The sequence below is a fragment of the Lampetra planeri genome, chromosome 2, assembly GCF_965212315.1.
Source record: "Lampetra planeri chromosome 2, kcLamPlan1.2.h2, whole genome shotgun sequence".
NCBI lineage: Eukaryota > Metazoa > Chordata > Hyperoartia > Petromyzontiformes > Petromyzontidae > Lampetra > Lampetra planeri.
The window spans coordinates 12,859,468-12,991,602 of record NC_136108.1 but is presented as its reverse complement, the minus strand read 5'-3'; the positions used below and the strand labels follow the sequence as shown (position 1 = coordinate 12,991,602).

The following is a 132,135-nucleotide window of genomic DNA, read 5'->3' as shown; positions in this document are numbered from 1 at the left end:
ACTGAGCGTGGCAGCCCAAGGAGAGGATGTAGCTGGAGCAATGAGGTTCGATCCGGGGCTGCCAGATTGCTGGGTGATGTGTTGCATCGCGCCAGGGGAAGAGACGGGTACTTGTTACCATTATGGAACAGCATGGCTTTGAGGTTCCTGGATGAGCTGTCAATGAAGAAGCGCCACTCATTTTGGTTATAGGCGATTCCGATTGCCTCGAACAGACTGGTCACATTGTGGCAGAAGCAGAGCCCATCTTGACGGGTGAATACGCTGCAAAAAGGTTGATGACGCTTCCTCTGATCTGCGACTTGCATACTTTTATCCAACAAGTTCCACTGCTTGAGCCTAGACGTCAAAAGCTCGGCATTGGACTTGGTGAGATCAAGATCTCTGATAAAGTCGTTGAGGTTCTTTTGGTTGGGGTCGTATGGGTTTCTCTCCTCAGCTCCACCTCTGAAATTGTCATCTGGATCTACAATGTCTCCCTCGCTCTCTGACTTGCTGCTTCTAAAGACGGCTGCTCTCTCTCCGGAGGAGTGGGTACGAGGAGCTCATGGCAGTGTGGCACCGGGGCGGTGGATGAAAGAAGGTCCGGATACGTGATAGCAGGTGCATTCTTGCCAGTCCGACGTTTCGAAGGGTCCACCATGCAGAAGTAGCAGTTAATTGAGTGGTCAGTGGCTTCCCGCCAAATTCTTGGGATAACCAACTTCATGGCTCTCGATTTAAAGCTTTCGTGACTGCAGGGATTCATCTTCTTGGTTCTTTCGGTAAAGTCACGTAGAAGGGAAGTAATAAAATAATAAAAATAAAAACCAAACGACATGTCTCGGACCGCATCCGTGAACATAAAGCTGACCTGAAACACTGTAGGACAAACACCTCAGCCGTGGCAGATCACTGTTACAACTCAGTGGGCTCACATGACATTGACTTCTCCAAGACAGAGGTTCTCTGCAAGCCATCTGGCTATCATGAGAGATTCGTACATGAGGCGATCCACATTTACAAACACAGAGACAATTTTAACCGAGAAGATGGATTCTGGCTTAGCAATCACTGGAAGGACGTAATAAACCATTTTGATACACATTAGGGTGGGTAGAATAATACATAGTGTTATATTAAAAATGTATAAGGTATAGGGTGGTTTATAGCAATACAGTATGTAATTTAATGTTGGTTTTGCCTATGGAAGTATATAGTACGGTATAGACGCGTGTGATGTAAGAGAATAAAGTTTAGATGGAAGCATATTATATAATTTTTTACAACGTAGAATTTTTCATGTATTACTTACTGTTAGTAACTCAGCTTATTGTAGAGTATAGTAAGTTTACTGATGATGCTATGTAGTTTATACTTTAGTTTGTCATGCAGTTTATACTGTAGTTTTTTACGTGGTTGTTTAGTAACTACAGCTACATACTATTAACATTCCTTTCCTTTGTTAATGCTCCCCCCCTTCCCCCCCCCCCCCTTTGATGCTGCTAATCCTGCATAATGCACGGGCATAGTATTGATTTGGAACCCCCCCCGCCCACCTCCTACGCATTTTCCATATGCTGAATTCCTCTTGATATGCAAATTATTTTGTTTAGGCGCTCTTCTTCCCACCTCCCCCCCCTCTAACCCAGCTTAAATATACGCTCCAAGCTTGGGGTGTTTCATTCTTCGCCTGAGGATGGCTGCTTGCGTTGTGGCCGAAACGTCGTGAGAATTGTTTTATTATGTTTTATTTTTATTATTTTATTACTTCCCTTCTACGTGACTTTACCGAAAGAACCAAGAAGATTCATGGCTCTCTTTTCCCCTCTGTACCATCCTACAAAATTACATTTATTTCCCCCATGACTTATGTGTAAGAGATTCTTGCAACATTTTTAATCTATGATATAGCTTTTCAATAACATTGACAATTGTAAAACATTTAAAATAAAATAAAAACTTTTACAATTTTTTTAAAACAAAGTTTATAACATAAAATTCCGAGCAACAATTGTCCATCTTACCTTCCAGAGAGTTTTTGCATTGCTCGCAGGTGAAATGAGGTGCCCAGGGTTCGTCTTGATTCCCAACAGGCATGCCGAAAAATGCCTTGTAGGCCTCACACATCTTAGCAGATGCTTCCACAGAGCACTTTTTCGCTCTTGTCTTGATAAATTGACCGCAGACATAGCAAAATGTGTCTGCCGGATGCTTGCAGCCTCTTGGTGCCATCTCAGAAAAATGCAGATATGTATCCACTTAGGCAGCTGAAACTAAACTGAACTGGTGGGCTGAAGACCCCGGTATTTATACTACTATTTATATTACTGGAAAGTTCTAGAATGTTCTACAAGTTACTCCAAGTTTACTCAGCACTGAATCTATCTGGAATGTTCTGGGAAATAGGTAAATTTCAAAATATCACTGTCCTGATCACAGAAGCAAAGTTTGTGGGGAATAATAGCCATTTTCTGTACTTTTGAGGCACAAGCAATTAGGAAATAGCACTTAATACCCAGGAATTAAAAAAAACGTGTTACACAGTGCTATCAAAATGTCTGGACTTGCACCTTGTTCTTACGCTCACTGCTCATTAGCGGATCACCACCACCGCGGAGTGAAAGACTGTAATGAGCAATGCAATTACACGGACCGCATGATACGCGGCGTTTGTGGGGGAGGTGATGGTTACGGGATAATGAAGGATCAGCATGACGTAGATTGACTCTACTGTAACAAAACTAATTGGTGCTTCACCGTGTCCGTTAATAAGTTACCAAGACTGCAGTTTAGGGCACTGGCTATGCATGCCTAGAGCGCACGCACGAGTGGCAGGTACTGTACGTGGTCAGTGTGTGTGTGCAATACCACACGCGACGTGGCGGGGAGCGGTGGCGCACTGGTTAGCACACTGCGCTGTGAACTCGGGTTCGATTCCTAACCGAGGATAACATCAGTGACGAGTGATAACTGAACCGGTCTAGGCCCCCCCTCCCACCCAATCCCTACATCGACTCAGCCTTAAACGAGTGTCTTGGTGAGTGTGTAAACATGCGCACTGGGGGACTACGGCTGGCCGGGTGTGGTGAAGGCCCCAACAATCTGTTATGCTGTGCATCATATCACACTCTGTCATCGTCATCGTCGTTAGCCATGTTCAATGCACTGCTGGATGAAGGCATCTACAATCAGCCGGTATTTCACATGGTCCCGGGATGTAATAATCAACCGAGCACCTGTACACGAGCTGATTTCATCGATCCATCTCCCCCGTGGACGGGCCCCCTATCACCCGTTCCTCGGTTGCCACTCAGTTCATCGTGATTGACCATCTGCCATCATCCCTCCTCCCTTCTCGCGGCGGCCGCGTCCATGGCTTCGTGATATTTTCACACAAACATCGCGCGCTCATTTTGCTCGCTGCTACCACTCTACCCGACCGACCGCGTGTGCGATCTGCGTGCTGCTCACGCGGAATGTTCACGTTGTGGGACAACTTCCACGCGAATTCAGGGCTAACGCGCTTAGACTGTGCGCAACAATTATAATTACTATTCTTAGTGCTGCGCGCGATTGACCCCGAACTGCAAACACCGTGTAATTAAGCTTGAATTGGCCGTAATTTAAGAAGCGTGGCTTTCACAAAGCGTTCACTTCTTCGCTTCGTCCACTCAGCACCTGCAACAAGATCCGATCTCATCGCTTAAGATAAGTAGTGGGCTTGTGCAGGAGACGTCAATATAACGGATGATGGCCAGTGGGCAGGAATAGCTCATGCGTGGCAGCCACGGCAGGGTAATCGTACAAGAGTTGCATTCACGTATATAATGCACGTTAAAGCCGAAAAATCATTAGTGCGTATTCCTGTTGGTGGTCGCGTGTCATTTCGTGCAAATTCCACATTACCGTGACAAGGTCAAGTTCGTTAAAAAATACACAACCTCCGTTCACTTCCCACAAACTATTACCGTGGCACCGTGCTCATCTACGCGGGTGGGCCACCCTGGAGGAGGGGGCAGTCATCTTGTTGTGGAAATTCCACATTCCTATGGCGGGCCGAGGTGTGTGGGAGCGGCGAGCACCGCACGCCACGCGCGCGTGCACACGAGCGCGTGGAGGAGGAGGAAGACCGCGTCTCCTTCCTCCTGCTCGCTCGCTCTCTCACTGCGCTAATCTTCCCCGGGACAATAGCGGCAGTGTGGTCGCCTCCACCACCGGGTATTTGTGATACGCTCCACGGTCTGGCGGCGGAGGGGAGGGGGGCGCACGGGACAGGCGAGGAATCCCAGGTATTCGCGAGGGGATCTATCGGTCGGACTGTGTCAGGTCGGTGCGCGTCTCGGTAGCACGAGAGCGAAGCGTTCTCGTAGGGGGCGAGGGGGGGGGATGACAAGGAGCCACCCCTCCACCCCTCCCCTCCTCCACCCCTCCCCTCCACCCCTCCCCTCCACCCCTCCCCTACACCCCTCCTCTCCACTCCTCCCCATCCCTCCACCCACCCCCCCCTTTCCCCCTCCCCTCCACCCCTCCACCCTCTCCTCCCCGCGCGGCGGTTCAACGAGTTGTCGCGATTCAAGTGCGTAATCGATTTCTTCTTCTTTACATCGCAGTGTAGCGGTCTCTCGTGGCTAGATACTAAACGATTTATTTTGGTGTTGTCGCTTACGTTGGCAGTGGCGCATAAGCACAATTAACACACAAAAACGCAACATATTCCTTAATAACACTGTGGAATTAAAATGAGATATAAAATAAATAATAGGTGACGTTTCGGGGCGAGCACCTATGTGGGCCAGCACCACGTCCGGTCGCCTTTGTCTTCCCAGTGGCGATGTTTACACACCACACCAGGTACTCGCTTGACGGCTGAGTCGACCTAGGGGAGGCCCAGAACTGGGTCAGATAATCGTCTCTGGTGCTTACCGTGAGCGGCAATCGAACTCGGGTCGCCGGGTTTGTAGCGAAGCGCGCTAACCGCTCTTCCTGCACTTTTAAATCTCGATTGAAAACGAATATCTTGAGAACTGCATGTTTGTGTTGAGGTTGTTGTCCATCCCCCGCACCTGCGATTAACGCGGCTGGCTACGAACCGTGCGAACGAAGTTCAACAGACACGCACCATACATCCTCAAACCAACGCTTCTCAACTCCGATGCACGTGCTGCTGGGTCATTGCTCCTATTCGGCAAAACACGTGCAGATCCATGTCCTCATCGCCCACGCGGGAACACACCAGCAAGGGTGCCCATTGTAGCGCGTGTCAGCCGTTTTGCCAAGCTGTGAACCTGCCCCCCCCACTCCTCCCACCCCCCTCCCCCTATACGTTTGATGAGGCTGTAAAGAACACAACTTTTGAGGCCAGCTGTCGACTGTGCAAACACCTGTGGGATCTGGCAAAAGGAAGGAAGCGATGGCGAAGTTGTGCTAGAATTAACGGCTAGACACAGGTGAACTTGTAAAAAAATATAACAGTGTTTTGAGACCCACTGAGGCTTTCCTGAATCGAAAAATACAGCACACGCGCATGACACGCGCCGAGTCAAAGTTGTTTCACTCCGCAGCCGTTCACTTCTGCGCAGTGCGAGTACATCGGAACGAACACGCGACCGAGATGGTCACCACTGCTCAGATCTGGAGGGGATGAGATCAGTTCACGTGCAGCAGCGAGGTGGATTTTTGGCATTGTAGGACCCTTGTGGGTTATCGACGGCGTGGAGAGGCCTCCATCTAGCAGTGGAGAGAGCACGACTCGCGACCATGATGCCTTTACGGGGGAAGCATTCGTCTAGCAGCGGATCGACCACATCTCATCATTATGACCGCGGGTCACTCACCTTATTGACTATCGTCATTATGACCCCATAATGCCAATAGTCAATAAGGCGAGTGGATGAGAGAGCGAGAGGCACGACGCTCACAGGCGTGCGGCAACACGCCCCAGAGACCATGGGGGGAGGGGGGGGAGCCGGGGGAAAGGCAGGGGGAGCACCGGGGAGCCGGTGGAGAGAGCGAGAGCCAATGGGAGTCGCGGGGAGCCAGGGGGAGAGAGAGAGGGGCGAGCGAGCGGAAGAGAGTGGAGGAGGAGGAGGCGGGGGGGGTATCGTGAGCGAGAGTGCAGGGGGGGGGGAGCCGACTCCCTGCCTCCTGCGTTGGGGGAGTGAGCGAGGCGACGGGACCTGCGTGGGCTTTAGCATTGTGACGGACTGCGCGGTGGGAGGGAAGGAGAGGGTGGAGGGTTAGAGTCGGGGGGGGGCTGTTAAGGAAGGTAGGCGGTAGCAGTGGGTGGAGGGGGGGGTGCATTTAGAAGTTTCTTTGAGACACCGCGGTTGGAGGGAAAGGAGAAGACTGGGGGGCGGGGGGAGGGGCTGCTCGCGGTGTCCGTGGGGGAGTGGACCAGTGGATGAAGCGGGGTGGTGGACGGAGTCGCGAGAGAGGAGCGGGGATGCATGTCCGCAGGGAGGGAGGGAGGTGTGCGGGGAGGATTGGGGGGGAGGTGGTAGTGGACGGATGAGGTGGGGTGGGTGGGTGGTGTATTGCTTTCTCTTGGCCCTGACGTCACCGCAGAAAAGGCAGAGAGATCCTCCGATCGCGGGGCCGAGCCGCGCAAATGGGCGACGAGGAGGAGGAGGAGGCGCGCGCCGTCTCTCGGGGGTCGCTCGCTGCGCTCGTGCGCCACCTCGGCACGCCGCGTCCGCGTGACCGTCCCGCGTGCGCGCCGCGCAGAGCATCGTCCGCCCGAGTTCACATCGAGCTCCAGGAGCGCTGAGTCGTCTCTAGGATAACAGAAGGCGGCGGCTGGCGGCGGCGGGGGGGGGGGTGTCCAGGGGGAGGTGGGGGCAAGGGGGACCGCGGCTCGTTTGAGCCCCTCTCGCGAGGTGGGAGGAGGAGGGGGGGGGCGCTCAGCGGGAAGAGGGAGCGCTTCCTCCCGCTTCGCCCTGCGGGAGGAGGGATGGCGGTGACCCGGGTGCCGTGTCTGGTGCTCGCGATGGCCATGGCGCTCGCCGCGCGAGGGTAAGAGATGCCGGAGAGGTGCGCGATGGGGGAGGGGGGGTGAGGAAGGTGTACAGGTGAGCGATGGGTGGTGAGGAAGGTTTACAGGTGAGTGATGGGGGTGAGGAAGGTTAACAGGTGAGCGATGGGGGTGAGGAAGGTTTACAGGTGAGCGATGGGTGGTGAGGAAGGTTTACAGGTGCGCGATGGGGGTGAGGAAGGTGTACAGGTGAGCGATGGGGGGGGGTGAGGAAGGTGTACAGGTGCGCGATGGGGGTGAGGAAGGTGTACAGGTGAGCGATGGGGGTGAGGAAAGTGTACAGGTGCGCGATGGGGGTGAGGAAGGTTTACAGGTGAGCGATGGGGGTGAGGAAAGTGTACAGGTGCGCGATGGGGGTGAGGAAGGTGTACAGGTGCGCGATGGGGGGGGGTGAGGAAGGTGTACAGGTGAGCGATGGGGGTGAGGAAGGTTTACAGGTGCGTGATGGGGGTGAGGAAGGTGTACAAGTGCGCGATGGGGTTGAGGAAGGTGTACAGGTGAGCGATGGGTAGTGAGGAAGGTTTACAGGTGAGCGATGGGGGTGAGGAAGGTTTACAGGTGAGCGATGGGTGGTGATGAAGGTTTACAGGTGAGCGATGGGTGGTGAGAAAGGTGTACAGGTGCGCGGACACGTGGGGCTGTCTCTGCTAGGTGAAGACCTCGGGCTCGGCTAACATGCTGCTGCTGCTGCGTGGTGGTCATATTCAGGAGAATGGATTTGCGGATCTATCTGTGCGGAGCTTTGCGTTTATTAGCTCCTAGTTCTGGTGTGGTGGTGGTGGTGTTTTTTTCCTTTCGGGCACGAACTCCCCATACGAGGCCGTGGAAGTGACCGAACGAATCAATGCCAGGACCGTCCCGAGTGTTGAGACTCAGCGAGGCTTTTCTGCACGAATAGAAGGCATTGTTCGGATTGTTCTGTGCATGTGCCTGCTCGCTCCACGTCCCCCCCCCCCGCATTGTTCTGCAAAAAGCGCCCGTTTTGTTGTATGTTGACGCCGCTGTAAGAGACGGGAAAAAAAGGAAAAGCGCGCATCGGAGCCAGCGAGTCTACTACATTCACGTGGCGGACGTCGGGCTTAGCGATGGCACAGACAACTGTTGGCATAACTGCAAAGTGGTACTCCGTTGTGTAGCCCCGGCGAGTGTGATGGGCCGGGTCGAATTCTCTGGCTAACGAAGCACCCGTTTGGCCACACTCGCGCTCTCACACAGATGCGTGCTGCTCGCCGCGGGTAATGCCGAATGACGTCGCGTCGGCTCGTATACCGCAGCCGCAAATGTTGAAGTGCGTTTGGGAAAGGGGCAACACGAAAAGGTGCAGGTGACAAGGAAGACGACGCCTGTTCGTGTTTCCTTCTTGAGCGACTTCTGGTCTCGATGGGCCTCTCACTTGACTTTAACGAAAGGTCACCCCGTCTGTCTGTCCCCAATTATCTAAGGCGACTTCTCGAGTTTAATCGCATTGCCGTTGCGCGCATTGTGGAATCGTTCTGACAGTAGTTGAGCCTTGGCGATGCGATTCATTTGCTGCGGTTGTTGTTTTTTTGGGGGGGGTCGAAGACATATCTAAGGGGGCCGTGTTTTGCTCGGGGAGCGCGCCTTTCCCTCCGACGTTGGTCGAACGCGCTGCGTCGCTCTGTGCGCGGGATAGCGTGTCGAGGAGACTGTGTCGTTTCGCTCGTTTCGCCAAGATGCGCCAAGATGCGCATCGGCTTTCGGCAAAAGGCGTGCGACGTGCCTCATTACGCAGGGTCCGATTGACACCTCAACGAGAGAGCTCGCCTCGCTGCCAGTTCTGTCTGAAGTGTCCGGATGCGTCCATCGCCGAAGGGAGCGATGCGTTTCGGCCGTTCCGTCGGCGCGCGCGCAGACGCTTGGTTCAAAAGCTACAGCCGCTGTTGAATTATGTCAGCAGTCTAGAACGCGTGTCAGTATCGCCTCGTTAATAGCCTACGCTAATGATAATGTGTTTGACAGATTGTCAGAATCACAGCCTATAATTGTCAATTACGAACTTATAAAGACCACGCATTTCGGTCACAGTGCGGGTTAGTGAAAGTGGGTAGGGTAGATGGGGGGGGGGGGGTCTTAATATCGGTTACCCCCTCGCCGACGCGAGCCATAGCCGTGAAGCGAACTCGGGTGACCGCGTGCGTAGCGCAAGAGTGTGCTAACCACAGCGCCACCGCTCCACCGCCAAGACTTAACGATGAAGTGAGAACTGCTCGAATGCGCGTTACTCGGCAATGAAGGCGGCCTTTAATGAATGTTGAATGCCCGCCCGCTGCGGGGATTGGAGATCGCGTGGATCCTGTGGGGTAGTAAGGGTGGCGCAGTGGTTAGCGCATCGCGTTATGAGCTCGCATTGCTGGCCACCGCTAGCGGACACGCGAGTGGTGTTTGAATCTCTCCCCAGCATCCCCTCCACCAACCCTCAAGTATTGCGAAACAATCCCGGCGTGTGGTGTGGAGGGGCTTCACTCAGCAGTGGATTGACAAAGGGCTGCACATTTGTATAAGCAGAGCTGCCAGCTGAGCCGGCTACCGCAGACAGGCACGGTTCGATTCCCGCTGCCAGGACCACCCGATGCCTCTTTAGACTTGCTAAAGGGCGCTTGCCTGCTCTAAAGTAGGCGTTAGAGACTCGGTGACGACATTTTCAAGAGCATATTTGTGTTTGTCGGTGTCGTGGCCTCAACTTTTAAGACTTGCATTTTCTTTGTTGGACCACATCACGTTGAATGCGCCCGATCTCGGAAGTTACGCTGAATCGAGTCCGGTTAGTAGTCGGATGGAAGACTGCCTGGGAATAAAAGCTGTTGCAGACTTCGACCGCGAAGTCGCCAGGAGATGGCAGTAACCGCAATGGATTCTTGAATCTATCCGTGCAAAGCTCCGACCGGTACCCCCCCCCCTCGTAAGCGTGGGCTTTCTCCGGTCAGTCCGGTTTCCTGCCACGTGAAGGCCACTCGTCAACACGACTGGCGAAACATCGCAGTGCAGGGCCCTCTTCGAAAATAGTCCTGAGACTCAGTAGCAAGGCATTCCCGTGATAACTAAAGGCATTATTACGTCCCGCACGTGACGTGCTATGCATTACAGATGAATCATCGTGGATAGGGGGGGGGGCAGCCTCCACTCGGATACAATAACACCCAAGGAGCTCTCGCCTGGTTCAATAAAGGACACGCAGAGACAAAGGGGAAGCCCTGAAAGACTCACCGACGCCACTGGTGACGGAAGGGGCCTCTTAGGTAGCTCCCCTCTAAACGGTCCTTGGCCTACTCTTTCATGCTGGCCAGAAGGTCTTGGCAGAGGCGGGAGTCTCCACACTTTAGCCCAACTAACTGCGGTGCACATATACAATTGATACTACCGGGTGTGCAGAGGTGGCACGTGTTGGGGGTAGGATTTAAACAACATGGACATCGTTTTAACTGCCGCGCAGGAAGATGGAACTGAACTGGTGATCTCTGGATTGCAAGTCACGTGTGCTCACAATCAAGGCTGTCTGTGGATAATTAGGAACAGCACCAACCGGACTGGAGTTATTGGCATGAATGAAGTCATTATCTTTTTTGTAAGCGAGCTACTTATTTGCGTATTTAAAATTGTGCAGTGTGCTAAGTGGGACTCTTTCATCTGTGATGTGTCACTCCATCAATCATTAACCCGTTCGTCGACCGCGAAACGTAACGGCAATGAGCTCGGTCTCTCGATCTTTCAGGATCGGAGATTGTGGCACGCAGACTCCTTTACGTCACCCTTTTCTGTTGTTCAAAAACAGAAAATGAAAAATAGTTTTTAATCTCTGCGAAATCTGTTCGGCTTTATGAGACGTACATTGGACGTGACCCAAGTAGAGGATGCTGGAGGAAGTGCGATTCGTGTTCGTGGAAGGCAAGGCTGTATGTTTTTTTGTTTAACGTTGATGCATGACTAAGTCTAATCCTGTGCAAACCAAACTTGCTCAACATGACCACAATATTCTACAGGTGCTGTCTTGCGGATTGGCTCGCCCCCATCCCAGGAATGTGGAATTTCCACCAATGACTCGCGGCTATAAGCGAGCGTTAAGCGCGGTCCCACGCTCTTTCGAGCTGGACACCCACCACGTGTTTGCCTTTTTTCAGTGGAAATTATAAAGTTGTTTTTCGTTTTTTTTTTACTGGATAAAATGTTGTTCTCGCAGCTTCATTAGTACGTCTACCGTAGAAGCGACGGTCTCCAGCACAACTATCGAGCGCTTGATGCCCATGGGGGGTGGAGCGGTGGCACAGTGATGATCACATTTCGATAGAATTCATCCAGCAGCGGATAGATCATGGCCGAAGGAAAAGTTTTTATGATGAAATTGATGATAAGATACCGAACTCTCCTCCGCGGTTGCGCTTTTTTATTTATCGTCACGCACACACAGAGGTGTAGCGTTTTGTTTTATTAATTTCCCAAGGCCGCTCCCTTCTTAAGTCTGAACGAGGAATTTCCACCGGATCCCGAGAAAGGCGGTGAAGAATCGGCGGGGCAAGAGAGTCACCCAAGGCGGTGGGCATTCCACCAGCGCGGCATTGGCTTGAGCGCGGTAAATTCCCCTGTGAGCGCCGAATAATAACAAGCGGTTTTTATCTCGGGACAAATCTACAGCGGTGCGTGAAGGTGACGCAGAAAAAAATATGTGCATTCCTGTATGGGAGATATACAGACAGGCAGAGAGAGAGAGGAGAGAGCGAGATGATGGACCGACGTGCTCTAAGATGTCTCTGGGAGGAATGTACGCGAGGTGAAATTTACGCGCGCGAGTCCCTGAAAGGTGCCGAGCGGTAACAGCGAGAGGAATGGACGCCTCGACCACGTCCGTGACACGTTCGTGCTTCTGCGGGTGTCCGTGATTGCGCGTCATGAAAATGATGCGAGGGACATTGATAGACTGCATATCCACGCCACTAACGATCTACTGATGGATGAAGGCCTTCCCACTCTGTACCGGTCGTGGAAATAGTATAACCATGCTTCGCCACCCTGGTCAATGTGAGTCGATGATGGGCTTGGGGCTTTCAGAAATCGCCGCTGATGTTAGCCGTGGCCTGGAATAGAACTCAGGCCGCTAGTACTGCTCAATATCTCTTCGTCGCGGGAAATCATCACCGCCACCATCATCATCATCACCGCCACCAAGAAATGCGTCTTCTTAAATGCCGCGCGTAATCACGGGGAGTGATGCCTCGATCGCCAGACGAAGTCTTTCAAAGAAATGAATTCGCCGATAAGACGTGGGACAGTTTCCCAATTGCTCGGACTCACCGGCGAGCAATTCCCGGCCGCGTGTTCCTCACCGAGGAGAGAGCCCGGTGCGGTGTGCGTCCCCGACTCCGTAGCGTGACCTCGTCGGAAGGGGGGCGGGGGAGTGGTTGGGAGGGCAATACAAACACTCAGAGGGACCACTGCACAATCAACGTTAAAAATACATATTTAAACGAATGTTAAACATTCTAGATGTGAAGCTTTCGTGACTGCAAGTATTCATATTCTTAGGTTTTTTCGGTAAAGTCACGTAGGTAAAAAATTAAAATTAATAAAAGTAAAATAAAAAATAAAAATCACGACGTTTCGGAGGCAACGTCGTGATTTTTTTTATTTATTTATTTTACATTTATTAATTTAAATTTTTTACCTACGTGACTTTACCGAAAAAACCTAAGACTATGAATGTTTAACACTGACCTGATACTAGGAGGGGGTGAGTGAACTGGGTGAGGGGGCGAGGCTCGGAAACCCGCGCAGAGAAACACGACTCGCGTCAGCCTGGTTCTCATTAGAGCGGCCATTAGTTCGCTTCTCATAGGCAACAGATTTACTTACAGACCTCGTGCGCGTGTGGGTGTGCGTGTTTGTCTTTGTGCGCGCGTGTGTGTGTGTGTCAATGGGGAGCGGTAGTGTAAAGTTTAGTGCGCTGCTCTGCGAACCTGGCGACCCCAATTCGATTCCCGCTCACGGCCGATATCGGTGACGAATGCATGAACCACTCACTGGCTTGCCTGAGGTCGACTCAGCCTCAAATGAGTACATGGTGCTGGGTGTGAACATCAGCTCTGGGGAGACAAAGGCGACCGGACACACCACCCCCGAATAGGTGATCGCTAACAGCACCTGCCCCAACAGCCTCGTGTAGGTTACACGGGGGAATTTAAAGTTATTTGTCAGTGTTGCGTGTGCTGCTGCTTGGGAGTTGGAGGCAGTCGCCCTCCAGCAACAACAAGAAAGGGCAGAGGAGCGACGCTCACAACAACGAGCAGAGCGCCGGATGGCTAAACCACAGAAAGTTGACACAGTTGGGGGCACAGCTGGTGAATCTGCCAGTGATCTCAGTCAGTCAACCCACGGCACCTGGGTCTGTTCCGTGACCTCCTGCCAGCGGTCCTTCAACACTTCACGTGGCCTCAAAGTGCACCTAGCATGGCACAAGCACCGTGGGGATGTCACCGCCACTTAGTCGGTGAACGGCGGTTGTTGTTGTTGCTGCTGCGTGTTTACTCCTGCCTCTATGTTCACGTGTGTGCGTATGTGTGCGTGCTTGCGTCCCGTGTCTGTCTGCGTGCGCGTGCACATGACTCATCTCGCCGCACTGCCACCTCTCCGGCTGGACCGAACCAACAACTTCCAACCACCACCACCACCACTCACCCACCCACCAACAACAAACAAACGACAACAAATTCCAGGGCGCTCACAAACGACATCCTCGGACTCAAGCTGCCCCCGGAGCCCGTGCTGAACGCCAACACCGTGTGCCTGACCCTCGCGGGACTGAGCCGGCGGCAGCTGGAGCTCTGCATGCGCAGTCCAGACGTGGCCGCGTCCGCCGTGCAGGGAGTGCAGATCGCCATCCACGAGTGCCAGCACCAGATGCGCAACCACCGCTGGAACTGCTCCTCGCTCGAGACCAAGAACAAGCTGCCCTACGGCAACACCATGCTCACGCGAGGCAAGTCCACCACCCCAGGGCGTGCGTGGTGTGTGGGTGCGGGCGCGTGGAGTGATGTGTTTGTGTGCGTGAGTAGTGTGTGCGTGCGCGTGCAGTGGTGTGTGTGTGTGCGTGAGTGGTGTGTGTGTGCGTGCAGTGGTGTGTGTGTGCGCGTGAGTGGTGTGTGTGTGCGCGTGAGTGGTGTGTGTGTGCGCGTGCAGTGGTGTGTGTGCGTGAGTGGTGTGTGTGTGGGTGCAGTGGTGTGTGTGTGTGCGTGAGTGGTGTGTGTGTGCGTGAGTGGTGTGTGTGTGTGGGTGAGTGGTGTGTGCGTGGTGTGCGTGGTGTGTGTGAGTGCGTGAGTGGTATGTGTGCGCGTGAGTGGTGTGTGTGTGCGCGTGCGCGTGTTGTTGATTTGTCACGGCTCGCACTGCCTGCACTTTCTTGCGCGGGGACACGCGGCCCCCGGGTCGGGAGGATGGCGTTGGGGCGAGGCGTCATTTTGGCACGCAGGGGACGCGGCTCAACGCTGGTCGGTATGCGGGTGACGTCATTGCGCAGATGCGCTCATCCCACGCGGCAGCCAGTGAGGATTCCAGCCAGCCAGCAAAACTTTTAAACAAAAACTATATTTCGCTTATTCTGTGTGTCTTTCGGTAAAGTCACGTAGATAGGTTCAAGGAAAATAACAAATATAACAAAAAAAACTACGACGTTGTGATTTATTTATTTGTTTTCTTCCTGATGACGATCGCTTGTGTTGTGATCGAAACGTCGTAGTTTTTGGTTATTTTTGTTATTTTCTCTGAACCTATCTACGTGACTTTACCGAAAGATCCAAAGAATATGAATTCCTGCAGTCACGAAAGCTTTAAGTCAAGATATATTACGCTTGTTTACCCAGGAAAGCCTCATGTCTATATTTTCAGGAGGGTCCTGCCAAGTTTTTATAATAGGAGGGCGATGATTGCTGAGTAATTTCAGCTGTAATTAATATACTTATTATTCGAAAATCTTTCAAATTGCGCAAATTTGGACCGTGAGACGGCAATGACCTACTCTTGCACTTCCACGGTGAAGCAATCGAGCGTATTTTTGCGTGTGGTTAATACACCCTCAGTATTAACCTGGGCAGCCGCTGCATTCGAACCGCAAACGCGCTACCGCTAGTCCTTTGTAAACGCCCGGCAATTGGGCGACTGTGCGTTTGTGTGTTGGTTCGTGCCGGCCTTCACCGATGCTCGTGACCAAGCACTTACCCGTACCGTGTGGGTTAGTATTTATGGGCTCGCGAGGGTTGTGTGCGTGTCTACGTGTAGTTGTGTAGTGTCCAACTCCTCGTGCGCCGTGCCGGCCTTCACAGGTGCTACTCGCTAACAGCACTTGCCCCCGACAGTCTGTTAAGGCTACACGGGGGGATCTTTGTCTTTGTGTTGTGTAGTCGTGTAGCGGTGAGCGCGCTGCGCTAGGAGGCCCGAGTTCGACTCCCGCAAACGCCCAACACCAATGACGAATTCATGATCTGGTCCTGGGCCGATTCAGCCACAAATGAGGACCTGGTGTGCAAACATCGCCACTGGGGGAGACAAAGGCGGTCGGGCGTGCGACTGGCCACCCACCCCCTCGTGTACCGTGCCGGCGTTCATAGGGTGCTCGTTTACAGCACTTGCCCCAACAGCCTGTAAAGACTATACGGGGGTTCTTTGTCTTTTGTTGCGTGTGTGTGTATGGGCGTGTTTGTGTGGATATGGAGGCTTAAATGTGGATGTTTGTGTGCGTGTGTGTTTGGTTTGCGAACTACGTGACTAACGCGGCGACGTTAGATATTGGAGCGGCTCGGACACAGCTAACATCAGCTGCAGATGAACGGGTGCGTGATGCAGCATGCACTGGAGATATAAAGACGGCCGGGTGTCGTGCTGTCCGCCAACAGCACTCACCCCCAACAGTCTATGTCGGCTGTACGTGTATCGGTGTAAGCTGGTATGTGTTGCTGTATACGAGTGTATGTTGTCTAAGCTGGTATGTGTTGCTGTCTGGTGGTGTGTGGGGAGCGGTGGCACAGTGGTTAGCGCGCTGCGCTGCGAACTCGGCCACCCGAGTTCGATTCCTGCTCACGGCTATCACCAGTGACGATTTAATATGAACCGGGCCTGGGGCTCCCCTCGGTCGACTCAGCCTCAAATGAGAACCTAGTGGCGATGTGTAAAAACATCGCCACTAACGAGACAAAGGCGGTCGGGCGTTGCGCTGGCCACCCACCTCCTCGTGTGTCGTAACCGGCCTTCATAGGTGCTCGCTAACAGCACTTGCCCCAGCAGTCTGGTGAAGGCTACACGGGGTACTATGTTTGTGTATGTCGGTGTGTGGATGTACAGTGCGTACACGCTGACTTTTGCATGCAAATTCTCTCGTACGGTCACTCACTCGTGATCGCATTCTCTCGATCTCTCTCCTTCCCCCTCGGGCATCGTTGTTTCACTTGCTCGCTCTCTTCAACTCTTTTATTCGGTTGTTTGAATTTAATCAAACACACGCAGACGCACGCAAAGCCAAACATCCTCCGTGTAACCTTAAACGACTTCGGGAAAGTGATGATAGCGAGCGCTTATGAAGGCCGGCATGTGAGCACCACGCCCGACCGCCTTTGTCTCCATCGTGATGTTTTACACACAGCACCGGGTACTCATTTGAGGCTGATTCGACCGAGGTGCTCGTGAGCGGGAATCGAACTCGGGTTGCCGGGTTCGTAGCGCAGCGCGCTAACCACTGCGCCACCGCTCCCCACACACACTTACACACATGGGTCACTGGGTTCGTAGCGCAGCGCGCTAACCACTGCGCCACCGCTCCCCACACACTTACACACATGGGTCACTGGGTTCGTAGCGCAGCGCGCTAACCATTGCGCCACCACTCCCCACACACTTATACACTTGGGTCGCCGGGTTCGTAGCGCAGCGCGCTAACCACTGTGCCACCGCTCCCCACACACTTATACACTTGGGTCGCCGGGTTCGTAGCGCAGCGCGCTAACCATTGCGCCACCACTCCCCACATACACACTTATACACTTGGGTCGCCGGGTTCGTAGCGCAGCGCGCTAACCATTGCGCCACCGCTCCCCACACACACACACTGACACACATCTAGACACACACTTGAGACCCACGCGGGTGAGCGGTGAGACGCCGCCTCGCGAGGTGAGTTCGGGAGCTTGCGCTCACGCGCCTAACGAGTCGCATTGCTCATCCGTCAAAGTCTCGCTCATGGGAGCCGGGGGCCGTCGCCCCCGTCGAATTGTTTAACGCGCATTTCACACGCACGGCCCTCGGCTCCACCCCCAGCGAGGCTCACTCGCGAGTCCTGAAAGCGATCTACCCCCCCCTCCCCCGCGCCGCGCATCCCGCGGACAGGCGCGCGCTTCGCCGTTCAAGCCTCCGCCAGTGTCGCGAGTCGTGTGGTCTGTCGTGGTCATCCAGAACAGACCGCACAACGTCTAACGAATTTTTCGATTTAAAGCTTTCGTGACTGCAGGGATTCATCTTCTTGGTTCTTTCGGTAAAGTCGCGTAGAAGGGAAGTAATAAAATAATAAAAATAAAACATGATAAAATAATTCTCACGACGTTTCGGCCACAACACAAGCAGCCGTCCTCAGGCGAAGACCAGGTTTGTCGGGGAGACAGCGTCTGAATGAAGAACGTCTAACGACGCGATGCTCGATCCTGACGCGGTTGTCTGGCTTTGGCCACCTGAATGTGAAATCCTAGTTGTTGCTCAGCAGCTGCACAGAGCCGTACGACAGAAGAATAATAATAAGAAGAAGGAGTGTCGTGAGCGCTGTTTTGCGAGCACGAATTAAGTGACGTTCGCGTGGCACGCGAGGTCGTGGCGTTGCCGTCTGCCAACACAACGTCGACGTCGGCCCGCCTTTGTCTTCCCTTTGCCGATGTCCACACCGGTCGTCGTGGGGGTATTCGTGTTCATGCTGAGTCGACCTAGGATAGGCACGGATGGTGTTGTAAGATTAGACGGTGAAGAGATGAAGTCAGGACATCCAGTGGCCTTAGCGCAGTGTTACGCTGATCTATTTATTGGCCCAAACACTCACAAGACAAACACAAAAAACCTCCGTACAGCCTCAACATACTTTTGGGGTAAGTGCTGTGAGCGAGCACTTATGAAGACCGGCACGGCACCCGAGGGGGTGGGTGGCCAGCACCACGCCCGGCCACATTTGTCTCGCAAGTAGCGATGTTTACACATCGCTCCAGGTACTCATTTGAGGCCACGTCGACCCAGGAGAGGCCCAGAGTCGGTTCGGATAATCGTCACTCGCGTTGGCCACAGTATAAACTACAGGCGGCAAGTGCATCTAACACGGGCTGCAGGGCACACGAACACAGGGGGGTGGTGGTGTGGTCAGGACAACGCACCGGCTGCTTTTGCCACCGCGCTAAGCGCTCATTTAAGGCTGAATCGACCTAGGAGAGACCCATGACCCGTTTCGGATATCACTCGCCACCGATGATCGCGATGGTATCGAATCGACCTCGTCGTGTCAGCGGGTTTCCGAGAGCAGACGCGCTAACCACTGCGCCACCGCTTTCCAAGGCGTATGGGCAACCGTCTGTGGACGGAGCCACAACGATAGCGCATTTCTGTTGCTAGCCCCGTAGGGAACAGCGGAGCAAGTAGCTCGCTGGCCCGTCTGTGCGTCGGAACGTTCGGCGTTGTTACCTCCTCGCGCGAGTGGGGGTTTCGGGTTGCTTCCCTTTTCGTCCAAATCATCAACTAACAAAAAAAATCCGACCCTAAAGCGGGGCCATCTCGAAGAGGGAATCTGTCCCGAAGAGACTCTTTCGGGCAATTATTTCAAATGACACCTGTAAACTGCAGGAGGTATGGCTCCCAAACTTTACAGCGTCAGCGTCCCCTCGGGGGCTACGCGCGCACACACGGGCGCGTTTACAGGAATCATTACCACAGCTCGATAGTTTACGAGCGGACAAAGTTTAGGAGCACGCGAGCAACGGGGTAGTTTTTTTTATATTAGTTAGGAATGCGTTTGAGAACAAGTGCGTGCGTGTGTGTCAGTGCAGTGTGTGTGTGTGTGTCCGTGTGTGTGTGTGTCAGTGTGTCTTGTGTGTGTGTGGAGAGCGGTGGCGCAGCGGTTAGCGCACTGCGCTACGAACCCGGCGTGTCCCGAGTTCGATTCCCGCTCACGGCCGTCACCAGTGAGGATTAAACTGAATCGGTCCTGGGCCTCGCCTAGGGTCGACGCAGCCTCAAACGAGTACCTGGTGAGAGTGTGTAAACATCAACATTGGGGAGACAAAGGTGGCCCGGATGTGGCGCTGGCCACCCACCCTCTAGTGCGTCGTGTTGACCTTAATGTGTGCTCGCTAAAAGCACTTCTCTCAACAGTTTGTCAATGGCGTTGTGGGCGATCGTTGTCTTTGTATGTTCGGGGAAATGAGTGTTGGCAACGGTTCGCGCGCCGCGTGAGAAAACACCGGCAAATCGAGTTCGATTTCTGGCCACGGCTAACGCGAGTGACGAGTGAAAGCTGAACCGGTTCCGGGCCTCCCCCCTAGGTCGACTCAACCTCAAATTAGTACTCGGTGTGGTTTTATGACTCATCGGCACGCGGGAGACGGAGACATCCGATCGTGCTTGTGCGTGCGACGTGCCGGCCGTGGCAGCGTGCTCGCGAACAGCACCTGCCATCGACAGTCGATGCGGCTTTGCGTAGGGAAGGGCGGGGGGGGGTGTCGTTGTTTTTTTTGTGAACGTATCTGCCCGTGTGCCTTCCTCACAATCTCACTCGAGGCTGTGTAAAAACAAAATAAGTATCAGTTGACGCACGACGGTAAAACAGACCCACGCCATAGGAATGTGGAATTTACACCACGAGCGCTTCGACTCGTTTCCACGAAGGCTCTTGTCGAGAACGGCCTTCGATGGAATGCGATCGAATCATCTCTTGAGAATCGATCTCAAGAGATGATTTGATGCATCGTTACATTTCACAAGCCTGAAGCGTGACCTTGCTTAACGGAGGCCGGGGGGGGGGGTGCATGGCACCGTCTGCATGTCGCGTCCTCTGCTGCAGCTCTCACTTCCGTGCGCCACAATAGAGGAACAACAGATGGCCCCGTGGCTGTGCACGTATTAATTGGACTGAATATTTCACCGACGTTTTGTGACTTGACCATTGGACTCTAGCGGTGTGTGGGCTTAACCGTCGGCACTGGAGAAATGGCAGTGGCGGGGGGCGAACGCCCCCCCCCCCCCTTATACAGCTCCCCCAAAAGCTAAGAGACTGCCTAACTTATACCCCCCCCCCTCCAGCACACAGCACCTGCTCGTGACATCACATAGGAGCTACGTTGACAATCACGCGTGGGAATTGAACGAGCGAAGCGGGTAGCGGGTGGGGGGAGAAACGACGGTGGGTAGGTAGAGAGGTGGGTGAGATGGGGAGATGCCTCAGGCTGCGAGATGTTCCTGCGCAGCTCGTCCCCGTGTTCGTGACCGCTGATGGAAAATGGATCTCAAGACTGGGGCCGTAAAATAAATACCCCGACGGAGAGCGTGACCAGTCCGGACTTGCGGAGACGCCAGCTAAGCCGAGGCTGTGTGTGATTCGCGAGGCTCACTGCCCCGTGTAAATATCTCGGTAAATTTATCTCTGAGTCGCTCGGATTTTTGTGGCATCGCGGTGTCGTGGGAGACCGCAGATGACTTGAGAAGCTGGGAAAACAGGACAGGCATGCTGAGTCTGAATAATAGCCCTATTACTATGTATGTGTATATGTCTTGTGTGTGTATGTATGTGTGTGTTTGTTGTTGGGGGAGCGGTAGCGTAGTGGTTAAGCGCACTGCTGTACAAAACCCGTTGACCTGAGTTCGATTCCTGCTCACGACCAATAACCGGTGGCGAAACGTTGATTCGGGCCTGAGCCTCCCCCAGGTCGACTCCATCTTAAATGGTTACCTGGTGCGGTGTGTAAATATCAACACTCAGCAAACAAAGGCAAATGGATGTGGTGTTGGCCATCCACCCCCTATTCTGGTTTGCCAGTTTTCATAATCGATGGGTATCCGCACTTGCCCCAACAATCTAATAAAGGTTATCCGGGTGATATTTGTCGATGTATGCATATGTCTGGAGCCAATCATAATTTCACTACGACAAATGCATAGCATTTTTGTTTACAGTCCTTGTAAATAATACGAGTTGATATATATATTACATAGATGTGTGATATGATTGTGAACGTGCGCAACTAAAATTACTATGTACTGTATGTAACTTTGTACCCATGGTCATGGGCCTCTCCTAGATCGACTCGGCCTCAATTCGTACTTGGCGCAGTGTGTAAATATCAGCCAGAACTGGGAAGACAAAGGCGGGCGAGCGTGATGCTGGTCACTCACCCCCTCGTGTGCTAGTACGACCTTCATAGGTGCTCGCTAACAGCACTTACCCCAAAAGTCTGTGAAGGCTATAGGGATGTATGTTTTTTTATGCATCGAATATAATTATTTATGTAGGGTAACTAATTCCTACGGCCCAAATAACCCTGATTTGCGTCCGGTGTTGTGGGATCTCGGAAGATAAGGAGGTTTGAGTCTGGTCGATTGCTGGAGTCCCCCATCTGTGTGAGCGAAAGGCTCCGAGTGTTTCCCCGTCGTATTCGTCATGGGTTTGATGTCTCTCGCATGCCCCGGTTCGCTCCTGGACATGCGCGCGGAGCCAAACAAACGCCGAGGAGTGGAGTTGGCGAAACACAAAACCTGTCGAGAGAGGGGGACCCTTGCTGAACAATTCGTGAGTCAGGCTGGGCTTCCCTGTCTGAACAAAGGGAAACATTATCGCATTTTCTTTGGGTCTTTCCGTAAAAGTCACGTAGATAGGTTAAAAGAAAATGACAAAAAAACTACGACGTTTCGATCACAACACAAGCCATCGTCATTTGTTCCCCCCTTCTGATGACGATCGCTTGTGTTGTGATCGAAACGTCGTAGTTTTTTTGTTATTTTCTTTCAACCTAACTACGTGACTTTACCGAAACACCCCCAAACAATATGAATTCCTGCAGTCAGTGAAAGCTTTAACACGTTGTCACATTATCGTGTGCGATTATATTGGCGGTAAGGGAGCAGCCACAGTGGTTACCGCCACTGCTCGATAAACACGACGCCATGAGTGTCCGTGTTGCAGTGGAAATCTAACCTGTTTGTACTTATTTTAATTACACCATGGTAATTCTCGCGCCCCTGGCCACGTGAAACGGAATGCGTCCGATCTCGTCAGATCTGGGAAGCCAAGCGGGGTTGAGCCCACGTGGCTTTTAGTGCTCGCATGGTGGATGCCCGCCGTGCATAACAAGTGCTATAGGCCCGCGGGGCTAAGTGGTGGGGGGGGGGGCTGTAGAGGGCAATGCAGCCAAACCCACTGTTATACTGTACTTCTATACCCCCGCCTTCACCCATACACGGACGAACCAGCGTGGCGGGGTTACCGGCAAATGATCCACACGACCCACACACGGCGTGGGAACGGACGCCCCTGACAATGTCGCCTCAACGGTGGTGGGGGGGGGGGGGCATTGCCCCCCTTGGATCCACCACTGCTCGCATGTACAGCGCCTATCATGGGCGGTGGAGAGAATGGGTGGTTGTTGGACACAGGGAGCAAGATCATCCTCACAGTGCGCGTCCCCGTATAGCCTTAGAGTTGTTGTTGTTGTTGTTTATTGCTCGGAGCTAATGCTGTGAGCAGATGGAATTGCGCAAGGCGAGAATATGCGGACCGCCTTCGTCTCCCCATCGCGGAATCGTACTCAGGTCGCCGGGACCACAGCGATGTGAACGCCGGAAAAGAGGAGAGTGAACAGTCTGGGGGGCAGAGGTTATTACCCTAGCCCCTAAACTACTTGCCAACAACCAGCCTCCAGTACTCGTCATAACCAACAAGGATCTCTTACTAACCATGAACCCGAACCAACCAACCCCTCCTAACCGCATGTCACACGCATCATCATTATCCACATGAACAAATAAACAGACATACGCTCAGGGTACGGAATTTATTTTCTGTTACCGGGTAAAGCTCCACGGCGCTCTATTTCAGAAGCGACCTGGCCACAAATGATCGCTCAATGAAGCGGCTGACATCAGCCAAACACTCTCAACGCGCTTTGCTGGGGAAAACCCCGATGAACAATCCACTCACACACACACAGAAAATCCACACGACCACGGGGGGAACATGCAAATTCCAAATTTAGAGGCGACAGGGTCGGGATCGAACCCACGATCGCCTGCACACAACCAGCAGCCACGCGCACTGTGGGGCTGTTGGCGAGCACCTATTAAGGCCGGCACAGCGCGCGAGGTGGTGTTACCATACCGACGCCCGGCAGCCTTTGTCTCCCCAGTGTATGATATTCGTCGCCGCTATAGGATGCGAGCGGGAATGGAACTCGGGTAGCCGTGTTTTTTGAAGCGCGGCGCGCGAACCACGGCGCCATCGCGCTCCACAACAGACAGAGCACACGCGACGAACACAAGGCAAAGACCCCCGAATAGCCTTAACAGACGGCGGGGGCAAGTGCTATTGGCGAACACTTCTGAAGGCCCGCACGGGTGGCCAGCACCACGCTTGGCCGCCGTTGTCTCCCCAGTGGCGATGCTTACTGCACACCGCACCAGATACTCATTTGAGGCTGAGTCGACCTGGGGGAGGCCCGGTTCAGATAATCGTTACCGGTGTTGGCCGTGAGTGTAAATGGACCTCGGGGCCCCGGGTTCGTAGCGCAGTGCGCTAACCACTACACTACCACATCCCACACAACAAAGACAAAGACCCCCCGTATAGCCTCTGTTAGCGATTACCAATGAAGGCTGGTATGGCACACGATGGGGTGGGTAGGGTGGTCAGCAAAAAGACATGCATCCATGAGTTTGTGTGGATGTGCCAATGCCGGAACAGCATGTTGGTAATTACAAGACCATGGGCTGCACAAAAATCTAGCAGCCTCCTACCGTTGTTATTGAGCTGATCTGGCCCATGCCTTCCAATCAATCCAGACCAGGTGCCAGCATCATTACCAATTCGGACATTGAAGTCGCCCAACAGGATGACTCTATCCCGAGGGGCCACTTTAGCTAGCACCTGTGACAGGAGGGCATAGCAGCCATCTGACTCAACGGCCTTGGCTGCATCCCTCCACGGATGTTCGTCTTCGATGGGGGCATAAATAACCACGACCACCACTCCTCACCTCCGGTTGATGGGAAGGCGAGCCCACACCTCACCGCCACGCTCCCACGCCCCCTTCATTCTTTTGTTCAGAATAAGAGCCACTTTAACACGTAGGCTTTCGCGACCAATGTTATTCATAATCAACGTTTTTGGGTTTAGATCGCGTTATTTATAAATGTGTCGTAACCCTCCACCACCCGACACGGCCAATCGGTAAAAATGTGTCACGTTGACAAAAGACAAATAGTTCACTGCTTTAGCCCACCGGTGTGTTGAAGCCACAACATTTACAATTTGAGTACGACGTTTCGCTGGTAATTGCATCCAGCATCATCGGGCAATTCTGGCGAATTCTGGCGAATTGCCCGATGATGCTGGATGCAATTACCAGCGAAACGTCGTACTCAAATTGTAAATGTTGTGGCTTCAACACACCGGTGGGCTAAAGCAGTGAACTATTTGTCTTTTGTCAACGTGACACATTTTTACTGATTGGCCGTGTCGGGTGGTGGAGGGTTACGACACATTTATAAATAACGCGATCTAAACCCAAAAACGTTGATTATGAATAAGAGCCACTCCCTGTTGTTTGGTAGTCTCCTGCCCCGAGTAGAGGACTGTCCACCCCTCATGGTGGCAGGAGCCAGAGCCGGTCCACCGGACTTCTTAAATACCACAGAGATCCAGGCGGTACCGGTCCAGCTCCCGACAGAGGAGTGGAAGCTTCTCCTCCGCAGTGAGCATTCGAACATTCCACGTGGCCATCCGTAGTGGCTTTTTGTTGTTTCTGGAGGAGCCTTGAGGGTAAAGATTCAATTTCCTGGCTCCGCCAAATGGGGTTTGGCCAGGAGACGTCATAGACGCCTGTCCCCCCGGGGGCTCCGGCACAAGCTTATTAACTAGATATGTTTTACGTGGTTTTGTGGTAATGAATTGAAGGTGGAAGGGTTACCAACCCCTCGCACCCATCCAGAGCCCCCATTTAGGCGCTGTGATGGTTACAAACGCCATGAGGGGAATGGTCAATCTAAATTGGCCCTCCCCCCCACGGCACTGCCCAGCACAGCGTTGCTGTCCGGCACCACGAGGAGGTAAGGGGTGGTTTTTGCCGACACACACACACATAGACACACACACACGTAGACAAACACACACGCAGACACACGCACGCAGACACACACACGTAAACAAACGCACACGTAGACACACACACACACGTAGACACACACACACGTAGACACACACACACGTAGACAAACGCACACGTAGACAAACGCACACGTAGACACACACACACGTAGACAAACACACACGTAGACACACACACACGTAGACACACACACACGTAGACAAACACACACGCAGACACACGCACGCAGACACACACACGTAAACAAACGCACACGTAGACACACACACACACGTAGACACACACACACGTAGACACACACACACGTAGACAAACGCACACGTAGACAAACGCACACGTAGACACACACACGCAGACACACACACACGTAAACACACACACACGTAGACACACACGTAGACAAACGCACACGTAGACAGACACACACGCACACCTCCGCCAGCCGTTGCAGCAGCGGCCACACAGCTCGCCAAGGCAACAACACACGTAGGGGCTGCAGGTCACGGTCGCTCAGGGTCATTATCGCTATTTAATAATAATATAATTATCATTATTATTATTCTTGTCGGGGAGGTCTCGAGGTGGCCACGGAGAAGGGGGACTGGGAGGGGGGGGGCAACGGAAGCCCTCACTCCGCCGGCCCTCCTCCTGCGCCGCCCGTGGCTTTTGTGCCGCGTCGCGTTCTCAAGCTAATGAATCGTTCTCAAGCTAATTAATCGCAATCTCGGCGCGCAGATCGCATCTCTTGCTCGCAGTTGCCATGGCTGCCCGTGGCGGGCAGTGTGGGAACGAGCGAGCGGTCCGCGCGCGAGAGAGTTTTACTGCCGCCGCAAAGCGTGAGATAGAATCTGCCTCATCCTAAGTGGTTGTACAGGAGGAGGAATGGGCCGGTGGGGTGGGGTGGGGTGGTGGTGGTGGTAGGGGAGAGGGGGTATGATGAGGGGGGTGATGAGAGGAGGAGGGAGTTGAGGGGGGGGATGGAGGAGCGAGAGTTGTGGAGTTGTTGTTGTTGTTTTTTAAGAGGCGCACGTTTGGACGCGCACGCACACTGCACGAGGCTTGCATGAAATGAGGAGTTGGAGGTGGGGGGTCTCTCCTTTCTCTCTCACCCCCCCCCCTCTCTCACTCACTACGATGGCACAACGGAGAGATGGGAGGGCAAGATGAGAGAAAGGGGGGGGGGGAGAATGGAAGGAGGGTAGTGGAGAGGGGGAGAACAGTAGAGTCGGATACGTGAGGATACATCGAGATGAGAAATGGCAGGAAGAGAGAAACCGGACAGCTGGGAGAAGTCGGGAGCGATGAGAAAGTCGGGGAGGGTGTCACGTTTGGAAGAAGAAGAAGAAGAAGCAGCAGCAGTAGAAAAGGCGAGAGGCAAATAAATGTGAAGAAAGGAGAATGAAATGAGATACATAGAAAAAAAATACAAGCAAAGGAGAGAGGAGAGTGAGCGAGAGAGTGAGCTAGAGGTGGGGGTTTACATAAAGCAAAGTAAAACAAAATTAATTACGAAATGATGAACGAAGCAAAGTGCCGACTACACCGAGCATATTCTTGTTTCTACTGATCGTAAAAAAAGGAGAGAAGGGGAGGAGAGAGAGAGAGTTAGAGGCGGTGAAAGAGCGAACGAGAGGAGAACGAGACGAGAGAAGAGACGAGACGGAGAGGGGAGAGCGAGTGGGGAGAGAGCGAGAGAGCGGCCACACGCGTCCTCCGCATACAAAGTTACAAACGCGACAATTCACGCCGACGTCGCATTCGCCGCGCTCATGAAAAGCTCTTTGTACACAAGCGCCTCTTTGCTGCTCCGCGTCTGTATTCCGGATCCCATCTAATGAGTCATCCCTTCTTGGGGAAAATGACAGCACTGATAAGTAGAGGGATGCGTTTGCGCTGTGGGGGGGTAGGGGGTGCAATGATGGTTGTTGTTGGTGGTGGTGGGGGGTGGAATCATACAGAGTTGAGAACGGTGGGTAGACGAGATGACTGGTGGGTGGGTGGGTGGGGGGGTCTTGGGGCAAAAGGTAGCTAGCAAGTGTCGGGGTTAGAGGTGGTGGGGAGGGGGGGGGATGGAGCCGAGGGCGCGAGGGGGGACAAGGCGGAGGAGGATGTCAGGCGAGAGCCAGCAAGTGACGTTAAAGATCATCTCCGATGAGAGGCGCCTTTTGTTCTTTGTGCCACGGACGCTGTCCTGCCGGGGTGATCGAGCTGCCGCCGTCACACGCGGGGCCTTGTTTGTGGCGGCACGAGGGGGCCCTCGAACGCAGGCGGGCCCCACCGAGTCTCCGCACGCCGTCTTCAGGAGGGTGCCGCATTCCCGACGTTTGACCACAATTCTTGTGTCGATCGTTTTTTTTATTTGCACGGCCGAGGGCCCAGGCAGAGATACCCGGAGAGGCCAACGCGACACGCGGCGTGAGCGCTCACACACCTGCACGCGGCGGCTTTTGAACGTGGGCTTCCTTTTCTCCGTTAATATCACTTCATTCGACAAATCCAGGCTGGGGAAAGTGCATGGAGGATTTCCTTCAAATCTGATCCCACGTAAGCAACACCAGGTATTGACGTACACACGACAGACAGGCCTGTCAGGAAGCCGCTTGCCAGACTTCTGCACGGGCAGCCACTGCCCTAAAGGGGGGGGGGGGGGTGGTGGCTTTGCCTCAACGCGCTCTCACGTATTGGCATCCCTTTGTGGTCCACCAACCCCGGCCCCAAAGGTCCTTCGATCATAGGCGTGCCCCTCCCACGTGACGGCGCGGTGCGGGTAACCGCGAATGAATGTTTGTAGAGAAGTGCTTCGATCAAATAAATAAATATATTAGGCAATGATTAAAAACACACACGCATGCGGAGTTTATGTTCATAATACACTGCGCTGCACAGATAAACATCGCCCGTATTGAAGTGGCCGGAGCTGTTTCAGGGCCAATGCAGCAAAATTGAGGCTGCGTGAAGGCATCGCCTTATGTTTCCTTTCTTTGAATTCCACCATGTACAATTATCCGGGTTACAGTGTCGTGCCAGTGCTGTTAGCACTGATGCCTGTCCAGGGGGCTTCGTTTATTTATTCGCCCTCGGAGATTAGATTGCGCGCAAAATGCTATATCGCAGGGCGACTCCCAGCGCGCTACTTTTGCTCGTTAGAGAAGATAATTTAGTACATGGTGATACTGCAATCGCCATCTCATCATCATCGGCATCATCATCATCATCATCCTCTACATCCAGCGCTTTGAAGTCGGAGATGACGGCTCACGAGCAGATCACGATGCCTGTGAGAAACGGACCGGCAAGGGCAGTGAGGTGCACCCAGCAGATAGCGACGCAGGGTGCTGACTTTTTTGTATGCATTTTTGAGCGTCATCTCCTTGGTTTTTTTGTGGAGGTTTTGTTTGGGCCCTTCGGGTACCTTTATAGGCAAAATACTCAAAGGTACAATGCAGGATCCTACAGAAAGGAGACTGCAGACTGGAGACTCATTGAGGCTCTGTGGATATAATAATCATAATAATAAATAATCTATGCCTCGAGTTTCCTGGCTGGCTGCTGGCTGGGCTCCTCACTACCCCCACAATAACTCTGTTGTTAGTGGCTGCGGGCCATAGCCACTGAAGCTAGCTGGGTAACTGGCTAAACGGGATTTTTTTAGTGTAACAAATAAACATTGAATTGGATTGAAAATGGCGGAAGACGTTTGGAAAATATAATAATAGATTGCGAGACTAACAGGTGAGAGTAACAAACACAGACGACCAACACGGGCCATTTGAAATTGAAAATAGCATCCTCTGGTCTAAATAGGGGTAATGTGTCATCGCGAGTGAATTCTGGTGAAGTAAGTGGAGTTGAACGGAGGGGAGCAGGTGGGGAGGGAAAGAGCAAAGGCAGTGATATAATGTCGAGCTGAGCCATGGGTGTCGGCCTGAACTTGTGTTCTCTTTCGGTCTCTGCTGATGCCGCTTCTCCTTGCTGCTCGTCATATCTTCTCATACGCGAGGCACTTTGACTCGTGGTACTATTTGTGTTCACCGTCACGTGCGGTGTTACGGCTACGGCCGTCAAGTTTATCAACAACCACGTTTGAAAGAGTGACGATGACTGTCTATGCCGGACTGGACAAGGAAGCACATTTCGAATAATGGTTCTACTTCTTCCTCTTCCAAACAGTGTGCATCTGTGTGTGTGTCTTAAAATCGCAAAGGTTAAGTCGGTCCTATGTGAATCGGAATGTCACGCGTGACTTGCAGCGCAGGGCCTATGACATCGTTATTTGACTCAGAGCTGCGAGTTGCGAAAATTTTAACTCTAGTCAAGTTGGGGCCAGTCCTGGCTCATGGGTAAAATGCCGAGTTGACCCATATCCCAGTGCACCCCGCACATCATCGGCACGCGCTGATTCCTCTGATGAGCAGCTGGCGTCTGGGAACAGATCGATCCTCCTCTGCCCCCGTGTTCCGTTACGACTCAGCTTCTATTTAAAATGTAATCGTGGTTGTTAGTTACCACCATGTCTCATTTTTTTACGCCTGTTTGAAAACAAGTTTCAGTAAACGCTTTGTATAAATAATCTATTCTTATGCCCTTAGATTTGACGTTACTGCTCCATGAGCGGCGTGAGCATTTATTTCAATTGGTGTTGCTCTTAGGTCTCGTTTGCCCGCTTGAGTATCGCTCCGTTGCATGACCCGGCGTAAAGGATAACGGCGCACGACGATTCGGAGCGTATATTCTGCGGCCGCGCCAACCGATCTGACCGGCGTGTCGCGACGCGCCCCGCTCAATCGCCCGCTCGTCCGGCAACGTCTGCGCGCCCAGGCTACAGGGAGACGGCGTTCGCGTACGCGCTGGCGGCGGCGGGCGTGATGCACGCCGTGGCGAGCGCCTGCAGCCTGGGCAAGCTCAAGACGTGTGGCTGCGACGAGAAGCTCAAGGGCGACGAGGAGGCGTTCCGCGTCAAACTGATCAAGCTGAAGATGCAGATGCTGAGCCAGGGGAAGGCGGCCGCCAACGGCGTCTTGCCGCACGTGCCGGCCGACGCGCCTGGCTCGCCCGACACCTGGGAGTGGGGCGGCTGCAGCCACGACCTCGAGTTCGGGGAGAAGTTCTCGCGCGACTTTCTGGACTCGCGCGAGACGTCCCGCGACATCCACGCGCGCACTCGCCTGCACAACAACCGCGTCGGACGGCGGGTAACTATGCCGCCGCTGCTGCTGCTGCTGCTGTCGCCGCTGCTGCTGCAGACACCGAGGGATGAATGTTTGGATGCACGTTGAGCTTCTTTTGCACCGTACGTAGGAAACGGCGCTAATCGGACGTCCTGGGGGGGAGGGTTGGGAGAGGACAACAAACTAAACCCAAAAAGCAGTTCTACAGAAATTAGTTTTCAATCTAGATGATTTAAAAGTGCATAATTCCAGTGTGGCTTCCTAACATCGGAAGGAAGAGCGTTCCGGACGGCCGCAGAAGCGCATCAGAAAGCGTGCGATGCCGTAACCGTCCAATTGTTCGATGGCTTGCCAAAAGCCGCTGCGAGGATGATTGGAGTTTGCGTGAATAAGAGCGGACTTTTGTCCGCGATGAGGCGATGCGAAAAGCAGCTGTCTGACCGATGCCATTCGTTGGCCGCTCGGCCGCTGTGCGCCCACTGATCAGTCGCTTCCCCGTCACTCTGTCACAGTTGCTAACCACGATCATCGTTCTCGTGAACTCGCACCCCTTGATACCTCCACTAATGTCAAGGACTTGGTGTCTACCAGATTGACTGAAACGGAGTTTCCCTTCGTTCCTTGTGCTGCTCTGCTTCAAAACTCCCTCCCATCATCTCGTTCACCCCCCCCCCCCCTCACGTTCCTATAACACTTGCTATTCGGAGTGATCTCTGTAGCCGGCTGCTTTAGCGTGACGGTGGTGTTAGCTGCGATGGAATAGAGAAGGCATTTGCCTCAGCCGGAGCAGATGGCACCGCAGTTTGGCGGATGACACGCCGCCGATGCCGCACACCTCCCTCCTCGGTGAAGGCTGCGACGCGGTCAAGCGCCGCGGCGGGCACTCCCACAGATTCGCCCAGATCCCGGCCAATACTCGGCCCCCGACTGTGAATTTCAAGCCGCGGATGCTAATGATCATAATAATACATATCAACAACGGCGATTTGCATCGCGCCGCGACGTGGCAAGTCTTAGACAGCTGCATAGGGAGCTCGTTAGATCGGAGCGTACGAGTGTCGTGGGTGTCATCAGGTCGCAACGAGTGGGTCCCGTGCCCAGGGTGGAGGAGGAGGGCAGGTGGCCGAGACAGGCACTGGAGTGGTACCCAGAGGGGAAGGCCTAGAGCAGCGGGACTGTAAAGGTGATGAGACTCTTAAGAGTGGTCCTTGGAGGTCTGGAGGCAACCGTGCAACAGTGGAGGGAATCTAGCAGAAGGAAGGCTGCCATGGCGAGATGGAGCGGCAAAGATTTCGGTGGCTGTGATTACATGTTGACCATCACTGTGGTGAAAACGCTCGGCTCGCAATTGCAAGCCTCGCGATTGGAGTTAAAATGCCGGTTGGGGTGGGCTTAGTCTTCCATCCCTGTAACTGAGGTCTGTGGCCGTGTGTGTGCCTCAAGCGAGTAGCTGGTGCGGTGTGTAGCCCCACATGCGCGGTGCCAGCCTCCAATAGGCGCTCACAAACAGCACTTGCCCCAACAGAATGTTATCAGGCTCGACAAAGGGGGATCTTTGTCTTTGTTTGTCTCGCCATCTCTGAATGACACTGGTGGAGTGGGGTTTTCCCAGGTGCAGGCTGGGGGATGCGGGGTTGGCCGTCCCAATTCCCCAAGTTTCATCTGCGCCCTCAGAGCTCCTGGGCCTGGCGGATGAACCTGACATCCGCCCCGGCTGCTGGCTTCCTCTCCCGGTCTCCGTCTGCATCTCTCTCTCTCTCTCGTCTCCTGTCTCTCTGGCAGTCTCTCTGCCTCTCTCTCTCTCTCGATGTCTCTGTATCTCGCGGTCTGTTTCTCCCTGCCGCTGTGTTTCTCTCAATCAATATCACTCTATCGTCGTTAATGGCATGTGTTTGTCACGATGTTTGTCCTTGTCTCCATGAATGTATCTCTTTATCCACGTTCATCGATCTGTGTCTTCCTGTGTCTGTCTTTGTCTATGTATCCCTACGTTTGTCGATGCTTCGCTATGTGTGTCTGTCTATGCCTATCTCATTCTCCACATGTTTTCCTGCCTCTCTGTGTTTTCCTGTGTCTGCCTCCCAATGTTTCCCTTATTGCTCTCTGCCTCTGTTGGTCAGCATATATCCCTGCATCTCCCCCTGTCTCTGTCTCTCTCTCTCTCTATTTGCGTCTACACGGCTCCCTGTGTCTCCCTTTATCTCAGTGTCTCTCATTTAGCCAAGTGAACTGGGCTGGCATCAATAAAGAGATGAAATTTCCCGAAACAAAACAAGTGACTGCTTACAAACAAACTGCAGCGCACAGCACGTAATGGGGCCCTTCGGATAGCAGCAATAACAATTGCGCTATTCTGTAAACCGTGTGGAAATGTATTTCGCATCTAACATAGGGACAACGCAAAAAAGTGAACCAGCGCTTCGTGACAAACATTTTCCAACACAAACAAAAATCAGTGAGACGGTAAAGGCGCAGCCCTGCAACTGCTCGCTCGCGGCCACTGTTGGCGGAACGGCCTCTGCTAGATGGAGCCTTAGAGAGCCCCTCCAACCGCATGCGACCTGCCGATCGACAAACTGTAGTGAGCCCACTTACTCTACTGCTGCTGGGCGGACGGAGGCTTGGGGGATTTAACAAAATACGCCCATCGTTTCGACTGCCGCGCCGGTGACCTCTGTCGAGTGTGCTAACCGTTCACCCCGCGGTGCTGCACTGAAACGTACGACTCATAAGCAGAGAACAAGTTATTTAAACAGCGAGTTATTGAAGTAACTCGCTCCGTAGGCTGAAGACGTGCACATTACGGCCGTCGGTCCACCCAAGTCACAAGTCACTGCGTTTCCTGGCTCACACCGACGGCCCAGTGGCCGGTCTCTTTCGGCAGTCACGGCTGATCTTGGTGGTGAAAACAATCCACGTTGCCACGGCGAGGGCAAAGCAGATGCAGTTGCAGCGAAATGAAAGCGGCCGCGCAAATTCGCCATCGATCGTGGTAAACGCTCGTCAAGTGCATCTGCCAGAACGCGCGCTCATTTTAACGAGCTCTCGTTCTCGGCCCGAACGTGAAAGGAAACGCGGCGCTTCTCAGAATGTGTGGCTCTGCCATGCAATTACGCGCCGCGAAAGGGGCGCCGGACTTTGTCTTAAACGCTCAGGGTATTTTTGTTACAATTACGTTCACAATTTACGTTTGCGCGCGCGCATGCGTGCGTTCGTGTGATGTTGTTTTTGTTGTTCTTTGCCGCCGATAACACTGGTCAACACACTTTTTTCTGGTATAAGGTATTCCAACGGGTTTAAGGTAATTTTGGGGTGCTGATTCCAAATCTGGCATCAGTTTTTGTCTATCACGTCAGGTTTTGGAGATATCAAAGATTGCATTTCCAATAAAAACTGCAGAAGAAAAATATTAAATAAATATGGATATCTACATAAAATTATATTATAAACACACTATCCTAAAAATACAGCACCATATTTAAACACTAAAGCAGTCACTGACTCGCAACAACTTGCTATCATAAGTGACAGAGTTCATTTCGGGTAAAATCAATGAAAATGGGGTATGCCGATAGCATAATAATGAGATGTGATAGAGCAAATCTGAGATCAGATTTGGAATCAGCACCCTGGAATTAGTCTAAAACAGCTGCAAAAGTCCAGGCCAGAAAAAAATGTTTTTTTGTTTTTGTTGACCAGTGTAATTATCGGAGTCAATGAACACGTGATTGTGTTGAGTATCGGCTCTGCAGTGTCACCGGGAGCAGTTTCGGTGCGGCGGTTTGCCCACTGCCCTACGAACCAAGCTCTCCGAGTTAGATTATTTCCGGCCACGGTTGACGTGAGTGGCGAGTGATATCAGAATCGTAGATCTTTCTTTGGAACGGAGGGAATCCGATGGGCTACGAAGCTCTTCTTCAGAAACGTTGAGTATGGGCGGGTCAGCAAGTGACAACGACAAATAAAAAAAACCACAGGAGTGTAAAATAGAGAAAAAGAGTAAGCATGTCACTAAAGATAAATTAATTAATTAAGCAATTTATCAAGCTTGGGCAAGGCAGTAAAAACAACAAAACAGTCCTCGACTATACTGAGATAAACATGTGAACCGGTCCTGTCCCCACCTCCACCACCACCTCCTCCACGAACCTGCACTCGCCAGCGTGGTGAAGTATCATAAACCAAACCAACACGGTCATGGGGGGGGGGGGGGGGTGGGTTATCATCCAGCAGTGGATAAGCAAAGGGCTGAAGATAATTATAATTGTTAGATATTAGGAAATTCAAGCAGAATGGTATAAACCTGGTGTTGCAATAAGGAGCTGCAGGTCATGTATATATATCCGTTATGCATACACGTGAACTGTAATACTTGCTGGCTTATTTATCCAGGAAATCCTCACTGAGCCTCAATACCAATATCAAGGAGGGTCCAGCATTGGGATGTTTGGCAAATCTCATTAAAATTTCGTTAAAATTCCAAATTCCATGAAAATGCCATGAACGTGTGTGTCCTCACCGTGGAAGGGAACTCGAGTACGAGGGGAGAAACCTCGCACTCATATGAGGTGGCAATACCGGAAACTCCAATACAGATGGATTCAAGCATTCGTTGGTGTTCTGCCATCTCCTGACCACCTCGCATACAACATTGAACAAGGCACCTGTGATAGCGCTTGCCTGGCTTTGGAAGCAGAGTTGGCGGATCATGTCATCATGAGCTCTGAGACTCTTAACATGTTGGGCTGCGATGCGGCCAGGAAAAGCCAGCCAGGCAAATTGGTTCGCGATATTTTTTTTTTCATGCATCGCCTTCAAGTGCTGCGCTGTTGTAAACACGTATTGCCCTCATCTCAAGTGGCCGCGATGACCACTTCAGACGCCACTTGAAAGACCACTTGAAACATCCTGAAAGTGGGCCTTGAGACTAAATGCAACATTCCTTGATTCCAAAAAATTACCTCAAAGGTTAAACTGCCATACATTCTAAAATTAGAACCCTATCGAAGATGACGCTTTAGACTCAGCTTTTGGCTACTTGACGCAATAAATAAATATATACAACGCCTTGAAAAAAATGTAAATAGCCAAACATCTCAGAGCAGGACCCTCCTGACAGCGAGGATTGAGACTCGGCGAGGCCCCTCCTGGATGGTGGACGTACTTCTGATTATTGTTGTTGTTTGGTTGTGGCGGTGGTGGCGGTGGTGGTGGTGGTGGTGGTTGGGTCTCGCCGCGTGTCGCTGCTCCGCGCAGTGAGTACCATCCCGGCGCCCCGAGGGAGCTGTGCTCAGCGCGGCGCGCCCTTCCCTTTCCCCCTTCCCTTTCCGTCAGCCGTTTACGCAACTGGGCGCCTGAGCCCCCGCCTCTCGCCCCCCACCCCACGGCCCACCAAACCGGGCTCCTGATCCCCCGCCTCTCCCCCCCCACGACCCACCAAACGGGGCTCTTGATCCGCCGCCTCTCGCCCCCCCCCACGACCCACCAAACGGGGCTTCTGATCCCCCGCCTCTCGCCTCCCTCCCCCAACCGGACGTCTGCTCCCCCGTCTCCCCCCGCTCCCGCTCCATGCAACATCAGCAGCATTGCGGTTTCTGCATGGGGAGGAGAGAGAGGCGGGGGAGGGCTCAGCTGGGCGAGAAGGCAGCAGGGACTGGGGGAGGTTTGGGGGTTATGGAGGGGGTTGGCACGGCTCTCGGGTTAAGGCGTTCGGGTTATTGCGTTATGGTGACCCTCCAGTCATACCCCGATTTGCGGCTCCTCCTTTCACGTCGTTTCGCACGTACTTTATTAACACCACTAGCTGATTGGCAAAGCCTCAGCCCACACGTCGTTTGACAGCATCATCCGTATAGACGAGAGGGAAATAGGCAGAAGATTCTAGATTTGAAGCTTTCGTGACTGCAAGGATTCATATTCTTAGGTTTTTTTTCGGTAAAGTCACGTAGGTAAAAAACATTAAAAAGTTAAATAAAATAAAAATCACGACGTTTCGGAAACGTCGCTGTACTTGATACAGCTGTTGTGGCTGTGACAGTACCACCTGAAGACGGAAGCTTGTGTTGCCTCCGAAACGTCGTGATTTTTATTTTATTTTACTTTTTAATGTTTTTTACCTACGTGACTTTACCGAAAAAACATAAGAATAGGCAGAAGATATAAATATTGTATGGGGTAAAAGTTTGGGTTAGGCATAGGCAAGGAGTGGATGGGGGAGTAGATGCGCTCAGACTCGTGAACCCGATTAGATTATTGGGAGGCTTAGGGCTAAAGCTAGGTGGGGTTCGTATTTGGGTTATATGGGATATAGGGGCATTGTGCATGGGATAGTAGTACATTTCGGGCTGGGCGCTATAGGGGAAACGTGTATGGGTCTGTGGTAATGTTAAAGCTGGGTACTGTAGGGGTGGTGTGTGTGGGTCTGTGGTAACGCTAGAGCTGGGTGCTGTAGGGGTAACTTGTGTGGGTCTGTGGTAATGCTAGAGCTGGGTGCTGTAGGGGTGGTGTGTGTGTGTCTGTGCTAATACTAGAGCTGGGTGCTGTAGGAGTGGTGTGTATGGGTCTGTGGTAATGTTAGAGCTGGGTGCTGTAGGGGTAACGTGTGTGGGTCTGTGGTAATGTTAGAGCTGGGTGCTGTAGGGGTAACGTGTATGGGTCTGTGGTAATGCTAGAGTTGGGTGCTATAGGGGTGGTGTGTATGGGTCTGTGGTAATGCTAGAGCTGGGTGCTGTAGGGGTAACGTGTATGGGTCTGTGGTAATGCTAGAGCTGGGTGCTATAGGGGTGGTGTGTATGGGTCTGTGGTAATGCTAAAGCTGGGTGCTGTAGGGGTAACGTGTATGGGTCTGTGGTAATGCTAGAGTTGGGTGCTATAGGGGTGGTGTGTATGGGTCTGTGGTAATGCTAGAGCTGGGTGCTGTAGGGGTAACGTGTATGGGTCTGTGGTAATGCTAGAGCTGGGTGCTATAGGGGTGGTGTGTATGGGTCTGTGGTAATGCTAAAGCTGGGTGCTGTAGGGGTAACGTGTATGGGTCTGTTGTAATGCTAGAGTTGGGTGCTATAGGGGTGGTGTGTATGGGTCTGTGGTAATTCTAGAGCTGGGTGCTGTAGAGGTAACGTGTATGGGTCTGTGGTAATGCTAGAGCTGGGTGCTATAGGGGTGGTGTGTATGGGTCTGTGGTAATACTAGAGCTGGGTGCTGTAGGGGTAACGTGTATGGGTCTGTGGTAATGCTAGAGCTGGGTGCTATAGGGGTGGTGTGTATGGGTCTGTGGTAATGCTAAAGCTGGGTGCTGTAGGGGTAACGTGTATGGGTCTGTGGTAATGCTAGAGTTGGGTGCTATAGGGGTGGTGTGTATGGGTCTGTGGTAATGCTAGAGCTGGGTGCTGTAGGGGTAACGTGTATGGGTCTGTGGTAATGCTAGAGCTGGGTGCTATAGGGGTGGTGTGTATGGGTCTGTGGTAATACTAGAGCTGGGTGCTGTAGGAGTACCGGGGAGAGGTTGTGGGAGACACGCGCCGCGCTTTGCCCACCGCGGGTCCCCCTCGCCATGGGTGTGGAGCCGCGCACAAAGGGGACTGACTTTCACCCCGAGCGATGAGCAGCGATGCGCCGTGAGCTGCGGTTTGGCTGCAGGTGCCGCGTCGCCCAGGCGTGCCGTGACACAAGCTGCGCCCAGTTCGTCTCGCTTGACACGGCCACTTGGAGAGTTGCAGCCAGCAAGACGCTGAGCCAGTTTACTTTTTTTTTGGGGGGGGGGATTCAGGATCCGAGGGTTCGATTCGCACTGAGGCCAGGGGGGTAACGATGCAGCACATTGATTAGATCTGGGAGAGCAATTCATTCAAGCAATTGCTTACCGATTATCCTTTCGATTAAGAGACTCGTCGGGTAACATGAACGGACTTTCGCGTGCCGCTGGCCGGGAATTGATGGGTGGACCTTGGTGACGTTATTGGTATGATCAGCAGCGTCACGATGCACGTGGCTTGTAGGGGGTTTCCAGCCTTCGGGAGGTAGGATGTGGGGAGACCCCCGAATATTTAAAGGGGCCCGAGTAATCGATAGTCAGTTAGAATGATTGCTCGATGAATCAACTCAATCGACTGTACCGCTCTGAAGTCGTCCCTATGTAAGAAGAAAATCATCAATTTTGTACGAGCCAATATTCCTTTGCAATATGAATGCACAGCTATGGTTTTGTATGGGTAAATGAGGAAGACCTTAACAAGTAATCAGACAGAGGGGTCAGTGCCACGTGGTAACACAAAATAAAACCAACTGTCTTACTCCATCAGCCTGCTGGTGGAGCGTTTCGACCTCTCTGGGCTTAGTCAGCAGGGTGTGCTCCGTCAAAATAAGCGCCGCTCTGCTTGGTTTTCAGGTGTTCTGTGAATATTCTTGGTTTTTTCGGTAAAGTCACGTAGAAGGGAAATAATAAAATAAAAAAAATAAAACATCATAAAATACAATTCTCACGACGTTTCGGCCACAACGCAAGCAGCCGTCCGTGTTCTGTGAATGTTGCTAGTACTGTACTGTAATTAACAATACAGTACAGCATGTATATAGACAGTCTACCCTGTGAGTGAAAGTATTTGTGCTAATGGTGTCATGATATGGAGCATCGCGCGCCATTGATGTGGTGTACGTCACCTCGTGACTGCTATTGTATATTGGGTTACAAGTGTCAATCAAAGAGCCAGCCAAGTGAAAGTTGAGTGGGTAGCAGTGGCCTGCAGCTTAATACTACTTCATAACACACCTGTCTTGCGACATCAACGGTCACATATTCCAGCTCTCACCCGATGCGTTTGCGGATTGCACTTCGTTTCGTTCTGCGTGACGTTTCGTCCCACGTGCTGCATTGAGCATCTTCAGAATCTATGTTTAAAGTGCCTGTAGACTGCACGGTGTATACTTACCGTGTGCATGGCGCATCTCAGTTTCTGAATGGGAATGCATACGCGTGGATTATTCCACACGCTTTGCGCCACGTATTGGAATCAGCGCGTGCTATGAAGGAGGAACATTGCCCGAAACGTCTGTTATATACTTTATTTATTTTAAAGCCACGATGTTATTGATAAATGTTTTCTGCGTTTTTTTTTATTATTTGCGAATTGGAGTGCTAGGCAAATGACACGTAGCTATCAAGGCAGCATATATTTGCAAACAGGATTTGCAAATTGGTCCTTACTTACTCTGGTTTTTGTGTCTCTAAGTTTTGGGGAAACCGTTTGGTCCGTCTGGCCGGGTTACAATCGGGCGAGTCCCCAGTAGCAACAGAATTTCATACGACAGGCAAGTTCGTATTGGACCGTCTTGACGAGATCTCGAGTGACCGTCCCCCTGCGACAAGACGGCCTGAGCTGATGCATGAACGAGTTCATTGTTCATCTTAGACACCGTTAAATAAATCCAAATACAAATTAATGAGCTGAATACTCACATTTTTGTACACGATATAATTACGTTCGTGTGTTTTGTCAGTAACGTGTGATAATGCACATACAGCTGAGCGCTCGCTTTACAAATGTCCCACGTCTGTCTATGTAGAGTCGTACAGCCTATTAGGATATGCATGTTGATTTGCACAATCCCAGTTCACAAAGTGATGCATTTGAACGTGAGATAGTAATATGCTAAATTAACCGTCTCATCTAATTTGAATCTACTCACTATCTATCGAAAGCTCCAGTCAACAGGCTTCACTCATTTGGGGTCATACAATTCTCTACTGCTGCGCTCATGCTCTGGAGTTCCCATCCAAGCCCAGGCTTCTGTGCTGTGGACTGCTTGCCTCCTGTTCAAGCCTAGGCGCAATGCTTTCCCCTTGTTTCCTTTGACACTGACTGCCTCTCGGTGTAAAATACACATGCTCGCTGTTTAAGCACTGCATCTTGAGACATGGTCGTATTCAGGCGCCGTGTAAATCCGCAGTGTATTGTACACATATGTCCGAGTGAGTTTTTGGCATGGGCAGGGAGTGGCTCATATCTGTTGAGCAAGGCTAGAACCAGATTAAGCTATCGGGCGATAAGGACTGAGATTATATACAAAGAATAAATAAACACGGGTCTCTCTCACCACGTAAAAAAATAAATAAAATTACCCAACATTTCAGTTCATTGGCGAATGAGCTTTTTCAACCACCGGTTTTTTTTTCCTCAGCGGAATTTGTTCAAGCAGACCGCACTGTTGATGATACTCATAAAGTCGAAACCGAGCGACCGAATGAATATATATATTAATGATTATACTCATCGCCAAATCCTCAACATGTTCGTCAATTACACTGTGTGGCCTTAAAAGTCAAAAGTATAAAATAGGTGGCATTTCGGGCATTGGCGCTTCTTCATAGCAGATAAAAACATTGGGGCCATAACCAGGTGAGATGTTATTAAGACAGACCTACTCCTTCTCAGGTCTGTAGTATGATGATTAGAGACGATGATTCATCCACATGCGATGGTTACCGTTGAACACACACAAAAAACGATTTAGCCTGGAGTTCCCGATTGGAGCGATACACAAATGTGGTGCAATCGGATCGGGTTGCATTATTGTGTGACCTGTAGCGATATTTGCCTGCTCTCTCTCTCTCTGCTTTGGAATCGCACTCCACGAGAGAGAAGTTAATCGGTCTATTGAGGACTGGCTCGGATACACTGTTTAGTGTTTAGCACGGGACCGAAAGTAACGTAGAACGTCAGGGCTGACCCGACCCAATGAGCCCGTTCTATTCTTGCTTATTACGGCAAATGTGTTCGGGAGCTTAAATGCCGATATCAAGGTCTGCTAGCCACGACGAGAGAGCCGTTCTAAGACCTCGTCTGATCGGTCCCATGAGTGAAAGCATTCAAAACTCTGGATTTTCTTTTTTGGGTGGGGGAGGTGGTGGCGAGGATGGGGGGCAAAGCGAAATGGTTGTGGTTTCGGATTGTTCTAGTTATTCGCATGGACTCGACTGCATTTGTGCCAAATGTCAGCCATCTAAGCCCATCTGGACCATCATTAGAAATGCATATATATATCAGTCACCCAGACACTCACGATTGTCTGTATTAGATAATACGCGACAGGCTTGGCTTTGGGCTACAATACGGCGTGCATTGTCTGGACAGCGAAGGGAGAGAGGGAGGAGGCCGTGTGCTCGGTGGCAGATGACGGGGAGCTCTGCATGGTGATATGAGGAGGCCGTCGGACTGCGAGGGGGGCTGCGTGCAGAACGAGAGAGAGAGCGAGCGAGAGAGTGAGCGAGAGAGTGAGCGAGAGGTGGGGGTTTTACATAAAGCTAAGTTTAAAAATGTTAAAAAATTACGAAATGATGAACGAAGCAAAGTGCTGAATACACCGATCATCTTCTTGTTTCCACTGATCGTAAGAAGAGAGAGAGAGAGAGGAGTCGTTCGCTCTTCTCGCATGCGCCCCTGGATCGTCGTCGTCGTCTTCGAGCCGAGCGCGTGCGGTGTTTTTGCAGCCTCCCCCATTCTCGCCGCACGCCGTTTGCCGTGAAACCTATCGGGGGTCTCTTATCTTTGTTCTCACGTCACTTATCTCCACGCCGTACAGGATACGGGCACGCATGCTTTGCATTCGGAATAAGAGACTGTGGGGTGTTTTCCTAACGATTTTTTTGAAAACTCCCTTCTGTAAACACATAATCTATAACCCAAACACATTCGCACGAAGCTGCGGACGAGAAAAAAAAATGTACCTGCGTTAAGAATGTGCGTGTGTGTACGTGTCGTGCGGGGAGCGGTAGCGTGGCGGTTACTGCGCTGCAAACCCCAGCCACTTGAGTTCGATTCCAGCTCAGGGCCAACACCTACTACGTACGGTGCAAATGAAGTTCTACACATACACACGTGCAACACCTGTGATGATTATCTGATCCGGCCCTGGGCCTCCCCTAGGCCGACTCAACCTCAAATGATTAGCTGGTGCGGTGGGTAAACATCGCCATTGGGGAGACAAAGGCGGCCGGACGTGGTGCTGGCCACCCACCCCCCCACTCGTGTTCCGTGCCGGCGCTAATAGGTGCTCGCTAACAGCATTTGCTCCGAGAGTCTGTTAAAGGCTCGATATGGGGATCTTTGTCTTTTGTAAATCTGTGCGTGTGTACGTGCAGTCTGCAAACACTTTGCTAGGGGCATCATTAACGCGCGCAGCTTTTTTTCTTTACTGAAAACATGAAGATTGCATGGGAACGCCTCTGGCAATGTCCCTCCTTCACATCAGGGACGTGTATTTGCGGCACGTGGATGGCGTGGTGACTCACACCTCTCTTAGGAGGTCGCTCTCCCCAGCACACAGCCCACGTAGCCCACACAGCCCATACAGCTCATGTAGCCCACACAGCCCACGTAGCCCATGCAGCCCACACAGCCCATGTAGCCCATGTAGCCCATACAGCTCATGTAGCCCACACAGCCCACGTAGCCCACACAGCCCATGTAGCCCACACAGCCCATGTAGCCCATACAGCTCATGTATGCCCACACAGCCCACGTAGTCCACACAGCCCATGTAGCCCACACAGCCCATGTAGCCCATGTAGCCCACACAGCCCATGTAGCCCATACAGCCCATGTAGCCCATACAGCTCATGTAGCCCACACAGCCCACGTAGCCCACACAGCCCATGTAGCCCACACAGCCCATGTAGCCCATGTAGCCCATACAGCCCATGTAGCCCATACAGCCCATGTAGCCCACACAGCCCATGTAGCCCATACAGCCCATGTAGCCCATACAGCTCATGTAGCCCACACAGCCCATGTAGCCCATACAGCCCATGTAGCCCATGTAGCCCACACAGCCCATGTAGCCCATGTAGCCCATACAGCCCATGTAGCCCATACAGCCCATGTAGCCCACACAGCCCATGTAGCCCATACAGCCCATGTAGCCCACACAGCCCATGTAGCCCATACAGCCCATGTAGCCCATGTAGCCCACACAGCCCATTTAGCCCATGTAGCCCATACAGCCCATGTAGCCCATACAGCCCATGTAGCCCATACAGCCCATGTAGCCCATACAGCCCATGTAGCCCACACAGCCCATGTAGCCCATACAGCCCATGTAGCCCACACAGCCCATGTAGCCCACACAGCCCATGTAGCCCATACAGCCCATGTTGCCCATACAGCCCATGTAGCCCACACAGCCCATGTAGCCCATACAGCCCATGTAGCCCACACAGCCCATGTAGCCCATACAGCCCATGTAGCCCATGTAGCCCACACAGCCCATGTAGCCCATACAGCCCATGTAGCCCATACAGCCCATATAGCCCACACAGCCCATGTAGCCCATACAGCCCATGTAGCCCACACAGCCCATGTAGCCCACACAGCCCATGTAGCCCATGTAGCCCATGTAGCCCACACAGCCCATGTAGCCCACACAGCCCATGTAGCCCACACAGCTCATGTAGCCCATGTAGCCCATGTAGCCCACACAGCCCATGTAGCCCACACAGCCCATACAGCTCATGTAGCCCATACAGCCCATGTAGCCCATGTAGCCCACACAGCTCATGTAGCCCATGTAGCCCACACAGCCCATACAGCTCATGTAGCCCACACAGCCCATGTAGCCCATACAGCCCATGTAGCCCATACAGCCCATGTAGCCCACACAGCTCATGTAGCCCATGTAGCCCACACAGCCCATGTAGCCCATACAGCCCATGTAGCCCACACAGCTCATGTAGCCCATGTAGCCCATACAGCCCATGTAGCCCACACAGCCCATGTAGCCCATACAGCCCATGTAGCCCACACAGCCCATGTAGCCCATACAGCCCATGTAGCCCACACAGCCCATGTAGCCCATACAGCCCATGTAGCCCATGTAGCCCACACAGCCCATGTAGCCCATGTAGCCCATACAGCCCATGTAGCTCATACAGCCCATGTAGCCCACACAGCCCATGTAGCCCATACAGCCCATGTAGCCCATACAGCCCATGTAGCCCACACAGCCCATGTAGCCCATGTAGCCCACACAGCCCATGTAGCCCATGTAGCCCATACAGCCCATGTAGCCCATACAGCCCATGTAGCCCACACAGCCCATGTAGCCCATACAGCCCATGTAGCCCACACAGCCCATGTAGCCCATACAGCCCATGTAGCCCATGTAGCCCACACAGCCCATGTAGCCCATGTAGCCCATACAGCCCATGTAGCCCATACAGCCCATGTAGCCCACACAGCCCATGTAGCCCATACAGCCCATGTAGCCCACACAGCCCATTTAGCCCACACAGCCCATGTAGCCCATGTAGCCCATGTAGCCCACACAGCCCATGTAGCCCACACAGCCCATGTAGCCCACACAGCTCATGTAGCCCATGTAGCCCACACAGCCCATGTAGCCCACACAGCCCATACAGCTCATGTAGCCCATACAGCCCATGTAGCCCATGTAGCCCACACAGCTCATGTAGCCCATGTAGCCCACACAGCCCATGTAGCCCATACAGCCCATGTAGCCCATGTAGCCCACACAGCTCATGTAGCCCATGTAGCCCACACAGCCCATGTAGCTCATACAGCTCATGTAGCCCACACAGCCCATGTAGCCCATACAGCCCATGTAGCCCATACAGCCCATGTAGCCCACACAGCTCATGTAGCCCATGTAGCCCACACAGCCCATGTAGCCCATACAGCCCATGTAGCCCACACAGCTCATGTAGCCCATGTAGCCCATACAGCCCATGTAGCCCACACAGCCCATGTAGCCCATACAGCCCATGTAGCCCATACAGCCCATGTAGCCCACACAGCCCATGTAGCCCATACAGCCCATGTAGCCCACACAGCCCATGTAGCCCATACAGCCCATGTAGCCCATACAGCCCATGTAGCCCACACAGCCCATGTAGCCCATACAGCCCATGTAGCCCACACAGCCCATGTAGCCCATACAGCTCATGTAGCCCACACAGCCCATGTAGCCCATACAGCCCATGTAGCCCATACAGCCCATGTAGCCCACACAGCCCATACAGCTCATGTAGCCCACACAGCCCATGTAGCCCATACAGCCCATGTAGCCCACACAGCCCATGTAGCCCATACAGCCCATGTAGCCCATACAGCTCATGTAGCCCACACAGCCCATGTAGCCCATACAGCCCATGTAGCCCATACAGCTCATGTAGCCCATACAGCCCATGTAGCCCATGTAGCCCATGTAGCCCACACAGCCCATGTTGCCCATGTAGCCCATACAGCCCATGTAGCCCATGTAGCCCACACAGCCCATGTTGCCCATGTAGCCCACACAGCCCATGTAGCCCATGTAGCCCATACAGCCCATGTAGCCCATGTAGCCCATACAGCCCCGGCCCTACTAATCTTACAACGGCCCTTAACTGGGCGCGGTTGAGCCCCGGGGGCGAGGAGTTGCGAGTTGCAGATGCAGCAGCGAGGCCTCTCGCCACAAAAATGCACAACAGCGTCCCCATTTGCTTTGCAAGGGTTCCCAGAGGAGCGCGCCCGTGTGCGTGTGCCCGTGTGTGTGTGTGCGTGTGTGTGTGTGCGTGTGTGTGTGCCCGTGTGTGTGTGTGTGTGCCCGTGTGTGTGCGTGTGTGTGTGCGTGTGTGTGCGTGCGTGCCCGTGTGCGTGCGTGCGTGTGTGTACTCGCGTGTGTGTGCCCGTGTGTGTGCGCGTGTGTGTTTGTGCCCGTGTGTGCGTGCCCGTGTGTGTGTGTGTGCCCGTGTGTGTGTGTGTGTGCCCGTGTGTGTGTGTGCGTGTGCGTGCCCGTGTGTGTGCGTGCCCGTGTGTGTGCGTGCGTGTGTGTGTGTGCGTGCGTGTGTGTGTGTGCGTGCGTGTGTGTGTGCCCGTGTGTGCGTGCCCGTGTGTGTGTGTACGTGCGTGTGTGTGTGCCCGCGTGTGTGTGCCCGTGTGTGTGTGTGTGCCCGTGCGTGCGTGTGTGCCCACTTGAAACGGCAGAAGAAGAAGAAGAAGTTCGGGAAATAAAATGATAATATAACACCGAATATGTGGAGTGAATACGGAATCCTGACATGGTTAATTTAATTCAGCGATTTTTTTTTACGTGTGTGCTATTGTTAATGTGATTCTTTTGCCAGAATTTTCTTTAAATCTTACAGAATAAATGGAAAAACCCTCACAATAAATATCATCTCGACATTACATTCCAGTAAGACTCCAATTTACGTCTCCCCATTTGACGTCGTTTCGCAAAAACGTCGTCGCTTTATTAACACCACGACTTGATTTGCGTCGTCCCAACCCGCACTCAACGTCGCTCACAGCATCGTCCATCCTTTCTCGTATCCGTCGCCTCGGCCTTCGCCTCCACCTACCCTGCAAATACATTTGATCCACGTCGTTTCGACATTCGTATCAGTGAATGACGTCCGTCAAGGCGGATGACTTGTGGTGCTCAGAGTACAGGAGGAGGAGGATCGTGAGAAGAACATGAACACGGCATCCGGCTCCTCTTGCCAGTGCAGAGTGACAACAGAGGGATTACTAATAGAGGTTTTCCCCTTTTTTCTGGCAACAAAACTGACACCTTTTGCAAGGAATCATGCTTACATTAACCACAATACTTGCAGTCAAATGCAAACACAAAATAATACTCTGATAATTTATGCATTGTCTTTGAAACTGATTGGTCCACACCAGAGACAGCTTTCTTTAGAGCCTAGTCTCATATGGTGTTCGACCAGATGACGCCAAAAGGCGAGTATTGTGGTTAATGTAAGCATGATTCCTTGCAAAAGGTGTCAGTTTTGTTGCCAGAAAAAAGGGGAAAAACCCTATTAGTATATTTTGCTACTGGCAAAGGAGGTCCCATGATGAAACAGAGGGATTCTCGACTCGTGTTGATCGTGCTAGGGGGTGTTTGACCGTACTTCACCACGCTGGCCACTGTGGATTGGTGAAAACAGCAGAGGCCAGGACTGTTTCGGCCATTGCCCGCCGCCGATGTTCGCCGTAGCTGGGAATCGAACTCGGGATGTTGTTTTCCTGCACCGCCGGTGAGCACGGTTGGCTACATGTCACCGACAAAAGTTCAACATACAAACGTTTCACACACAAACAATACGCACGTTAATGATAGCATGCGTACGCATCTATTCATGCACGTAAGTTGTGTCTAATCGGCTTAACGTAGAATAGATACAGTCTATAAAACGGTGATCCGATAATGTTTAAATATGGATGCTACATGCTTATGTTTAAATTACGTTATGAGCTTGGGGACACACTGGAGCCAAAATGGGTTTCAGATGCCGGGGTAGGGCGCTGGTCCAGCTGTGTGGACACCTCGTAGGGGAAATGCTTCAATGTAATCCACGTTGAATAAACGTTATAATCGTACTACTTTAGCCAGGGCAGCCTCAACGAGTCTCAAGAATCGTCTTCAACGAGAATCCTGCTTTGGGATATTTGGCAAGTAACTTTGAGGGGCATTTATTTTTGTTTCGTGGGAGGAACCCCTGGGGCGCCCGGAGAAAGCCCAGCACGCATATGGGGGGGATAAGAACGAATGTGTGGCTCAGACGCGTTCACGGGCCCACTCGTTTTACTGCCTTCCCCGAGTCACTTCGTAACCCCAGTGGGTTTGGGAGTTTCACAGATCTCTGCGCCATCCTCCGACCGTTACCTTCAAAGTGCCGGAATGCTGGCAGGCGCCGTGGCCACCAGGGTTAATTTATCGAGGGCCTCGCTTGTTCGTATTAAAAAAAAACGTATCGGGCCCTGGGGCGACGGTGAGAATGAAAGGCTTCAGAGCTTTAATCATAACGACGCGTGGCGCACACCACCGCTCTCACTACACCGGCCTATAAATCTGGGGTCTTTGTAATCCGCGAACATAATCATTCACAGCCCTTTGTCATTACAACTGCTGGATAAAGGCCTCCTTGCATCTCGTGTAGATCGTGGAGCTTGTTTAGAACACTGCTTGACGAACACGCTGTCGCAGTGCGGATTCATGACTGGGGGAGGGGGGGTCCCAGGATTGGTTCAGACATCACTCGTCACTGATATTAGCCGTGGTAGGGAATCAAATTCTGGTTGCTGTGTATTTGCACTCAATCCAAAGTCGTGTCATTTTTTTCTGCCGCGATGCTCCTGCTATGAGCAACCACGTTGAATCTCCTCTACTGTTTAAACAAATAATTATCTTCACATCTGTTGTTTAACGGCAGTTGGATCCATTGATTGGAGAATGTGCAGATGCGTTGAACCGTGCCTCATTGTGCCCTCATTTTAAAAAGTCTCACTGAAACGCTCCACTCCATGTTTAATCGATTAATACTTCACGTTTGTTTCGCAATTCCTCTTTTATATCGTATGCTGCGGTTTTTTCACATTTTATGGTCTGTGCTGCTTTCATGACCCAGCTCTCCCTTGTAAACGAGACTGTTTAAGTGTGACTTGAATTTTTTGAGACGCCCCTTTTCCGACCGCGACGTAAAGTCCATCATCGCTCAGAAGCGAGCCACACCACACAACCGCCACCTCCTCTTCCTCTCCTCCCGTCGCTCCTGCAGGTCGTCCTGGAGCACAAGAGGCGCAAGTGCAAGTGCCACGGCACCTCCGGGAGCTGCCAGCTCAAGACATGCTGGCAAGTGAGCCCCGACTTCCGCACGGTGGGCGACACGCTGCGCGACCGCTTTCACCTCGCCGCGTTCCTGGCGCCGCACAACCGGCACGGCGGCCCGGCGCTGGCTCTGGTGTCCGGCGGAGGCCACCACCACCATCACCAGGGCTCCTCCTCGGCCCAGGTCACCGGCCGCCGCTACCGACCTCCCGACGACGGGGAGCTGCTGTACTTTGAGCGCTCGCCTACGTTCTGCGAACGCGGCGCGGGCAGCGAGTGGCCCGGCACCCAGGGCAGGGTGTGCAACCGGACGAGCGCGGGCGCGGACGGCTGCGAGAGCATGTGCTGCGGGCGCGGCCACAACCAGATCAGCGAGAGCCGCATGGAGCGCTGCAACTGCAAGTTCCACTGGTGCTGCTACGTGGTGTGCGAGGAGTGCCACAGCAGCGCGTGGGTCAACGTGTGCAAGTGACGCGGCGGCGGTGACGGCGGCGGCGGCGGTGGCCGCGATGCCCCTGACCGGCCGTGAGGACGGACTCCGCTTGTCAGTCGCTGTTGTCGTTGTTGTTGTCGTTGTCCCCGTCGTGAGCGGCGATGGTGGGGAAGCGCCGATGAAGCCAGAGAGGGCTTCGTGAAGGACTGGCACCTAAAGACTCGTGATGTGTGTGTGTGTAGTGGTGTGCGCGTGCGTGTTCGTATGTACGTATGTGCATGCGTGTATAGCATTTAACCTGTGGTCAGACGATCACACGTTGAAACCCCAGCCATCGTCTCCCCAGAATCAATAATCCGAATAGCAGTTAAATATCAGTCAACAATGGTTCTCATATATAGAGACTAAGCCTCGCCATAGCAATGCGTCATTTCTACCGCATACTCAAGGCTGCCGATGGTGATGGCAAGAGAGAGGACACACAAAGATAAAGATTCCCTGTATAGCCTTTAACAGACTGTTGGGCAAGAGCTGGTAGCGAGCACCTTTCGTGGCCGGCACGGCACGCGAGGGGGTGAGTGGCCAGCGCCACACCTGGCCACCTTTGTCTCCCCAGTGCCGATGTTTACACTCCGCAGCATGTACTCACGCGAGGCTGCGTCGACCTAGAGAAGACCCAGGACCGTTTCAAATAATCTTCACTGTTATTGGCCACGGGCTGTGTTTGTGGTGCAGGGCCCTGACCGCTGCACTCCCACTCCCCACAAGAGAGAGAGGACGACACACACACACGCTGCTACGCGATGATCAGCTGAATGTGCCGTGTTGACGATGAGCAACTTTCACAGCCCGCGCGGTCCCCGTTGCGCCGCCGCACGCCCGCGCAAGAATATACGCGCACCGCGAATGTGCCGGCGATGAATCTCGCCATCCGTTGTATTTTTTTCTGCTGTTCTCAATTTTACAATTGCGTCTCCCCAACCCCTCCACACGTCCTCGCGGTTGAGCTTCAGAGAAGAGAACGCGGCCGGCACTCGTTTCAGACGAGTCCCCGTGGAGCAATCTATCGTGGCTTTTGTTGTTGTTTTTTTAAAAAAGACTCATCATTAACGAAAGCAAAAACAAAGTGAAATAGGTGGGGGAACGGGGCGCATTTCCCACGACAACAAAGGCCCCCACGATCCATATCTCGCATGTGAACGCGCTGGCCCTGCGTGAGATAAGGCCCTGTGCGAACGACCACCCAACCCGCTTGGAGGAGAGGGATGCTCGAAGAAGGAGGATGACGCATCGGGGCATGCGGGACTCGGATGCGCCTGTCTGCGCTCGATCACCCAGTCACGCACGGAACCCTGTGCGCAGTTTTTACATGGGAACCACCACCACTCTGTCAAAGTGAGCGAGCGCGTGCCGCACGCGTGTGCTTTTCTTTTTTTTCGTCTTCTTCTTTCTTTCTATAACGGTGATATGAACACGATGTACATAGAGAATAAAGTTACTGTATCGTGTTGATAGGGGCGGCGCGCTGAATTATTTCACGGCACGTGGCTCCGCGCGCCCGGGCTGCGACGGCCGCGCTGTTGGCGCCGTGGTGAGCGACGGGAGCCTCGTGAGCTGCGGCGAGGCGAACGTTCGCGAAACCCGCCGCTGCTGAGAACTCCCCGTGACTCCACCGCCCATCCGCTTGTCGCTGGACGTTGATCTCACACTGACCACCCCCCCACCCTCCTCCACACTTGCATCGACACAAATGGTCATATTCAGCAATGAAAAATCCACTGCTGGATTAATTCCTCCCCAAGTCACCCCCCCCACCCCCACTTATCAACACATTCCTCCGGTAGGAACGTTGGGTTGCTCGGTCAATGGCCTGCAGGGTCAACGGCGGCGTGGTGTATTCCGCAAATATGCCCGACTGTGAGGGCGGGCACAAGCGGCGTGAGTAGGTTAAACGTTGAGTTTTATAAGGGCACCACGGGGTGACCAGCCCCTCCCCTCCCAGCCCCACCTCTCCCAGCCCCTCCCCACCCTCCCCACCCAGCCCCTCCCCACCCAGCCCCTCCCCACCCTCCCCACCCAGTCCCACCCTCCCCACCCAGCCCCTCCCCACTCTCCCCTCCCCCACCCAGCCCCTCCCTCCCCACCCAGCCCCTCCCTGCACGACGGACGGACACAATAATCCCCTGTGGGCTGGTGTAACCAGAGGTTCCTACCAGTATGATCGAGTGATGTAACAATCCACATGGCACCTGCACGCGAGCTGATTTCAGCACTCCGTCTCCATGCTGGAGGTGCTGCTGGGGTGCCTTCTCCTCCTGTGGCTGCCACGATGTCATTCGTGTCAGCCAGAGGAGCCCTTCGAACGATGTGTTCGGCACAAGTCGACTTTGCTTTTCTCAACAGTCGATGTGTGATCCGTAGCCCGAGTACGTTCTCAAAGCCACGTTCTCCTCTTTCTGCCTATACATTTAATTGCACACGTTTCAGCTGGTCTTCCGCTATTCTGATCCACACGTCATAGAGGGTAATGTGCGCTGATTGGTTCGCACGGACACAACATTTTAGTGGTAGTGCATTTTCCTTTGGAGTACTTGATCTCAATTAACTTGATCGTTAAGGACATTTATAAATAGATGTTGATTGAATGCAATTGATTGGAGCTCATTTTTTTTCTATCGATGCCTCGGGCTTTGTGGGTCACTCCGATGTTTGTGTGTGTGTGAAACCTCTTGCTTGTGGCAGGAGCCAGAGCCAGTCCACCGGACCTCCTGGATACCACAGAGATCCAGGCGGTACCGGTCCAGCTCCCGACAGAGGAGTGACAGCCTCTCCTCCGCAGTGAGCGTTCGAATATTTCACTTGGCCACATGTAGTGGTTTTTGTTGTTTCTAGAGGAGCCCCGAGGGTAAGGATTCAGTCTCCTGGCTCCGCCACATGGGGTTTGGCCAGAAGACGTCATAGAAGCCTGTCCCCCCGGGACCTCCGGCACAAGCTTCTTTATTACATTTTATGGTCGTGGTTTATTGGTAATTAATTGAAGGTGGAGGATTTACCAGCCCCTCGCACCCGTCCAAAGCCCCAATTTGGTCGCTCTGGTGGTTACAAACGCCATGAGGGGAAAGGCCAATCGGAATTGGGAATCCCCCCACAGCACTGCCCACGACAGCGCCGCCCGTCCGGCACCACGAGGAGGTAGGGGGTTGTGTTGCTCTCTTGCTCTGCCTCAATGGCCCGCGATCACAAATCGCTATTTAATTCCATAAAAAAATGGTAACCTGCAGCACCACACCTATTACCATCATTAGGGGAAAGAACGGTGATCCAATCTCCGACCCCCAGGAACAGGTTTGCAGATTTGCTGAGCATTTCTGTGAGGTCCTGGGGGAGGGGAAATCCCTCACCCAGGAAAACAACGTGGGACAAAGTGGAGATGACCCTGCCGAGGCTGCGGTGCCTCAAATATTGGAGGAAGATGTCACCCCCTGTGAGTGGCTCGCTGAGGTGCCATCTATTGAGGAAGTACTAAAGGCGATCCAGAGTCTGAAACCAGGAAAGGCACCGGGTAGAGATGATCTCCCAAGCGAAATGCTGAGGGAGGATGGCGTTTGTGCACAGACTGCCCTACATGACATCATAACAACAGTCTGGACCACTGGACAGGTTCCGCAGGATTGTAAGGATGCCCTGGTGGCCCCCTTCTTTAAGAAGGGGGGACCACGCAGACTGTTACAACTACAGGGGCATGTCACTCATCAGTGTGTCGGGGAAGGTCCCGGCAAGGATTATTCAACATCGCCTTGCTAGGCACACTGAGAAGAGGCTTGCAGAGCCCCAATGCGGTTTCAGGAAAGAGCGGTCCTGCACAGATGCCATATTTTCTGTCCGTCTACTACAGCACAGGTGTAGGGAATTCCAACAAGACCTACATCTCTACTTCATTGACCTGGTCAAGGCCTATGATACCATCAGTAGGCCTCAGTTGTTCTTCGTGCTTTCGGAGTCCCTGAGCCTCAGCTCATGATCATTAAGGACTTTCATGATGGTGAGCGGTCCCGGGTAAAACTATGTGGCCGGGAGTCAGAGCCATTCCCTGTACACCTTGTGGTGCAACAGGGATGTTCTCTGGCTCCCACATTATATAACATATATTTTGACAACGTAGTTCGTGAAGCCTTCAATAGCTGTACCGGAGGAATTTCCATCTGGTACAGATACAATGGGAGGCAGATCGATGCCCAGGTGCGGTCAAGGGATGACTCCCTATTGCTCAACCATGTTATGTATGTCGATGATCTGGTAATTGCTGCTCACTCAGAGGAGGAGTTGGAGGCGCTGCTGCTGAACCTGGAGCTTGCCACCAAGAGGTGATCCATCCTGAGTTTAACCAGGCTGGATTGTGTGAGGAGCTCACAAATCCTTGAAAGATCTGGACAAAGTCCCATCGGTGAACTCCTCCGGCAGGCAAGGCTGCGTTGGCTGGGCCATGTAGCCCGCATGCCCAGCCGCCGCATGCCTAAACAGCTTTTGTTCGGCCGGATGGAGGAGGATAAACGGGCGCGGCACGGGCTAGAGAAGAGATGGAGTGATGTGGTACAGGAGGACGTGGAGCTGAGTGGACCTGCCGATGACTGGTACCAGTGGTGTCAAGATCGGCCTCTGTGGAGGAGGCTCGTTAAGGACGCTACTGGGCAGTTGTAGGCAGTCGCCCTCCAACAACAACGGGGAGCAGAGGAGCGACGCTCACAATAACGAGTGGAGCGCCGGGTAGCAAAATCACAGCAAGTTGGTACAGTAGGGGGCACAGGTGGTGCATCAGCCAGTCGTCTGAGTCGACCTGTGGCATCTGGGTCTGCCCCGTGACCTCCTGCCAGAGGGCGTTCACTACTTCACGTGGCCTCAACCTGCACATAGCCTGGCACAAGCGTTGTGGTGACGTCACCGCCACTTAGTGGCGAATGGCAGTTGTTGTTGTTGAACCCTCTTGTAGAGAAACGAGGTGTTGCCTCGAGGTAGACGGCAGTACATCAAGTAGGATCCTTAATTTGCTGTCAGTGTTATCACCTCGCACTTTTTTGCGGGTTCTATCTAGACATCCCCATGCTTGCGATATCTTGCCAGTAATTGGACACATTTTCCAAACAAGGCTCTATTGTCGCGTTGAAAAGACTCACTGGCTCATTCCTGGATATGTCAATATGACGACTAAAAATACACACACACCTTGAAAAAGTGGTGGCCGAGTTTAGACATTTTAGTTTGTTGGTCATCATTGCCATCACCCTGCCCTTCAACCTCTCTCAGCCTGCTTTGTCACATGTCAGTAAAATAACACACGCACGTTAACAGTAAAATAGCACAAACACAAGTTAACAGGGGATGTGGTGGCACGCGTGGTTACCGTCAGCGGCCCTGGGGCCACCATTCACCAACCCGCACCGTCTGGCATGGAGAAGTTCGATCACGCAACTCTCCGTGACCCAAACGCGTGTGGATGCCTCGATCCAAGGAGAGGATTGACAACGGTCGTTGTTGCGCCGCAAAGACGTCGCGTTACACACATCTGCACGTGAGATTGCACCGCGCGACGCTTTGATGAGAGCGTGACCCAGGCAGGCTTCCCGAATCGCATTCAAGAGTTTGCAAAAGTTCAAGTCTCAGCCAGGCGTCGACTCGGCCGAACAACGAGTGGCAAGTGACCGATGATATTTCAGATGAATAGACCGAACCTCGCCATGGGCGTGTGGAATTTCCACCGCCCTGCTGCTGCTGCTGCTGAAGCGAAGAGCCAGGCCGAGTGGCCTCTCCTTGACTCTCCACAGCTGTCTTCTTGGTTCTTTCGGTAAAGTCACGTAGAACAGAAGTAATAAAATTATAAAAAATAAAACATAATAAAATAATTCTCACGACGTTTCGGCCACAACGCAAGCAGCCATCCTCGGGTGAAGAATGAAACACCACCAAGCTTGTAGCCTATATTTAAGCTGGGCTACAAGCTTGGCGGTGTTTCATTCTTCACCTGAGGACGGCTGCTTGCGTTGTGGCCGAAACGTCGTGAGAATTATTTTATTATGTTTTATTTTTTATTAATTTATTACTTCCCTTCTACTTGACTTTACCGAAAGAACCAAGAAGATGAATCCCTGCAGTCACGAAAGCTTTAAATCGAAACATCTTCACAGCTGCTGCACGCGGTTCGCGTCACCCCTTCCCCCCACCCAGCGCAGCTGGAGGCGCAAAGGTTGCTCGCGATGTGCCACGGGCCCTCTCGAGTTGACGTCGCTCGGTTTATCGAGGTTCCCAGGTTTCCTGCTGCACTCGATTGTCTTCGCGTGACCCCGAGAGAGAGAGAGAGAGGTGGTGGTGGTGGTGGGGGGGAGTTTACAAAGAGAAATGGATCTGCCGCCGTGTGGGAGTTACACGCTATAGAAATCGCCGAATGGTTATGTACACACGCACACACGCACGCTTCCCCTTATGTAGGCGAGTATTTAAAACAATGACGAAAATAGATGTTTCCCTTGAAGCGCACAATGCTGTGTGGGCCTTAGAGTAAATGCTCACACTGCTTTTGGCACAGTTGGCATGCGCTGCCATGTGTACAGCATCAACAACATCATCATCATCATCGCCGTCGTCGTAAGCTGTGATCTACCCACTGCTGCTGGATGAACAATCATCCCCGTGTCGTCGTCATCCCTGATTGTCCTGCCGCAAGCCATCTCGCGCCGGCGTATGAGCCGACGCTTTCAATTGAATACTGTCAGGCGGTAGGCAATGGCCAGTGATAACCAGCGGCCAGGTGTAGGCAAGAGCTCTAGGGATAGTCACCAGGCCACAGCCAGTGGTCGTCGTGAAGGCCTCCCCAAGCTGACATCGTCTCTTGAGGGTGTCGCGAAGCACCAATCCGCTTGGCTCCTGCGCACGAGCGAGATTCATTTGACACGCGCACGGAGAGTCCGCGCACCATGAAACTGAACCAAAAACAACGGGCGAACTTGGGGGGCTCCCCCCGGCGCCAGCAAAGTTTCGACTCGAGCCGACATCGGCGAGGACTCTTCTCTCCCTTGCCACTCTTGCTCGTCGTGAGGGCCGCGTGTGGCAGCGGCGGCCTGCGCTTGTGGAACGTAACAGCGACGTTGAGAAGCTTTGGGGGGGGGGGGGTGGGAGGCGTCCATCGGAACGTGAAGTCGCGCACAGCACGGTCCGTGCCACGTGAGACCGGCCGCTACTCACGGTTGGCAACACCCGGCTATTATCTACACATTCTTAAAATTAATAAAAGTAAAATAAAAAATATTTATTTTATTTTTATTTTACTTTTATTAATTATCTACACGTTTTTAAAATTAATAAAAGTAAAAGAAAAATATTTATTTTATTTTACTTTTATTAATTAAAACATTTTACGTACGTGACTTTACCGAAAAAACCTAAGAATATAAATCCTTGCAGTCACGAAAGCTTCAAATCTATTATCTACACCTTGCCGTTGCCTACACCTGGCTATTATCTACAGCTGGCCGTTGCCTTCCTCTGGCCGTTGCCTACCCCACAACCTCTTGCATGCACCTGGTGGTCGCCTATCGCACCTGGCTATTTCCCGTCGCCTCGCTCTGTGGCTGTTGCCTAACCCCCCTTCAGCTGTGCGCATGGCCGTGCTGGCCGGCGCGCGTCTGCATGTGATTATTATTATCATTGCCGTGCCGTGCGCCCCGAGTGTAATTAACGAAGAGGCGAGCGGCTTACATCGCATCTGGAAGCGCGCACGTTAATGTGCTCAGACCCCCCCTCCCCGCGCTGGAATAGCAGCGGCTTTGATTTAAACTCAAGGTGGTGGGGGGAGGGGACTTGCGGTTTTGGTATTGAACCACGTTGAGAAAGTTTAAGATCTGGCTTTTCAGATCTTGTTCTATATATATATTTTAAAAAAAGTGTTCGTTCACCGCAGTCGACCTTTGCAGGAGTGGTATTGAAATGATTAAACATTCGCCCAGAAGTTGTGTGTCACCAGCGGCAACATGTGGCGGTGTTCTCGCCGTGCGAGGCGCTCTGCACGCGCGCGATAAAGGAATGAGGCCCTTGGAGCTCGACGCTCGAAGGCCGCGTGGAGGAGATGGAGTTACGCAGCGGGGCGGGCTTCGTGCGCGGTGTAAGAGGTGCCAAGGGACACGTGTCCCCCACCCCCCCCATGCCTGCCCTGAAACGTCCCACTCGGCCATCTCGACGCTGGTCCAGCTGCGCTGCAGACGGCGTTGTGCTGCTTCTGTAGAGCAGGCATACATGTCACGCATGTCACGATGGCAGTCATGAATCGTGGTCATGACAAAGCAAGGTGTCAAGGTGGCGTTCGATCGGTGGCCGTGATTGCCCGCTTTCACAATTGGCTCAGAAACGCGAACAAATCAACATGGAACACAACTGAAAAGTGCACAAAAGAGCGTGGAAAGAGAGAGAAAGGGAATTACACTGACCGACTGAACAGAGGATTAGAGGGGATTAGATAACATACTCAGGTTATTGACACCATTAGTGTGTTTTTTTGTACACAAGTGGGTTTTGGGCAGGACACGCAGCCAGGATGGGATCATGAACGATGGCCGAGGATGAAACGGAGGGGCCATCCAAGGAATCGAGGCACGTCCACAGAGGCGATGGAGCTACGATATCAGCTCGTGCGCACGTTCTATGTGGATTATTACATCGCAAAATCGTGAGAGAGAGTCGAAGGATTTGGAAAGCGCAACACACGCAAAAAGGAGATGACCAACATCCGCACAGACACGATCGCGAACACGCGAAATGTAGCGCCCTCTGCTGGACGATTTACATGCCGGATGATTTCGTGAGTTTCACGCATCTGCGTGATCCACAAACCCCTGCCTCCCAAGCGACGGTTAACAGGCGTGCATCACCCACACCCGGCTCATTCATGAAAATCTAGATCCGTCGTGAGTGGCTTGACGTGTGAATTGCGTAGTGATGTTGTGGAAGCGTTAGACAGCTGACATTGTTGTATATGTATACTACGCACAGTCGAGTCTAACGCAACTATTGTAAATAGGAAAAAAAAACTCCGAATGAAGAGTTTCAAAAATGATTGCTAAGATCGTTTGCTCGGTCGTCGATAGGTTCCCCCTGCCTCCGGGGGGGGGGGGGGGCACGGTGACCCCAAAGTGACGCGTCGGCTCACACGGCTGTTGCTCAAAACGAACGGTCGCCATCGGTGAACCGAGTAATTTGCCTCGAGCAGAGTCCGACGCTGAAGTCGATATAAAGCGGACAGTGAATATTAAAATGCTCTCGTGTTCATGGGGCGTGGGGGGGGCACCAGTGGCGCAGTGGTTAGCACACTGCCCTTTGAACTCGACCACATGAGTTCGACGCGCGACCAAGGATGGCACCAGCGGTGAGTGGTATCGGATTCTGCCCTGCAGTCGAACACAAAGATCCCCCCCTGTAGGTAGCCTCAGCAGACCTTTGGGGCAAGTGCCGTGAGTATGTATGTTGAACTTCTTTCGCGCCGTACGTAGCCAACTTTGTTTCCTTCTTTCCTTCCCCCCCACCCCCCCGTGGCGGCGGGGGGCGGAGGAAACAAACTAAAGCGAGCACCTACAAAGGCCGGCAAGGCACACCAGGGTGGGTGGGTGGCCAGCACCACGCCCGGCCGCCTTTGTCTCCCGAGTGACGATGTTTGCACACCGCACCGCCTCTTCACCAAACCGCACTGACGTTCGTGTTGGAGAATGGTAAAACAAAAAACCCCGCCATGATCCATACGGAGCGGAGAGGCCTTCACCCAGCAGAGGATTCACAAGGGGCTACTCATTGTTCGTATTCCGGTAATTTAAATAATATTATATTCTTGGTTCTTTCGGTAACGTCACGTAGATAGAAAAATAAAATAAAAATAATAAATTAAAAATATTTTTTTTATTTTCTATCTCCGTGACTTTACCGAAAGAACCAAGAATATGAATTCCTGCAGTCACGAAAGTTTTAAGTCAAAATTTAAATAATATTACAACCACCCTATTCTCCCTGTGTTATAAGACACTGCAGAAAGTAAGAGGCACTCAAAATGTCCTTCCCGGTGTCAATAAAGAGACACAAATATGGTCTCACGCACACAGCTACCGGATTTTAAGACGCACCCCGCAACGATTGCTTGACAACATAAGGCAGGAGAGAGGGGGGGGCAGTAGGGGGGGGGGGGGGGTGTGCGTCTTACAATCCGGAGGATGCGGTGTAACTGGTGAAAGCGCTTTGCGTGTTGGTCGCCGCGTTCCAGACGTCTCGTGAGACGTTTCGATTGTCATGCCTGACAGCCAAAATGTGACTTGAGCGATGGGTCACCCACTCCGCTCCTTCGCATGAAGCCCCTCAATCTCTCAATCTCAGCGCGCTAATGAGTGAGCAGCACCCAGCGGTGTGACATTCTTACTTCATTACGGGGGGGGGGGGCGAACCCGCAGCGCCGCGAGCTGGGAGATGATTGCGAAGCGGTGGGTTGTGGCACTGCGACTCTGCCGAACATCACCCGGCTCCCGTGTTCCTCCCTCGCAGGGAGGGTGGGAGGGGGGAGGAGGGAGGGGAGGAGGGGAGGGGAAAGGAGGGGAGGGGGGAGGAGGGTAGGGAGGGGAGGGAGGGTGAGGAGGGAGGGAGGGAGGGGAGGAAGGATAGGAGGAGGGAGGGTGGGACGGGAGGAAGGAGGGGAGGAGAGGAGGGAGGGAGGGGAGGAAGGACGGGAGGGGAGTTCCAGGTCGCCGCTGACAGTGGCGGCGAGTGGTGGCAGCTGAAGCCGCGTGCTTCGCCCCCCCCGCTTCCCTTCCCCTCAACCGCGCTGACCAGCGTGGTGAAGTATGGTCAAATTCCCTCCATGACCGACATTTGGGTCGATCAACGTCTGTCACCCCCGCCGCAACCCAGCGTCGCCGATTGCATTGATTATAGCGGCCTCTAGTGGCGCCAGGGCGAACGTGATCCTCCACTGCAAGAATAGATTGTGAACTCCGATGGAATAAATAATACATCGCAACTTGCGATGTGATGCATCGTCTGTTGTCAACTTGATTCGATTAATCGTCTCACCCCGATCAGAATGTTTCAAAACGTGCAACGGTCTCTGTCCTCAAACGAGTACTATCATTATTATTATAATACGGGCCGGTACTCACATTCGCGGTCATTGGAGGGAATTCCATGTTCCTATGGCGGGGGTGCGTCCAACCAGAGGACAAGCACTGTTGACCTCCAACAAAGTGGTGTTACTCATTTTACACAACCCCGAAGGATGATGTGCCGAGTTGACCATTGTCCCCGAGATTTCAAATACATCTCTCTGCAATACCCGACCGCTCAACATAAGATGCATTCAACTTGCTCCGAATTGTGTCCAGCAAGTTACCATTGAGTCCTGTGACGACCAATAACACTGGTTAATCTGGCATCAGTATTTGTCTATCACATCAGGTTTTTGAGATATCAAATATTGCATTTTCAATAAAAACTGCAGAAGAAAAATATTAAATAAATGTGGATATCTACATGAAATGATATTATAAACACACTATCCTAAAAATACAGCACCATATTTGAACACTAAAGCAGCCACTGACTCGCAACAACTTGCAATCATAAGTGACAGAGTTAATTTCGGGTAAAATCAATGAAAATGGGGTATGCCGATAGCATAAAATGAGATGTGATAGAGCAAATCTGAGATCAGATTTGGAATCAGCACCCTGAAATTAGTCTAAAACAGCTGCAAAAGTCCAGGCCAGAAAAAAATGTGTTTTTGTTGTTGACCATGGTACGCGTGATACCATGGGTACGTGAAGCGTTACAGACCGGAGTGATTCTTCGATTAAAATCACTGAACGCGCACCAAGGGGCCGTCCATAAATGACGTCACGCGATTTTGGACGATGTTTGACTTCCCCCCCCCCTTCGTCACACGGCGTCACAAAAAGTCAGACTCCTCCTCAAATATAACATCACAAAGCTCTGCCCCCCCCCCCCCCAAAAAGTAAAACATTCTTCAAATCACTTTAAACTGTTGTCATTGTAGTGCGTATTTAATGTGGCGCTGCATTCTGATGTAGGAGAAAACATTTATTAAAAAGTCTATTTAATTAAGTAGAACGTGTTGTCTATATTTATTTAAAGTTGCGCATTTTGATGTGACGTCACATTTCTCACCCCCCCCCCCCCAAATGTCTGACCCCCCCCCCTAGGTGCGTGACGTCATTTATGGACGGCCCCCACGTGCGTCTCGGGGGGACCTGGCTACTCGTGCCGCGACTGTCCACAAGGTGGCAGTGCAGCCACGCCACCGACACCACCACCAAAGACAAAGATCCCCCGTGTAGCCTGCACAGACTGTTGGGGCAAGTGCTGTCAGCGAGTACCTATGAAGGGCTGGACGGCACACGAGGGAGTGGGTGGCAAGCCCGACGCCCGACCGCCTTTGTCTCCCCAGTGGCGATGTTTACCAGGTTACTAATTTGAGGCTGAGTCGACCTAGGGGATGCCCAGAACCGATTTAGATAATCGTCACCGGTGTTGGCCGTGAGCAAGAATAGAAGTCGAGGCGCCGAGATCGTAGCACAACGCGCTAATCGTTGCACCACCGCTCCCATACCATCACCGCCATCATCACCATCACTATCGCACGACCCACCATAACTATCATCATCACTTATGATCATTTTCACCATCATAACTTCCACATGCGCCACTGTAATTATCATCAGCACCTAAATCTTAATCATCATTATTAAATGCTCCATCGTAATTATCATCATCACCCTTATCATCATTACCACAGCCATTATCATCATCGTCATCTCATACACCATCATATAATTATCATCACCCGTGTCACAATCCGCATTATTGTCATAACTATAGCCATCACCAATGTCATAACCAACATCGTTATGATCACCAACACTACGAACGCCATTATCATCATCACCATCTATATCACCATCGTCAAGGCCTATGATTGATCCACTGCAACACCGACGACATCGTTCAGGAACTGTTAACGCCACAACCCATCTTCGTGATGCGCATGAGTTGATGTCATCGCTCCATCTCCGCGGTGATCGTCCTCTTGGCCGAGCTGCACTGAGATTAAATTTTCGTGACTGCAGGAATTCATGTCATTGGTTCTTTCGGTAATGTCACGTAGATAGAAAATAAAAAAAATAAAAATAAATGAAACAAAAATAGAATAAAATATTTTTTTTTCTGCGTGACTACACTGAGATTACAGGAAGTTTCAAAACTTCCGAAGACAAGTCAGGCGCGGAGCCACCAAGGCTTAACACGCGCATCGAGCGAAAGTTACGTGGTTCTAAACATTGCATTGGAGAAATAAGAGACATCAACATCAATGTGCAGAGTATTAACCACCCCAAATGTGCTGACGACATTGTTATTGTAACAATCGATGGATATTAACTCCAGGATATGTTTTGGGGAACATTTATTACGAAGCAGGCTGCAAAGTTGGGCGCAATACAAACTATGAGTCAACATACAAATCACGTGCAACAAGTTCGCTCAACGACAGAGACCAATTATGGAAGGCGGATCGGGATAAGCACTGCCACCTTATTCATAATTACGACCACCACCCTAACCACTAATACCATCACCATCGTATTCACCGATATGACCACGCATCTGTACCACAAAGCACGTGCGTTTTGCGGCATGTTGAAATGTCGTTGCACGTATACGCTTTTGAAATCAACATGTGATTGCAATAACTCTCCCTCTCAATGCATGATGTGAGCAAGGCACAGATTCCAGCTACCGATAAGCCGTCATGACAGCCCCAACGCCAAATCATCATCTTAATGCAACTACCGACCAGTAACCATCGAACTCACTCTGAGCAGTGAAGCTCATTCAATCGCTTTCAATATCGCGACACGCTTTGCTGTGAATGTTGCAAAATTAAGAATGTCCGGTCCTTGCTCAATCTACTACTCGATTTAGATGTTGCCCATGCCGTGTCGGTCATCGGGGGTTGGTTGACCACACATCACCACGTCCGTCAGTGCGGATTGGTGAAGTGGTGGGGGGAAGGTGGAGTGATGGGGTCCTGGACCAGTTGAGATATCACTCACTATTGATGTTCGCCGTGGTGAGGAAATCGAACTGACGTTGCTGGGTTCATATCGCAACGCGACAAAAACAACCCTCCACTGCAACCACCGCTCCACTCCCGTGACAACTGTCATAGTTACCCATACGTCGTAAGCAAGCGTCCGCTGATGGCGCGGGAACAGTGGCGGTTCGCAGCTGTTCGTGTTTGTTGAGGTGTTGTTTGCACGGATTGTATAGGGGGTGCCTCAATATCGCGGCCCCTCGTTCAAGTCATTAAGGGTGATCACGCTGAGTCGGGGTAGGGCATCTCAATGAGTCAGAGCGCTGAGCTGGCACCTTCGATTCCGGGGTCGCAGCCGCCCATCAATAAAACAGGGTTCTCAAGTAGGCATGAGTTCACAGTTATTACGCAACAATAAGGGCCTCGAAATAAATGTGGTTGTCTCCATAGATTTGGCGAAAATTCCAACTCTGATCATTATAATTAAGCAACTATCGTGTGGATTGCTGCCGTACGATGTACATGTGAAATAAATGTGCGCCCCACAGTGTAAATAATGGGCCAATTGAAGGTGCTCCTCAGAAGCAGTTCTGTGACAGCATCTTCCGTGGACCGTTCTCAAACACACGGGGGGAGGGGAGGGCAAGTGGAGTAACACATTTTTTACTTAAAGCTTTCGTGACTGCAGAAATCTATATGCTTGGTTCTTTCGGTAAAGTCACGTGGATAGAAAATAAAAAAATACCAATAATAAAATGAAATAAAGTTAAAATCATGGATTTTTTGCTATTATTTTCAAATTTTTATAATTTTTTCAATGTACGTGACTTTACCGAAAGAACCAAGAATATGCAGTAACAAACACACGCAACAGGTGATTGTTTGTTTATTTTCTCACAAGAAGTATATTGCCATGTAATTATGATGATCATAATAAAAACAATGATTCGTTTCATATAGCCTCGTCATTGTTCATACCAAATCGCATCTCACATCCACCGAGCAACCACAGAGGCGAGCTGGCGAACGGCCAGGCTGTGAGTCAGCGTTCCCAATGAGGGAACCGGAGCGCCCGGAGAAACCCGACGCATGCGAGGGAGCAACACTCTATCCCATATACAGAACGGGGTCAAGCGATATCAGTCCACAGCTCTGCGGTACCGACTTGCCGTGGCAAGCCAGAGTCGTGAGCAACAGGAAGGGAGTTCAGCAACATTTGTGCGGTGATCCACCAACACCTCGCTGCTGCCTCCACAGTGCCGGGCTACAGGCCACGTGCATCATAGCCACCACCGCCCGGCTCTGTAAAACGGAGAGCCTCGTCGAGTCTCAATGTATATTGAACTTCTTTCGCACCGCACCTAGCCAATCGTGCTAATCGGATGGCGCGGGGTCGGACAACAAACTAAACACAAAAATCAGTTCAATGGCCCTTGTGCAAGGGTGTGGTGCAACGAAGACGAACAAAAACACCTGCCGCATGGACTTCACAGACTATCGTGGCAAGCGCTGTCAGCGAGCAACGACGAAGGTGCTGAATTGCGCACAATGGATTGCTGCGGCAAGAACCACGCCCCGGCCATTTTTGTTCGCTCGTTGTGCGATACTCATTTAACGAGCTACTCACTTGAGGCCGAATCGACCCAGGGGAGGACCGCGTTCAGATACGCGCCACCGGCATTGCCCGCGAGCGACGAGTCGAACTCGGTTCGCCGGGTTCGCTCTCCGCACGCTCAGCGCGCGAGTCGCGCACTCGCGCACAGCTCTATTTATAGCACTGTGGTGATCACCTGCTCGCACTCGAGGATAACAAACAGACGGGCGAGACGTTGACCTCATCGCATTATTTTTGGGGGCTCCTTTCGCAACGCCGTAAAAAAAAAAATGAGCCAGGGCTCTTCCAGCCTCACGGGCACAAGCGTCACCGGCGCGGGTATCGGCGGCGGCGCCGCCTTAGTTGAGGGGAGCAGTCCGGTGTTGGGAGCGTTTGACACGAGGTGGGCAGCCCTACAAACACCCTTCCCCCACCCGGCTATCCTCCCCAATCCCTCCTCCCCTCGCCTCCTCTATTCTGCCCCGGCGCTTTAATGCATGCAGCCTTCGCAGCTGGAGTGCTCGACTTGAGACGCCGCTGAGAAGGAGGCGAGAAGGGAAGGCAGCGAAAGACGGATTGAGGAGGGAGTCGAGAGAGAGTGGGGTGGGGGGAGGCACACGGGGAGGGTGGCGGGGTGCTCACAGTGCAGAGAGGGGTGGGAGGACGAGTGGGGGGGGGGAGGTGGGAGGGATGGGGGGGGGGGTGTGAGGTCCACGGCGCCGGGGAGGTGAGAAAGGCTCGCGAGCGAGTGAGGAGTGCTAAGACTCGGCGCTGCGCTTTGTTGTGCGTAAACACGGCGCGGCGATTTATATGGGAGATCCTCTCTGGCCGGGCCCCGTTCACACCGCCTCGCCTCGCCCCGATCTCTCCCCACCCCCCCCCCCTTTGTTATGGCGGAAACTCCGAAAAGGAGATGACTAATTATGACTTTGTTGGAGTCGTCATGGGAACCAGCACTGCGGGATATTTCTAGCTGTTGCGCTTTTTTCTGGCCCGATCACTGCTGCTGGCTGGCTGGCTGCTACAGACGTGACTCCAAGGAGGCATTGGCGTGTGGCGGAGGCGAGAGACGTGAGAGGAGCGAGAGAGTCCAGGGAGGAGACCGAGGAGCGCCTTCCCCATCATCATTAAGCCCAGCCCTGACGCAATTATCGCCGCTAGCGTAGGCTCAGTGACAGCGCGCCGCGAGTGTAACCGCACGCACGATCGCTCCCCCCCACCCACCACCTCGTCTCGTCCTATCCTTCCCTTTTCGGTTCAACTTTGAACAATCTGTTTGTTGAGTTCTCGATTTCTTGCCTCGACCTCGAGTCTCTCCAAACCGCGAGCCGAACTCGTGAGTCAAACGAAGCGTAAAGACAAGACGCAGAAGAAAACAACAACAACAACAACAACAAGGCGCGCTGGTCGAGGAGCGGCGCGAGAGGAACGAGCGAGGAGGGATCCGTGGGGACGGAGCAAGGTGGGCGGGAGAGACGCGCGCGGCAGGGAGAGAGTCGAGTTTGCTGGAGACACGGAAGTCGAGGTGACCTGGCCTCCCGTGCCGGGAGAGCGGAGAGAGATGGATGCTCGCTGCCGCCGCAGTCAAGTGTGCGCGCTCCTGCCGCCACTGCTACTGCTGCTGCTGCTGATGCCACTGCCCATGGTTCGTCCAGGCCACGCTGCCTACCCGCTCTGGTGGTGAGTCCTGCACTCTACTCATCGATACTCATTGTAGACCCTGTGTCAATCTGCTGCTGGATTAAGGTCTCCGTCCACACGCCGTGTCAGTATTGGGGTAACCACCCCACCACCACCCCACCAGCATACTTCATCACGCTGGTAAGCGCGTGTTGGTGAAGGATACGGGGGGGGGGGGACTGAGAACCGATTCAGACATCACTCGCTACTGATGTTAGCCGTGGCCGGGAATCTTAGCTCAGGTTGCCGGGTTGATTGCGCGGCAGTGCGCGAGTCGCTCACGCGCCGCCACGACTTCTACGCCCGCGCGTGCAGCACGAAGGGGTTCGTTTGGACGCGAGAACGACAGAGGCTTGGCACGATGATGTTATTGGGATACCCGTGCTACGCGCTGTTGCACGGCTTCATGCAAGACCTGTGACATTATATAGGGTGGTCCAAAAGTCAGGGCACGTGTGGTTACTTCATTTATTTTAACACTGGCTTTTAAACAATTCAATTAGTTCATTATTTCAGCTAACATTCGATTCATCATTATTGTTACTATGATTATCTACCAGATAACATTCGATTCATCAGTATTATTACTATGATTATCTACCAGATAACATTCGATTCACCATTAGTATTACTTTGATTATCTATCATCTAACATTCGATTCACCATTAGTGTTACGATGATAATCTATCAGCTAACATTCGATTCACCATTTTTATTACTTTAATTATCTATCATCTAACAATCGATTCATCATTATTATTACAATGATTATCTACAACCTAACAATCGATTCATCATTATTATTACTCTGATTATCTAGCAGATAACATTCGATTCACCATTATTATTACTTTGATTATCTACAAGCTAACAATCGATTCATCATTATTATTACGATGATTATCTACAAGCTAACAAACGATTCATCATTATTATTACAATGATTATCTACAAGCTAACAATCGATTCATCATTATTATTACAATGATTATCTACAAGCTAACAATCGATTAATCATTATTATTTCGATGATTATCAACAAGCTAACAATCGATTCATCATTATTATTACTATGATTATCTACCAGCTAACAATAGATTCATTATTATTATAACGATGATTATCAACAAGCTAACAATCGATTCATCATTATTATTACTATGATTATCTACAAGCTAACAATCGATTCGTAATTATTATTACTATGATTATCTACAAGCTAACAATCGATGCATCATTATTATTACGATGATTATCTACTTTCTTCTCCCTGCGGGGTCACGTCAAATCCGTTGTTTATAAAACTCGACCGTGGACCCTGAATTAATTGAGACCACACAACATAATGAATGTTCAAAGATTACACCTGGAAACTTAAAAAGTGCTACATTCATTTCAGAAGATAATTCACGCACGTATTATGTTAATTGGAGCCAGTTTCAATATGTGTTACAATAAATGAAATAACCCTTTGTGATTTCCTAAAATAAATATAATAACCCTAATGTGTCCTGACTTTTGGGCCACCCTGTATGTTTGCATTACGGGGTCATTGAGTCAGATTCCGTGAGAAAATAGGCATTAGTGGTGGTATGGGGCTTCCTAAACAGAGCACTGGGAAGTGTAGGCATCCGAGGGTGAACAACCAAAACAAGAGGCTGTCATTTAGCCCTAATGTGCCTCAAAACACCTCTCAGCAGGGCCATGCATTGAGACGTTTGACCAATTCTCGTTTAATGAGTCATCTGATCCAGAGTTTGCAATTTCATTAAATGTAGTTGGATAATATTGCCTTTGCACACCAACATTGTCCATTTGCTTTTTGAGTCATCTGATCCAGAGTTTGCAATTTCATCAAATGTAGTTGGATAATATTGCCTTTGCACACCAACATTATCCAGGTGCTTTTTTGGTTTTCTTTTTAAATAGCAGAGACGAACAGAGAGAGATCTGTTTATACGATTCACCATTTTAATGAGCGCTTTGCTGCCGTGCGAGTGAAGCAATCGAAGAGCCCGGAGAGTAACCCCCACGATGCATCCACCTGCCGTGGCCACCACCTCCCGACCCCCTCGCAGTCTCACACACGTTTCGCAGAGATCCACGAACGCTTGCATCCAACGACACTGGGTTACAGACTGGGGGTTGCCTTTTTATCGACAGGGTAGATACGAGGTGGGGGGGGGGGGGGGGCGGTTTAATATTCGTTTTGAAAAAAAATAAGGGAAGATGCCACAGAAGTGTTCGTCCATCGAGCACACGGAGCGATGGAACGGTCAGCTCGTGTGCAGGAGTTTCGTGCCTCTGGAAGTTCATACTGATACTGAAAAAAACAACAACAGATAATTGAAGTCCATAGATTATGTGAGGCTTCTGGACTACATTTATTTGTTTTAAAAGGCAAATCCTGGATTGGTTTCACTTTTTCTGAGTCTCATCAGCGGTGTTGTTGCCCGTTAGGCATATACCGCTGTTTCCCCGTGTTGTAGGCAAAGAGTCAGACGCGATCGTGGGCCTAGAGGACACAGTTCACGAGAAGTTGGCAACAGGGTGCCAGCCAAATCGTTCACGATTAAAAAAAAACCCCAGAAATATTCATCCGTTGAGATGCGGTCAAATGATGATACGAATTAGCCCGGCCGCACGAGGGCAGCTTTGTGGGAATATTTCAAGTTGGTTAACTCACGTGCAATTATGAAAATAATATCGCTCGTAAAGTTTATGGCACAGTCGAACGATTTAACTTTGCTGTGACAAATGCGGCCGTGCTGTTTCCGGTGAGATCACGTTGGCAAACAATTTGTTCATTCCTGTAATGCATTGAAAGTTTGTACACAACAAATTAATAAATGCAGTAATCGCCCGTACAGACGTAAGTACATTGGGGCAAAGTGTTGTGAGCGAGCGCCTATTAAGGCCGAAGTAGCGACAACGAGGGGGGGGGGGGGCGAAGCGATGTTGCCACCCCAAAAACCTGGCCGCTTTTGTCTCCCTCACGGTGCTGATGTTTGCGCATCACGGCAGGTATACTCATTTAAGGCGGAGTCGACCTAGGGAAGTCCCAGACATGACAGATCTGGTTACAATGTGTGCACGGATGCTACTAGCCATAGCGAGGGGAATCGAACCCAGGTGGACCCGGGGGGGGGGGGGGGTGTTGGTTCGCACGCAGCACTCCGACTGAGACCCGCGCGCCTTTCATGTGGTCTGCCTTAAGCTGCTGTGGCGCTGGGGTGAGGGTGAGGAGGAGGAGGAGGGTTTAGAGACGCACGCTTCGATTACATCAGAAGCGACGCACTTTCTATGCCCGCGCCGCGTCGATGCGCCGCATTGAACGTACCGCCGATGACGGCCACGCAAAACCGACACGCAGCAGCAGCAGCAGCGTTCGGTTAGCTCTGACGAGAGGACGCAGCCCTGCTGATGGAACTCAGGGAAGTGGAACCCGGCCTTGAGAGTTTCCGTGCGTAAATTAATGCTGGGAAATATTGGCTCATAAAAGGCCGATAGGCCGATGTGTATTTCGTTTTTTTTGCGTGGTGAAACGTATCCTTGTCTATTTATAATGCATTACCTATCCCTCTACGAGTGTGTGTGTGTGTGTCCCTATGTAATTAAACGTATTAATGATACTGTTTCACTTACCCAGGTAAGCGTCAGAGACCGCTGAACATTTATAATCGAGTATTTTTTTGTTTTCGCGTGGGACAAAAACGAGTGCGACAGGGGACACACGAAGGGGAAGAGAAAAATTGCGACGAAATCCGCGCACATTATTTGGTCAGTGGCCCACGTAATGCGTGCGTCATGTGAGTCTGGAAGTCAACAGACCGATAGACGAGAGATGCATTTTTATTGTGGAAGGGCGCGCTGATCTTTGCGTGATCCGCAAACCCCACGGGATCGCCATCGCGCGCGCCACCCCGCCCGAGACGCTGATGAAACAGTCGCGTCGTTGACTTTCTCGGCCTTACGAGCCTTCCTCGTCGGGATTCCCAGTGCAGTCAAGATGCTCCGGGTTTCGACTAAGCAGCTTAAACCCCGGTTTCAACGTTAGCCGGCCTCTTCAGCAAGTTGTAGCCTGTTTGGATAAACGCCGCCGAGAATGTGTAAATCACTCGTCGACAAATATGCGAGACCAAGCGGTGGTTTATTGCCGAGTTGCTGAATCGACGGACGTCGTCCGACCGCATGTTTCAGTTTCATTTATTCGGGATGACCCTGTGAGCCATGCGGCTCCTGACTCGGGTGCAACCGCAACAAACAAAAACACGAACAAGAAACATCTGAAAGTGACTACGCGCAACAGAAAAATCCATGAAAAAAACAGTCTTCCAGAAAAAAACGCCGTATTTCAACGCGGTGTGCAAAAATCCCAGTGGGATGCAAGTCAAACAATAACAACCAAAAGACACTCTCATTGGTTCTTTCGGTAAAGTCACGCACGTAGAAACAAAACTAAATCAAAATAAATCACAAATAAAACAAAACTAAAACAATGTGCTCCGTGCATACGTTTGTGTCGTCGGACAAACGCAGATCAGAGCCGTCAGTCAGTCAAGTCAGCGGAGAAAAGTAAAGCGGGCAAGAGCATGCGCCGCGTTCCGAAGGCGACGATCGCCCCGGTAATCGATGCAGCTGGTGAATGACATGGTAGCCATGGTAGACTTGGTGGACATGGTAGACTTGGTGGACATGGTAGCCATAGTAGACATGGTAGCCATGGTAGCCATGGTAGACATGGTAAACTTGGTAGCCATGATAGACATAGTAGACTTGGTAGCCATGGTAGACATGGTAGCCATGGTAGACTTGGTAGCCATGGTAGACATAGTAGACTTGGTAGACATGGTGGACATGGTAGACTTGGTAGCCATGGTGGACATGGTAGACATGGTAGACTTGGTAGACTTGGTAGCCATGGTAGACATAGTAGACTTGGTAGCCATGGTAGACTTGGTAGCCATGGTAGACATAGTAGACTTGGTAGCCATGGTAGACATGGTAGACATGGTAGACTTGGTAGCCATGGTAGCCATAGTAGACTTGGTAGACATGGTAGACATGGTAAACTTGGTAGCCATGGTAGACATGGTAGACATGGTAGACTTGGTAGCCATGGTAGACATGGTAGACATGGTAGACTTGGTAGCCATGGTAGACATAGTAGACTTGGTAGCCATGGTAGACATGGTAGTCATGGTAGACTTGGTAGCCATGGTAGACATGGTAGACATGGTAGACTTGGTAGCCATGGTAGACATAGTAGACTTGGTAGCCATGGTAGACATGGTAGACATGGTAGCCAAAGAGACAGCGGAGCGCTGGCCCGAGAGGACGATCATCGCGGAGATGGAGCGACCGGTGGATCGGTGAACGTGCACGAGTGGGATGGATTGTGGCGTCTCGGGCGCGTGAGGGACGGCGGCGCGGTTGAGTCCTTCATCCAGCAGTGGATAGGCCATGGCTGGCGGTGACGATTACGCGTATCTTGATGTAAACGTGCGCGACATCAATGCTGGTTCTGTCGCCGGCAGGGACCTCGTCACCTGCGCGCTGCCTTTGAGTGCGCGTGGAGAGTGTCCACGCGGGGAATTGACGAGCTGCACTGAACCCTCGCGTAACCACGCACAACTGTTGGGGGCAGTGGTGTTAGCGAGCACCTATTAAGGCCGGGATTGGAGCGCGCGAGTTGGGGTGGCCAGAACCACGCTCGAACGCCTTTGTCTCCGCAGTGCTGATATTTACCCACGGGACCAAATTAAGGCTCAATCGGCTTAGATGATGCCCGTGATGACTTCTTCCGCTGATACAAGTGAGGGCTGTAAAAAATAACTTAAGTCGACATTAGTACGAACACACACACACACACATGACCGCGCAGACGTGACCCCCCCCCCACCAGCTCACGAGGTGAAATCAGCTCGCGTGCAGGTGTTCTCGTGGGTTGGCACATCGTGGAGGTCCCTGGCGGCGGCTTGGGGAGTCCTTCGTCCAGCAGTGGATTGAACATGACCGCTTATGATGAGGACGCCGATGCCCTCCGTACGCAGCTGATGTGCGGAATTATACAATCGTCCGTGAAAGTTCCTTCAGGGGAAGGTGCCCCACGTTTGTAATCGAACACCCCGCTCATTCGCTTCCCTCCCCGACGCGACGTCGTGTTCAGGACGCGGCTGTGTCAAGCGATCGAGTCCACAGCGCACGCAACGATGCCGATTCACGACGCACGTGCGTCTACGTGATGTGCAACTTCTTTCTCCGCCGTACGTAAGCCAAGCGCGTGCTCGTCGAAAGGTTGCGACGTGCACCGCGGTGGTTCGCACACCGCGCTGCGAACCCCGCCCCTGAGTTCGACACCCCAACCGGTTCCTGCTCTTACAGCCTCGCCCCCACGCCCCGCGTCAACAACCCGCACGAACCACCGTGGTCACCATGCACGCTCAAAACAACTTCATTGGCAGACACGGCGTAGATTGACAAATGGGCCGTGCATCATTGTTATTATCGACCCCTTCATATACCCACGCAGACGCCTGCCTACGCATATTGTCCAAAGCGGCTGTTGGCCCCATAGCTGGCTATCTGGAGTTTCGTATGATTGCATTTGAATTTGACGTACGAACGTCAAACTCAAATGCAATCATCGTCAGGTTTTTTTTTTTAGGATGGTGTTCCTTTTGATAAAAACTAAATATTTCGCCGACACGGGAATGATAGCCGAAGAGTCTTGCTGCTGAAATGGTCATCGCTTACGCCAGATATGGAAATGATACATTCCTATGGCGGGGATGCAACTACCGTGATTTGTAATCGATACATGCCGATAACGGGTCACGGCCTCTCACCACAGATTTCCATTGATAATGATCGATAATTATAATTATCCGAGAATACACCATTCGGGCTGTACCACGCGTACCATTGGGAGGAAGGCCACAGCACATGCGAGCGACGCGTGCGACGTAACGGCATGGTGGAAGTGTGGCGGTGACGCGGGGCGCGAGAGATGGTGGCGTCGGCTGACGGAAAGGATAACCACTCTCACTGTGAGTATGTCTGGGCTGGGTGAGTGGATGGATGGTGACTGGCTGGGTAGATGAATAGGAGGTGGGGGTGGATGGTTGGCTGGCTGGGTGGGTGGGTGGACGGCTTAGATGGGTGGATAGCTGGCCGGTCGGCTGGGTGGATGGCTGGCTGGGTGGTTGACATGAATGAATGGGAGAGGTGGATTGATAGATGACCACTTGGCGCCATGGCTGGCTTGGAGGTTAGGGGGTGCCTGGCGGGGGGGGCGGTCTCGGGTGCCACCTCCCCCCCCACCTCTTTAACCTCTTCTCATCCACCCCCCAAGAGCTCTCGATCCCGCATGACATAGAGACCCCGTGCCTCGCTCCGGTACCGACACGATCTCATTAAAACGTTTCAGTGGCGACACTGACGTGTGTGCAATGTGTCAAACGCGCGGCCTTACGTGAATTTCGCTGCTGGATGAGGGCATCCCCACGCCCATGCGGGTAGTATGCCCTATTGACCTTAACTATGATGGTCAGTGCAGGTTGGTAGAGGCGAGTCGCATCGATCTTGGAGCGTAGTGCGCTTCAAGACAACGACGGAGGTTGGCTGCACTGCCCCCCAGCTGATCGCGTAGAGAGAAACCTCCAACACCTGTTGTGCATGGCGATGACCCATCCCAAGCGGTGGACAAGTTCAATCGCCTGCTTGGCTTTCTAGATGTGACGAGATGGAACGCATTTGCGGCTGATTTGGTGACAAGATGCTATCGACGGTTAGGGCCCGAATCACGTGGTTCCTTTGTACGAATGTTGCTTTTGCTCAGATTTTTCGTGAAAACGTGTGAATGTTACTCCTAATCGCCACAACAGTGGCACAAATCGCTAAGAGGGATGGATGATGGTGGTGGTGGTGGTGGTGATAATGATGATGTGTTTCAGCCGAGTCCACCAGATGTGAATTGGTAGCATCAAACTCATTTGAAGCCACGTGAAATAATGAAAACAAAGGCATGATCTATTTAGCGCAACCAGGGTGAAGGAGATATCCACGTGATTATGGTAACCTGTGATCAACGTCTGCTGTTGAATGTCACATGATAAAGTAGCTGTTTGTGTGTTTAAACTGAACCCCGCGATCCGGGCTCGATTCGCGGTCACAGCTAACACAAGTGACGATTGTCTGAACCGGTTCGGCGCCTCCGCCTAGGTCGACTCAACCTCAAATGAGTGCCTGGTGCGATGTGTAAACATTGCCACTTGGGAGACAAATGCGGCTGGGCGTGGTGTTGGCCACCCACCCCCTCGTGTTCCGGCCTTCATAGGTGCTGGCTAACAACACTCGCCCCAATAGTGTGTTAACATCTATACGGGGGATCTTAGTCTTTGCTTAAACTGAACCATGAGAACATGGCAATGACAAATAACAATTTTGCCAACGTTTGTAGACGCGTGTAAAATACGAATATGCGCATTAACAAGTGACGAAGTGCTTCGTGATGTATCGAGTCGCTCGTCACGGTAGCCGTGGCCAATAATTGCGTAACTAAACACGACGAATTCAGAAGTGACATGATTTACGATTATGTAGCTATATCACTCTCCATGTGCAGGCCACTATTTGCGCTGAGCCCTCTAAGTTTTGGGCGTAAAATTCTGCCTCATAATTACTATTATAATGGTGATACAAATGCCGCCTATTTAGGGCAACTCCAGGAGAGCCTCCCTCCTGAGTCTCAAGAATCGTGAGGGTGCTGCACCACTCGGCTGATGCTATTTACGAGTGACATGCGGGGATTGTGGAGCAGTGTTGTTGAGAGCGCATTGCTGAAGAACCCGCCCAGCCTGATTTCCATTCCGCGCTCTCGGCGAACATCGGTGGCGAAGCGCCGATAATATAATCGATAATATAATCGATAATATAATCAGCACCCTTCCTGGGCTCTCCCTCCTGACGCGGCGTGGCGAAGTCACGGCCAGACATCCCTCGGGAATCGAGACGACGAGGGTGCCAAGAGTTGCTTCACCGTCAATGTGGGAGTAAAAACCGGAGGACCGCCGAGATAACGGCGCATGCATTCGATGAGGACAACAACCCCGCGCCTTCACACGGGTGCAGCGCAAAGCCTCGCGCTGCGATGCTGCTGGTAAATTGGCCGCGTCGAAGCGAGCGTCGAAGGTTATCGACCGCTCGCCGCGCACGATGCGGCGAGGCGATTGTGTTGTTCTATCGGGAAGGGATCGTAGCGTCCGGCTTCCATTCAAGGCAAGCGCGTGCTACAGCGAGTCGGTAGCGTGCGCACGGTGCGCGATGCCCTATTGTGTAACAGCACCAGGACAACATACTGCTGAAAAAGTGTTGAGACTCTGTGAGGTTTTCCCGATTTAAATACAACTCATTACGATCTCTATTTATATGTGTGTGTGTGTGTATGTTACGTGTGTGTGGGGAGCGGTAGTGTAGTGGTTAGCGCACTGCGCTACGAACCTGGCGACCCGAGTTTGATTTCTGCTCACGGCCAACACCAGTGAGAATTATTTGAACCGGTCCTGGGTCTGCTCTAGGTCGACTCAGCCTCAAACGAGTACCTGGTGCAGTTTAGTAAACATCGCCTCTGGGGAGACAAAGGCGGCCGGGCGTGGTGTTGGCCACCCACCCCATCGTGTGCCGTGCCGGCCTTCATAGGTGCTCGCTAACAGCACTTGCCCCAACAGTCTGTTAAGGCTATACGGGGGATCTTTGTTTGGTATGTGCGTTCGTCTAGTTACGTGAGTGTATTCGTCCACGGGCTCAGACCAGGCGTCTCATTTGTCGGTACTAAAGTGGATTAACTTTCGTGGTTGCAATGTTTTTAAGTGGCCCAAAAATAGAGAATTATGTGAGCACCATTTGAATTATCGACCAATTAAATGCATCACTTTTGTTCGCTGTACGAATGAATCGTATGCGCGTGTACTCGCTACGTGTGTAAATGTTGCCTGTGTTGTTGGAGTGTGGATGTGCCCGTCTTCCACGTCCGTCTAAATGGTTATGTGTTCATGCGCGTGTGAGCGCACGCGCGTTTTGAATATACACATTCTATTTCTGGCCTACGGCTAACATTAGTGGTGAGTGAATATACGAACCGGTTCTGCCACAACGAAACTGCCCAACCCGCACTCACCCAGCGTGGTGAAGTATGATCAAACAAGCCCCCCATCCCGACCCCCAGCAGTTGATCGGCTGTAAAATATTATTTTAATTATCTACTATACTGTTTGCTGCCATATACGAATGTATATATCTTACCAATAATCACCTCTTTAAGCCGGCCTTTACTGCCAGTGCTGGCTGTTTACCCAGCTGGTTCTGCTTATTTTCTGCTTTCCATGCACGGCTGATTGGGACCTACGGATTAAATCCGCCATACAATTGTAAATTATTTATTATGAATTATCACTATAAGTAACAACATACTTAAAATCCGAACTCTAACCAACAGCACTGTATACATATCTTACTAATACAGTATAGATATTGATACATTATATAACCAAGTAATAATCGTTGATACTATCACATACCAAAGCATGTTACGTGTCGTTGTGTGTGGACATGCACGACACGTAACGCAGTGGATTATATAACCCGGTGATTAATGTTGAACTTAGCCCGTGGGTAGAAACCACATTAGATTAATGTTGCCTATAAATAGTCATTTCCATTATCTAGATCATCCCCATCATCATCTGCATAATCTCCAATTTCTCCAATTTCGTCATCCCCATCATCATCGTCGTCGTCGTCGCGTGCACTCATCTCGCTCATGGCATTCACCTGTGCGGTCTGCTCAAGTGTTTCACGAGTAGATTGAAATAGCGCGATACGGTCTGCAGCTAGTCTCTACAGCAATTGTATATATATTGTCTACAGTATACAATTTAATACAGCGCGCAAGCTTGCATGGTACGCGCGCGCAGACACCGCCTACAACTGACGTCATGCTATTCAGATGACAAGCGGCCACTGCTCAATTGTAATATAGAAGGCAATCGTGGAGTATATTTATGCTCAATTATGATTTAATTACGTGAAAATCACATGCGTTTTAATAGAGTGCAAGTATGAGTCGATAGGCGTTTCACTGTTACCTACGTGTGTGAACGAATCCACGGATTAACGATCGATGATTACAATTATAATAATAATGATAACCGTGTAATCTTTCGAAGGAATTCGATAGTCAATACATTGTTTGAAAACATAAAAAAAAAAATCGTAACTTGTTTAAATGTACAGTAAAGTATACATTAAAACTTTTCGTGGATAAGGAACAACACCGCCGGTAATTGCGTCGGTGTTTGTAACACACGCATACGCGTATATACACACACACATCATGCTCCCCCGTGAAGCCTCCACAGACTGTTGGGGCAAGTGTCGTTAGCGAGCACCGATCATGGCCCGCAGGCCACACGAGGCGGTGAGTGGCCAACATTACACCCCGCTGCCTTTGTCTCCCCAGTGCTAATGTTTACACACCGCACCGGAGGATAATTGAAGGCTGAGTCGACCTAGGGGATACCCGAGACCGGTTACAAGATAATTCATCGCCGATGTCGGCTGTGAGCGGGAATCCAAGTCGGTTGCCGGGTTCGTTGGCGCAGTGCGCTAACCACTACGCCACCACTCCCGACAACAATACACACATACGCATAGTCAACAGTAAAAAGACCTTCTAATAATAATGATGATGATGATAATAATGATGATTACCCTGTCATTTATTACGCGAGGTCACGGACTCGGTATCGTTGCGCGTTTTACGCGTCGGCGTTGCGCACCACACATGCAGAATGGTGGCTATGTGATGCCGTGCGCTCATCGATTTGTATTCTCTACACAATTCTTGGTATAGCGTTAAGTGAATTATCATGAAATAAATACATAAAATAATGACATTATTCCGTACATCCCGTAAAGAGTTATGTATTACCGTCATTCTCAGTTGTGCCCAAGCACAATTGACAAAAAAAATCAACACATTCGTCAATAACACTGTGGCCTTAAAATAACAAAATATATAATCGTGCTATGAAGAAGGGTAATTGACCGAAACGTCACGTCGCCTATTTTATCTATTTTTGTTCTTTTAAGGCAACGGTTATTGACGGACGGATGCGTTGAGTTTGTTTCTCCTATTAATTCTCATCACTGCGCTTGTGTGGCAGTTAACATAGACTGTATTTCAATCGGCTTATGAATGCCAGCATCCGATAGCACCCACGAGAGCATGGGACAGCGAGTTATGGTCGACTCGAGTCCAATTGGTGTCTCTCAAAACAGAGCAGAGTGACGTTTCCATGGCTTGCTCGAGATATCCAGTTATCGCGTCCCCGAATAGCACGGTGGGCTACGTACGGTGCGAAAGAAGTTCAACATCGTACATGCGTCGCGTGAGATCTGAGGCTCTTTCCGTGAAACACTTCGTCAGGCAAAGCTCAAGTCCGCGTCGCTGACAGATTTAAATATTACCCGTGAAATGTAAAATTACATTTAAAACATTTAATGTTACATTTATATCTTTCCGCTGCCTACAACGTGTGTTGGTTGATTGGGACCCGCTTTTTTAATGATTTATTTTCGCGTCCAGAATGCTGACAAAGGGAAGGAATTTCGGCGAGGCCGTTGAGCGAAATTGCCCCAGAGAATTCGAGCTCCGATATTTATCCAGCCTGAATTTATCAGCCAACTCGTGGTAATAGATTGTAGCCATAATAAAGTTTTTTTTAGGGTTAAATCGCGTAAATAGAAACGTGTCGTTAAACCCGCAACCACCCGACTCAGCCGATTAGTAAGTTTTATCGCGTAAACAGAACGTTCCAATAAGTTACTACTTCCGCACACCGCTTGTGTGTTGGAGAGTAAACCCACATCATTAACAATTCGAGCACGACGTTTCGCCGGTGATTGCAACCAGCTTCATCAGGCGAATAGCCGGATTTGAGAAGAAGAAGTCTTTCTGTTTGGCTCTCGAATCGAGTAAATGTGATGTCTTAACTGCGAGGCTGCCAAGTGCGAAGACCAGAGAGGGGTTAACGTAGTCAGTTATTGGTCGCGACAGCCGAAGTGTTCATACTCAACAGACGTTGTGGTGAACACGCTGCCTGGACGGGCACCCCGAGTTCAAGCTCCTGGTTGCCCGTGTCTCGTGGCAACTCGGTGTATGTCGGTGTCCACGGGGATCAGACGCGGGCCTGCGCTCATCCTATTTGTTTGGAAGACAATGTGTGCATATGTATGTGCCTCTCTCTATGTATCTCTGTGATATCTGTCTGCTTATATGTCTGTCTATATGTCTCTGGTTCTGTGTTTTATCTCTCTCTCAAATTTAGCATTCTCAGGAAGAACGTAATCAACCAGGTAGGGTGTTGACTGTTATGTTATCCGACTCTCTGTTGTATTACATTACATTTCTAAGTATACTAGATTTGTGTTTCTATTTCATTTATACACGATGATGATTGCTTGTGTTGCAATCGAAACGTCGTATGCTAGTATTTAATTTCTTATTTTCTCTTTATACGTGACTTTACCGAAAGAACCCAAGAGTAATTCCTGCAGTCACGAAAGCTCCAAATTAAGTTTGAAGACAATGAACTTGCACACGAAAGGTGCACTTGCACTGCTGCGTGGCGGGTCTGTCGCACACATTGGCGAACATTTCATTATCATCGGTGGAGGGTTTCGTTTTTGTTTTGGCGATATCTGACCCACGCGCGTGTGTGCGTTCGCTGACTTGGCTGCACTAAACTCTGCGAGCAATGTTCACATCCAGCTCGACGGACCAAAAATGAGCATTCGCAAACGACCAGCGAACCAGCCTCTTTAGATAAATATACACACAGTGTCGCTATCTTCTTGGTTCTTTCGGTAAAGTCACGTAGAAGGGAAATGTCGTGAGAATTATTTTATTATGTTTTATTTTTATTATTTTATTATGTTATATTTTTATTATTTTATTATTTCCCTTCTACGTGACTTCACCGAAAGAACCAAAAAGATGAATCCCTGCAGTCACGAAAGCTTTAAATCGAAAAGTGTCGCTATCGTTTACGCGTGACCGCAGTTCGGGCACAGCACTGCCTCGTCAATGTCAGGATATCGTGTTGGTACAACGTGATCAGCTGGACGTTCTCGTGACATCCGCCATGGAAACGTGGACATTTTTCCAGCAGTGGCTCGGGGCTACCAGCGGCGACGCTGTTTGCTCGCGCTCTCTGCAAGACGATTGCTCGTAGGCAGAGGTCACGTGCGCGGCGTGCGCTCACGCCCCGGGCAACGTGTTGGACAGCGAGGGCAGGCGGGCAGCACCTCCAAGTGTGCAACAACTGCCACGCTCATAGTTATACTACGACGACGACGACTACAACGACTTCAAGGCATTGTCTCGCTGGGTCTTTTTTTATCGCTCTCTCTCTCTCTTTATTTTTAGATCCAGTTGATCGTGAGGTTTTAATTTTAACAAGCTAATAATATTAATTATGGCCTCTGTGTGAGAAAGTCTCGCCGAGTCTGAAGATCTTTTCAGTGATGTGTTGGGATGTTTGGCCAATCCCGTGAATGAGAGAGCGTGCATGTGAGGGGTTACCTGGAGTACCCGGAGAAAATTCACCACGCATATATACTGCGAAGAAGGGCCATTGCCTGAAACGTCACCTATATATACATTTCCTTTCAAGGTCACAGTGTTGTTGAGCAATATGTTGAGGTGTTGAGATTAAAACACATAACGCTCCGTACATATAGATTCAAGAATCCATCGCTCTACCGCCATCTCTTGACCAACTTCACAGCCCAATCCTACAACACCTGGAATTGTCAGGAAGTCTCCCAGTCTGAGTACTGACCAGGTCCATACCTGCTCAGCTACCAACATTCGATATCGGGCGCATTCAGGGTGATTTGGTCACATGTTTACAGGAAGGTAGCAGATTATGAAACGAAATATCAACCAGAGTCAAAGTCAAGTCGTTTTCCTGCTCAACCGAGATACAGGGTGACGCTCATCTCCACTGGCGGCCCTGAGTCAGGGGTGGAAATTCGACATTCCTATGGCGGGGAACATCACAATCAGTAGCATCAGTTTGAACATTCCACGATGGTCTAGACTAAATGGCGTGTTATTCTTAGGCTGCTCCCGGCGCTTGAGGCTATGGAAGGCATCCCTCGCGTATGAGCCTGACATTTCAAAGGTGTTTAGGTCTTGTGCAGTGAGTGTCCACGTCGAGAAGAAAAACCTGAAACGCCTGGCGACAGAGTAGAGAGACAGCCACCGCATGTCTGGGAGGCTCCCACCGGGGCACATCGCATCGCGTGCTGGCAGCTACTCACATCGCCATTATCCTCGATCTTTTTTGAGGGTTGTCCCCACCTACTCTGCTATCCCCACCCACTGCTCAGGTAGCTGCACCCCTAGCCCGTGTCACGAGTCCGATCATCGAGGTCAAAACGTCTTAAACCGGGGGGGTGGGGGAGGCAAACATCTACATTGTCGCAAATGATCTGGGATATCATGACGTTTCTGGAACTAGCGGGACCGTTCCGTTGGTAGCATGTTAGAGGGCCCAAGAGCTCGCGTTCTGACAACTTCCGCTGCGCTTCTGTGTGGTTCAATGTCCACTTCGGGCCGCGATAGCCCGAAGTATCCCAAACGATGCATTTGATTAACATCGACAGTGCGGGTGCGAGAGATCGCAACTTGTCCTGCCGTTCATCTGCCACCTGTGCGTTTGTTCATCTGTGACTCGTTATTAGTTCACTAGTCACCTATTCACCTATTCGGCTACACCAATGGGCGATTAGGAAGAGCCATCGGTCTTCACGGTCCATGGACATCGCTTTGATCGTTGGCTGCTGGCACTGTTTACGCATTCTCGCGAGGCTACTCGTGAAGCCGGTCCACTGGCTCACTCCCCAACATCCCTCCATGTGAACGTGTGAACAACGGCGATCAGCTCCCCACCATAACCTCTTCACCTGACTACCCATGCTTTGTCGCCTGTTCACCGATCCATTTCTCACCTGTTCAACTGCCACTTGTTTACCTATCACATGTTCACTCACCTCACCCGTTCAACTGTCACTTGTTTACCTATCACATGTTCACTCACCTCACCCGTTCAACTGTCACTTGTTTACCTATCACATGTTCACTCACCTCACCCGTTCAACTGTCAATTGTTTACCTATCACATGTTCACTCACCTCACCCGTTCAACTGTCACTTGTTTACCTATCACATGTTCACTCACCTCACCTGTTCAACTGTCACTTGTTTACCTATCACATGTTCACTCACCTCACCTGTTCAACTGTCACTTGTTTACCTATCACATGTTCACTCACCTCACCTGTTCAACTGTCACTTGTTTACCTATCACATGTTCACTCACCTCACCTGTTCAACTGTCACTTGTTTACCTATCACATGTTCACGCATCTCACCTGTTAAACCGTCAATTGTTGAGCTACCACATGTTAACGCATCTCACCTGTTCATGTAGTTAGCTGTACGCATATGCAACGCCCTCTTGTTACACACACACACGTGTTTCGTGTGTGTACTTCCATTCCATCTGCATGTTGCGGGGATTTCTGTCTGGCCTATTATATTAGATAACTCTAAAATCATTTTTATTTTGTTACTTGGCGCTCTTTATTGGTTCACTTTTGGTGTTCATTTTTGAAACAGAACGTGTGACCCTGATCTCAGGACTCACCTGTAAAGAGAGCCTCTTGCCGAGTGGCCTGTCACCTGCTTCGAGATTAAGTCACTGATTGATGGGAGTGAGATTAATTTTCCATCTCAAAGGTGTCCTCCATATTCTCCCGATGTCCCCATTTCCCACGTGTCTCATTACCCCGGGGGGGGGGTGGGGTGGGTTTGTGGGAACCTTTTACGTACCAAGGGCTGAATAGGACTTTCAAATACATGTGCGGCAGGCCACACATTAGCGCGCGCACATTCTTAGCGTTATCCGCCAACGCAAAAACGAGTTAGGGTTCACCTTTACCGCGCTGATACGATGCCTGTGACTGCCCCCCCCACCCACTCTCACAAAACACGCTGAGGGCGATGCATAACACAGGCACAGCACGGCACAGCAAGGCACAGCGATCACAGCAGAGCGAACTGAACGCGCGTGTCGACCAGTTAAAAAGCTCCACGAATGCAGCGACACAAGTGACTGAGCACGCTAAACCATAAACACAGGATGACTACTGTTGCCAGGACAAAATGATTCCACTCTAGTACCCGATTAGTGCTGCTAGGATACCTTGCAGTTCCTATTTACTATTTTCTATTTTACCAAGTAATGCCCACTAAGGCGTATAGCTATTTTTCAGAAGCCTCCTGACCACAAATGATAGCTCAACGAAGTGGCTCATCACGTGGAAATGTATAGCAGTCAAAGATTCTAAACGCATGTTTCTAAATGTGGAGGGGAAAAAAAACCGGAGGACCCAGAAAAAAAATCCAAAAAGATACAAACTACAAATAAGCAGCAGGCGTCAGGATTGAACCCACGACCTCCTGTATAGCAGGCGAGGTGGTTAACATCTCGCCACCGTGGCGCCCCACGTTGCCTGCCTTAAACAATCGCCTGAGAGAGGTTTGCGGGCCATTTCAAAGTGGAAGCCATATTCTTAGGTTTTTTCGATAAAGTCACGTAGGTAAAAAATTTCAAATTAATAAAAGTAAAAATAAAAATAAAATAAAAATCACGACATTTTGGAGGCAACACAAGCTTCCGTCTTCAGGTGGAAGCACGCTTGCTGTATCAACGTGCGCACGGGCTGAAGTAAAGTGAAGTCCTCGGCTGGGCCCTACCCCACGTGTCCCTATCTCCCAGGTGTTTAAAACCCACTATCCCCGTCTCCCCCCCCGCCCCCCCCGCACTCCCCGCAGGTCGTTGGGGGTCGGGCCTCAGTGGGCGTCGCTGGGCTCTCAGCCCGTGCTCTGCGCCTCCATCCCGGGCCTCGTGCCCAAGCAGCTGCGCTTCTGCAGGAACTACCAGGAGCTGATGCCGAGCGTGGCCGAGGGCGTCCGTCTCGGCATCCAGGAGTGCCAGCACCAGTTCCGCGGGCGGCGGTGGAACTGCACCACCATGACTGAGGGCCCGGCGATCTTCGGGCCCGTGCTGGAGAGGGGTGCGTTGCTCTTGCGTCTCGTGCGTCTGTCCAGCACACCAGTGCCCCGATGAAGCTAGTGCGGGGTCTGTAGCATATGTTATAAAGAGGCCTTAATTAAAAAAAACACACACATGTAAATATTAAAACGCAACTTTTTTACACGTTTAGGAAAGTCATTTTTTCATGCTGCTATACAGCCAGATAATACGACAAAATCGCTAACCTTAAACACCTAGTCGTTCATAAAAGTTGAAGGCAGTATAGCAGTATAGTAATACAGCAAGTGCAGAATCACTGAACCGGAATTGATAGCTTGAAAGCGTTTAGCGTGGGGCCTTTGAAAGTGCTGGGCTCGTAGCTACATGTGTAGCTACTTTTGCTACTAGGATAATCCGGCACTGCAGCACACCGATGTCTCCCTCTCGCTGTCTGTCTCTCGTCCTCACGTTCGCTCTGATTGTTGCTCTCTCTGTCTCATGCTCTCACATTCTTACATCTTCATCTTGGTGCCTTCGTGACCATATGCTATCTGGCTTCAACGGTTGCCCGAGTGCGAACACATCGCGTTCTACCTCGTTGAGCGCTGTTGGGGGATTTGGCAAAATCTGCTTGCGGCTACCCACGGTGATCTGAACTCTGCAGTGCATTCGCAGACACCCTTGGAGATCATGCGACTTCATTGAATTTCAACAAAAACGATTGCTCTCTTGGCTGGCCTGCATTTAGGAACTGAGATTGCTGTGAAGTGTGAGGCGGCAGGGGTGTGTGGTTGCCCCTACGCTCTGCGATGATGGTTTGGGACTGGCCGCTTGGTCGGGTAGCAGATTCTGGTCGACATTGGCGACGTGAAGGTCACTGACCTTGACTCTTCTCGCGTGGTGGTTTACGCAGAGTCGCTGGACATCCTTGTGCTGATTTTAGAGGTTGTGGGTGTGGAGACGAAGCCGTTGAGATTGCAGGTCTCTGGCTAAAACCACAATCCAGGATGTTCATGGATAGGTTCACTTCACCTGGCAGCGTTATCCAGATCAACGGAGGTTCTGTCCAGAAGTCTTGCAACAACCGAGACTGGGGGATTTGCTCAACCACGGTGAATGGTATTGCAACTATCTTAGCATAATAATGAAGCGCCATGTTTCCAAGGTTCTTGCACTTCCTGTCTTGCTCTATGGAGCTGAGATGTGACCCCTCAGGGGATCATTGAGAGGGCATGACTGAACGCCTTTGAAACTGGGTCTCTTTGCAAGATATTTGGGGTACCGATGAGATAACGCCGCGTGAAACCACAGGCCACTGCAGCAAACTAAGCTTCGGTTCGCTTCCTGCACGATACGGGAACGCCCACTACGGCACTCTGGGCGCCTCGCTCCCCCCTTGGTTGACCCGGCCCACCAGGTCCCCTGATCTAGAGCGTCGTGGGTGGAGGAGCAGGCCACGAGGTCAACCACAGGTCTCATGGCTGTGGCAGGTCGACCGTTGCCATAGCGATGTGGGGATAGGAAGGGTCGCCGGCTTGGAGTCTTTGCCAGGAGGGCCCCCTGGGGAGTTGGTGCCGGAGGGTGGATGGTATACTCCCACACCTGGCTCGACTTGATGCCTTACTTTTTGTTTCCCGTTTGTCTTTTGTGCTCATTCTATTCGATCATGTTCTTGGTGTCACGTGCTCCTACGAAGTGTCTACAGAGAGCTCTCGCTGATCAATACATCGCCCGATGTTGGAGAAAGGCCAGTGGAAGTAGATATTAACAAACTACTCCTGAGATTAACGCTTGGTAGTCGAATCAATGATTGTTATCTTTATGGACGGATTTTTAAAAAATCTAAATATGTGAAATATCCGCTATATAATGATTTTTTCATGCAGTCATTGATGGCCAGGCTGAGGCTATCACCTCACTGTGACTGAGAATCCGGTTTCATCACGGGCGGCTGAAACCTCCATTCAAACCCAAGATCTCAGCAGTGCCAGCTTAGTGCTCTGACCCATGAGCCATCCGTCCACCTCAACCTCGTGCTTTTATTGAAGGTCATTCGGCTGAAAGCTTGGGTGGCGTTCGTCAGCGAGAACAACCCAACTTTTACATTGTGTAAAAACTTCACTGAATCAGCATACAACTGCACTGGCACATTCTCTTTTTCTCATATCGACGGCCTCGAACATGTAGCCGTGGACTTCCAGCCTGTCATTCTGTGGCTGTGCCATCGAGCGGTAATGCAGCGGTTCGTGCACTAAACTACGAACCTGGTTACCCAAGTTCAGTTCCCACTCACGACTGCCAACACCAATGGCGATTATTTAAACCGATCCTGGGTCGACTCAGCCTCAAATGAGTATCTGGTGGGATGTTTAAACATCGCCACTGGGGAGATGAAGCTGACCGGGCGTGGTGCTGGGCACCCACCTCCTAGTACGCTGCGCCGGCCTTCGCAGGTGCTCGTTAATAGCACTTGCCCTAAAAATATGTTAAGGCTACATGGGGGATCTCTGTCTTTGTCCCCGGGGTTGGTTCACTGATGAGCCTTAATGAGGGTAAAACAAGTTTATGTTTCCTCTGCCGTAAGCTGCCTTGCCGGAAGGGCTATCAGCTGAAAGATTGGGCAGTATACGCCAGCCAGTTAAACTCACCGATGTTAATAGACATTCATCTTTTTTAAATGTCCGGATTGCTTATACTTTCGTTTGTTTAATTTAATGAGAATTTTCCCGTGTGTGCGTGCGCGTGTGGTTTTGTCTGCTTTGTCTCTCGCCCTACTTTAATGCATAGCTCACACCCTGCCCCCGTACGCTAATTTATCATCGAGCCGTTTTCCATTCACAAGAGCGTTTTATTTGCCCTGTGCACATTTCACGCGTCTCTTTTTTTTGTCACACGATGGATCTCAGGTGGCTTGCTGGCACGTGTAAAGGAAAGTGAGAGCCAAAGCCCATAATTACATTGCACCTTAAAACACGGCATTCCATGATGAAACATTGAGCACATGCCCTGCGTGTTCAGGCTAAATGGTCCTCAAGGCCCCATTTGACAGCAATAACCGAGTGTGAGAAATGGCTGCTGGGACTTCTAAGTGCGCACGCCTTTGCACGCACACGTGCGTCGGCGTCGCTCGTGGATGTGTGGGCTCTTCAATTCACTTTCTCTGCCGTGTAGATTTTCCCGGGCCGTGCCGCGTGACCTTTCGGCCACGGTTTTGGGTGCTAGCGCTTCATTTTGCTGGGCGCTGCAGAAGTAGCTCCCTGCTCGTCGAGTAAAGCGTCGGACGTGATGCCGGACAGCTCACGGCAAGACCCGAAAACGCAGCGGGGAGCTCTGATTCACGTCTTTATCGGCGCAGAGGGTGAGCACTTCCTCACTCCGGTTCGATGTTAAGGGCCTCATTCACTTTTTGGCGGAAACTTCTGTCCACGCATCGCCAGTGACCATCCTTTGCCAACATGCGAATCGGGCTCTAAATCCTAACAGAGATTACAATTCTCGCTTCTAACACCCGAAACAACCATCGGCGGTCACTGGCATCCTGTAACTTGCACATGGAACAAGACACCCTCCCCCTCCCCTCCCTCCACGTTTCAGACCGCTGCCCCAAGCCAGAGTCTGCAGCACTTGTGTGTGGTCCATGGCAGTCTGCGGTTGGACATGGCTTTGCCGATGATGCCCAACGAGGGTGAAACGTGAGAACACGTGGCTGTTGAAACTCCAAAGCAATTTCCCCCCGTTTGGTTGAGCGGTGAGGATCCAGGCTCGTTTCTTGCACCATGCACAGCGACAGAGTCACAGAGTGGGGAGGGAGTTGAGACGTCGACGTTTCCACCTCCTAACTGCGTGTCCATGCACGGAGCTGATGAGCGCCTGAACGGACGAACGTTGCGACGCGGACACAGAGTTAAAGCGTCAAATGTGGACGCTGTCTCGAATGTGCGATGCCCTCGGCTCGCAACGACTGTGCACCACTGTCTATGTCGACTGTACCTCTGTACTCGACTGACTTCAGCTGTCGTATTGACCCTTCACTTAGTTTCTTGTGGCCTGCAGCCATTCGTAGCCGAGCACTTGGCGAGCATCTTAGCCGCACTGATCGGGTACTAGAGAGGAATTTTTTTTGACCCGGCTACAACGAGCTTCTCAATGTGTCTCGCGCAGTACCCTTCTGTAGCTGCAAGGGACCCCTTGCCGCGTCAAAAGTGACCGAGCTGTGTGTCAATGTGTGGCCCCGTCAGATGGATATGCAGCGTCGTATCATTCAGCCCCCCAGTAAGAAAGAATGTTCCTCGTCGTCCTTGCCACAGATCCATACAGACCATCTGCATACACCAAAGCCTTGCGTAGGTGACCCGCAATAGACGTTCTAAATAGACGACGAACCTATGGTATCAACAGAGACGCGTGCGAGGAAGGGAGCGCGGTGTTCGAAGCCGTCAGGCTGAACGTGTCGGGCGAAGCGAAGCCTGCAGACGCCGGCGTGATTTGTTTGCTTCTGAAGCACCCAGACGCAACTTGCGGTCGCACGCACTCTGTGTGAACTAGTCAGCCGTTTTATGGGATTAAATACACACAGTATAAATGTGTGTGTGTCATCCCAGCTCAATGGTCGGATGCAAGGCAGAAAAGTACGTTTGTTGCAACTTCGCTATTGACGCTTGTCGTTGCTTTGGTCGCAGCGCAGCACGGCAGCCACGGCGAACGGTGAGACGTTCGATGCGACGGCCGTCGCTCGCACACCGCCGTGATCCAAGCGCCGCTTTAGAGTCACTCGGGGGCCGGTGCAGCTATCGGTCGCAGTTGTCCTCCACGTTGCCATTGTCCCGAGGTGACGCACGGATCGTATTTACGATGACAAACGTGTATGTATGTTTAACTTCTTTTGCACCGTACGTAGCCAACCGTGCTCATTGGAGGTTCGGGGGAAGGACAACAAACTCAGCATCAAAAAGCGGTTCCAAAGAAGCGAGTTTTCAATCGAGATTTGACGAGATTTGACGAGATGCGGCACGATCGGAGTCACACGGAGAACGCCCCCTCGCCTGGGTGCCCCTTAAACGGGAGTATCGGCTACACCGTCGCGGAAGTGGGGGGGGGGGGGTGGACCACGACCCCTGCGCGTGGCGAGGAGCAACGGGGCTTGCTCTGTTTCTGAGCCGTCGGGGGGAGAGCCTCGCGAGGTTCGCATGGGTTCGGGGGGTTGGCGGGCGAGGAGTCGGACGGGTGTTGCGTAACCCCCGGCGGGATCGTAGCCAACGGGCCGTGCGGACACCCCATGGCCACGTGTGTGCTCCTCCGTCGGTCCAGTCTTGGACGAGCGCGTTGTCGCGTCGTGCGGGTCACGGGGTTTCCTTAACGATTCTTCGACCCCCGCTCGTCAGGGTGGTTGGGGTTGGGAGTTAGCGGGGAACATAGACGTGGCGGCGTAGAAGCACAGCACAATGATTGATCTTTGGATTTTCTGTTTGCACATAGTCACTTTAAGATTTTTCTTGTTCATGTTTTAGTTTTTTGTTTGTTGCGGTTGCACCCGATTCAAGAGCCGAATGGCTCACAGGGCTATACCTAATAAATGAACTTTGATCTTGCAGCACCTCAATAATGTGGGTCCTGTAGCAGTTTATAGCACCTGTTGTAAGCCTCATGCTCAAATCCTGCTTAGCTTCTCAGATAATATGTTAGCTCGCGGTGTCTTGAGTAAAATATAATGCGTGTAAAAGTAAATGCGCTAGTAACATTGTTAATTAACTGATCAACGACGGCCGTTTCATTGAAGCGACGAGAACTCGGCGAGACGAACGCGCAGCGTGAATCTCGTCGGTGAGCCTCAAGAGCCTCTTGAAAGGTGCTCTTGCCTTGAGATGCTTGATCAATTTCTCAATCAGAAAATTAACTGTAATGTTAGCCGAATGTTGTCTACTTCTCTGTTACAAAACAGTGGTGAAGACAATTGTGCGTTTTTTATGTTATGCTTATATACAACTGTCAGTTTTCATCTTTAGTGAGAACTTAAAAATACTTTGCAAAATGATAAAACCTCAAAACAGTCATCCCATGTTGAGGTCTCGGGTCTACCAAACCAACTGTGCCATCGCAATCACATTTCTGTGGTCAACCACCACACTGCAGGTCACACCTTACACCCCCACTCACCCACCACACTGCAGGTCACATCTTACACACCCACTCACCCACTCACCCACCACACTGCAGGTCACACCTTACACCCCCACTCACCCACTCAACCACCACACTGCAGGTCACAACTTACACACCCACTCACCCACTCACCCACCACACTGCAGGTCACACGTTACACACCCACTCACCCACCACACTGCAGGTCACACCTTACACACCCACTCACCCACTCACCCACCACACTGCAGGTCACACCTTACACACCCACTCAACCACCACACTGCAGGTCACAAATTACACACCCACTCACCCACTCACCCACCACACTGCAGGTCACACCTTACACACCTACTCACCCACTCACCCACCACACTGCAGGTCACACCTTACACACCCACTCACCCACCACACTGCAGGTCACACCTTACACACCCACTCACCCACTCACCCACCACACTGCAGGTCACACCTTACACCCCCACTCACCCACTCACCCACCACACTGCAGGTCACACCTTACACCCCCACTCACCCACTCACCCACCACACTGCAGGTCACACCTTACACACCCACTCACCCACTCAACCACCAAACTTCAGGTCACACCTTACACCCCCATTCACCCACTCACCCACCACACTGCAGGTCACACCTTACACACCCACTCACCCACTCACCCACCACACTGCAGGTCACACCTTACACACCCACTCACCCACCACACTGCAGGTCACACCTTACACACCCACTCACCCACTCACCCACCACACTGCAGGTTACAACTTACACACCCACTCACCCACCCACTGATTCACTCACACACTCGCTCACCCACCCACCACACCGCAGGTCACAACGCTTCCCTTTCTGCTTCTTTCCTTGCCACTGCTCAACTTTTAAATTCCGTTTCCTACCATCATCATCGCCTGTTTTTGCCAAGCCCCTTTAACAATAACCTTGCTCAATTCCAGAATACAAAACGCTTATCTATCAACAACCTGATTTGTCATTACTTCATTTTGGTTTTAACGATCGTGTCGGTGTGATGTCCATTAGAGAGCTGAGCGGCCCTCCACCACCCGACACGGCCAAACAAATCCAGTCGCGACGCCACGGCCGGACTTGCCGATTGATTTTGTTTCGCGAAAAACCGCCGGCAATTGCGCGTGAAAAGCGAGCACACCAAGGTGGACGTCCACAGCTCTGATTGACGTCACACCTCCACGATGGTCAAACCACACAATAAACCAACGGCGAATCGTGCAAACGGTCACGCAAGCCCACGTGTGAAACCATCAGGACGCACTCGGCACTCGGCACTTTCGGCAAACAGTCCTCAGCAGCCACGACGAGCACATTAAAAAAACAAGTAATATCTCAAAACACTTTTTTTTAAACACGCTTTTATGAAATGTACTAGTAATGGAAGAACTCCACGACTCCGGGAAGTGGCCCCAAAGCTTGCCATAACGTAAGGGACCGTGGCCAATTACAGCCAATGTCAGTTTACCGTGGACAATTAGACCCAAGCCGAAACATAACATATGAAAAAAAATGTTCAAAAATATATGTTTTAATTTTTTATGATAGAATATAGTATTGTCATCAGTATGACATAAGTAGACCAAGTTTGCAGTCGATACCACATTGGGAAGTGGGTTAAAATTGAGTTACAAAATTTGAGGATATAACAACGACAACAACAACAACAACAGACAGAGTGAGTTAAATGAAAGCGTGTAAAATGACGTGTGATTCCTCGTCCGCTCTCTGCGCAGCCACGCGCGAGGCGTCCTTCGTGCACGCCGTCTCGTCCGCGGGCGTCGGCTTCGCGGTGACGCGGGCGTGCGCCGACGGGACGTCCACCATCTGCGGCTGCGACAACAAACACCGGGGCGAGCCGAGCGGCGGCTGGAAGTGGGGCGGCTGCAGCGAGGACGCCGACTTTGGCGTCATGGTGTCGCGCGAGTTCGCTGACGCGCGCGAAAACCGCCCCGACGCGCGCTCTGCCATGAACCGGCACAACAACGAGGCCGGCCGCGTCGTGAGTACAACGCTGCCACGATCACCACCGCCAGCAGCGTCAATCACAGCCAATCATCGCCAAACACTGCCACGATCACCACCACCAACAGCGTCAATCACAGCCAATCATCGCCAACACTGCCACGATCACCACCACCAACAGTGTCAATCACAGCCAATCATCTCCAACACTGCCACGATCACCACCACCAACAGTGTCAATCACAGCCAATCATCTCCAACACTGCCACGATCACCACCACCAACAGTGTCAATCACAGCCAATCATCTCCAACACTGCCACGATCACCACCACCAACAGTGTCAATCACAGCCAATCATCTCCAACACTGCCACGATCACCACCACCAACAGTGTCAATCACAGCCAATCATCTCCAACACTGCCACGATCACCACCACCAACAGTGTCAATCACAGCCAATCATCTCCAACACTGCCACGATCACCACCACCAACAGTGTCAATCACAGCCAATCATCGCCAACACCGCCACGATCACCACCACCAGCAGTGTCAATCACAGCCAATCATCACCAACACCGCCACGATCACCACCACCAGCAGTGTCAATCACAGCCAATCATCGCCAACACCGCCACGATCACCACCACCAGCAGCGTCAATCACAGCCAATCATCGCCAACACCGCCACGATCACCACTACCAACAGCGTCAATCACAGCCAATCATCGCCAACACCGCCACGATCACCACCACCAGCAGCGTCAATCACAGCCAATCATCGCCAACACTGCCACGATCACCACCACCAACAGCGTCAATCACAGCCAATCATCGCCAACACTGCCACGATCACCACCGCCAGCAGTGTCAATCACAGCCAATCATCTCCAACACCGCCACGATCACCACCACCAACAGTGTCAATCACAGCCAATCATCGCCAACACCGCCACGATCACCACCACCAGCAGTGTCAATCACAGCCAATCATCGCCAACACCGCCACGATCACCACCACCAGCAGCGTCAATCACAGCCAATCATCGCCAACACCGCCACGATCACCACCACCAACAGCGTCAATCACAGCCAATCATCGCCAACACCGCCACGATCACCACCACCAGCAGCGTCAATCACAGCCAATCATCGCCAACACTGCCACGATCACCACCACCAACAGCGTCAATCACAGCCAATCATCGCCAACACTGCCACGATCACCACCGCCAGCAGTGTCAATCACAGCCAATCATCTCCAACACTGCCACGATCACCACCACCAACAGCGTCAATCACAGCCAATCATCGCCAACACTGCCACGATCACCACCACCAGCAGTGTCAATCACAGCCAATCATCTCCAACACTGCCACGATCACCACCACCAACAGCGTCAATCGCAGCCAATCATCGCCAACACAGCCACGATCACCACCACCAACAGCGTCAATCACAGCCAATCATCGCCAACACTGCCACGATCACCACCACCAACAGCGTCAATCACAGCCAATCATCACCAACACTGCCACGATCACCACCACCAACAGCGTCAATCACAGCCAATCATCGCCAACACTGCCACGATCACCACCACCAACAGCGTCAATCACAGCCAGTCATCGCCAACACTGCCACGATCACCACCGCCAGCAGTGTCAATCACAGCCAATCATCTCCAACACTGCCACGATCACCACCACCAACAGCGTCAATCACAGCCAATCATCGCCAACACTGCCACGATCACCACCACCAGCAGTGTCAATCACAGCCAATCATCTCCAACACTGCCACGATCACCACCACCAACAGCGTCAATCGCAGCCAATCATCGCCAACACTGCCACGATCACCACCACCAACAGCGTCAATCACAGCCAATCATCGCCAACACTGCCACGATCACCACCACCAACAGCGTCAATCACAGCCAATCATCACCAACACTGCCACGATCACCACCGCCAACAGCGTCAATCACAGCCAATCATCGCCAACACTGCCACGATCACCACCACCAACAGCGTCAATCGCAGCCAATCATCGCCAACACTGCCACGATCACCTCCACCAACAGTGTCAATCGCAGCCAATCATCGCCAACGCTGCCACGATCACCACCACCAGCAGCGTCAATCACAGCCAATCATCACCAACACTGCCACGATCACCACCACCAACAGTGTCAATCGCAGCCAATCATCGCCAACACTGCCACGATCACCACCACCAACAGTGTCAATCGCAGCCAATCATCACCAACACTGCCACGATCACCTCCACCAACAGTGTCAATCGCAGCCAATCATCGCCAACACTGCCACGATCACCACCACCAACAGTGTCAATCACAGCCAATCATCACCAACACTGCCACGATCACCACCACCAACAGCGTCAATCACAGCCAATCATCACCAACACTGCCACGATCACCACCACCAACAGTGTCAATCACAGCCAATCATCACCAACGCTGCCACGATCATCACCACCAACAGTGTCAATCACAGCCAATCATCGCCAACACTGCCACGATCACCACCACCAACAGCGTCAATCACAGCCAATCATCACCAACACTGCCACGATCACCACCACCAACAGCGTCAATCACAGCCAATCATCACCAACACTGCCACGATCACCACCACCAACAGTGTCAATCACAGCCAATCATCACCAACACTGCCACGATCACCACCATCAGCAGCGTCAATCACAGCCAATCATCGCCAACACTGCCACGATCACCACCATCAGCAGCGTCAATCACAGCCAATCATCACCAACACTGCCACGATCATCACCAGCAGCAGCGTCAATCACAGCCAATCATCACCAACACTGCCACTATCACCACCGCCAACAGTGTCAATCACAGCCAATCATCACCAACACTGCCACTATCACCACCGCCAACAGTGTCAATCACAGCCAATCATCGCCAACACTGCCACGATCACCACCGCCAACAGCGTCAATCACAGCCAATCATCGCCAACACTGCCACGATCACCTCCACCAACAGCGTCAATCACAGCCAATCATCACCAACACTGCCACGATCACCACCATCAGCAGTGTCAATCACAGCCAATCATCGCCAACACTGCCACGATCACCACCGCCAACAGCGTCAATCACAGCCAATCATCACCAACACTGCCACTATCACCACCACCAGCAGTGTCAATCACAGCCAATCATCGCCAACACTGCCACGATCACCTCCACCAACAGTGTCAATCGCAGCCAATCATCGCCAACGCTGCCACGATCACCACCACCAGCAGCGTCAATCACAGCCAATCATCACCAACACTGCCACGATCACCACCACCAACAGTGTCAATCGCAGCCAATCATCGCCAACACTGCCACGATCACCACCACCAACAGTGTCAATCACAGCCAATCATCACCAACACTGCCACGATCACCTCCACCAACAGTGTCAATCGCAGCCAATCATCGCCAACACTGCCACGATCACCACCACCAACAGCGTCAATCACAGCCAATCATCACCAACACTGCCACGATCACCACCACCAACAGCGTCAATCACAGCCAATCATCACTAACACTGCCACGATCACCACCACCAACAGTGTCAATCACAGCCAATCATCACCAACGCTGCCACGATCATCACCACCAACAGTGTCAATCACAGCCAATCATCGCCAACACTGCCACGATCACCACCACCAACAGCGTCAATCACAGCCAATCATCACCAACACTGCCACGATCACCACCACCAACAGCGTCAATCACAGCCAATCATCACCAACACTGCCACGATCACCACCACAAACAGCGTCAATCACAGCCAATCATCACCAACACTGCCACGATCACCACCACCAACAGTGTCAATCACAGCCAATCATCACCAACACTGCCACGATCACCACCATCAGCAGCGTCAATCACAGCCAATCATCGCCAACACTGCCACGATCACCACCATCAGCAGCGTCAATCACAGCCAATCATCACCAACACTGCCACTATCACCACCGCCAACAGTGTCAATCACAGCCAATCATCACCAACACTGCCACTATCACCACCGCCAACAGTGTCAATCACAGCCAATCATCGCCAACACTGCCACGATCACCACCGCCAACAGCGTCAATCACAGCCAATCATCGCCAACACTGCCACGATCACCTCCACCAACAGTGTCAATCACAGCCAATCATCGCCAACACTGCCACGATCACCTCCACCAACAGCGTCAATCACAGCCAATCATCACCAACACTGCCACGATCACCACCATCAGCAGTGTCAATCACAGCCAATCATCGCCAACACTGCCACGATCACCACCGCCAACAGCGTCAATCACAGCCAATCATCACCAACACAGCCACTATCACCACCACCAGCAGTGTCAATCACAGCCAATCATCGCCAACACCGCCACGATCACCACCACCAACAGTGTCAATCACAGCCAATCATCGCCAACACCGCCACGATCACCACCACCAGCAGTGTCAATCACAGCCAATCATCGCCAACACCGCCACGATCACCACCACCAACAGTGTCAATCACAGCCAATCATCGCCAACACCGCCACGATCACCACCACCAACAGTGTCAATCACAGCCAATCATCGCCAACACCGCCACGATCACCACCACCAGCAGTGTCAATCACAGCCAATCATCGCCAACACCGCCACGATCACCACCACCAACAGTGTCCATCAAAGCCAATCATCGCCAACACTGCCACGATCACCACCGCCAGCAGCGTCAATCGCAGCCAATCATCGCCAACACTGCCACGATCACCACCGCCAGCAGTGTCAATCGCAGCCAATCAACGCCAACACTGCCATGATCACCACCACCAACAGCGTCAATCGCAGCCAATCATCACCAACACTGCCACGATCACCACCACCAACAGCGTCAATCGCAGCCAATCATCGCCAACACTGCCACGATCACCACCGCCAGCAGTGTCAATCGCAGCCAATCAACGCCAACACTGCCATGATCACCACCACCAACAGCGTCAATCGCAGCCAATCATCACCAACACTGCCACGATCACCACCACCAACAGCGTCAATCGCAGCCAATCATCGCCAACACTGCCACGATCACCACCACCAGCAGTGTCAATCACAGCCAATCATCGCCAACACCGCCACGATCACCACCACCAACAGCGTCAATCACAGCCAATCATCGCCAACACCGCCACGATCACCACCGCCAGCAGTGTCAATCACAGCCAATCATCGCCAACACTGCCACGATCACCACCACCAACAGCTTCAATCACAGCCAATCATCGCCAACACCGCCACGATCACCACCATCAGCAGTGTCAATCACAGCCAATCATCACCAACACCGCCACGATCACCACTGCCAGCAGTGTCAATCACAGCCAATCATCACCAACACCGCCACGATCACCACCGCCAGCAGTGTCAATCACAGCCAATCATCACCAACACCGCCACGATCACCGCCACCAACAGCGTTAATCACAGCCAATCATCACCAACACCGCCACGATCACCACCTCCAGCAGTGTCAATCACAGCCAATCATCACCAACACCGCCACGATCACCACCACCAGCAGTGTCAATCACAGCCAATCATCACCAACACCGCCACGATCTCCACCACCAGCAGTGTCAATCACAGCCAATCATCGCCAACACTGCCACGATCAACACCGCCAGCAGCGTCAATCGCAGCCAATCATCGCCAACACTGCCACGATCACCACCACCAGCAGTGTCAATCGCAGCCAATCATCGCCAACACTGCCACGATCACCACCACCAACAGTGTCAATCACAGCCAATCATTGCCAACACCGCCACGATCACCACCACCAGCAGTGTCAATCACAGCCAATCATCACCAACACCGCCACGATCACCTCCAACCAACAGTGTCAATCACAGCCAATCATCGCCAACACCGCCACGATCACCTCCACCAACAGTGTCAATCACAGCCAATCATCGCCAACACCGCCACGATCACCTCCACCAACAGTGTCAATCACAGCCAATCATCGCCAACACAGCCACGATCACCACCACCAACAGTGTCAATCACAGCCAATCATCACCAACACCGCCACAATCACCACCACCAACAGTGTCAATCACAGCCAATCATCACCAACACCGCCACGATCACCTCCACCAACAGTGTCAATCACAGCCAATCATCGCCAACACCGCCACGATCACCTCCACCAACAGTGTCAATCACAGCCAATCATCGCCAACACTGCCACGATCACCTCCACCAACAGTGTCAATCACAGCCAATCATCGCCAACACAGCCACGATCACCACCACCAACAGTGTCAATCACAGCCAATCATCGCCAACACCGCCACGATCACCACCACCAACAGTGTCAATCGCAGCCAATCATCGCCAACACTGCCACGATCACCACCGCCAGCAGTGTCAATCACAGCCAATCATCGCCAACACTGCCACGATCACCACCGCCAGCAGCGTCAATCGCAGCCAATCATCGCCAACACTGCCACGATCACCACCGCCATCAGTGTCAATCGCAGCCAATCATCACCAACACTGCCACGATCACCACCACCAACAGCGTCAATCACAGCCAGTCATCGCCAACACTGCCACGATCACCACCGCCAGCAGTGTCAATCACAGCCAATCATCTCCAACACTGCCACGATCACCACCACCAACAGCGTCAATCGCAGCCAATCATCACCAACACTGCCACGATCACCACCACCAACAGCGTCAATCGCAGCCAATCATCGCCAACACTGCCACGATCACCACCACCAACAGCGTCAATCGCAGCCAATCATCACCAACACTGCCACGATCACCACCACCAACAGCGTCAATCGCAGCCAATCATCACCAACACTGCCACGATCACCACCACCAACAGCGTCAATCGCAGCCAATCATCACCAACACTGCCACGATCACCACCACCAACAGCGTCAATCGCAGCCAATCATCACCAACACTGCCACGATCACCACCACCAACAGCGTCAATCGCAGCCAATCATCACCAACACTGCCACGATCACCACCACCAACAGCGTCAATCGCAGCCAATCATCACCAACACTGCCACGATCACCACCACCGGCAGCGTCAATCGCAGCCAATCATCACCAACACTGCCACGATCACCACCAACAGTGTCAATCACAGCCAATCATCGCCAACACTGCCACGATCACCACCAACAGTGTCAATCACAGCCAATCATCACCAACACTGCCACGATCACCACCAACAGCGTCAATCGCAGCCAATCATCGCCAACACTGCCACGATCACCACCACCGGCAGCGTCAATCGCAGCCAATCATCACCAACACTGCCACGATCACCACCACCGGCAGCGTCAATCGCAGCCAATTATCGCCAACACTGCCACGATTACCACCGCCAGCAGTGTCAATCACAGCCTATCATCGCCAACACTGCCACGATTACCACCGCCAACAGCGTCAATCACAGCCAATCATCGCCAACACTGCCACGATTACCACCGCCAACAGCGTCAATCACAGCCAATCATCGCCAACACTGCCACGATTACCACCGCCAACAGTGTCAATCACAGACAATCATCGCCAACACTTCCACGATCACCACCACCAGCAGTGTCAATCACAGCCAATCATCACCAACACTGCCACGATTACCACCGCCAACAGCGTCAATCACAGCCAATCATCGCCAACACTGCCACGATTACCACCGCCAACAGTGTCAATCACAGCCAATCATCACCAACACTGCCACGATCACCACCACCAGCAGTGTCAATCACAGCCAATCATCACCAACACTGCCACGATTACCACCGCCAACAGTGTCAATCACAGCCAATCATCGCCAACACCGCCACGATTACCACCGCCAACAGTGTCAATCACAGCCAATCATCGCCAACACTGCCACGATTACCACCGCCAACAGTGTCAATCACAGCCAATCATCGCCAACACCGCCACGATTACCACCGCCAACAGTGTCAATCACAGCCAATCATCGCCAACACTGCCACGATTACCACCGCCAACAGTGTCAATCACAGCCAATCATCGCCAACACTGCCACGATTACCACCGCCAACAGTGTCAATCACAGCCAATCATCGCCAACACCGCCACGATTACCACCGCCAACAGTGTCAATCACAGCCAATCATCGCCAACACTGCCACGATTACCACCGCCAACAGTGTCAATCACAGCCAATCATCGCCAACACTGCCACGATTACCACCGCCAACAGTGTCAATCACAGCCAATCATCGCCAACACTGCCACGATTACCACCGCCAACAGTGTCAATCACAGCCAATCATCGCCAACACTGCTACGATCACCACCGCTAAAAGTGTCAATCACAGCCAATCATCGCCAACACTGCCACGATCACCACCACCAACAGTGTCAATCACAGCCAATCATCGCCAACACTGCCACGATTACCACCGCCAACAGTGTCAATCACAGCCAATCATCACCAACACTGCCACGATCACCACCACCAGCAGTGTCAATCACAGCCAATCATCACCAACACTGCCACGATCACTACCACCAACAGTGTCAATCACAGCCAATCATCACCAACACTGCCACGATTACCACCGCCAACAGCGTCAATCACAGCCAATCATCGCCAACGCTGCCACGATCACCACCATCAGCAGCGTCAATCACCACCAATGCCAACATGATCACCAGTGCCAATGCAGCGAACGCCAGCACCACCAACGCCACCCTGATCATCACCACCTAGCGACAACACCGCCACTGCCGATGCCACCAGCAGCATCGGTGTCACCAACTTGCACAAGATCAATGTCGCCATTGATCTTGTGCCAGGCTAGGTGCAACTTAAGACCCACACACACATCCAAGTTTCTCAAAAAGTTGATAGATCACCCATAGATTGTTGGTGCACCAACTACAAAGACAAGCACAGCGCAAGATGGGATGGTGTGTCCATCACTGTACGGTGCCACCATGGTATCAGTGTTGATGTTCACGCATTGTGCCGGTTATTCATTTAAGTCGACCTCGGGGAGGTGCAGGACTGGTTTAGAAATTATTTGCTGCTGATGTTAGCCATGGCCGGGAATCGAACCCATCTAGTGCCACACACCGCACCACCTCTGTGCTCAACATGGCAGAGGTCAGCTAAATTCCACAGAAGCTCAAGGTTTAAGGTATGATGTTTATGCTTGTGCAACAGAATGAGGTAATGCGCAGCTGTGAATGGTAAATCTGGTTTTCTGCTTATGTGTTAACCACACTTAATGAAGTGCGGCTTCACGAAATTAGAGCGGTTTCTCTTGGGACAGAGTTAGAGCACCAACTACAGAAGTTGTTACATGTACTTTTGCACTTGACACCCACTCAACGTGAACATTACAGATCCACAGCCTGGCCCCTCACAGCGCTCCCCACTCCTACGCCCATACAGTCACACACGCACAGAGACAAAGATCCCCCGCATAGGCTCTAAAGTCTAAACAGATTGTTGGGGCAGTTGTTGTTCGCGATTACCTATTAGGGCTGTCAACTACAAAAATATGGTCCAGACCTTCCTCAGCCTCAGCCTAAGCCGTCTCCTCGCGCCGACGAAGAACGGCGGCGTCCGGAGATTGCCGGCACGGCCCTCTCGATGAAATAACGTCACCGAGAATTAGCTCAAACGCCGCGGCAGGCGAAGAAACCTCAAGCGGGGGGGGGGGGGGGCCTGGATCGTCGTTTGGCGCGCACTGCTGACACGGCGGGAGCCAACATCGCTCGCTCCCCCAGCGTCAATCGCTCGCACGGCGGTGGTGGTGGTGGCAGTGGCGGTGGTGGTGGTGGCGGTGGCGGTGGTGGTGGCGGTGGTTGTGGTTGTGGTGGTGGTGGCGGTGGCGGCGGCGGCGGTGGCGGTGGCGGTGGCGGCGGCGGCGGCGGTGGTTGTGGCGATGGCGGTGGGGGTGGCGGTGGCGGCGGTGGTGGCGGCGGTGGCGGCGGTGGCGGCGGTGGCGGCGGCGGTGGCGGTGGTGATGGCGGTGGCGGTGGGGGTGCGCGTTCGCGGTTTCGAGACAACAGCTCTCGGGCGACGGAGCGCGATGGTCGTTGGTGCGGTGCCGCCCCCGGTTCCCACGACGCCCCCGCCAGGTGCTCGCTCTCCGAGGCCAGGAGGACATTTCTCTGCCGCGGCCGCACCTGCTGCTGCTGTTGCTGCTGCGCGCGGGGGGGGGTGGGTGGGGGGGACTTTGGGAAAGCCAAAGTGGATTCCTGCGTCTAATGTAAACAAGCAGAGGCCGCTTTGTTACCACGCTGGTGTTTTCTCTCGGAATAAGTGGGAATTTGAACAATGTCGAGGAGGAACTTAACGAAAATATGCAAAAATTACATAAGGCACCTTTTTTGGGGGGGGGGGGGGGGGTCTAGCGTGGAGAGGAAGGGACAAGGGGCGCGCGCGTTGGCTTTCGTGCATTTTTTTCCGTTCTCGGCAGAGATCTTTAAGATCCCATTTGTTTGTGAAGCAATGTAAACAGAGTCCCTTGACGAGCCCCGTCACGGTGCAGAGAGCCGCAAAAACCACACTCGCTGCCTTCGCAGAAATTTCTTGTTTCTTTTTTTTCTCTCTCTCTCTTTCTCTCACAACCTTGGCAGTTTTTTTTTTGTTCGCGGCCTGCGCAGACGCACAACGCTACAGGCGACCGCCGCGTCAGTCAGCTGGACCCGCCGAGCCGGGCCGGGCAGTGAGCAAGTGTTCACGCGTGGGGCGGCAAGATTGACACACGCTCCTCGAGCAATGAGAGCCGAGACAAGAGAGAGGCCGCCACCCCCCTCCCCCTCCACCACGAACACCACATCACTTTAGCGAACGCGGCGAGATGGAAGCTTCGCCCTCCCTATCAACATCAAGATCACGCCTGCGCCGTAGCCGGGGGTAACACCGGAGATGCTACCGTGAAAAACGAAGAAAAACCCCGTGTCCGCGGATCTTTCGCCGAACGACGAATTCCCAAAAGTGCGGCAGGTGTCTGGCGCGAGGCTTGGGGCCATCGTGGCGTGTGCGCGGCAGAGGCAAAGGCGCCCGCGCGCAAAAGGGCTGTCCGTGTTTGTCTCGCGGAGGGCTGATATTTAGGGCACGCCACAGCATCAGGTTCTCATCTAAGGGCGAGTTAGGATAGGTTTGGATATCACTCACCACTGCAGTTGGACTTGAACAGGGATCGAACCAATGGGGGGTGCAGTGCGCGGGAATCTCTGCCCGACATCAGTTTGAGCCGAGTTTTAACGTGCATTTGAGAAATAGTAGATTTCTTTTCGAGAGCGGATCCAGAACGAGGTTCACTCCTTCGCACAGGCTACAGCTTGAGCTCCTGGAGGCACTGGGGAAAACGTTCTCCTGGGATCGGCGCTCGTACGTGACATGTGCCGGTCGCTTTCCCGCGCCGAGTTGGCAAGTGGTGGGCCAAAGTTGCATAATATCTGCGGAACTGGCTCGGCTCACACGCATTAATCTCGATATTTGGCCATGTGCCCACCTGTCCGTCTCTCTCTCTGCTTTGCTTACCGATAATCTTTCAAACTTATTTTTTTGTCACATCCACTGCTGAAAAAAAAAAGTCCCATTTAACAAACAAAAAACGAGTTTTCCCTCGAGGTGTCTTGCGAGTGGGGCGCACGCCGCACGACTGCGCACGAACGCGCTCGCCTCTGGGGAAAGCCGAAGCGAGAGGAGTTGCACTTTAGGTTACATTACGGGAGCATAGCTTGTGCACTTTGGCACAACTATTGGGCGCTCACTGGCCGTGGATTAAAAATCAAGGATTTGCGAACACTGTTCAACAGCCTCAAGCACACTTAAAGAGGCTTTGGCCAAACATCCCCCCCCCCCGCGCTGGACTTTCGTAAACCAACTCGGCTCATGAAGGCCTCCCCATGCCGTTTTGGTCACGAGTGTTGTTTGACCATCGCTCACCTTGATCTTCAACGTTGTTTGGTGGTTAGTGAGGTGTGAGGCAGGATCAGTTCAGATACCAGTCTCCACTGATGTCAGCCACGGTTTGGATTTGAACTCCGGCCACTAGGATTTGTAATATCGTTCGCGAACCACTGTGCCACTACTCCACCCTATACAGCCATCGCATTATCCTCATCCTAGTTTTTTCACGTAAATTAATCCTTCATGACCTTCACGTTCATATACATCGGATTGTTGGGGATAGACCTTCCATCCTCCTTCACAGCGCATTTGCCACGACGCGTGAAAACTTCCAGCCGAGAGTCGTGACTTGCGGAATGGTTTTTGAATCGAGAAGTGTCCACCAGAACAACACGGAAGCCAACAAAGGTGAAGGTGTCTGCTGTTTAATAAAAGGAGCCATCGATCGTCCAGCATCACGCCAAGGAAATACATCCACAAGCCCTGCTGCGTGTGTCCTAGATCAAGTACTCGATTCCGTGCCAAATAACATTGAGACCAAGCACAATGCTGCTTGAAGAGTCCTTCTTAATCGACACACAAGCACTTCGTACCTAGAGTGGACATCACTGAGCGTGTCCATTCCTCCGTTGTGCGTCTGTGGGGCGTCCGCTATGGCACTCGGGATGTTCAGAGGTTGTGTGCCTCCTCCGCTTGAGGTTGGTTTGTATTTGTGTGGATGTGTGGGCGAGCTTATTGCAGAGTAGAGGTGTTTGGTCGGGAGCGGAGTTGCGAATGCTGTTGTGTTGGTCGCATGTTTTATCACGACCTTGAGGGATCCCCTTGGGGAGACTCATGAGCTGATTAATTAACCCGGAGAGCGAGTTCGTTTGCCAGGGTTTCATTTATAAAGCGAATGAAGTTATGACGACGACGACACACGACGCACCGCCAGACATGTGGCTGCTGGAGGTTCCCAAAGCATCGCACCTCCGATTATCAGGGTTGGCTACGCATGGTGCGAACGTACATCCATCAACATAAATACATTACGACCACCGCAGGTGATCGCTGACTCCGTTTTGCCAGCGTCCGCACCTCGCAGGCTCCGCTGCCACCGTGCCTCTCCAAACCTGGCAGAGTTTTCACGAATCACGAGTCACCTTCACTCAACGCTGTTTTCTCTCTCCCATGTCCCATCCCCACCGCCCCTCCCCCCTCACCCCATCGCGTAGTCTATCCTGGACTTCATGCAGCGCAAGTGCAAGTGCCACGGGCTGTCGGGCAGCTGCGAGGTGAAGACGTGCTGGTGGGCGCAGCCCAGCTTCCGCACGGTGGGCGACCACCTCAAGGACAAGTACGACAGCGCCTCCGAGATGCTGGTGGAGCGGCACCGCGAGTCGCGCGGCTGGGTCGAGACGCTGCGGCCCAAGTACCCGCTCTTCAAGCCGCCGGCGGAGCGCGACCTCGTCTACTACGAGACGTCGCCCAACTTCTGCGAGCCAAGCGTCGAGACGGGCTCGCTGGGCACCCACGGCCGGCCCTGCAACCTCACGTCGCACGGCATCGACGGCTGCGACCTGCTGTGCTGCAGCCGCGGCTACAACACGCACACGGAGAGGCGCCGGGAGAAGTGCAAGTGCGTCTTCCACTGGTGCTGCTACGTGAGCTGCCAGGAGTGCGCGCGCGTCTACGACATCCACACGTGCAAGTGAAGGGATCGCCGGCTCGTGAGCCCGGCCCGGCCCGCCTGTCTGCCGTGCAAGTTGCCGATGTTGAGCGCGCTTGAGGATTTGCATTCATCAGGCGTTGAAATGCCTTAGAAACTCTGAAGCACCTTTGCATCAGATCTCACCGCGACCGTGCTGTTGTTCCTGCGGCAGCCCGGCCGAAGGGGACCTCCAGTGTACGACTCTCGTTTCTTTTAGTTTGTTCGTGAACTTAAAAAAAACACGCGCCGTCTTGCCTCGGAGCAGACCCCCGTCCCCTCCGTCGTTTTTGTCGAGGAGTGCGGCTCCGGGGGGGGGGGTGGGAGTGGGGCAACCCGCCCCTGTAAAGAGCACGCGGCGAATCCGCGCATTACTGTGAATGAGTCCAACACTGGGATTTGACGTTCGTTTGACGAGACTCGCGCCAGAACTAAAGAAGATCAAAGGGAGGACACGGAGGAAATACACGAATAAGGGCAGCGCGAGGAGCCGGGGGCCCGAGCCAGCCGTGCCCACGAGGGCTGAGGCCGGCCGGCGGCGATCGCGCCCGTACTGCCACCGAACTCCGTCGCCATCGGCGGAAATTGCCGAATGGATTCCGGCGCACGAGGCGAGCCGCGGCTGTTTCTGCCGCCGCCGCTCCCGTGTCAGGCTCTTTGACGAGCGTTGGTCGGCGAGCCGCGCCGGGCATGACCACCGCTCCTACTGAGGTGCACGAGCCTTCTTCACCCGCCCGCTCGCGCGCGCGCCACGCTCCGCGAACCCGACGCCGAGGCTGTAGTCGTTGTAACGACGGCGAAGCGCCGCGATGCTGAAGCCGTGTCGAGCCGCAATCCGTGCCACTTCGCAGCTGCTACGGTCGCCGTGACTACCCTCGCCCCCCGCGCCCCCCCCCGCCCCCCCCCCTTAACCCTCCGTTGCCAGATTTGTTTGCGTAAACATTTTGTTTATTTCGCTCCCCTCCCACTCCGACCCTCACCCCCGCTCCTCCTTCCGCAAAAGTAACTTTTTTTTTACATATAATATATTTTTATTTTAAATACCGTTTAATCGACAAAAAAAGTGTAATTGGTGACAAAGTATATAAATGTGAGGATTCGTGCTTCGAGGCTATCCTGCAGCCGAGCCGACTCGAGCGAGGAACCGCCAGGAAGCCACCGGGCGCGCTGCCCCACCGTTGCGGCCCGCTCGGACACGGCCCGTGGCCACCGGCGGGCGAGGTGTACGCGACGGGACGCGCGGCCTCGCTCGATGAGGGTAGTCAAACTGTGCCCGCCATTAACTACCTCAACACTCGGGCCGAGGGTTTAAAAGCGCTCCGCCGCGTGGGGCAGGCGAAAGGGGGTCACTCCGAACCCGTCTGGCTGATCTCTAGGTACTGAGGGGGGAGGGGGGGGGTTCATTAAATGTACGTGATCTAAATCATTTAAACTTATTTATTTAAAAGGCTGTACATATATTTCCTCATTCTTTGAAAAATGTGTACTTATGAAAAAAGTCAATGTTTTTTTTTTTCCCCGTCTGGACATAGCTGGTCTTAACAATTAAAGTTTACAGTTTTGATAAAGAGGGAATGCTTTGCTTTATCTTGCCATCTCTTGGTGGATGATGTCGAATTTTGCCAAACCTGGACAATGGGCGTTTGTTGGAAGTCACTTTCGCAAGCGGTCAGATTGAGTTGTGGTACTCCTGTCATTGACACGGATAGAGACGGGCAGAGAGATGAACAGAGACAGAGATACTAAAGAGAGGCAGAGAAGCAGATTTAAAATGGCATTTATTGATGTGCAGGTAACAGTCCAACGAGACCGTGAGTCTCTTTACTGAGGGAGACCTGAGCCTCAATAAGTTGCAGCAAAGCAGCGAATTCCAATGTGAAACAAAACAACATCAGGCAAACACTCAAAATAAACATTGCCATGCAATGCAGAATTCGTATTCATGAGAGGATGAATCGACGTGCAACTCTTAACCATTTACATCATACGGTTTATTTTAAATATGTAGGTGCCTGCATTTTTCTCTCATTTCATAGAACATTATCTCGCACGGTTACCAAATAGCCACGGTAACCAAATAGCGACACGAACAGCGACAACGAGAAATTTGAATGAGTTGAACCGGACGCTTGAACACAGCGGTAGGCACCATACCGCCCCACGTCCGCGCGGCCCATCGCGTGTATGCGAAGGAGTCTTACCCACGCGTCGCGTTGCCTTCGGAACATCTGAAGATGCGCACTGCCGATCGCTGCCGAAGGTGATGTCGGTCACCCAATGGGGAGACATCGCCAGCTGAACGCAGCCTTGCGCCTGCTCTGCCACCTTGCCGGGAGTTTTGTTGAGCTCTGTTGCATCTGCTGCTTTTGGTTGACGTCTTTTTTTCCCCCGGCATCTTTTCCTCTGGCTGTCTGGTTACCTCCAGAGAAGCCCACTTTGGCATGCAGAGCACTTGACCAAAGTGTGCAGTGTGCCGGTGCAAGGCATTAGCAAAGCATGGAAAGGCTGAGGGATCCAAAAAGCTCAAGGAGCCCCAGATTCAAACCAAAAACATACACACATATAAGGTTGTTTAAAAGATACATATGAGCACAAATTCTAGTCCTCGTTAATATAACAAGCTCATCAACAAATAAAGAAAACTCGTATCTTTCATTTATATCATTACATGCATCTCTCGTCCCATCTCACTTTATGTATGTATTTGTCTAAATGTATCTTTCATTTATATCATTACATGCATCTCTCGTCCCATCTCACATTATGTATGTATTTGTCTAAATGTATCTTTCATTTATATCATTACATGCATCTCTCGTCCCATCTCACATTATGTATGTATTTGTCTAAATGTATATTTCATTTATATCATTACATGCATCTCTCGTCCCATCTCACATTATGTATGTATTTGTCTAAATGTATATTGTATCTCGCTACATATCTACCTCTTGTCTATAACCTCCGCTGTCACTCACCGAGATCTTGTAAATTGAAAAGTGGGGGCGGGGAGGCGCGAGGGGAGCCACCAAAAATGATTTCTCGGGTCCCCCAATTGGCGGGAACAACACGGTCCCTGTGGGGCTGGAGTGAGGCCAGCTCTGAGCGGTGTTCTTTGGTCAGAATAAAGTTTGATGCAAGACATATACCGAAAGACAAACCCCTCTGACTGACTGACTTACTGATGTAAATGATGGCAATGGTAAATAACGGCTAAATACATGATATTTTACACATAGTTGAGGCTATATGTACAGCCACAAGGGCGATGATTTTACGCGTAGGGCAGGCTCACCGGTTAAAGTTTTAAACCGGTTAAAGTTGCGTGCTGAACACTTCGATTGCCATCATTAGTGAGCCCGGTAGTTCGCCTCTGGTGGAGTGTGACGACTCTAGAACCAACGGGGAGCGAGAAAACCCCGCTACCAGCAACGGGTAACAACTCTGCAAGCACATCGTAAAATTACTTCATCAATTGCCTTGGGATCATTCGTGTGTATCGGAGGTTGCGGGGGAAGGATAACAAACTAAACACAACAAGCGATTCTAAAGAAAGTAGTTTTCAATCTAGATTTAAAAGTGGCTTCTTAATATCGGAAGGAAGAGTGTTCCAGTTGGCACGAAAAGCGCGTATGATAGCGCGCGATGCAGTGACCAACTTTACTCCATGGTAAGCCAAAAGCCGCTGCAGGGATGACCGGAGTTTGCCTGAAGATGGTTTATGCTCCTTGATGAGATCGACGAATAGCGGCCCCTGCCGTATCTCGTCAAACAATATCTTCAGTTAAATTTCGATTTAAAGCTTTCGTGACTGCAGGGATTCCTCTTCTTGGTTCTTTCGGCAAAGTCATCACGTAGAAGGGAAATAATAAAATAATAAAAATACAACATAATAAAATACAATTCTCACGACGTTTCGGCCACAACGCAAGCAGCCGTCCTCAGGTGAAGAACAGGGCTGTCGGAAAGACGCTGTCTGTCGGAAAGACACTGTCTTTCCGACACTGTCTTTCCGACAGACTTGTTCTTCACCTGAGGACAGCGACAGCCCTGTTCTTCACCTGAGGACGGCTGCTTGCGTTGTGGCCGAAACGTCGTGAGAATTGTATTTTATTATGTTTTATTTTTATTTTTTTATTTTTTTTCCCTTCTACGTGACTTTACCGAAAGAACCGAGAAGATGAATATCTTCAGTTGGCTAACGGTGTCAGGGAAGACCAGGCGACAGCGGCGGATCAGGCGAGCGTGGTGGAGAGGAGCTACAGAGGAAACGGCTTCACTCTGGGAGCAATTCGGGCTCTGCAGGGGTCGTTCTATGAAGCGCCAGGTTCCCTGGGCAGGGAGCGGCCTCGGATGCTGACCCTCGGATCCCTGAAACTCATGCTGGTGGGGGTGCGATGCGGCGCTTTGATCCTGGGACCCCTAAAACTCCCAAGGCCACATCCTATGGCAGGCAGGCTGCACAAGGTTGATGAACTCACTGCCGTTCTTCGTATTCACGTGTAATGTGATGCTCAGGTATGAGCTTGCCTCGTGCACTGTTGTAGGTTTCGTGAAAGGAAATTAATTTGTAAGTGCCTCCATCTTGCCTTGTACGGTTTGTAAGACTAATGTCAAAGGCATCATTCTTTATTTGGAAAAAAATTAAAATCAATTGTTATCTTTAGTTTCATTACTTGAATGCTTTAATTTATGAATGTTGATGCGTCGCACAAAATGAACTAAAACAATTATAATATATGGTACTATTTCTGACAACCCCTTAAAAAAATGTTTAAGCAAACTCAGAATTTTAAGTCACGCATTATATATATTTTTTTAAATGTGATTCAAAACAACGGCAGGTTAAACTTGCCGCACACATCGAGATCAGTTGGTGCCCCTTGTTTAAAGCGAAGCGCTCCCAGTACTCTACTCACTGCCCTGTGTGCTCCCTAATTGGCTCACACACACGATCATCATCTCAGGCTTTATTTGCTCAATCACGTGAATACCAGACAATATTTTCCTCGTGAACCGCCGCTGGTATTGACCGATTCTCCCCACTTAAGGAGGCAGCGAACCGAGTGACGGCAGCATGAAATTGCCTGCAAGGGGGAGTGAAGGTGATGTTTCGTAGCTGATCCATCGTCTCGATGGGGGGGGGGGGGGGGTGGGGGTGGCGGTGGTGGTGATGCCACCGTGAGATGGAATGGCGCGTCTTGGGCCATGCGCACCCCGTGAGAAGCGGCCAGCATTGCATCCCCGGGGCTCTGCGAGCGCTCGCGTTTCACGCACACACCTCGCTCTCCACCGCTCGGGAAAGCCGTCAGTTAATGGGCGCGCAGTGACTAACCTGCAATCATCCCGGGCATCCGACGGATTCCTCATTGTTGCTGCCACCGCAAAGTAGTTGGGGGTGAGGGGCTGCGGAGGATCATAAAGTGAGGAAACGGAAACGCGGACAAGCGGTGACGCCATCGTGGCACCGCAAAACTCCCAGCACGAACCGACCACGATTCCGTCAAAAACAACGGCGGCGGTGGAGACCTGCGTCACAAACATTTACTCTGCCCTCGAAGCCGCTCCGTTTGATCTGCAGCATCAATGACGGCAAGGATTTACTGCACCTCGATACGGTGACATCAGTGTTACCGCAGATTTTTTTTTTCCGTGTTTTTTTGGGCCCACGTCATAAATAGTGATTTTATTGTCGAACCGGCCAGAACTGCCCCATAAAGAGGTCGGGTGCTGGTAATTGGCGGTGTCAGGCTGCACATGTCTGCGGGCGACGCGCAGCTCCCTTGTAATGCGGCACCCTAGAATTAGGGTTGAGAGGGGTTCAATTCCCACACAGGGCCCCCATAAATAACAACTGCACGCAGGAATTTGTTTAGGGGTGTAATCGAGTTTACGACATTCATTAAGGTCAGTGGTGGTTTCATGCCCGTCTGGAACATTTCGACGTCATTTGCTAATGACGGCGGCCACTCTGATCTTCGAAAACACCTGGGGTGCCCTGGGATCAGGCGGAGCAAAACCCTTCCTTTCATTTCGGTCATGCGCGCGTGAAACGAACGCGAAACGCTTCTCGCTTGCAAGTCCCCGTGGGTTTTCCCCGGGTCACACCGATGTCCCCGCGGCAAAAGCCACTCCACGACTCAATGCGCCAGCCAGCGCACGGTAGGCACGTTTATGACTCTCCGTGTTCGGGGGGAGAGGGGGTGCAGCGATTACATGTAAATGTCCTGGTGACAATATTCACAGGCTACTGCCGCTTAATTTATCCCACTTTCGCAAAACGTGCTCTTCGCCGTGTAAAATTACGCGTGCCGATTTGCCAGCGGCCCCTCGCCTCAAAAGTGCCCATTTGTTTCCCTTGCACCGGTGATTGCAACCTCTTAAATCCTCCGAGGCAAAGTGTCCCGTGCTCTGAAGTGGCCTGGCTGAAACAAATGGATGGGTAATGGTAATGAGTTGTGTTTATTGCCGCGTTGCCCCCACCCCTTATTGACGGGCTCCTGTGTGTCACACCAAAGCGCGCTGGACTCACCTTCACGCCGCCTGCCTCCCGTGCCTTTCAATGGCGGCTCGCCGTAAACTCGATTACAGCCCTAAACGGCCGAGGTATGAATTAGGGTTTATTTAGAGAGCCCAGAAGATTGCTATGATGGGATCATCGTGAAGACGGCGGAGATAATGTCACAAAGGAGTGGGAGGGGACACCTGGTTTCCCATTTAGAGCGGCGCTTTTTTTCCCCCCAAAACAAATTCCTTTTTAGATTTACCAAAGTGAAGACGAAAAAAAAAGACCGAACGAACGAAACGACAAAGCCTGTCAAAAGAGAAAAATTATCAGAGAAGCGTGCACGTAATGACATCTTAACTCTTGAGTTACTGCAGAGCGGAAAGCTGGGGCTGACAGAGTAATTGTACCCCGTGCGGACGGGTGGCCTCGGCTAGAAAGCCGTCGTGGTTTCACTGCTGCCCGGTCGGCGACCGTGCCCAGAAAGGCGATTTCCAGCTCTGCGTGGGACCGAGTGAACAAAGTTCATCCGCGGCGGCGGCAGCAGAAACGTTGGAACGGCTGTGAAGCGGCATCGCTGTACCACGGCGCTCTCGCGCTATGCCCGTGGCATGATGATGATGACTACGATTAAAAAATGACCACTCAAAGCGTGCTTTGTTTTTGTGTGCATTGTTCATATCTGTGTACCGCACAAGACGTTTCGTTGAGCAGTAGCGGGCCTTTGTTTTGAGCAGGTGACATGCAATTGATATTTACTCAATTAATCAGAATGAGAATCTGTATTTATAATGGGGGAATGAAATGAGCTGTAAAGCTCTTTTTCACAAATATAATACAGGGACTAATTTTAGAACCATGCAAGTGCTTGCTTCTAAACTGACAGAAAGTTAAATTTAGATTTAAAGCTTTCCTGACTACAGGGATTCATCTTCTTGGTTCTTTCGGTAAAGTCACGTTATTCACCTGAGGATGGCTGCTTGCGTTGTGGCTGAAACGTCGTGAGAATTATTTTATTATGTTTAATTTTATTATTTTATTATTTTGCTTCTACGTGACTTTACCGAAAGAACCAAGAAGATGACAGAACGTTCTTGTTTTCGAGGGGAGGCGGGTGGACAGGATTAACCTTTGTAACATTTGGTAACATTGCACGGGATAGATAAGGAATAAATATTTGTATTTATTAAACCACATTTTGTTATCATTTAAATTCAGAATATGCACATATGTGAGGATCAATCAGTGGCGTGGTGGCACATCAGTTAGCTTACTACGTTATGAACTTGGTCGCCTGAGTTTGATTCCTGACCATGGCTGACATCAGTGGCGAGTGTTCTCTGATCCGTTCGTGACCATCCCTTCCAATTGCCAACCAACAATTGCCAGCTGCGGTGATGTGCAGTCAAATAACTCCAATGACTGTCACAGCACGATGAGGCCTTCACCCAGCAGTGGTTTGACAGAGCGCTGAAACCCGTTCTCTTTTGAGAGGTGCGTGAAACTATAAAATGACAGCAAGTCAAGGTTCTTTTACAGCTTAAGCCCAAGTCAAAGTTGTCATTCTGTTGCGAAGTGTGTGTGGTTGAATCTTGACTTAAAGCTTTCGTGACTGCAGGAATTCATATTCTTTGGGTCTTTCGGTAAAGTCACGTAGATAGGTTCAGATAAAATAACAACAAAAAACTAAGACGTTTCGATTGGAGCCACGTTGACAGGATCAGACATGGGTCTGAGTTCAGAGTGAACAGATTGTTGAGAATCAATTCTCATCACAGCTAAAAAGAACTGATGGCAACATTTTCTCTGTGAATCAAAAAGTGATCCGGGCAACGATCAGACGAGGGCTGTGGCCGCCAGGATCATGATTATGGCATCTCGACGCGTGCGTTCAGTCACATTTGTGGAATCGGACTGACAGATCTATTTTGTATGGGACTCATGCTATCAATAGGCTCTCGTTCGTTTATAGGAATGCAACCCCTACAACAACAACGTATCATTATTATTACAGTCAATGAATACAACTTTTCGTAAAGATAGCGTCTTTCCGACAGACCTGTTCTTCACCTGAGGACGGCTGCTTGCGTTGTGGCCGAAACGTCGTGAGAATTGTATTTTATTATGTTTTATTATTTTATTATTTTATTATTTCCCTTCTACGTGACTTTACCGAAAGAACCAATAATGTGAATCCCTGCAGTCACGAAAGCTTTAAATCGAAAAGAATACAACTTTGTTTATGATGGTCACTCACGCTTGTGAAAGCTCAAAATTAGAGCATAGTCCTCATTCCCCTCTTCAATTTAAGCAAATTTTCCCCAATACTGCCAACGGAGACACCACCAAACTTTCATCAAAACTCTTGACGAATATGAAAAGTCGTCAAGATTTGAATAATAAATGTTGTGACTCGAGTGCAATAAGAGCCGTATTCTAAGTGTATTATCACAAGAAATTCTCGTATGAAGTGGCGTTTAAAGCCACGGCCCTGAGAGAGTGGCATTTGGAGCAGAGGGACAGCGACAAAACACTGCTGGTGGGTTGGGGCTGTCTCTCTGCTCACGTCCAAATGGGACATTAAATTTGGCCGTGAATTAAGCAGCGGGGGAGCACGAGCTCGCTGAATGGGTCGCGCTGAAACGCTGAAGGTCTCAGAGGGGGAGAGCGAGCGAGCGCAAAACACATGAACAACGGGCGAGGGCATTAGAGGAGCCGGCGAAGCTGGGTGGGACTCGTGGAGGCTGTGAGGCTGCGGATATCTGCACTGGAATGAGCGGCTGAAAAGGGCCAGCCCGACCCGGGTTAGGCCACCGCTGGGAGGGCCAGCCACTCCCCGCTGCTCCGAATAACGGCTGGAAGCGGCCCTCCCCCACTCCCCCCTCCAAACCTCCCGCCACCCTCAGCCCACAATCCCTCTCTCACACCCTCGCCCCCAAAAAACCGCAAGCGCATAGAATCGAACCCACGGCAGGGCCGCCCCACACATGCCTGAGAGAGATCCTCCCAGGCGGGGAAGAATTAGAAAAAAAATTATATTTCTGACAGAAAGGGACATTCTGCCCCTGCTCGGCACAATGGGTGAATGCGGGTTTGCGACGACGCCACAACAGAGGCATTGGAGAGTAAAAACTAATTCCAGCTTTGCATAAATCCCCCCCCCCCCATCTCAGCCCTTGCGTCCCCCACAACTCCGTGTCCCCCCGCTGGTGTATAAGAAATGGTGCTCGGCTCAGCAGGCCTCCCCGCTCATTGAGCTGCCATTTAAGAGATATTTACTGGACGCGGTGTCAATCTCCAATAATCTGCCGCATTGTGCGGGGGGCCGTCGGCGCCCGGCGAGGGATTTTTAAATTGGCTCGGGCCGCTGCAGAGCGGTGCCCGAGTAGAATGCGACCAGCGTGGGATCACAGTTGCGGGGTTCATATCGACTCAGCCGAGAAAGCGACGGACAATAAAGGCGGTAATTGTATTAATTGCACACACACTTCGCGCGCGCACGTCGGCACACGAGCGATGCGCTCTGGCGACGGGGTCTTCCGCCGCCGTCTGCCTGGCTTGCCGCGGTTCAGAGAATGTGTTTTCTTTTTTTGTTGCAACGTATTCGAGGCATCGGAAGAGAAGGTGAGATGTTCATTGCGTTCGCACAGCAGCGGCGAAATGCCCCCCCCCCCCGCGCAGAAAATATTTACAGCTCGCTCTCACTCTGTCAGAATCATCGGTCGCGAATTCACGAGAACCGAGTGTGTGGTCAGCCCCCCCCTTCGTGTGTGCTGAGCGACCCCGGTGGGGGGGGGGGCGGTTGGGGGGGGGGGGGAAGCAGCCCTGAAGAAAGCGGCAACAAAGGTGGCGCTTTCAAGAAATGTTCATTTGCAGTCTTTTGCCGTGTGCGTCTGCGTGCCCTGTTGTGCCCAAACCCTGTTTACAGAGAGTGCTTGCTTGCATGGAGACAGCCTGGGAAGACGTATCAGAGGATTCCATACTCAGCATGGAGCCGTCGGGTCCGAAACCGACGCTTAGAAAATCCCTCAACCCGTCCTCCCAGCCCTCACCCCTCCCGAGCCCTCTCCTGACCACCCCCTCGGACCCCCCCCCCCAGCCCCGTGCCCCCCTCTCCCAGCGCCCCGGCTACCGCCAGACGCAGCTTAGCGCTTAACCACCCCTCCCTGACAGATCACACCCCGGCAATCGCCGGACAGTCAGACAATTGTCCGCACAAAAGGGATAAGCTCTCATCTGCGGGGCACCTCTCAAAGGCCGCCTTTGTGCGGCGAAGGAAGACGCAGGAAGCGTCCACACTCCCTCGAGACAACTTAACTTGATTTGCCAGAGCCCAATGCAAGGCGACAGGCGGGCGCGCTGGCTTCGTTTTTTGTTGTTGCCGCTGCTTTGCCCGCGGAGCGGACACACCAAACGAGATTACTGTAGGTTAATTATTTCCCCTCTTTGTTGCGATGCGCGCTCTGGGATGCCGATGCCCGCGCAGGGAATCAGCTGGCCGCTGTGACGCACGGCGCACATCGAGCACGCCGAGGGCCCCGGCGGCACGGACCGATACCCGCTGCCGGCGGTGGGACGCGTGGGACGCGTAACGCCGGGCAGGAGAGAGGTGCGCCACCGCCACCGCCGCCGCCGCTGCGCACAGACTTAACAACAACAACAACAGCAGCAGCAAGGCACCTCACACTTGAGCAACATCTCAAAATATCGTATTTTTTTCCCCCCGGCCTGTAACAAAACACAGGCGCGCATCCACGAATTAAGAGCGACCTTCCCAAAATATCTGCCTGCCGCGAAAGGAGCATCGCTTGGGAGGAGAAAGCCGACGCGTTGTTTTGTGGCTAATAGCCCGAGGAGCTGTTGGAGGATATTTTTAGTCTTTAATTTGTAATTATTTTGTTTGTTGTTCACGCCGCAGCAGCGTTGCAAAAGTCAAAGCTACGCCCCAAATGCGAGCAAAAGGCATTCCATGCGAAGGTAAACAGCGAGCGAGCGAGCAGCAGTAGAAGGTGTAAGAAGAAGAGTCTTAGCGGCAGAGGCAGCGCCCTCGCGACCCGGGGGACACTCGAGGGCTTCTCTCGCAGGTATTGCTGCGCCTGCAAAGCCAAGAACGACGCAGCTCTGCGGGTTTTTTTCTTCCCTTCTCTTCACCAGAAAGAAAGGGTCTGGAAGGCCTGGGGGAGGGGGGAGGGGGGAGTGGGAAGGTGGCACGTGTGTGTGTGTTAAACTTCTTTCGTCCCGCACGGGGCCAGCCGTGCTGCTAATCGGAGGCACGAGGGAAGGACAACAAACGAAACGCGAAAAGAAGTTCTAAAGGAATGAGTTTTCAATCTGGATTTAAAAGTGCATGGCTGCAGCGGCTTCCGAATATCGGTAGGAAGAGCGTTCCAGACGACCGCAGAAGCGCATCTGAAAGCGCCGCGACGGTTCGCCAAAAAGCCGCCGCGAACGAGCGAGCTGGCGAGTGAGAGGGGGTGCGGAAGGTCCCGGTCGGCGAGGTTAGGCACGGTGGGATCGGGGTTTGATGGGGCTGCCATTAACGCCGAGTGGCCGTGGGAGAGGGAGGGAGGGAGGGCCTTTGTGGCAGCGGCAGGGGGGCAGAGGGACACGACCACACGGATGTTTGCGGCAAACAGCGGAGGTAAAGCTGGACCAGCAAACCCCCGCGCAGCAAAATCCAGCCAAGTCGAAGCGAGGGGCCGGCGAAACGAGGAACCTGTATCAATTTCCTGTTAATTATCCCATCAGGTGATGGCCCCGGGGCTCGACTCCCACCCACCCGAGCTCGCTCGCGCACCCGCTCAACCACAGCCCTCGCGGGAACGCTCAGCCCGCCGGCGCGCCCAGGAATGGGAGGGAGCGGAGGGAACGCGCTGAGAGCCCACTTCCCTGACCTTGGCTGCTCTTTGGTTCTTGGCCCTACTTAAGGCGACCATATTTACCCAACCGCTGGGATCTCGCAGCGTGGCTTGCAATGTTTCGAATTACTAATCGCAAAAAGTGGGCAGATTAACTGGGCAATTATGTGCTTTACATGAGTCGACTTGTTTTGCATTCAAGTTGCGCGGTGAATTTGCCGTCTCGCTAAAAACGAGGTTGAGCTGCGCGGCGTACGGGATGGGAAGGAAAAGGTGAAAATTCCAACATAAATGTTTTTAAAAAGTTAAAGTCCAGAGCTTTCGCGCCTTGGGGGGAAACTCTGGGCTCACAGACCTCGAAATTCTGTCACGTCCCGGCAAGACTGATTAATGCATTGAGATCTCATTCCAGCAAGACGGCTTTCGAACGCCCAATCACTGCTCGGGGGGAATTTCCACACGCAAAAAAAATTCTCTCGCGATAAACAACGTGAAGCTCAACAAAGTGAGGGCCACGATCGGTGTTTCACATTGCAGAGTGCTTGTGCATTGGACAGATAGGACAGCGAGAAATCTCCACTTATAGCCCAGGTGACATACGGATCACAAGCGTGCAAATTGACAAGCAAAGTGGGAAATATTTATTGAAAAGTGTGCAGGAAAGCATGTTGAGACGAATGCCTGGAATTACACTGTGACAGGAAGAGGGAATGCATGGATCAAATAATTTAAGCAAGTTAGAGACGTAATGTTTACTGTTAAAATGAGCAAGTGGCCATGGGCAGGACACATTGCCATAAGCAATGCTGACTCGTGGCCGAGACTAACGATGGAGTGACAGCCAAAGGGGAGAAAGGAATCTGAGATTGTGTCCCACCGTGATAGTAGCACAATGAGATCAGCTCAAGTGCACGAGATGGATATAATTTTGCAAGACCGTGACAGATGGCAACACCTTTGGGGGGCCTTCATCTCGCAGTGGATTTATCATGGCTGATGATGATGAATCCCCATTGAGACGGCAAGTCACTTTTGAATATTATAGGATCACCTTTAACGTAAAGGGCGAACGTGCGATCTGTGGTGCAGGGAATGGAAGACTGTGGCTGGTTACGACAGCTCAAGCCATGTCATACTTAAAGTGCATTTTTGCACTGAAAGGTCAGGGTAAATTGTCAAGGACGAGCGGTATGCGCCAGGTTTTTTTTTTAAGTGAACAAAACTAACAGAAATAAAAATTAAAATAAAATAATTTACAGCCCTTTGGTCAGTCCACCGCTGGATGAAAGCCTCTGCACACGGGGTCACTTCGCCATACTCCTCCTGTCCAGTCGGTACGAGTTGGCAATGGGTGGCCTCCAAGGAACGATGATCCATGCCGTGGTAAGGAACGAAAGTCAGGTCACCAGGTTGCAGAGGTGGGACAAAGTCATTGTTATGCAAGTCCAAGTCGAGTCGCAAGTCATCAAATTCATGACTCGAGTCTGACTCGAGTCCAAGTCACATGACTCGAGTCCACACCTCATAGGTGGGACAAAGTCATTGTTATGCAAGTCCAAGTCGAGTCGCAAGTCATCAAATTCATGACTCGAGTCTGACTCGAGTCCAAGTCACATGACTCGAGTCCACACCTCTGCCAGGTTGAGAGTACAGTGTGTTGACCACGGCACCACCGCTCAAAGTCAATGGGCCCTTTTTATGTTCATAAATGAAGGCAATTGTATTTGTTTTCATTGTGTTGTCGCGTTGGAACGTTCACAGGTGCTCACGAGAGAGACCACTGTGTCACTCATGGAGGGCAGGTGTTGTCGATTTGAGATGTGACGTGGTCATGACATGGCAGCACAACAGATTCTTAAATCTATCTGCGTGGCACTTTGAGTGTGACTCCTTCGAATGGCAGGTTTTCTAAGAATTCTCCAGTTTCCTCCTCCATGACGCCAAACACGATCAATGGAATTAGCCAAACATCCCCCCCCATGCAAGGAGGAGGACACCTCTTCTAAAAAAAAAAGCAGTTCAACCTAATTTTAGCCTTTCCTGGACATTGTTAATGTTATTTTGTGGTGTTCAACTTGAGGCCCTGTAGCGATCTATGCGTTAAAGGTAATTCCTGAGCTAACCTTGGCTTCCGAGCCCACACGTGAACCCAAGGTTCCCTTATCAGCTCCGCGATCATCGGCTCCGGCTCAGCCACTTTCACGCAACATCAATCAGCGTCCATTATTTCACCAGGCGCGGCCCCATTCGTTGAGATTCAGCTTCCCTCGTTTTCTTTTGCAAAGTCAAATTGGCATCGTCACTTTGATCTGCTCGCCACCACCACCAGCAGCACCAGCAGTAGCAGCAGCACCAGCAGCAGCAGCACCACCAGCACCACCACCAGCAGCAGCATCACCAGCACCACCACCAGCAGCAGCAGCAGCACCACCAGCACCAGCACCACCACCAGCAGCAGCACCACCAGCACCACCACCACCACCAGCAGCAGCAGCAGCACCACCAGCACCAGCAGTAGCAGCAGCACCAGCAGCAGCAGCACCACCAGCACCACCACCAGCAGCAGCATCACCAGCACCACCACCACCAGCAGCAGCAGCACCACCACCACCAGCACCACCACCACCACCAGCAGCAGCAGCAGCAGCACCACCAGCACCAGCAGTAGCAGCAGCACCAGCAGCAGCAGCACCACCAGCACCACCACCAGCAGCAGCATCACCAGCACCACCAGCAGCACCACCACCAGCACCACCACCACCAGCAGCAGCACCACCAGCACCACCACCACCAGCACCACCACCACCAGCAGCAGCACCACCACCAGCACCACCACCAGCAGCAGCAGCACCACCAGCACCACCAGCACCACCACCACGACCAGCACCACCAGCAGCAGCAGCAGCACCACCAGCACCACCAGCACCACCAGCACCACCACCACCAGCAGCACCACCACCACCACCAGCACCACCACCACCAGCAGCACCACCACCACCACCAGCAGCACCACCACCAGCAGCACCACCACCACCAGCAGCACCACCACCACCACCAGCACCACCAGCAGCAGCAGCACCACCACCACCAGCACCACCACCAGCACCACCACCACCACCAGCAGCACCACCACCACCAGCAGCACCACCACCACCACCAGCAGCACCACCACCACCAGCAGCACCACCACCAGCAGCACCACCACCAGCAGCACCACCACCACCACCAGCACCACCAGCAGCAGCAGCACCACCACCACCACCAGCACCACCACCAGCACCACCACCACCATCAGCAGCACCACCACCACCAGCAGCACCACCACCACCACCAGCAGCACCAGCAGCAGCAGCACCACCACCAGCACCACCAGCAGCACCACCAGCACCACCACCACCAGCAGCACCACCAGCACCACCACCACCAGCAGCACCACCACCAGCACCACCACCACCAGCAGCAGCACCACCACCACCAGCAGCACCACCACCACCAGCACCACCACCACCAGCAGCACCACCACCACCAGCACCACCAGCAGCACCACCAGCACCACCACCACCAGCAGCACCACCAGCACCACCACCACCAGCAGCACCACCACCAGCACCACCACCACCAGCAGCAGCACCACCACCACCAGCACCACCACCACCAGCAGCACCACCACCACCACCAGCACCAGCAGCAGCAGCAGCACCACCACCACCAGCACCACCAGCAGCACCACCAGCACCACCACCACCAGCAGCACCAGCACCACCACCACCAGCAGCACCACCAGCACCACCACCACCAGCAGCACCACCACCAGCACCACCACCACCACCAGCAGCAGCACCACCACCACCAGCACCACCACCAGCAGCACCACCACCACCACCAGCACCACCAGCAGCAGCAGCACCACCACCACCAGCACCACCACCAGCACCACCAGCACCACCACCACCAGCAGCACCACCAGCACCACCACCACCAGCAGCAGCAGCACCACCACCACCACCAGGAGCAACAGCACCACCACCACCAGGAGCAACAGCACCACCAGCAGCAGCAGCAGCCATACAAGGATCCAGGCTCAGATTCCCCCACCTCATATTACACCGTGCATTCAGTAAGCCACCCTCTCGGCTGTCGCGTCTCTCCACTGAGCGTCGTTGTTTTGAACTTAAACACATAGCAGGTTGGCTTTGTAACGTGCTATACAACATATGGTAATTCATCAGTAACTAAAATAAACGTTCGTCATACATAGTCATACGTTTGACTCTTTGGGGTGTAGTGTTGGTGCAGCAGTGGTTAGCACACTGTATTGTGAACCTGGCAAGCTGAGTTAGATACCCGGCCACAAATATTATCAGTTGTGTGTGAAAGCAGAACCGGTCCTGGGCCCCCACTTGTGAACCAACTCGCACAGACCAGTATCGTGAAGTATGGTCCAACAACTCCTGCAGCTGACATCACATGAGGAGAGCACCATCCAACAATGGACTGATAAAGACCTCTAATTTACTATTCATTATTGTAGTTTATTATCCACTATCCCAAAATATTGTTTTAATACCACCACCAGCAACAGCACAATCTCCACTAACAGACCCCCACTATTACCAACACCTCCACAACCACCACAAGCACCAACAAGTACCACCACCAGCAAGGAACAGTCAAAGCAAATGAGTCAGCGGCTCTTTAATCAGCACTGACAGCAGAACCAGTTAGCGGAGTAGTTTTCTGTGATCACAGGGCTGGACTGTCACCCCGGGGCGAGGGTGGTGGGGGAGGGGGAGGTCAGAGTAATAACGCACGGGGCTTTTCCACAACGTGGGGCGGCATATCAACGTCCACAAGAATCCAAAGCCATCGGGGCAGGTTCTTGTTAGCAAGAGGACCGAGGCATTAATTACATCGTTTGACAGCGCAATGTTTTTTTTACCCATCTGCCGATGTTTTTTTTTCTCCGCGTTTCCCCTTTGTCGTGGCATGAATCCTCTTTTCTCATGGATTCATTTGGATCGTTCAATTGTGAACGGTTCTTGTTTGTAAACTGAACCGACCTGTTCCTAACAAACTGGATCTTGATTGGAATCAAACAATAGAATGTAAGGGACTGCGTTGGAAGTGACGCACAAGCACAACGCCATAAACACGCTCCACATGCACCGTCAACACTGCCTTATAACAGAAACAAATCTATGTATGATCTTTTGGAGAAAAGGTTTTTATTCAGAAGATAAATTATAAAAAAAATAAACTTTTCAAACAGGGCGGTCCGAAAGTGAGTTTTACAAAAAAACAATAATGTGAGCTTATCTTGGTAATCTAAAATTTGGGCCACCCTCATTGTCAATTCGAAAGCGTTTGTCAACTTTATTCCACGTTTTTATGGTGCAACATTGCAAAGTGCCGTCTCCAAGTCTAAGTTTGTCAGTCTTCCTGGTCTGGAAAAATAATATTGCCTATGAATGTTTAGATTTTATGTATTTGATTATTTGAGCAAGTAGGGCCCAATAAGCTGTGAAGCTCTATGTGCATCCTGTGACGGTACCGATGTTATACAGTACATAGCTTAGTTACAATCATGGTTACATATGTCGCGATGCAAACAGTGATTATAATTATCAGTACGTGCTTTACACGTTAAAGGAATAGTAAACTGGTGGAAAACGTAAACAAACATGACTACATTATTTAACGAACTAAAATAAAGGAAGGTTTTTTTAAACTTACTTTCTATATTGTTTTATGTTACAAATGCAGTGCCAACGACTACAAGCGGTGAGTTCGTTTTTTTTATCAATCTTGTTTACCCTTCCGACAGTCGCATAATAAAAGTCCCATATTTCACCGTGAAACGACTGAGAAAACAGCGTCACAAAGTCGGGTGAATGACATAACCCGAAACCCACGCGACAAGCACAAGGTTCTCAAGAGATCATGGAATTCCAAAGCCATTCACTGATTTAGCAGCACGTGTACACACGCGCACGCATAACGCAAGTTAGGGCTGACACACACTGACCGGGATCGGGCGATCTGTTTACCTCCAGGTGTACCAGGAACTCGAGTTCCATGGTCTGGTTGAATGAAACACCTTAAGTAATATTTGACCTGTAATTTATAATTTACATGACAAACATAGGGAAAGTTCCACCTATGCTGTGTTTCATGCAACTGGTCACAATCTTTTCCAAGACTCTGATAAACACACCCTGGTTCTGGACTCTCACCTGGTTTTATAATAAAAAAATATATATAAATGTCTATCTAAATCTGTCATGACAGCAAGGAAGAGGTCACTCCAAACCGCACAATCCCATTATCATGGAAATACCCGTTTCAGCAAGTCATTGTTACAGACGATGGAACAGACTTTCTAATAAAAAAGAGGCTGAGAATTGTCCGCCTCTACGGGAGACTCAGACATCCATCTCCCTCCATCTCATCCGTCTTGTTCCCATCACATCCATTTCCCTCCCATCCACGTCCCTGGCAAGCTTCATGCTCGACTGTCACCCCTTTCATTGGCAACCTCACGAAATAAGTGGTGTCCGAGAGCACCATTCGGGGTGGTGTGGCCAACAACACCACACGTGCCCAACCACCTTTGTCAGTCGTTGCATCAGGCGACCATCTCATTTTAGATGAAAGTATCTACCGAGAAGGGGCCCATGTAGTGTTCAGAATTCAGTTGCCACTGGCGTTGTGCATCATGACCAGGAATTGAACCCAGGCGGTTGGTACTGTATACCACAGCGAACCACTGTGCACTATTTCCCAAGACAAGACAGAAGATTGTTTTTATCTCTCCAATTTTTATTCCAATTTTACCATCAGCCTCATGTCAGGAGACGAAATTTGAATGTATTCAGCAAACACGTGTATCGCCTTGTGTCAGGGGCAGATCCGAAAGAACACATCACAGAAATAATGATTTCACAGAAACAGGCCTCTCTATCCACACCAGGGGCACACCTTTCAATGCCCTCTAGAGATTGTTCTACACGTGTCAATCAACCAGATTGCTTTGTCATCGGAGCTTAAATTAAATTACGAACATACCCTACGTAACTTTGGATACATAGGTGTACAAGATGGCTATTGTAATTGCACTCTGCATGTTCAGTGCAAAACAAGCTTTGCAATCATCAGGCGTGTTCAGTGTTAAAATGTACATTTGTAAGGAGAAGATTGGTAAACGTGGTAAGGCGGACCATGATGCATTGTGGGCACTATGGCTTGCGGGACATATGTGAACTGCTGGACATCTGTGAAAAATAGCTTTATAGTTCATCCGATTCAAGGCTGTAATTATTATATATTGAGGGGGACACATTCCCCCCCAATATTAAAATATGCTCAAAATGTCCAATATATCGCTATAAAATAGATTTCTGTTTATATGATTGTGGTTATGGTTGTAATTCTAGATTTGTGATTCATCGTTTTGTTTCTATTGTTGTTTCTATTATTTGTATTATTAATTTTTATTGTTTATTTTTACCTACGTGACTTTACCGAAAAAACCTAGGGTTATGGTTGTACTTTATTAATCCCTAATCTCTGCCATTACATACAATGAAACAAGAAAAGGTAAAAAAAAACAGAGCAATGTAATACAATACACTATTATACATTATTGTAAGAAAATATTAAAAAGTCCATTCTATGTGTTAGTGAATTTATTTTTTCTTTTAGGCAGGAAATGGCAGTAAATGAGTTTTAAAATTTAGATTTTTTTTCTTGGGGGGGGACCCCCAGACCCCCTGTAAGATTTGGTCCCCCCCCCAATGTTGACTCCATGTCTACGGCCTTGATCAGATTCCTCCAGTATAAATATTCTGATTCTAGGCATTCGTAGTGTCGTCATCTATAGTTATCGTCCAGGGTGAGGGTTGAGTTAGCCTTAGTTGTGTCATGAACACACAATTATGGTAAAAACAAAAAATCTATTTACAGTGTAAAGGTAGCCGATTACTATTGCACATTCCTGGTAGCTCACCATCAAGAAAGATATCAGTCAGGGGAACCCTGGGCTCAGGAATGCGTGGCACTAATTAAACACAGCCCACGACCCTGGTCCCAAGCAGGGGGGGGGGGGCGTGTTGATATGAACGTGGTCCGAGCTCGTGTTGTTTTGTCGTCGTCACGTAGGGACAAAGCCTGCGCGTGCACTGACTTAGCTGTCGAGTGTACAGGCGGTGCAACTGCACCGCCGGGGAGGAGGGGAGGGGCTCGGGCTGGAGAGGCCCCCAGGCGCTTAGTTGTGGAGGGGGCAATTTAATTCGCTGCAAACAGGGTCCGTGCCAACCACGCTAGGCCACTCAACTCACAACACCTGGACTGGTATCCAGCCCTACCTACCCGGCACTTTGATGTCGGCCTTGAGGACGGTGAGAAAAGAGAGAGAGAGAGAGCATTCGTGCTTGGTGGCTTTTTTTGGTTCGACTTTACTGATTTGAGAAGTTGTCCCTGAGCTAAAACACAGCAGCGCAGCGATAATTAATGAGACTCGGGGAGAAACGAAACACGGGGGGGGGGGGGGTGGAAGTGTCCCTCGCCGCTCACAAGCCCCCCAAGATGCACGCGAGGTGCGAGCGTGGGAGTTAGAAAGGCCGCGCCCGTTCCACGCGACGTCTCACCACGCCATCAATCGGTGCAGCAGCAGCGCACTGCCGCTGCGCGGTCAAGGGTATGGGGGGGGTGTTGGGAACGCACCCGCAAGAGTTTCGCCCGTGCGGAGGTTTGCCGAGTCACATCACCCACCCCTCGTGTGTGCGCGGTGTCGTCCTGGCCTTCGTGGTGGGGTTCGTTTCGTAGAGAGAGGAATAGGGAGGGGGGGTCCCTTTTTTGGGGCCCCCCCCATTTTTTGGGCCGTGAGATCGGCAGTTCGCCCGAGTCGTCGATTCAACTCGATGCTGAGAGACTGCCGGCGAAGGCGTTTTGCGTGTCGAGACCGGTCCCGTGGGCTCTGCTCGGCTTGAGTCAATGCTGCCGAGACCATGCCAGATGACGGATGACGACGATGATGTTGTTGGGGTTGTGTAAGGCTATGTTTAATTAATAACACTGTGTAACAAACAAAAAACTTTTTTTCCTGGGTAGTAAGTGTTGTTTTTTTATTGCTTATGCCTAAAAAGTATAGAAAATGGCGATTATTCCCCACAAACTTTGCTTTTGTGACCAGGACAGTGATATTTTGAAATGTACCTGTTTTCAGTGAGAAAACGTGGTGTGCATTTGTGTCTTTCGTTCACATTAAGTCCTGGTCACAAAAGCAAAGTTCGTGGTGAATAATCGCCATTTTCTATACTTTTTAGGCATAAGCAATTAAAAAAATAACACTTAGCACCCAGGAACAAACATTGTGTTACATAATGTAATTTGTAATGTGTCATTACAAATGTAATTTGTTGTTGTTAATAGGTTATCGCCTGAGTTGCATCACCTGCCTTAAAATGAGTACCTCTTGCGCTCTTTAAATATTAGCCGCTGAGAAGACAAAGGCGGTCGGGCCTGGTTCTGGCCACAAGTCTGATCGGGAATTTGTTTGCACGCGTGAGAAAGTGTGCGCGCACAGCTCCCACCCGAGTTGTCACGTGAAACAAACGGATCATCAGTTGACATCTGAACCTGGACTGGGCCTTCCCCGTGTCGGCTCAGAATAAAATGACAGCACGGTGCTGTGGTGTGGTCAACACCAGCATTGGGGAGACAAAGGTGGCCGGGCGTGATGTGGACCGCGTCATCTCCCCCGTGTAACGTTCTTGCCTTTCCCTAAGCGTGTGCGCGTGCGAGCGTCTGCCGTGTGTCTGTGAGTCTTCTTCGCATGGCTTGATGATGTTGATGTAAACCAACAACTCGAATTTTCCACAGGTGGTTGAGCCAAATCATTGCGTCAGGAGTGAATTGTCTGCGTGTGCGTGAGAGTGGGGAGCGGTAGTATAGCGGTTAGTGCTCGAACCCTATGCCCACCAACACCGGTGACGATTATCTGAACTGGTCTTGGGCCTCCCCGAGGTCGACTCAGCCTCAAATGAATACTTGGTGCGGTGTGTCAACATCGCCACCGACGAGACGAAGGAAGCCAGGCGTGATCTTGGCCTCGTGTACCGTGCTGACCTTCATGGGTGCTACTCGCTAACAGCACTTGTCCCCCCACAGTCTGTTAAGTCTACGTGGGGGCCGTTTGCATTGTGGGAATCCACTGTGAGAGCTGTTGTGTTTTGCACAAACACAAACGCGACACGTCCATTTCCCCCAGACGGGCAAGATAAGATGTTCACGGTCATCGCGAATGCAAACTGCGTGCAGCCGGGCTCTCATCAATGACATCACCCGCGTGTTTTCCGTGGGAATGCGACGTAAAATGCTGAGAAAGTCCACGTCGATGGTGGTCAACTGCCAACTCGGTGTGCATCCTAAATAATGCGGAAAGCATTGTCCTGAGGGCAGCATAATTCATCTGGGAGATTGCTGCTGGAGCTACAAAACAATAATAACGTGTATTCGGCGAATGAATAAACAGCGGACCCATAGCGCACAAAGTCGCGCCGTTCTGCCGGATGAGAGCAATGACGTGGCGTCGTTTCAAATCGCCGCGTGGTGCTCGTGCGCTCATCCTATTGGTGGGAACCCGACCGACATCCCTGGCGCGCGAGTGAGCGCTCGCGAATCGACCCCTCGGGCACATCCAGCAGCGCATCAACCTACAATTAAGTGTGTGTGTGTGTGTTGGACTTCTTTTGTACCGTACGTAGCCAACCGTGCCAATCGGAGATGCGGGGGGGAAGGACAACAAAATGAACACACATAGCAGTTCTAAAGAAATTAGTTTTCAATCTTGAATTTAAAAGTGCACAGCTCCATTGGCTTCCTAATATCGGAAGGAAGGGCGTTCCAGACGGTCGCGGAAATCGGGTACCAGATTTCCTCCCCACATGAAGGAATGAATGAATGCACTTGCTTTCGTATTTATTGTGCTCTATCAGTCGCATAAAGCAGCGACTCGGAGCGCAGAGCCCCCCCCCCCCCCGATTGGCGGCTGTCCATGTGCGGCACAAGACGACTCAACACCTGGCGCAGTGATGGGCGTAATGGAATTTGTTGGGTGATTTTTCACATTTTTGCAAATTCGAAATGGGATTGACGTCGCATTTATTTATTTTTAGTTGGGGAGGGGGAATTTGGACAACCCGGAGAAAACTCACGGAGAACAGGGGGAGGACATATAAAGTGCACATAGAACGTCGACCTAGTCAGTAGTCGAACTCAGGGTCGTTCCTGCTGTGCGACGCAGCGGGAACCCTACCACCCCAAAACACATTAATGGTAATGGCCAAACATCCCAACGCATGACCCTTTTTAATAAGTGTCTAGCAACTCAGTGAGGATTTCTTGCCTATATAATTGGCATTATTATTATTATTATTTTAGAATAACCGATTGGCGATTTTTATCATTTCAATCCGTGACGCGTCGTTGATGAAATAACGAGTGTCGTTGAACAGCTCAAACAGAAACAATCTTGGTCACGTCTTACATTTTCTGGTTACATATTTGCTCCACGTTGCCGTAATCTTCACAACATTCGGTCAACGATGTTCCATGAGGCAAGGCTCAATGTGGAACGCACAGGAAGAAGAAGACAAAAAAAACGACCCTTCATTCCGTCATGGGCCACATTCGTGATTCCGTGGGTTTATTTCCTGCAAGTGCGGGTCACAGCGCACAGCACAGGTGCCCAGCTCTTGACTGTTAACGAGAAGCGAATTCCGTAAGGGGACGTCCATAAATGACGTCACGCACCTGGGGGGTGGGAGGTGGGTCAGATATTTGTGACGATGTGTGACGAGGGGGGGGGGGGCGGTTGAGAAATGTGACGTCACATCAAAATGCGCAACTTTAAATAAGTATAGACAACACGTTCTACTTAATTAAATATACTTTTTAATAAATGTTTTCTCCTACAACATCAGAGTGCAGCGCCACATTAAACACGCACGACAATGACAATAGTTTAAAGCAGTTTGAAGCGTGTTTTATTTTTGGGGGGGGCAGAGCTTTGTGACGTCATATTTGAGGAGGGGTCTGACTTTTTGTGACGCCGTGTGACGAGAAGGGGGGGGGGGGGTAAAAAATCGTCCAAAATCGCGTGACGTCATTTATGGACGGCCTCTAATCAGCAGCGGAGTCCACCTTTTGTATGACCACAGCGCCACTGGTCGTGTCCCTCTACCACACGTGGACACACACTTGCCTACTGCTACCGACAATTCAAGCGGTAGGCTGCCTCTTATGTAAACCTATATGTAGTTACGGTCTCACGGTGGCTAACGCGGCGTTCTGAGTTCGATTCCTGGCAACGGTTGCAGAGTGATATTTGAAGAGGTAAAGAGTGGAGAGTGATTTCTTATGAACAGGTCCCTGTAATTCCGTTCCCCTCCCCTACCAACCCTGTTGATAACCAGCGTAGTGAAGAATGGTCAATCATCCCCCCCCCCCATGACTGACACTGCCGTGGGGGTCACCGTCCAGAAATGTAAGTGACCAGGCCTGTATTTGTATGCTGTAACCTTCATATATAATAAGAAAGGACACATCGTCCTGCCCAACAGAGACTCTGGATTTCACAGTCGGTAGCCCTGTATATTTTTGTACAGGACTCAAATTGCACTCAAGTTGTATTTTCAATTCGTAATGCTGGGAAATAGATCATCTGAACTCCCCTGCTCCCCCAAAATTGCGTCAATTT

General features: G+C 51.7%; 2 protein-coding genes across 3 annotated transcripts; both read left to right on the top strand.

The window, feature by feature from the left end:
* The first annotated feature begins 6,843 nt into the window (after positions 1 to 6,843).
* Positions 6,844 to 51,115, top strand: WNT10A (Wnt family member 10A). The gene is made up of 4 exons (XM_078607769.1): positions 6,844 to 6,993; positions 13,735 to 13,997; positions 30,220 to 30,593; positions 49,123 to 51,115. Exons 1-4 carry the CDS (start codon positions 6,932 to 6,934, stop codon positions 49,642 to 49,644), a joined length of 1,221 nt encoding a protein of 406 aa, XP_078463895.1. The 5' UTR covers positions 6,844 to 6,931; the 3' UTR covers positions 49,645 to 51,115.
* Positions 51,116 to 66,242: 15,127 nt separating this feature from the next.
* LOC144733532 (proto-oncogene Wnt-3-like) lies at positions 66,243 to 107,883 on the top strand. Of its 2 annotated transcripts, XM_078615496.1 has the most exons (4): positions 66,243 to 67,001; positions 84,968 to 85,209; positions 93,090 to 93,355; positions 106,543 to 107,883. In XM_078615496.1, the coding sequence occupies exons 1-4, from the start codon at positions 66,883 to 66,885 to the stop codon at positions 107,020 to 107,022; spliced, it is 1,107 nt and encodes a 368-aa protein (XP_078471622.1). In that variant the 5' UTR covers positions 66,243 to 66,882; the 3' UTR covers positions 107,023 to 107,883. The 2 variants fall into 2 exon arrangements, with proteins under 2 accessions (XP_078471622.1, XP_078471612.1); XM_078615486.1 differs by lacking the exon at positions 66,243 to 67,001 and having other exon boundaries at positions 84,975 to 85,209.
* The last annotated feature ends 24,252 nt before the right edge of the window (positions 107,884 to 132,135 follow it).

Coding starts and splice junctions, on each gene's coding strand:
- WNT10A (XM_078607769.1), top strand. CDS start 6,932: ATGGCGGTGACCCGGGTGCCGTGTCTGGTGCTCGCGATGGCCATGGCG. Junction 13,998..30,219: donor CAACACCATGCTCACGCGAG/GCAAGTCCACCA, acceptor CTGCGCGCCCAG/GCTACAGGGAGACGGCGTTC. Junction 30,594..49,122: donor ACAACCGCGTCGGACGGCGG/GTAACTATGCCG, acceptor TCGCTCCTGCAG/GTCGTCCTGGAGCACAAGAG.
- LOC144733532 (XM_078615496.1), top strand. CDS start 66,883: ATGGATGCTCGCTGCCGCCGCAGTCAAGTGTGCGCGCTCCTGCCGCCA. Junction 85,210..93,089: donor CGGGCCCGTGCTGGAGAGGG/GTGCGTTGCTCT, acceptor CTCTCTGCGCAG/CCACGCGCGAGGCGTCCTTC. Junction 93,356..106,542: donor ACAACGAGGCCGGCCGCGTC/GTGAGTACAACG, acceptor CCCATCGCGTAG/TCTATCCTGGACTTCATGCA.